The sequence below is a fragment of the Colossoma macropomum genome, unplaced genomic scaffold (assembly GCF_904425465.1).
Source record: "Colossoma macropomum unplaced genomic scaffold, Colossoma_macropomum, whole genome shotgun sequence".
Lineage (NCBI taxonomy): Eukaryota > Metazoa > Chordata > Actinopteri > Characiformes > Serrasalmidae > Colossoma > Colossoma macropomum.
In genome coordinates, this window is record NW_023496050.1 from 935,278 (window position 1) to 1,058,490 (window position 123,213).

The 123,213-nt window shown below is 35.7% G+C and overlaps 1 protein-coding gene across 1 annotated transcript; it reads right to left on the reverse strand.

The window, feature by feature from the left end:
* Positions 1–22,553: 22,553 nt before the first annotated feature.
* Positions 22,554–86,192, reverse strand: LOC118804491. The gene is made up of 15 exons (XM_036564978.1): positions 86,078–86,192; positions 59,409–59,471; positions 56,110–56,169; positions 54,391–54,753; positions 53,843–54,199; positions 52,577–52,666; positions 49,498–49,663; positions 41,457–41,630; positions 41,138–41,311; positions 38,319–38,492; positions 35,378–35,551; positions 31,311–31,472; positions 23,800–23,846; positions 23,406–23,714; positions 22,554–22,582 (listed from the first exon to the last, which is right to left on the reverse strand). Exons 3-15 carry the CDS (start codon positions 56,165–56,167, stop codon positions 22,554–22,556), a joined length of 2,277 nt encoding a protein of 758 aa, XP_036420871.1. The 5' UTR covers positions 56,168–56,169; positions 59,409–59,471; positions 86,078–86,192.
* Positions 86,193–123,213: the final 37,021 nt, after the last annotated feature.

The following is a 123,213-nucleotide window of genomic DNA, read 5'->3' on the forward strand; positions in this document are numbered from 1 at the left end:
CTATTGACACAATTTTAAATGTGTACAGGTGTTATGAAGAAAGTTAGAGGAAAGTTGCCGACCCTCTTTCAAGGAAAGCCAACTTTAAAGAAGACTTTGAAATTAGTGCAATGGCTCCTAAAAAAAAAAAAGACTACCAAAAAAAAGTGTTAGGCTACTAAAAAATGTTCTAAGTGTCGTCATAAAATGAAACTGACACGTGCCAGCAAAGCAGATCATTTTGAATGGTTTGTTCTTCTAGTTAATAATTTAGTGGATGACAACAATACCGTTTTTACTATACACACTGTGGTAGAATTGAAGGGAGTCATGGATTACTATAATTGTGGTTTTTGTGTTTGACATCATATAGGACCTGTAGGTGGAACATGCACAGAGGAAGACCAACACAAAAGTCTGTGAGATCTGGGTCATTGTTTGAGATGTCCAAGCCAGCCTGTTTTCTTGGATGACATTTATTTATAGGTATTGAAAATCATCACCTAACCAATTGTATAATCTGGTAATCAGGTTAAAGCAATGGTTTACAGTAAAACAAATGCATTTATTTAGGATATACACACTCCTGGCAAAAGTCTTAGGCAGCTAAGAAAATTGATTTGTCTTTGCAGTAAATGTGTTGTTGTTGTAACAAGAATTTCTTGTTTTAAAAAAAAGACTTGGTCAGACAAATACAGTTAGAAGAACATAGGTTTGGTTCCTGACTTCTCGTTGCTCTCCAGCCATGGATTTGTTCAATTCCATCAGCAGCACCAGATTTAAATTAATGAAGAATTGATTAGATAAACTAGTATTGGATGGTAACTGTAAGAGGGGAGGGCAGGAAATGGTTAAGCTACTACATACAGAACAATCATAGTGGAGTGTTTATTTGTATTTATTCTAAAGTTTCTGATTTTTAACAACAAAATGCTGCTCAGGTAAATAACTTTACATATAATTTTCTTAGATTAACAAAGACGTTTTGCACAGTACTGTTTAGGAGTGTAATTAAACACTCAGCTGTGAGAATCTGTGATATTGGATTCACAATTTAGTATTCTCATACAAACTTGAACAATAAAGTAAATTAAATATAATGATGACTTTAGTCATGTTGTTGCACAACTTAGGAATGACACTACAGCTGTGAGGTAGGAGGAGTGCTGATTACAATCACTGATGTTCAAACAGTGCAGTTGCATTAGATGGTATAGAATGCCTATTCTGCACAGGGCATTCTCACAGTTTTGCACTGCGATATCATGATGTAATGATGCTTTGTTACATCATGACATCATGTATAGTTGTATACTATATAATGTGGAATTTAGAAGATAGTCCAGTATAGGTTCATGTTTTACATGAATTAATTATACATTGTAAAAGAATATTTAGTTATATATTACAAAAATACATATACTTGTCCTTTTTGGTTGTCAGTATGTCTTCAACCCATCTGTCACTGAAACAGGTTCACACAGAGCCTACAGTTACGTCAAATTGTTATGACGGAGGATGGAATTGCTGGATGCACACAGACTTTCTCCAAGATGGCCAGGAAAATAAGGAACATATGCATCAGCTGAATCACATGATACAGTAGATGAAAGGGACAGATTGTTGGAAGTCACAGGGAGTTTGTGATGCTGGATAAGATCAACTTTTGTCATAAGCGAAAGGTAAGGAAGGTCACATTCTGCCATTCCTGTGATCTAATTCAGTATCAAATAAATACTGTTTGCCTTAGCTGGAAATCACTGCATAAATTAAATTTGTGATGTTATGAAGTGACAGTTTTAAAGAATTTGCCTCTGACCCTTCTTCTTGAGTTACTTAAAATGAGCTTTATTTAAAATGTACTAAAGAATATCTCCATATTCCACTGAAATCATTTTAGGTACTGTTATTGTGTCATATTATTTGCTTAATTATTTGCTATCTAAAGTGCAGCAGCAAATTTGTTTCCTAATGACATAAGTGCAGTTCTGTAAATCTGGGTTTGTGTATTTATACATACTTCATATGTATAAATATCATAGTCAAAATATTAGAGTGAAATGACATTCAGTCTAACTTTCTGAAATAAAGAGAGAGTTAGGGAAGGATCTATATAAGGAAGTGGGTGGCAGCAAAAGTCCATGGTGCCTACTAAATTTACTTACTTTTTTTTTTGCTTAAACCTAATCTGAAATGCAAAATGTTTATGTTTTTCAGTATGGACAAGGACGGTTTGCAAACACATGGCAGAGAAGAAAGTGGGTCTTTGGGATTCTGACAGTATAATAGACCAATTTTAAAATTGGTTCAGCATAGGTCCAGACATGCCCTTCTCCCACTTATTGTGCAGCATTTGTGTCCTGGAACGACTATCCTGAGCGATCAGTGGTGAACCTACAGAGGTGTGCCCACCAATTACGGCTACACCCACATCCCTGTCAACCACAGTCGGTGGTTTGTTGACCCTGTAACAGGCAGCCATACACAGAACTTGGAGGGAAAAGGACAGAGGCCCTACTGAAAGAGCATCTCTCTGTAATCGAGTGGACCTATTGGCTAGCAAGCCACCACAAAGATGAGCCTTTTGGGAGACTCATGAAGGACATTCAGTAAATGTACCTACTGTAAAAAGCGATACCCTATACCCATTGTTAATTTCTCTGAAATTGTCTTCACTTGTATAATTTCAGTAAAAGGACTCAGTTTTGTTTGCTATTTATTACTATCAAATAGCTGAAAATGTTAAAATATTCGGAACTAATTATTATCGTCAATGATGATGGTCCCACTTTATATTACGTGTCTCTAATAACTGTGTAGTTACATATGAACAACATATGCAACAACAATGTAACTATAGATGATTTAGTCATTGTTACAGATTGATTACAGAAGTACACCTTATGTAATTACACATGTGTATCAACTTCAGTTTTGCCCCATGTAATTACATGTGTGTATCTTGATAGTTGTAAATGCCTATTCTCTGTGTAATGTAATTATACATGTAATTACACATGGGTAATAACAAAAGTGTAATTACATTTGTAATTAGACTGGAACAGCAGTTTTGTTCTGGTCTTTTCCAGTAGTAAAAAAAAGTATGTAATAACTTACATTAATACATTACTTACACTGGATCAGCCAGCTTTCCAAATATCTAACTAATATTTATGTGGCTAATGCTGTGACATTGTAACCAGTTTCAACTTGAAACCATTCTGTAATGTGACAGTGCAGCAGATGACCCCTTATCTCAATGTATCTTTTATGACATTAATTAAATGTGTTGTATTACCCCAAAGCAATGTCTATATTACCACTCCATTATTACACAGTACCTATATAACAACTACACAGGAACTGTCCACATTTTAAAATGTAACTTTTATGCAAGTATTGTGGATTAACTGTGTTGTAACATGGTAACCTGATCACATCACATGGTTTAATACCATTCTGTCATTTATTACAGTCTATCACATGAATTTACTGATACAGAACACAACAACAGCTCAACCCCTGAATCAACTTATGTTTTAGCTAAAAAAATTTAGAACATATTCGGCTTGTGCAAAGGGTGACCAGCTCCTGATAGATATCAGTTGATAGATATCAGACTGTTTCATTTGCTTGGCATCCATAACATCCATAACTTTTAACATAGTTAATTCTGATATAGAGTAAAACTAGGACTAATACATGGAGTAAACAGCCTGTCATTCATTGTAAGTGTGCATATAGTTCAAAACAATACAGACACACTAAATTTTCAACAATCTTTAAAAACAACCCCTTATTGGCCTGCCTATGTTTGCATGTAAAGACAACTTAAATAAAAATAGTGAACATAATACATTTAAATAAAGTAACCTTAGGTCAAAATATGTTGCTATCTCAACAATCCATTTTTGAGTTAGTATTTTTTTTTCCAAATTAAGTTACTCCAACTTCCTGTAGTATTTGAATTAACTTAATTCTTTCTTTAAGATGTGCAGGTTTCACAGTACAGGATATAACAGAATATCACATATTTTGGTGCTTTGTAATTCTGAACCTAAATCAGGTAACTCAATACATGCAATACAGTCTTAACTGTGGTATGTACTTCACATGAATCTAGTTTTGCTTTTATATTTTGATATATCAACATATACATAACTTTCTTTTGTGGGCAAATTTTGACTCATCTATGACTACAAACTTCCGTATTGACTTTCCACCAAGTCTTTGACCACATTATCTCTTCATCCTCCTCAGTGCTTTGATGCATACCTGTAAATTATTAAAATAGGTGGGGTGTAAGTTTGTTTTGTCATTTATATAGAAACAAAACATCCTAATCATAATAATTGTTTTACACTGTAATGACTCTTGTTTTAGCACCACATGGATAGGCTCTACTTAACTTTTAGACTAATGTAATTGTAACTTAATCTGACCGTTTGGTATGGTACAGACATAATGACCACACAAAGACATTGCAGTACGTTACAGTTCATCTTTAACATCTTCATCCACATATTCATAAATGTTTCAATCAACATTTAGTAAGTATTCATATTTTGTGTTACATTAATATTGATCACTATGTCATTTTCTGCAGAGAGATTTTTAAAAAGACTGCATATACTGTATTATTTACAATGAAACCAAAAATGACCTGGCTTTGCACCTTTACCTCCAAGGAGTAAGTGATAAAAAGCAGATTTGCCATTCATATACTGTAAAAAAAACAAGCAACTGCAAAAGTAAGCAACTTGGCTGTGTTAAATGTTGAGTTAATTGTTAATTAATGGTATAATTTATTTAATTACAACCTTGTAACTATACAGTGTGTAGTATTTCAGTATCTACAACGACTGCATGAGTATTACTGCTTTATAAAATGCCTTTATAAAAGTCCACCATACTTGTTCAAGGTTGTCTTTAATAAAGCCAAATGATTGTCCACAGAATATGGACATGAGTTTTACATTTTGCAAGTGCCTCCTCAGAAAATGTTCAAAACTGCAGACATGACACCAATACACATTTTCCACAGTATGTGTTCTGCTCATATCAGATTTCCTTTGAAAGAACAAGTTGCTTTTTTTTTCTTTTGAGAGCGAGTTGATATGCCTAGGCCACCAGTGCAGTGCCGCCTCCTCTAACTTAGCCTGTTAAATTCTGAGACAATGTATTAAATTTAAACATTTACTCACTGTAAGATGGGGTGGGCAATAGGGCAATATTTTATTAATATCGTGAAATGATTTCTGAGCATATTGTGGCCATCATCAGTACATAAAGAACACTGAACAAATACATGTGTCATTACAAAGACAGTGTAATTAGACCTGTTGAACTGTACATAGTGCAGTGCAAAAAGTGTGTAAAAAGTTTGATAGAAATATTTGTATAATCATAGTTATTTATTTATTTGTTTATCTTTGGCACTGCTGGGGCTTTTTGGTCTGTTTCAACTTATCAAACTTTTCTGGTCCGATTATCAAAAGCATAATATCATGATATGTAACTGTGTATCAGGAAAACATTTTCAAATATCATGATTGTATTTTTGCCATATTGACCACCCCTACTGTAAGACTGCAAAAAAATTTGTAATCTTTTTAACCACATATGACATTACATAGCAATGTTTAGCTCTCACTGTTCAGTTTGGTAGGTGCATGAATTAGCATTATGCTATTGGTGGAAATCTACTAATGCAATAAATAAAATATTTTCTGCATGGTGGTAAATTAATCTGACCATAATAGTTAGCTCATGATTTAGTATAGACCTCATTACCAAACATAAAGACATACATGGTTGGCACAAGTTCATATTTTTCATTACTGTCTGGCTCTCACTGTACATAAATTAAAAAGTCAGCCAATAGTAAACTATGTTCTGATCACTTTTAGTACTTTGTTGCTAATGTGCGAACTGCTGTTCGGTGTTGTCTCAAATAACAAACAGCTAACTGTTTTTTAATGAAAACAATGTTTGTTTGTTTTTTTATCTGACCTTGTTTATTGACCCCTTTCTGTTATGATAGGGTTAGGAAATAATAGTAACGTGAGAGTTGCTATATAGTATTGTAACATCTATAAATACAGTATGAATTTGGCTTTAATGAAGAATACCTTGCAGAAGTATGGTAAGTGAACTGTTTGCATTTTAATTTTATGTTATTACGTGTTTATTAGATATTATGGATATGCTATGCAGAAAGCTTTTATGTAAAGTGTTGCCCACTTCAATATAAGTACATCATCATACACAATGGTTTAAAAACACATTTACTGGTACTTAGTGCATAATCAATTACATGTTCATAAATAAATGAAATGTTATACAGGACATAAACAGAATATGATATTAAACACGCAGTAAATCTACCAAAGAGTCATCCAAACTACATTCCTTGTTGTTCAAAGTGTTTGTAAATGTGGTCATAAGAGCTCTTTTGTTTATTGCACTTCTGTGGTGTTTTACTGAAGGCTTAATGAAGGCTGAAGGTGGTTCAGTGAAATGAAGTGTTAATTAAAGTATTCTATGTCTATAACTTTACATTAACTGCATCAGAATTGCTTCATTATAATTTAATGTCCATTCAATAAATTAACCTTTTTTTTAATTTCGTGTCTAAGTGATAAATAAATTGTACATTTAATCAGTTTAAAACATAGAAGGGTATAGATTGTATGATTGTGCAAAGTTTGGTGGTTCTAGCTCAGAAACTGTGGATGGAGAAATATTACAATTTTTGACCTTAGAATAATAAGAAGAATGTGAAGAACAGTAAGTGAACTTTATTAGTAAGTTAACCAAAAGTTTTGATATGTTACTCTACTGTTCATGAAAATGTCACGAATGCGTCATGTAGTAGCATGTACTGTAAATCATTATTGACATTTCATACCTTTCTGAGCAGTGCACTCATTTTGGATAATGTTGTTGAGCTCTGGGCAACTCCATCTTCTATGAAATCTATCTGTCTCAGCTGAAGACCTTGAGAAAACCTTATCAAAATTCAGCAAAATTAGCAGAAGTCTAAGCAAATAACATATGCAATAATTAACATCTTTCCATGTTTAACATGGGGTAAACCCTTTAAAAGGCCAGGGTCCAGCAGTGGGCCCAAAGTTTTATTACACATTTCTATAATCTTAGAATAGCTCAGCCAGTTTGCACTGTAGTCTGTGTGGATATTCAATAATAAGCCTTAGTGTGTACTAAGACTGGGATTTTACGGGGTCAAACACATCAATAGTAATCTTTTTCCACATTTTATTTTAATGACACTACTATTTATTTATGGTGTTTATATACAAGTTTAGCTTATTGGTAGACAACTTTAGATACCTGTAAATGTACTCCATCCACTTACACAAAAGGACCCTGGATTTACTGAACAGATGTCCAGTACGAATGGACAGTGTAACTTTGTGGTGGGGTTTCCTTTGACACATCCTTATAAGAAATCCTATCTAAGAAATAGATTCATTTACATACTTTATGCATTACTTTAATGTGTATGTAAATAATACATATACAGCTGTATTTGTACATCATTTGCACTTTTTATCTACATTTTATCATAGACTATCCACTTCTACATTAAATTACTGTTACTATTTTCTCTTTTAGTATTATTGCCTGAGACATCTGATGAGGAGAAAAATACAGGTTAGCAATTGAAATATTTTTTTTCCTATTTATGTATTAAACACTAAATTGTTGGACATGCATTAAAATAATAATAAAAGTCAACATAACTTAAAATCACAGGCCAGCTTGCTGCATAGCTTTTCACCTAACTCTTAGTTTAATCAAAAGCTCCGCTAACTCACATTTTTAGTACATTTGCATTTATGTATTTGGTAGACACTTTTATCCAGAGCGACTTACTATTTAATCATATTACAGAGGTAGACAAATGTAGCATCAGGAGTCGTGTGTAAAGTTCAAGCTTTTTTCAGGTTCTTTTTAACTTCACTTAAGGAGTGTTCAGTCTTGGCAGGTTTGGCTGGATAAAACAAACCCTGGTGCGATAGCTCTGTTACTGTGGTTCCTTAGAGCAAGTGAGAATGCTGCCATCTGAACTCTATAAACACACCAAAGTATAAACTCACCCTTAAAAAGAACAGTGAGGTGTGGTTGCCTCTTTATTCACCAAAATTACTTAATTGGCTTTTACCATTTCCCATGGACTGACTCTATGACAAGATGCCACCAGGCTTGGAGGATGAGGGCTGATGCACCTTTTCCCTTTGGACTGTTAGCAGCAGAAGGATTTACGATCCCCAAGATCCCAAAGCCTTCTCCTGATGTTGGACTGGTTAGATAGCTGCACTACTCATGAGCCCCTGAAAGTGCTTACTTCTGTATGTCCATCAAAGAATAAAATAATTTTAAAATGTTTAATAACAATTTTGAAAAATATTTTTTGCTCACTGTGTATATTTATTTAGGCACAGCTAACTTTTTCATCTAAGCATGCTCATGTTTCAGGTGAATTTATAGTAAATGTATCTATTCATTATTTCTTGGACACAGAAATGTAAATAATTGCTTACATAATTCTGTAAAGTTGCACCTACTTTAATTACTGTTGCTATAAGGGGTGCGGGAAAAAATCGATTCTTAGATGCATCGCGATGCGGATGTGAACGATTCTGAATCGATTCACAAATGTCAAAAATCGATTTTCTAAATATTTAATTTATAACGTAATGTTGACGGAATGCAAAAGGCGGAACTTGGAAGTGCGAAAGTGCAGCGCCCGGACTGTCTGTGACGGCGCATAACAAAAACACAGCTGGATAAGCGAGAAATCCGACCGGCTCCCTCTGCATTAAAAGCCAGGTTAGATCAGGATTCACAACCCAAATGATAAGAAGAGCCATTTTGTCCTTTCAACAAAAATCAAACCACCTTGGGAGCCGCAACATTTAATGTCCAGTATGTGTCAGTATGTGATAATGTCTTAGTATAGGCTAAACAATATAAACGAAAACGCAGAATTACTTTGCTGTGCTTTAAGCTTTAGCTATAGCCGCTTTCCTCCCATCTCCACCAGAAAACTCTTCCTCAGAAGTAGATCAGTTAAATGTCTCTCAACGTTCGACTGTTTTAAGAGGCTGAAGTCCTTTCTTACTCTCCAGCTTCTTGTTCGCATTTACCCGTTCCACCTTAAATTCTGCCTGAGGCGCTGAATGTAAATGCGGCACCATTTAAGGTGGAACGGGAGAATTCGAAAGAGAAGCTGACTTCAGCTTCGCCACTTTTTAGTGTTTGACAGTCTCTCGTTGCAGATTTAACGTACCAGGAAAACAACTGCGGTGATTATAAATGTGAATAACGCATCGCTGCTAGGTGACCTGCAGTCGGCACGCCGGTTCTTAGGCGTTGTGAAACAGGGCTTTCGCGCTATGTTGCACACGACCCGTCTCAAACATACTTTACTGATACAGCAACCCCGACCCCCCCCCTCTATAGAGTCACTGCGAGCGACAGAGAGCACGTCACTGCGAGCGACAGAGAGCAGCACACCTTAGAACTTCAGATCGAGCAGCGTCCAAACTTTACTTGGAAATTAGTTAAAAAATCTGCAGTTAGCAAGCCGCTAACCCCCTCATGCCTGTCCCTCTTATTTTGTTTTCTCCCCCTCTTTTTCTCTGTCTCTCTCACAGTTATTCCCTCAGCCCATCCACCATGGCGTCCACCCAGAAACGCGCCCTCCAGACCCTGAGCGCAGAGTTGGCCCGGCTGGACCGGCAGATCACCGCCCTCCTGCCCGGGAAGTTTCCCCCTCGGTGGTTGCGCCAGCCTCATCTTTCCGCACGCCGGGAGACACCGTTCTCATGCCAGCCCCGGATGGTCCCTGGGAACGCCAGCGCCGCAGAGGGCCCTGCAGACCCTCACCGCCGCCCCAGCGCCCCGGACCTCGTCACCCACCCCCGTGCCCCGGCGCTCTGCACAGGACTCCGTTTACGTTATCTGTAGTTCCATTGTCCGCCACGTTAAAGTAAAGGTTAGAAACAGCCGTGCCACTGTTTCGTGTTTTCCAGGTGCTCGTGTCTTAGACATAGCCAGGCGCCTCCCCTCGGCTCTCAGCAGACGAAACGCCTTTGGGACCGTGGTGATCCATGTCGGGACGAACGACATCCTCGACCGGCGTAGTGAGGTCCTGAAGGAGCACTACCAGACGCTGCTGGACACCACCAGGAAGAAGACGGACGCCAGGATCGTCATCTCCGGACCACTTCCCACCTACAGGAGGGGATCCGAGCGGTTCAGCAGGCTCTTCGCGCTGCAGTCCTGGCTCCGCGGCTGGTGCGCCTTCAACGGCTTGGGATACGTTGACAACTGGGCCTCGTTTTGGGAACAGCCAGTGCTCTACCGGAGGGACGGCCTCCACCCCAGTCACGTAGGATCTGTTGTCCTCTCTAGGAACATCGAGAGGGCCATCCACTGACTACACAGTGAAGGCCACGCAAGTAGTGCCAAAAATAGAAACGCTACAGCTTATAATGCTAGTGTTAGTATTGAAAATAAGACGACTACTAGCACTTATACTGTAAATAAGGCAAGTGCTGATAAAAAAGCTTATTCTATAAATACAAATACTTATAGGTTTCTCCCAGTAGAGACTGTGTCTGTCCCCCGAATAAAACAAAGCATCAAAAAGCCTCGAAGTGTTTGCTCTAGTAACTTGATTAATATCAGACCAGTTGTACCACTCTGCAATGACCGTACCTTTGGTCTAAAACTAGGACTGCTTGACATAAGATCTCTCACACCTAAAGCCATCATTGTTAATGAAATTATTACTGATCACGACTTTGATGCTCTGTGTCTAACAGAGACATGGATTAGACCTGAAGAGTACTTGGCTTTAAACGAAGCCACGCCAACAGGCTGTAGCTATGTACATAGTCCTCGCTTAAATGGTCGGGGTGGAGGCATAGCAACCATTTACACCAATACTTTAGGACTAAACCGGAAAGCAGACCGTAGTTTCTCTTCCTTTGAAATTCAGTTTCTCAATGTTAGCAGTCGAGGAACAAATGAGAGCTCATTTTCGCTTATCATAATCTACAGGCCACCGGGGCCTTACTCTGAGTTTTTACAGGAATTTACTGACCTGTTATCTATTTTAATAACAATCTCGAATAAAGTTGTTGGAGATTTTAATATCCACATAGACAAACCACACAATCCGCTAGGTAAGGCATTCATATCTATTTTAGACTGTTTTGGCTTCACTCAAAATATTATGGGGCCTACTCATTACTGTAACCACACTCTAGACTTAATATTGACCTTAGGTATAGACATTAAGTATTTGGCCATCCTTCCTCAGACAACAGCAGTGTCAGATCACTACTTAATCTCATATGAAGTCAGATTTAGTCGTAATATATGTCCATCCACACGCTATAGTGTTAAACGTACTATAACATCGTCTACACCCAATAGCTTTATTGAAAACCTTCCAGATCTTTCGTGCTTAATTAGTTGTCCGTCTGAGCCCAATGAATTAGATATGCTGACTAAATGTTTGGAAGACACTTTTCGCTCTACTTTAGATAACTTTAGATACTCGAGCTATGAAACAGACTGTTAGGCGATTAGAGCGTAAATGGCATCAGACTAAACTTGAGGTTTTCCATTCTGCCTGGAAGGAGAGTCTTATAGACTATAGATAAGCACTAAAGTCAGCACGTTCAGCCTATCTCTCGTCATTGATTGGAAATAACAAGAATAATCCTAGGCTACTATTCAGTACTATCTCTAAATTAACTAATAATCAAGCAGCTACTGAAGCCCAGATACAATCAGCATATAGCAGCACTGACTTCATGAACTTCTTCAATAATAAAATTGAATTGATTAGGCACAAAATTCAAAATGCGCAGCATTGCAGTGCAGTGTCCTACAAACCTAATCTAGATCTAGAGTGCAGTATAACCACTACAGAGACGCTGGAGTGTTTTACTTTACTCCAGATCCTATTCCTACAGGTTTATTTAAAGATGTTTTGCCAGAAATAACTAAGCCCTTTCTAATTATAATAAACTCTTCTCTAAGCCTCGGGTATGTTCCAAAATCTCTTAAATTAGGTGTAATTAAACCCCTAATAAAGAAACCTAGTCTTGACCCCTCTGAGCTATCAAACTATAGACCTATTTCAAATCTTCCCTTTTTATCAAAAATTTAGAGAAAGCCATGGCAAAACAATTATGTTCCCATCTGCATAGGAGTAATATATATGAAACATTTCAGTCTGGCTTCAGGCCTCACCATAATACCGAAACAGCGTTAGTGAAAATTGTAAATGATCTTTTATTATCCGCTGACAAAGGAAACATATCCTTACTGGTTTTACTCGATCTTAGTGCAGCTTTTGACACAATAGACCATTCCATTCTATTAGACAGAAACTAGTAGGAGTGACAGGTAAAGCTCTTTCGTGGTTCAAATCTTACCTTAGTGATCGCTTTGAGTTTGTTAATGTAAATGGTGAACCATCAGCTCTCACAAGAGTAAAGTATGGTGTTCCACAGGGCTCTGTCTTAGTACCCATGTTATTTACCTTATATATGCTACCACTAGGTACCATCATTACAAAACATGGCATCAGTTTCCACTGCTATGCCGATGATACACAATTATATATTTCAGCTAAACCAGAGAACAAAATTGAACTTAATCTTCTTGGTCCAAAAGCTGCTAGGGAAAATCTGCCTACGTTTACTCTTAATCTCGATAGTTTCTCAATTGCGCCAGGCACATCTGTAAAAAGTCTTGGTGTCACGATTGATCCCAGTCTGGCCTTCGATGAGCATATTACCAATATTACCAGAATAGCTTTCCTCCATCTGCGTAACATCGCTAAATTAAGAAATGCACTGTCGCTACAGGATGCAGAAACGTTAGTTCACGCCTTTATCATGTCCAGGTTAGATTACTGTAATGCTCTGCTTTCTGGTTGTTCCAGCCAAAACCTTAACAAGCAGTTAGTCCAGAATGCTGCAGCCAGAGTTCTCACCAAAACCAGGAAATTTGACCACATTAGCCTATTTTTGTGTACCTTACATTGGTTGCCAGTTAAATTCCGCATTGAGTACAAAATTCTTCTACTGACATATAAAGCTTTGAATGGTCTTGCTCCTCAGTACCTCAGTGACCTTATTTCCTATTATCAACCGACACGCCCACTTAGATCACAAGGTGCGGGCTCATTATTAGTACCCAGAATAAATAAAGTTACGTCAGGGGGAAGAGCCTTTTCATACAGCGCCCCCCAGCTTTGGAATAGCCTACCAGTCTGTGTTCGGGACTCAGACACAGCCTCCATCTTTAAGTCTAGGCTAAAAACTTACCTTTTTAGTCGAGCTTTTGGTTAATTTGTTTTCCTAACTATGTCCCTCTCATCAAATCGAATCGTGAGGTGCCTAGAGATTCCCACCCCCAGTTGCTATGTTTGTCAAACTTTAAGCTCAGGTCATCTGGTAGCATCTGTGGGACTTGTGCTAACAGAATAAAAAGATCAGTAACTGAAAAGGAAATCATAGTGGAAATCATGGTTATTATTCTTCTGTTTAACGCGTTATTTACAGGATTACCCACCTCATTCAATCGAATAGGAAATGTATTCTGAATGGCCTCAATCATGCTAGTCTATTCTGATTGAAGTGTATACATGGACGTATTCTATTCTGAATGAAATATTAGTCAGATTATTAACGAATTATTAGGCTGCATGTAAACATGGCTATTGATTCCATAGCTAAGAGGAGGAAGCACTCAGCTCTAACCCTGAGTCTGGTGTGATAATGTGATGTGGGAGTCTGTGGGTGTGGTTTGGCAATCACCAAATATTACTTAAGAACTTACAACTGCATATAATTTTAATTTAATATGACTTTTAATCTTTACAATGCACATGAGATATTTGTCATTTAGAACAGAACTGGTGCTCAACTCAGGACTAAAAATAACAATGGTAACAATGGTATGTGTGCAAAATTGGCCACGATCAGAATCTAATTATTTTTACTCATAACAATGTACAGTGTAAATAATTCGTCAGCATTATTAGGCCTACCTTCTAGCCTATGTGTTTCATGCATTAATTTAGCCCACAGAATAACTCTGGATACAACACAGTTATTCCACAGTCCTTACATAAAAGTTACACTTTAAAATAAGTGGGCAGTTCCTGTGTAGTTGTTATATAGGTACTGTGAAATAATGGAGTGGTAATATAGACATTGCTTTGGGGATAATACAAAACAATTAATGTCATAAAAGATACTTTGAGATAAGGCGACATCTCCTGCATTGTCACATTACAGAATGGTTTAAAGTTTACACTGGTTACAATGTCACAGCATTAGCAACATAAATATTAGCTAAATGTTTGGAAAGCTGGCTGATCCAGTGTAAGTAATGTATTAATGTAAGTTATTACATACTTTCTTTTACTGCTGGAAAAGTCCAGAACAAAACTGCTGTTCCAGTCTGATTACAAATGTAATTACACTTATGTTATTACCCTTACCCTTAGTTACAACTATCAAGATACACTTGTGTAATTACATGGGGCAAAACTGAAGTTGATACACATAAGGTGTACTTCTGTAATCAATCTGTAACAATGACTAAATCATCTGTAGTTACATTGTTGTTGCATATGTTGTTCATATGTAACTACACAGTTCTTAGAGACACTTAATATAAAGTGGGACCATGATATCTAACCCAAGGTGCTTACATATTTAATTCAAAAATAATTACAATGATAACAGCTAGTTCACTGTGATGCATTGCTTCAACATGCACCATGCACAGTATTTCAAAAATGCTCAACAGCTTTGATGTTGTTTTAGCTTAATAACAGTTAAGCAATACTCATTCAATGTTTTTAAGCATGTTTGAAGTCTTTCTTAAGAAATAGATAATATATAAACAAAAATAAGTAATGCTTACTCTGTGATCTTATGCCTTTGTTGAGTGTTAATAAGGTGGATATGTTGTCAACTTTACAGTAAGGGTAACAGAAATAATTAAGGGCTATATGTGTTTAAGTAATGCTTATTAAACATTATTATCAGGTTTCTAAATGTTGTTTAAGGGATATGTGTTTTAAACTTTGTGAAATGGGCCACTATGAGAATTAAGCAAAGCTAACTAATTATTACTAACTAAGTAATATTTATTAAGCACTCTTAGGCATTTATGAAGTGTTATTTCAAGACTCTTTTTTTTAGTTTTCAGTGGGGATTGTGTAGCACATTAACTAATGGTTAACTATCTATTGCGTAAAGCTTACTCTGTGCTTTTATGCATTTATTAAGTGTTAGTAAAGGTAGATATGTTTTCAACTTTACAAAGGGTCACAAAGAGCATAAAATAATTATTAACAATGCTTAATTAATGTATTTAAAGATAATTAATTCAGAGTTTGTTCTGTACAAAATTGAAAACTAATATATTAAAAGTAATGTGGTAACATTACATCAACATTACATGGTGAGAACAGAAAAAGCAAGCCTCTACATGAAGACCATGGATTCATTCCACAGATCTCAGCCTTTACCAAGAAGTCTTCATTTGGAGGATGGTCAAGTAAGTGGACAGTTTTTGTCTTATGCCAGTAGTTCCCAGCCTTGGTCCTGGAGTATCCCCTGTCCTGCACCTTGTGGACTTACACCTCAGGATGGGCTTATTAATGAGCAGAGTTTTGTTTCCTGAAAGCATGTTAGCACATGAATTACTGTTAAATTGTAGAGCGAGCATCACACGGCACACTCCTTCTACCAGTTATGATGATCTTAACACTAAGATTCTTTTGGGGAAAAACAGGGCAAGAATACTTCAGGAGCAGTTTTGGCAACTGAAGAATTCTACATCTGATAGTCAGACTTCCTTATCAAGTATTTTAGTTCTTACCCTAATTAACATTTAAATAATTACTGAATGTTAACATAAGGCTTTGCTGAATGGCCATGTGATGTTTTCATGCTAATGTTTGTCCTAGTATTTTTTTGATGAAAGATCAAGTAATATTACATAAATTGTTCATTAATGAAACGATATTGATAAAGAATTTATTTGTACATAAAATGATTAAATAGTGATTAGTTCTCACTGGCCAATTTCTTCACATTAATTAACACATTAATAAACTAATTAATAATATCTGAATTAATGTGTTAGCTATCATTAGTATCATTAGTAAATGGTTAATTGAGACAGTATTTAAGCATTTTTGTAATGATTAGAAAACCACTTAATAATATCTAAAATAATGTTCATTCTCATTTCTGTCATTGGTTAATGATTAATTAAGACATTACTTAATCATTTAGTAATGATTATAAAACAGGTAAGTGTATGATATTTATCATTAATAACATTAGTTAATGTTTAATTATGACATTTTTAATCATTTAGTAATGATTATAAAATATTTAAAATCTAAAATAGTATGCAATTTTTCATTAATAACATGAATTAATGTTTAATTAGGACATTACTTAACCTTTTAGCAATGATTATAAACTACTTAATAAAATCTAAGAGTATGCTATTTATCATCAATAACATTAGTTAATGATTAATTAAGATATATCTTAACCATTTGGGCAGTTCTGGAGCCTATCCCAGCGCTCATACTTCACAGAACAAGAGATTTAATTCATATATTTAACCAGAGTTGGAAAGGTTAATTTAAAAATGTATTACTGATTACTGTTCACTTCATAGAAAATGTAACTGTAACCTAATCTAAAGATTTCTATTTAGAAGTAAAAATCTGATTGTGTTACTTTTGGATTATTTGTCCTTTCATATAATTAAATAAAGAAAAAAAAATCAACAAGTCTTTTTCCATCAAGAAATGGTTATTTTTCCATTTTGTTTCATGAAACAAAATGATACTTTTGATGATATATTGTCCACTGGTTATGTTTGACATTTGTACTTCCATTTGAAAATTGGTTATTCTAGAGCTGCAGAGAAGGTGGAATATAAGAAGCTGATAAAAAGCTGAGGAAATGAAAATAATTGGTACACTGAGACTAAAACCTTAGGAGTATCCAGTTCATTGAGTTCAACAATTATGCAAATGCAATTTAATTAAAACTACACTGCTCTGCTGGCACTTATTTGTTAAAAATCTGTTGCTTACTAAACCAAAAGATCAATCTGGTAGACATCTTCATTTAAGATTCCTCCTCATCAATACTTATTAAATGGAAACCACTCTAAAAACCTTTAGCTGATGTGCTTGGAGTTTTGCTTCTGATGTAAATCGTAGAGGCTTCCAAAACTCTTAAGCAATTTCAGCATCCACACAAATCAGCATGTCCTACATGTTGAAAAGGCAGTTTACATGAACTCTGAGTCAGGACTGGCTGACTAAGGTACAAATAATGATAATTTACACATTAACTTTAAGCACCTATCATTCGAAATCTGCTGAAGAAAGAAATCACACATATGAAAGTGAAGCTTTGCTGCTCGTGCTCGGTTCTCTTTACCCTTTACGTTTCTGAACTGTTAATGTTAGCTCACTACAAATCTGACAAGTTCACGTTAGTAAAAATTTTTAAACCTAAACCTAGACAGTCTGTAAAAAATGAGAAAAGAGTTTACTTCCAGTTTGCTGCTGTACACTGATGTGTTATATAAATCCAGATAAAGTGTCTGATTCAGATATCTTTGCGAAAACATTGCAGATCTTAGTTCTGCCAATAAAGACAAAATACTTACTAAAATTTCTATAGAAACAGGCTGAATAAAAGACCACAAACTGCTGCTGAGGAGGGGGATTCTTTAAAAATCTCTGCTGGCAGCAGGACCCGCTCCCTGCTTCCCAAAATGAAAAACTCTTCAAATCTACATATTTATCACTTAAAATGGTGAATTCAGACAAAAGGTGACAAGGTTGCATGAATGTGTTTTATTGTAATCCTGAAGTTAATCACTCTGTTGTATAAAGTACCTGTTTTTACTGTAACTGTAACCGATGACCGTTACCTTTTTATCCTGATTGCTTAACATGTATTCTGTTACTACCAAACCCTGTATTTAGCATTACTAAAGCATTACTTCTTCATCGGTTCAGGATGTTTGTGAACCCCGAATTAAAGTGATGATATATTTAGCATTACTAAATTATTACTGGGGTGACATGGTGGTGCATTGGGTAGCGCTGTCACCTCACAGCAAGAAAAGGTCTGGATTTGGCTCCCTGGCTGTGTGACCAGGGTCCTTTCTGTGTGGAGTCTGCATGTTCTCTCTGTGTTTGTGTGGGTTTCCTCCAGGTGCTCTGGTTTCCTCCCACAGTCCAAAGACATGCAGTCAGGCTAATTGGACATGCTAAATTGCCCCTAAGTGTGAGTGTGTGAGTGATATATTAATATTGTACTTAAGTAAAAAATACATGTTCATGTTCTAGTTGTAAAAAAATAATAAGTTAATAATTCTAGCAGTAACTATTTGGTAATAAAATAATAATGGTAACAAGCTGTAAAAACCTAAATTATATGTGTTTTTTTGGTTTATATATAATAATTAATTAGTAACTATTACAATAAAGTGAAAAGTGAGTAGTTCTATACCATTAGTCAGACATTGTATTTATTTATTTATTTATTTATTTTTTTACTATTATAGTAATAAGCTGTCCAGCTCTAACAGCATAAGATTTGCTGAATCAACACATCAGTTACACTGTAAAAAATTTAACTAATGGTTACTTTAAAAAATTATGGCAACAAGTGACACATAATATAATTTAATAGATTTTACTTACCTAAACTTTGATTAAAATGCATTAAATAAGTGAACTAAATTTAAGCAAAAAAAAATAAAAAATAGCAAATGTTAACAAATTAATTTAACAAGGAAAATTTAGTAATATCTACCAAGTGTCTGAGCAAAATTACTTCATATTTACTCAATATCTGGGGAAAATGTATTTATATTTACTAAATATCTGGCAAAAACTGGTTTACATTTACTACACTTTACTAGAGCTGTGGTTGCAAAACTTTACTGTAAACATATATAGTGGAAAAGTATAAGACATTACTGTATGCTTTTTTGCCAACCGTAAATTTCTCTGTTGAGAACTGTTGTTTGTCTCATGCAAAATGTCTGATCAATAAACCAACACCCACATGTGTAATCAGTCCCCCATCCAAACCAAAGAAAGGAAACTGTGGTGGTCTTTAGAAAATGAACTGGGAATGAAAACAGCCTGATGTTCTTCAAAGTTGTTAGCTAACAAATATTGCAATCTGAGGCTGCAGCTACTGAAGCAGCATCAAAACAAACACTGTTCATGATCAAGTCAGAGGTTACTGATACTTAGTATAAAATAATTACACAAGTAAAAGTATCTTCCCCAAAACAACGTAAGTAGAAATGTGAAATGAGCAGGCTGAATATATCTTAAGTACTCAGTACTGCAATGGAATTGTTTAGTCTAAGATACAAAGCTCCACAGTCAGAGATGTAATCAATCACAAAGCAGTACAAATATTGCCACCATCAAAACATTTTGAAATTAAACACAAAAAATGGAATTTATAACTAAATACCTATCATTTACTTTCTAGTCATGTTGAATATAATTACACTAATATAATAACACTGTAAGGTTAGCAGACAGTGATGTTACTGCTCATGATGCACAGTAAAGCTTTAGTTAACCTAATAAAAATATAATTAGTCATTAGTTACTTATAAATAATGTGTTATTTAAGAATGTTATTACATAATAACTGATTACGTACTTAATTAATAATTGAGTACAGTGTTACTGATATTTATAGTGTTTCTAATATTTTAGTTTGTTATTAGTTCACAGCTTATTTACTCATTAACTATATTATAACTGCTGCTTATTATGCTGCTACTGAACAGATGAGTGTTTACTCATTATAAATAAGTAACATTAGAACCACCTATGAATTGCTTAATTATCTGTTAATTCTTTTACTGATTTATTGTTGCATTTTTCATCCATTTGTACTGTCTTGTATAGATCACAGTACTTGTGTGTGGGAGATATACAGCAGTCAAATATGAGATGTCAGGTGTGATACTGACAATATCTGTTATAGTATTATCTTATTTTAAATTTTAAGGTGCCCAAAGGGTTCTTTTGGACCCTTAAATAACCTGTCATTGAATGTGATGTGCAAGTGTGAAGGACTCATGTTAGCTTAACAAAAAAAAAAAGTGTTCATGATTGCTTTTTGGTTTATTGCATAGAATAATTTAGAATAAACATTAATTGTTAACATGTGTATACTTTTAAAGAGAAATTACACTGTGAAAAAAGGTTTATCCATTCAACCTAAAATAAGATGTGGTAACAGCCAATTGAATTAGTTTTATTCAACTGAAAAAAATTACTTTGATTGAAAAAATTGTTCATTCAAAGTGTTTATTTAATTAAATAAATATTTATTTAAAAAATATATTAAATGAAGTTAAAACTAGTTAATTTACTTTTTACCACATGAAGATTTTTTTAGATTGAACTAATGAGGCATTTTTACAAGTCAAGTCTTAGTCATGAGTTTGTAACATAATTAGTAGTAAAAATGGCCTCTTTACTGAGAGGGACACTGAGCAGTAATTAATTAATAACAATAAATCAGTAGGTGACTCATCAGATCAACCTAAAAAAAAATGACTTCATGTGGTAACAAGCAATTTACCTAGTTTTATTCAACTAAAAAAAAAATAATTATTATGATTATTACTGTTGCATGAAATGATGTATGAATTAATGTTATTTCATGCACATTTATTGTTTTATCATTTGCATGCATGTATTAAATATGTATGCGTATTGTTGAAAGCATTATTTATTTATTTTTGTTTTTACCAAGGAACATTTTCAGTATCAAGGTAACTTTTTCAAAACTCTACACACATCTCTCTGCAGAAATATGCAGCTCAGCACAACAGTTCAATTTATACTGAAAATGCTACAAACACAGCTATAAACACTGCAGGAACATTTCAAAATAAACCCATTCCATCAAAACATAAACATTAGTGACTTTATAACAGGAATACTTCATCAGCTGTAGTCATAGTTTTTTTATTAGTTGGTTTATTATTCTTCGGCTGATTATGAAAACAACACTGTAAAAAAGTGGAATAGAACAGAGGTTGATTCTAAGTTTTATGGAGGTTTGATTTTATGTAAAATATTGATTTTTTAAACTAAAGATTACTTTGCATTGTTTCACTGAATTAATTTATTTGAGTTGAATTAAAGCAGTTAATCTGTTTGTTACACTGTTAAAAGTGGCTGGTCATGTCTACTTAAAAAAATTATTCCATGTGGTTGCAAGCAATTGAACTAGCTTTATTCAACTTAAATAAATACTTTGAATAAACGATTCTTTTTAAGTTGAATAAAACATTCAATTGCTTGTTACCACATGAAGTAATTTTTAGGTAGATCTGAAAAGCCACTTTTTAAGCCACTTTTTACAGTGTACCACATTAAATTAAATTAGGTTAAATTGACAAAACATTTTTAACAGTGAATGAAAAACTCATTGCATGAGAAAAACTACAGAACTGAATGGTGTATCTTTTGCATAGAAACAAATTATGTAATCGAGACTAAAAAATCCAGCACTTGACATTATCTAGCAAGAAAATAGTCACAGATACTGTAAATGTAAATCTACCTGATTTGTATTATGATGCCCTCTCTACTTATACATGTATGAATGTGCAGTTGCTCATTATGTGCTGGGTCCATAATGGACCATCCATTGTGAACAATCCAAGTGACCCCTTATTATAGATGATCAACAACTGAGTATGACTTCAGCTCAGATAAGACTCAGTTGTGATTAACCTGAGAAAAATAATTTCAATCAGCAGTCTGTCTCTATAACTGTTATTATTTTTGTGCTTTAAATATTGTCTAATATATATTATTTGTGATTTTGCAAATTAATATGCAGTTTATTTTAACATTATGTGTTCAGTGTAACAGTTTTGTAACAGCGTATGTAAGCATTTGTAAATTGGGACACAGAAATACCCAGTTGTGTTAAAGGCTGAGACTGAGTGAAAAGAGAATTAAAGAATTTTGGAAATTGTGGTGACTAATGGAATTCTGTGTTCAAGCATGAAAAAAACTCTTCACTGTTTGGTCCAATTAAAGTGTTGTTGTTCTGACTGTGTGAAGAGTTTTGAAAAAGAGAAATCAGTACTGATCATGCTCATTAGCAATTGTAAAAATGTAATATGAAACTGCTATAATTAATGCAAGTTATTTTTAATACAAATGCAGAACAAATATAAGTTTAATGACAGAGTGCACTATAAGTGTCCTGTAGAAAACGTCAGGACCAGCCAACCAGATTTCTTTATTTTAATAAATTGATTCGCTTAAACATGAAGTGCAAACAATTATTATAAAGAACTCACAGTACACTCTGCATTCAGTCTGCACTGGTGCACTGATGTTAAAGACAAAGTTTAGTTTGTGCTGCAGTGCAAACACAATAGTGTTACTCACGTCATCAAACCACATCACCACACAGACACATCTCTACAGAAACATCACACAAACATAAATGTCAATCACTTCATTCTCCCTGTTATAAAATCCTGTTTAACCTCCTTAGTGCAATGAAAAGTGATCAGCTTTGAAAAGTTTCATTTTGGGCAGCTCTCTCTCTCTCTCTCTCTCTCTCTCAATTCAATATCAATTTTAATTGCTTTGTTCATGACAAATAGTGCTACATTTGTATTGCCAAAGTAACATCTTACAGCGTTTGAGATTTTAAAATGGAAAAGCAGCTATTTGAAAGGTGAACATGCTTAAGAAAACCAAATAATTGTTCATCTAAAACGTTAAACATTGCAAAATTACAGCATTGTAATGGTAATCCTCTGTCTTCCAGTAATGTGTTCAATGCATTAATTTATGAAGGTTATCATTTTGATTAAATTCTAAGATTCTGCCTCCTAGCTGAGTGTTTACAGGAGTGTTTTTTAGAGAGTTAATTCTCTCTCTCTCTCTCTCTCTCTCTCTCTCTCTCTCTCTCTCTCTCTCTCAGACCGACAGACAGACAGACAGACAGACAGACACACACACACACACACACACACACACACACACTTAAGAGGAGTGTTCTATTCTCTCTCACACACACACACTGAGGAGTTGTCATTAAGCCCAAATCCAGCGTAGAGGGGTTCAGTAAATGTGGAGTGGAATGTGTGTAAGTGTGTGAGTGTGTGTGGATCAGAAGAGACGCTGTAGAAGGACAGAGTGCCGGCCCCCCAGTCCACATACACTCCTATTCTCTTAGATCTGATGAGCTGATGGGGGATCACAGTTTTTTTATTATTGTGCCAGACAGAGTGACCTTTATCATCAGAGCAGAGCAGTCTCCATGACTGATTATTGCGTCCAAACTCAGACTCATTACTTCCTCCTTTTCTCTTGATTCCTCTGTAGGTCACTGCTATAACAGCTAACTCTCCGCTCCACTCAGCCTCCCAGTAACAGCGTCCATTTAAACTCTCCACACACAGAACCTGAGGCCACCAATCAAATCTGTCTGGATGATCCGGATACGGCTGATGTTCTCCCACATTATCCACCTTCCTGTTCTCCTCAGACAGAGAGAGGACTCTGTTTGCTGTGTTTGAGTCCAGAGTGAGTTCACACACATCTAAACACACAATAAACACAGATTAGAACAGAACACCAACACAGACAGTGTGTGTGTGTGTGTGTGTGTGTGTGTGTGATCTTACATTTCCTCAGACTCGGTTTGATCCACATTTTCCCGTCATTTTCCACCCTGAAGAAGACACACACACACACACACACACACACACACAGAAAAATGCTCTTATATGTTTAACACATTTTTAAAAAATCTTATTTTTACCACACACACATTCTCTCTCTCTCTCTCTCTCTCTCTCTCTCTCTCTCTGACACATTCTCTCTCTCTCTCTCTCTCTCTCTCTCTCTCTCTCTCTCTCTCACACACACACACACACACACACACACACACTGAGTAATTTTAAATTTTAAATGTACATTCACTGAAAAGTAAAATGTTCACATCCCCTGTCTTTCTTACTTCTAACTAACTGGCTGCTCATGAGCTGCAGGGTTTAATATACACAGTGAAGTAGTGGAGCTGTGAACAAACATGAGACTAAACAGGAAGTGAAAGTTCAGTGATGAAGACAGTGATGTTAATATGGTGCTGTTTCACTGCAGACAAGAAAACAGAGAGAAGCACATTTTGCGTTTTGTTGTCCCAAAAAACACTTAGACAGAATGTGTCTGATCTCTTTTTGGCTCTCTCTCTGACTCTCTGCCTGTCTCCCTCTGTCTACCTCTCTCGGATTATCTCTTTCTGATCCCACCCCCCCCTCAGTTCAGTTTAGTTCAACAGTGTTTTATTGGCAAGAATGTAATAAAAGAAACTTGTCAAAACGAACAAGAAACACAAACATAAATAAGAGAAAGGTATCATTATAGATACAGTAGAACGCTAAAAGTTATTTACAGGGTTATTAGTAGTTAATAAAAAAAAGGAAAATAAATAATAAATACCATAATAAAGAGTAATAATCTGAAACAGTAATAATGATTGTTATGCCCGAATAAGTGTATGTTTTAGCTTGTTCGATGTTATTGTTGTTAACTGTAAAAATATAGCTCCCTTGACTTTTAGACCTCTTTTAAAATGTTACTATTTTGATTTTTGGGTGCTTTATTTTCAAAGCCCAATTTTCACAAAAGTTTTCCAAGATTTCTAAACTTTGTTGTAGCACCTCTCAGGAAGGTGATGGGAGGATGAGGTCATCTGCATAGGCACCTAATTGTGGTTATCACCCACAGACAGGCCAGGTATTTCATCACACTGATCCAATATTCAGCCAGTTCATTAATATATATGTGTATATATTAAACAGAGTGGGGTTTAGGCTGCAGCCTTGTCTCACTCCTCAGGAGTGTGGAAAGAACTCAGTTCTGATCAATTTTCACTGCACTTTACTGTGAGAATACATTGATTTAATGACATCATACATCCCCCCCACACCACTTTCAATTAGTTTATAAAATAGTCCATTGTTCCAAATTGAGTCAATAGCTTTTTGAAAGTCTACAAAACATGCAAAAATGTTGCCATTATTTTGGTTTATATATTTATCAGTTGGTGTGTGAAGAGTGTAAATGTGGTCAGATGTTTGATAATGTGGTAAGAAGCCAATCTGATTTCTGTTTAGAACATTATGTTCTGTTAGGCAGTTTGTTGTCTGAGTGTTGAGGATGCTGCAGAAGACCTTTCTCAGATTACTGTTCACACAAATTCCTCTGTAACTGTTTGGGTCAGATTTATCTCCAGATTTAAATATGGGGGTAATGAGTCCCTCATTCCAGACTGTCAGGAAATGGCCTACATTTAAAATGATATTGAACAGTTTTAGAATAGCCAGTTTGAAATTATGCTCTATGTTTTATAGCATTTTGTTTAAGATGCCATCTGTACCACAGGCCTTTCTGTGTTGGAGGCCTCTGAGTTTTTTCTCTAATTCTTCCTTTGTGATTGGGAAGTTTAGAGGATTTAGATCATACTTAATTGTTTTATTTTAGGTTTGTCATTTGTAACTGTTCTTTTCAGGTATATTGTAATTTGGCTGTGGTCAGATAGGGGTGTTTACGGCTTGACTGTGAAGTCTCTCAGGAAAGTCAGGCCCAAATCTGTTATGGTGTAGTCTACCATACTGCTGCCAAGAGCTGAGCTGTAGGTGAGCTGACCGAAGGAGTCCCCTCACAGCTGTTCATTTACTATGTACAGACGCAGGCTTCGACAGAGCTGCAGCTTCCTGTTATAAAGCGATCGCCTTGAGTGCGATTGCCTCTCTATCTGACTCTCACACTCTTTCTCTCTCTGTCTCTGTCTCTCTCTCTGACTCTAACTCTTTGTGTCTCTAACTCTCTCTGTTGCTCTCTGACTCTCTTTCTGTCTCTCTTAGTCTTTCTCTCTCTCTCTAGTCTGTTTTTCTCTCTGACCCTAACTCTCTCTGTCGCTCTCTTTCTCTGTCTCTCTCTCTCTCTCTCTCTCTCTCTCTCTCTCTCTCTCTCTCTCTCTCTCTGTGTCTCCACCTCTAAAGTCATGTGTAACTTTGGCTGGTAGACAGTCTTAAGTGTCTTTTCCAGAGTTCTATGTTAACATGATTGTTTCTGAGACTGAGGCTAATGAGGGTCAGCTTCTCTCCTTTGGAGCACAGCAGAAACTAGTATCAGCTGGTAAGAGTGTGTTATAGCTGTGTTAAATCTCTTCATTTCCATGAGCTAAAAGGAAGCAAGATGTGACTCCAGATGGAGAGCCCACCTCTCTGTCCCTGAGGGTCTGTGGCCTTCATGGAGGTTCTTGTACAAAAGCCCTCTTGGCAAAAGTAGACAACCACCTCGGACCCCCATGAGCCAAGACCCCCTTGAAAATATAACATAGATTAACTGAAAGTGTTAATGTTAAATAACCTATTCTGAAATAAATATACATTTTAAATATAGCAGCCTCGCCCTCTGGTCATACTTATAATGAATTATAAGAACTATATGGTAACACTTTCTATGAATGTCACCTTTGTAAGCATCTATAAACACATTCATAACATGTTATAATGCATTCATAAGACATTATAAACATAGCCATAAATATTTATAAAAATGCATTATATTTTATAGCCATGTTTAGTATGCATTATGAATTTGTAACATAATACATTATAAGTACTGATCATAAATTATAAGAGCTCATAAGTCATATTTGTCCGCTCTAATTAAAGTGAAGCACACTGTACTAAAGCCTCCTCCAGTGTTACGAGTGAGGCTTCAAGTTGAAGTATTTACTAAAGAATTTACTGAAACACTAAAATATACACAATAAAGCACATTACAGGCTTCAAATGTCAGAGTTTAAACTAGTGCTGCCATCAGTGTTTTACCCAATGTGGGAAAGTTAATGTACACCACCATTAGCTTGGTATTTGTTTTTACTTTACGCTCTCCAAGCTGGGACTGACTTCTTTGGCACTGAAATTATAACATGTTATTAACACTATTTATAATGCATTATATTAACAATTATAATGTACAATAAACATGGCTATAAAGTGTAATTCAGTGTCATTCTTTTTTATAAATGTTTATAATCATGTTTATAATGCCTTATGAATACATTATAACATGTTATAAATGTGTTTATAGATGCTTACAAATGCGACATTCATAGAAAGTGTTACCAACTATATTATTAGGTGATGACACAACTGCACAAAAACAGAAAAAATGACAGACATAATCAAGGCAAAAATTATGATCTATGTTTTAGAGAGGAGTGTAGAACCCAATGTTTTAATAATTAATAATGACCAGATATGCAATAAAAGTTTGCACTTGCTTTATTTAAAACTGTTTAACTTTAAAAAAATAATAAAGCAATAATATTTTACTAATGAAATACTTTATTACATTCTTGGGAATTGATAGCTATACTGACCATAATTTGACACAAATCCATATTGTAGTTGGGTATCTTCACTCTTTCAGTAATTAATGTTTCACTCTCTATATTATAGATTTTGAATAAGGTGTAATGTTTATTTTAATGAGCTTTTAGCCAAAATCTTTTCTTCATAGACTCTCCTCCAGGTCTGATATGATTGGCTTGCAACTTACAAGGTCTAATATAATTGACAGAGCTGGAGGTTCCACTTTTCACATTAGAAATTCTCACATCACATACATCACATAAGAAATGCTATGTAATCATATCTATTGTAATAAATAAATAGTAAATAGATATATAAATGTGTCCAAATGAACACATCATTTGTGAAATACACTAGTATCATGAAATCTCAAATCATTATTAAAATAAGCCTGTCATTATTGTCAGTTTCAAAATGTGTTCAGCCATTCAGTTTAAAATTTCATTCCAAAAATTCAGTTCTCATTTGTGTTATTATCAAAGGAATGAAATGCTCATGAGTCTCTACAAATAGGTAATATATTTAGCTTTAAGTTTCAACCTGATAAAAAGTTACAAAATATAATTTCCAACATGTCTGTTTTGTAATGAAACAACAAATTTCTTTAGGAACTTAAGATGCGCTTCATACCAGCTTCTTCAGCCTATAATCATTTCACACTTTACAGTTTTATCTGTTTTAAGTTTTTCTCCATCAGAAATGTTTCTTCCATCTGCTTTCTTTATGACTTGGTCCAGACCAGCATCTGAACACATAAGATAAGTGCTAAATAGTCTCACTAATGAGTAACTAGATCCATTAGTGTTTTATTCAATTCTGAAACTTTTTAGCATTTCTGGTCAGATAAGAGGCAGAATTCAACATTCAGACAACCAAATACTCTCTTACACACACTTACAGTTACAGCTGAAATTCCGTCACATATTATCATCTGTTTTGTAGTATGAACAGAAACCAGTATCAGTCCTACATGAAGTCTTAAAAGTGGAGGCTTTTCACAAAAGAAGGGTTCATTCTTGTAAGATTTCATCTCATTGATGCTCTCCTTGTTCCATGCTGGTATGATTTCTATGTGCACTAAGAAGTGTCATAGGAGCCATTAGGTAACTGCATTTTGCTGGATGTCCCAGAAACATCTTAGCAAAAAGCTGATTCTTAAATGGTGCAGTGAGCATCACACTGAACTCTCTTTCTACCAGTTAAGATAAGCTTAATGCTGAGATGCTTTTGGGAAGTTTAATAGAAAACAGAGATGTTTCCCTAATAATGCTGTTTTTAAAGTCCTCTTCATATTTCCTCTCTCCACATCAACCAGCTTTTCTACACATCTCCTCTCAAACATCTCTGCTAACAGAGAGACCATTTATCTATAGTTTTCTTCATTGATCCTTTAAAATCTAAATAATATTTCAGTTAAACTGCTGTTAAAACCAAAGTAAAAACTAGACAGAATATTTTACATATAAAAGATCATATTCAGGTAGATAAAACACTGGTTTAAACACATTATATTACATTATTGGACAAATTATTACATTATTGGGTTATTACAGTTTTGGCAAGTAAAGTGCAAAGATTTATTACATTTATAAGGTTATTACAATATTTGGTTTTACAAAGATTTTTTTGGTGTTATGAGAATTTTTTTATTAATGATTTTTTATTTTTTTATTTTAACAATTATTTAAAATTTTAAAAATTGAATAACTAAATGTAAGTAATCCAAGCACAGCATTGAAATTCAAAAAGAAGGGAGGAAAGCAAAAACATTTGTCACAATTCTTCACATGATGAGAAAACCAGTGTTTTATCTACCTGAACATGGTCTTTTATATGTAAAATATTCTGTCTAGTTTTTACTTTGGTTTTAAGAGCAGTTTTACTGAAATATTATTTAGCTTTTTAAAGTATCAGTAAAAAAACTATAGATAAATGGTCTCTCTGTTAGCAGAGATGTTTGAGAGGAGATGTCTAGAAGAGCTGGTTGATGTGGAGAGAAGAAATGTAGAGAGATGAAATGTGGAGAGTACTTTCAGAACAGCATTATTAGCGAAACATCTCTGTTTTCTGTTTTAAGCAGTGTGTTCACTCTTGGTTTCTCTTGTTTTTATGATATTGTTTACAGGATGTGTATGATCAGTGCAGAAGTCCTGCTAATTTAAGGGGAGATACCCCAAAACATTCCTACAGCGAGATGAGCTGAGCCCTGGATCTTTACATGCCCAGCCAACATCCCTGGAAGACCATTCATAATATTAGCATTAATGTTAGTACAGAGAGCTCCAGTGTTGGGATGATTACTCAGAAACATAAAAATAAATACAGTAAGGTTCCTTCCAATAATCCTTTCAAGTAACTATTACTTCTTTCAAAATGTATTGATATTATGTTATTTTTACTTTCCTGGAAAATAAAATAATAATAAAGTAAGAAATAAAGTCATCTCTCTACTCGTTACTTCAACATTACTCTGTACCAAATTACTCTCTTAAGCATATTTCTTAGAATAAGCAAAATTATCTGCCAATATAGTGAGAGTTAATTAAATACATACATAAAAGTTAAATAATCATCTTATATCTGCACTAATTACATTACAGTTATATTTTTACATCTCATATATATATATATATATATATATGATGAATTCACCTACCAAAATATCAATTTAGGTGGTTACACCACTGAGGATCCCAGAGCCTCAAATAATTAAAAAATAGAATGTGCAGTTTTGGAGATTCTACGCTGCACTGTACCCACCAGACCCACCAGAGAATTAGTTCTTCTGTGATGATCTTGATACTAACTTTCATGCTTCTGTCTAAAGCTGGTTCCCCTCTTTGAGCCTGTGGGTAAAGTTCTCACAGGATTTACTAACATTCAGTTTATTTGTAGTTGTAGGTCACTGAGGCCCAACATTCTAAATGTACTTTGTCTAATTTAATAATGAGACAAGCAAAGCTGGCAGTTTGGAAGTCCTTCAGCTTGATGTGTGAAGGGCAGGAATCATCATCATTCTTATGTGAACTCTTTACCTAATACAGCTTTCTTTCTTTCTCTCTCTGTCTCTTTCTTTCTCTCTCACTCTCAAGTTCCAAATAGCTTTATTGGAGTGACTGTATTAAGTACAGTATTGTCAAGTCATTATAACAATAATGACAGTAACAGCAACTACAGCAAATAATAATACATGTTTTAATAACTATAATTATAATAATCATAACAGAGTACACAAAATACAAATACTTTTTTATAATTTTTATACTTACTTTTCTATGGCCAGACTCTGGTTACTGAGCATTATTTGGTCAGGATCTTTTAATTCATATTCTGTTTTTAGCTCCAGATAACATTCAAGTCTACTTTCAGTTTAATTTTCATTTTCATAATCACTGTGTTTGATGAGCTGATTAATATTTAGTTGAGGCTAAAGAGTAAAGCAGTGCTGGAGTGAGGCTGCTGTGTGTTACTGTTACAGGGTTAATAATCCTCAGAACCAGTGAACTGAACAAACTCTTTTCAGGGTTCAGGTTTTGGCTCTGAAGTAGTGTTTCTCTGGGACTCGTCTTCAAGTGCACTCAAAAATATAGGAAACGTTTTGAGAAAATAAAAGAAAATTTGTTTTGTTAGTTTGAGAAAAAAAGATAAAAAATAAATAACTGTTAAGCTTAAAACATTGAAAAATTCTATCTATCTATCTATCTATCTATCTATCTATCTATCTATCTATCTATCTCTCTCCATACCTGAGTGTGTGTAGTGTACAGAGTGGATCAGAGAGCAGCTTCACGCCGGATTCTCCTGGGTGATTGTAGGTAAGATCCAGTTCTTTTCGTTTGGCGGGGTTTGATTTCAGAGCTGAAGCCAGAAAAGAACAGCCTTCATCTGTTACTAAACAACCAGACAATCTGCAGAAAAGAGGGAAAACAAGAAAATTATTTTAGAATTTGCTTTGTCATACTGATAAATATAATTACTAGCACTGTGAAATGATTAAAATAATTCACCAGGATTAATCACATTCTTTTGTGTAGTTAATTGTGATTTGTCTTATTTCTTCACATTTGAACCTAAAATAAGATTTATTCAATTTAACAGCAGGTCATCTTGTTATAGTTATATGATAAATTATCAGGAATAATGTATTAATTTTAACAATTCAATAATATTATATGTATTTATATATATTCTTCGTTTCTAATTTTCGTCACTGATGTGCATTGAGAACAAAACTTAGTGCACATTCCAACTCCTCTATGAATGTTGCATCATGTTTTGTCTTGTTTTCAAGGGTATATGTAGCATTGCACTTTGCAAGGGAGTTATGCAAGCTAAAATTCTGAGGGGAATGATGAAATTTTTGCAACTTGACATAATAGATATTTAAAGACTATTTTAAAACTCCAGTTTTTGTGCTTCAGTAATCTCCCACTTAACACTAAGGTAAATATTGTATATTTATTTGGAGATTTTCATGTCATACTACATTCTACACTAGATTACACTGCTGCCAACAGCTAAATATTCTCTGCTTCACCCAAAAAGGGGCTTAAACTAAGGCACATAAATTCACATAAAAAATACTTTATCTACAGTCAAAATTAATTTAGAGAAAACAGATAATAAAGTTACAGATAAAAGGAAACTGCCAACATGGTAACAGCTGTATTTTCAAATACAACACGTAGGAAGCAGCATAAGGACTGATGTGGCTGCTCACTGCCATAAAATTCACACAGCTCTCCTTAACCAATATTAACTAGGATGCTATTGTACTATATTGTGCTATTGTCACAATTCATGACTAGCTAGTGAGGCAGAAAACTAAGCAACAAGATTCAGGGAGGCTACTCATTTAGCTGGTACTAAACACAGCCAATATTTACCAAATTCACTTAAGTGTGTATAACTAATTGCATTTCATTTTCACATGTTTGAAAAAGAGATTAATGCTCCACTAACCACTTGAGCAACACACCATTCATCAAATATTCAGCATTAATGTGCACAGATTGCTGTGTGCACCTGTACTTGCTGCTGTGAACTGATTTCATCACAAAACTTTTGGATGAAACCAATACAATATGGAAAGGTGGTGTGTGCCTTGAGGTATGATCTATGATATAATAAGAAGAATAGGTTTGACTTATAAAATTATCTACACATTCTAAAAATATTAGTGTTAAAATAAAATAGAAAGATAAAACTACAAAACATATTATTTGAGGTATTAAGCACTAAGTACCAATAAAAAAAATTATCAGAGTCTATAATGATGTCAAATAAAGTCTTAATCAATACCTTATATTTTAATTATTGTTACAAAATAATCCAACAAAAATATATATTTATATGTTTTATATATAAGGACAAATATTAAAATTAAATCATTTTGTAACCATTAACAAAAATCTCATGTTAACATTTAGTAATAGTTTAAATATTAATTAATATGATGACTGAAATACTTGATAAACATGGCAGACTGTCAGATGATTATTGTCAACACTTCATTTAATATTTTGTGTAGCCTCCAAAGATCAGCTCTGAGCCTGCTCCTGTATTGCTTAATGTGACTGGAGAACACATGGCAATGGATCTGAGACCACTCTTCCATACAGAATCTCTTCAGATCCTTCATATTCCCAGGTCAACGCTTGTGGACTCTCCTCTTCAGCTCATCCCACAGGATTTTTATGGAGTTTAGCTCAGAAACAGTAGCCTTTCTGTGTCCATAAATCTCATATAAAAAACAAGAAAGTAATATTTACTTCAGTGATTCTTCAACTTATGTTTATAAGTCTGTGTGTGTTTGTTTTATTACTAACTATTATTATGTATATTTACTATAACAATTACTAACTACCTGTTCTAAACTATGTCTTAGTGCTGGGCCACAACATGATGTGGCATGTGTATAAGTGCATTTACAGGAGTGTGAAATGTGTGGTGAGTTTAACCCTTAGAACCTGAAGCTGAGAAAGCAAAGATGTAGTTACCTTCTAGCCTTCATAACTTTTGAATGGTATAAGCTACAGGCATGACACACATATCAGACCATTCAGCAAACTTGGCCCAAACTAACTAGCATGTCACTGAGCTGTGATGTCAGCATCAGTGAGTAATTCAGCTTGCAAAATCACCCAAAATCCTGATATTATTGCTCTGGTTTTCAGCCTTCATATTCCAAACAAAGGGTTAAAACATTTACATTATTCATACACCAGATCACTCATCAGACTCTGCCTTCACAACATAGAGTGACTTCTTCCACCTGTGACCATCCATCAGCCAGCAATCCAGCTCCAAATCACCCACAACCCACTCGCTACTGTTATATCTCTGCTTTTAGCTTTCATATTATAAAAAAGGGTTAAAAATAGTGATATGATTCACACATCAGATGACTCAGCACAACCTGTCATCACTTGCCAGAGGGAGAGAAACCTATGCTATGCAAACCTATGCTATGAAAACCTATGCAAACCTATGCATCTCACAAATCAGAAATACAACACAAAAACACAGCCAGATCTCTGTAAAACCTGCTATTAGCTCTCTGCTTTAGAATTTATTTGGCAACAAAAGGGTTAAAACAGTGATGCAATCCATACATTACAGCTCAGTAGGACTCACCCTGTGTGTCCAGGGTGACTTTGTGGAGATTTCAGTGATGATTGTCAATAATCCAGTTCAGAAAACCACCATTCAGATCTTGTATGTGCGTCCATTCAAATGCCCCATTTAAATGGCTGACTGCACATGTATGACCTAGAACTTTCCCTAATGCTTCAAGCAGTCCTCTGACTGACTCAGACTCTGATTTTAGTGCTGGTAATCAGAGATTTACAGCTAAATACACGTTAAAAAGTACTCAAAATTTAGTCACTCTTAAAATTGAGGCTAAATGCTAGCCATGCAGCGTGTGTATGCTGCGGAGCTCAGAGAGTTGGGGGAGGAGGGGAAAGGTGAAAACTGGCCTTGTCCTAATCCAGTGAGGGCACTTTCCCTCTTTCCCTCAAAATCGCACAAACAGGCCTTAAAACACATTTTAACAGATAACTAACAATAAATATGCCAAATATTATTATAAAATAAATAATATTTGGCTCTGTCTTTCAGTTTACATTGACTTTGTGTATTAAAAATATCTGGTATTAAATACGCAACCCAATTTGTAATTAAAAATAAAGCCTGTCTTGCTGTGTATCAGAGTTTTACCAAGCACTCAGCACGAATTCGAGATGACAGAAAATCAATAAAAAACATGTCTGCCTTAGGGTAATTGTTTATTTTTACTCATAATAACCAATAGAATGTATCACCATCAAAATTATTGCACTTTATACGATATTGCTATCTGTTTAGCCCAGGGTCTCCAGAAAATAACAACATATGGCATGTGTGACTGTCTCATGTAAATACTTTTAAATGCCATTGTAATTGTAATAGATTTAATATATATATATATATATATATATATATATATATATATATATATATATATATATATATGTAAAACAATAAATATATAAAAATAAATATATTTTTAAAAAATCAAAAAAATTATAGGATTCTAAATGAATGAATAAAATAAATAGCAAGAACTACATTAGAGTTGCATTTAGTCTTCAGTTTGAGTTCAGAATTCTCACAGGTCTCTACTTCTATTTTTCTGTTCTTTTTTCTTTATTTTAGTTGTTATTCATTGTTAAGCTGTATTTATGATGAATAGTCACTACAATGCTCATCTTGTGTTTTGATATATGTAGGAATATCAGAGAAGCACTGAATTTAACATGTGAACATTTACCTGAGTATCTCCAGTTTACAATGTGAACTCTTCAGTCCATCACAGAGCTTCTCCACGCCTGAGTCCTGTAGGTCATTCATACTAAGGTCCAGTTCTCTCAGAGAGGAGTTTTCTAATTTTAAAGCTGATGCCAGATTTTCACAAGATGTTTCCCCCAAATTACAAAGAACTAGTCTGGAAAGGGAGAGGAAATACAATGCATTGTGTCAGGTACTCAGTATTTTACCAGTATTGAATTATGTTGAGAATTGAGTTCAGACATCATAAATGTCTTCAAATTTATCTTTACATTGCAGAGGGTTTTTTTTTCTTTTTCTTTTTTATTTTTTTAAGGACATTTAATACTGATTATCCTAAAATTCCTAAGAAGAAATAACAGACAAAAAGGAGACATGAGATACTTCTGACTGAGATAAAATTATAATAATTACTCACAACTTTCAAACTGAGAAGACTTGGATACGGAATGGTTGAGTTAAGTTGCAGATAAACATGAGTATTATTGTTTTGGCAACTTTGAGCACAACATTAAACTTTACTGAAATTTCTATTAACACTCATTAGGAGATGACACTATTGGGCTTTTTTGCTCAGGAGAAAATTCTGTACAGCAAGGCATTCAATTTTGTCTTTCTTTGTAATCTCATTGTTGTCTAGGAGAAACTACAGAGATATTAATAGACCTCTTTTTAAATTTTACCTGTGGGATGTTTCCTTTTGACATAATGACAATTTATTCAGCTCCAGCTCCAGACATAATGTTTCCATTTTACATATGTGATGAATCAGTTTCAATGGAAAAACATCATGATAAGATGATAATGATGCATAACCATGAATAGTAATGTCCCTTCATTCTGTATCTATGAAGCTAATGTAACTAAGGAGTGGAAGCTTATACTTATACTCTGATTGACTGAATGTTTCCCACATCATTAAACAGTTATTTTAGTGATGTGGTAAAACATTTTAGTTTTAATGGCTCTGTCTCTCTAATTACTACTAATTAACTACTAATATTATTTTTTTTTTCATTTGCTTCAAGCGCTGGCATCTCTGCATCATCTTAGATAAGGCTATGCTTGTTATTCCTCATTATATTCTCATCATTTCTTTGCTGATGTTCAAATATTTTTGGCCACCTCCAGTCTCAGTTATATGTTTGTCATCACAGTGACTGCATTTTTCTGTAATGGATGCGATTTTCTGTACTATCACATTAAAGATGAGCATTATAGAGGATCAGCATTTTGTGAGGCTGATAATTTGCTAATTGTCAATTGTTTTTTTGCACAATCAGCCAATGCTAATTGAGATCATGGTGAGGACGAGACGCTGTGACACTTAACTACCCAGGAAAAACATCACGTGTAGTGAAAATTTCCATGCACTGAAGAAAACTTTACTATGACCTGCTAGGTATGCCTCAAAACCAGTGGAAGTATTCATGTTGTGCAGCTAAAATGTATTGTTATGGGATAATAGGCATTATTGTTCTGTATTAAAGCCATTGCTTTTGTTCCACTACGAGTGCCTGTTATCTGGCTAATTTAGTGAATTGACAGAAAAACTTTTCATCTTAGAGAGCAAACAAGAAAATGTGTAATTAATGTACACTAGCAGAACATGTTGTGATCAGTCTCAGGTCTCAGATTTTTCTCCTATAGTAATTAAAGAAAAATCAGACTGATCTTTGTTTAGCTATTTTATTGATATATGATATGATAAATTTGATATGATACAGCCAACTCATATTTTCAAATGGTGATATTATTTTCAAAAAAATGGTTTAACTATGAAGAGTAACACTTCATTGATTAGTAATTTGTTATGTTAGCATGATTTTACTTTATAATACTTCTTACAATCTTTATGCATGTTTTTCAGTGCTTCTTGTAAAGAACTCCAACAAGGCTGGTTGCATTTTCTGCTTCTCATGAACATTAAAATACACAAACATTCAATGATGTTGAGGTTTGAGTTCAGGGGTGGCCAGTCTATTATTCTGAGTATATCAACAGATTCTTTATCTAATAAGTATGTCTTGATCTCAACATTCTGTGTAGGCTAATGATCTTTCTGTGGAATATTTTTTCAAACATTGCCATGGGGGTATTGCATGATGTATTAAAATTTGTTTGTATTTGACAGCATTAAATGTGGCTTCAGATAAATACCAATGATAAATACACCATGCTTGACTGATGGTTGTACACATGGATCAAAAAGTCTGTGATTGCTTTAAAACTACAAACTCAGAGAGCTGTCTTCCCTCAGTGGAAGGACAGCAATGTGATTCTTTGGAGATCTGTAGCAAGAGTGAAGCTTGTTATCGCTAAAGAATCTTTACATACTGCTTATATGATGACAGTTTTGGTGGTCAACCAAGTCTTGCACGGTTGTTAGGAGTCCTATTTTCTCTGTAGAGTTTAATAATTCTCCTTTGAATGTTCTCTTTCTTATAGAAGTGGATTTTATCATTTTTGATTTCTTCAAAAATATGTCCTTTAGTAATTTTAGATGCATATGAAAAAGTAGTATACAAAGCAGTTAAGGTATGTTTGGGTAGTTGCTTGTATAATTGTTTGTGTCTCTTTGAAGAACGGAAGAGTAAAAGTAGCAATAGAATGCACAAAAGCAAAGACTGGACAAACTGAATACTGATATTGATATTATACTTTGTATTCAAGGCTTCTGTGTAATTTTCTGTTAAATATATGCTTCATTATTCTGATAATGAAAACAAATAACTTGTACTTAGCTGATGTTTTGAATGTAAATTAAATAAACAAAATGTGGCTCTCTGAGAATCCTATACATAAATAAAATGCATTTCACTCCATAGTAAATCAGACTCTCCCCCATTTAGTAAAGCAGTAATATGATTCATTTGTTATTGTACTGTTTTAGATAAAAAAAAAATATTGTGCAAAACGTTTACCTGAGTATCTCCAGTTTACAGTGTGAACTCTTGAGTCCGTCAGAAAGCACCTTCACACCTGAATTCGTCAGGTCATTGTGTGTGAGGTCCAGCTCTTTAAGGTGAGTGTTTTGTGTTTGTAAAGCTGGTGTGAGAAATTCACAGGACTTTTCAGTGAGATTACAGGCAGCTAATCTGCAAAAGAGGCAAAAAATACAGACAGATTTTAATTTTATCACGTCATACAGAGATTGTAATATTGTTAAAATCAAACTTGTCTTGTCAGTTTTTACTTTAGTCTGTATGGTTCAACTTTTTCATTTAATGATGAGATTTAAAAGTGGAAGCTTCACGGTTCATCTTTAGGGAAGTGCTTCACTTTGTTAGAGCTGAGTTTCTCTGGAACTTTGCAGTAAAGACAGACAGTTCATGGACTGATGAAAATGTAGTTTTCAGTTCTGAGGCTTACAGTACAGAATGTTCTCTGGTGATTACAGAAGCATAAGTTTTATACAGTTCTAGCAAAAGCACTGTGATTAGATATGAAGTGAAGCACCAGACCATTCAACAGTGAATGTGAATTGGCTGTAGACAAGAAGCTGTGCTGTGAGGATAGAGACTTCCAAATGGTTAATGAGGCTATTAGAATTACAATAAAGCACAATTCCTGATGTCCTGTATAAATATCATATATCTAAATGAAATAGAGCAAAAAGTCTGATTAAGCCGAAAAATATAAAATCTAACAACTTCAGCAGAACTTTTTTGTCCCACTCCCTCTCTGAATACAAATCTACAGAGTGTTTGTGTGTATCTGAATTATAAATGAAATGCTCAGGTAATGCTATGCTTCAAAGGTCCTGCTGAAGAGTATTATTATAAATTTTGGACACGTTTTATTGATTTTCTAATTGAGAAGAAGTAAAAACAGCTTATGTTGTTGTACGCCTTCTGGTGTTGCAGCAATAGAATCTGCCTAGAATCTGTAACTGTAATTATACAGAATATTAGATGGTAGATACATCTGACAAATTTGAGTATGTACAATGTATACTGGCAATTCAATATAAAGTTCTTACACAATGTTGTGTCATGACTTTGGTAGAAGTCATGTTTAGGGTTTCACTGTTATTGAAACATTTCACAATATTTCAGTTTTTTCTATAGCTTTATTTATCTGTTTAGACAAATGATTGCATTAATTTACATGACTATTTATATGAAGAGTTGCCTCACAGCCTTTTTTTAAAAGGCATGAATTTCCTTGTGAAATATTGTGGTTACAACAACTGGTCAGACAGTGGCACTGGACTTAATACAGGGAGTGGACATTGCACAAGAAAAAAACAGTCAAGTTCAGGCTCTGAATAGCAGATAACTGAGATATGGCTCTTTTTTGCAAAATACACCACATGCACTGTGGATCAGAGCACAGTGCAAATCCACAGATATGTTCTCCTCTGAAAGTATTGGAACTGCAAGGCCAGTTCTTTTGCTTATGCTGTACACTGAAGACATTTGAGTTTGAGAACAATATGAGACGATAGATCAGACTTTCGGATCTTATTTCCTTACATTTATATCTAGATGTGTTAAACAACTTAAAACATGGCACCTTTGATGTAAATTAAATAACACAGTTATAATGACTTTCAGTCATTGTTTCTTGTGAAAACTGGGTTAAGGTCTGGTGATTAACTTGGTCAGTCTAAAACCTTCCCCTCTTTCCCCTGATGAAGGCCTTTGTTGTTTTGGCTGTCTGCTGTGGGTCGTTTTCTTACTGCATGATGAAGTCCCTCTCAATTGGATGCATTTCTCTGAAAACTGGCAGACCGAATGTTTCTGTAGATTTCGGAATTCATTCAGCTGCTACCAGCATGAGTTACATCACTAATAAAGATAAATGTGCCCATTCCAGAAGCAGGCATGCTTGACCAATGAACTTATACATTTTAGATCATGAGCAGATTCTTTCTTTCTCCATACTTTGGCCTTTCCATCCCTTTGGCAGAGGTTAATCTTGGCCTTATCAGTCCATAAAACTGTTACAGAACTTTCGTGGCATATCTCTGTATTATTCCAACTCTGCTTATTCTAATCTGGCCTTCTGATTCTAACTGCTGACCAATGTTCTGTATCCAGTGGTATGACCTGCATATTTCTGCTCTCGAAGGCATCTTCTAATGGTGGATTGTGAAATGCCATGTGGAGGTTGTTGATGATGCAAACTATTGTTGTTGGGATTTTCTTCACAGCTCTCACAATGTTTCTGTCATCAACTGCTGTTATTTTCCTTGGCCAGCCTGTTCGATACCTGGCTGTTAGTACATCTATTTCTTTTTCAGGACATTTCTAATTGTTGTATGGGCTATGACCAATGCTTATGTAACAGCTCTGATAAATTTTCCCTCTTTTCTCAGCTTCAAATTGGCCGGTTGCTGCAGACAGCTCGCTGGTCTTCAAGTTTATGGTTTCTAACAACAAAAGCAGTCTCCACAGGTGAAACATGGGGCTCAAACCAAGATTACACATTCAGAGCTATTAATTCTATTAATTAAATCAATCTAACAAAGCACACCTGCAACAAGAAAAACACAGATTTGTTTTGTTGCAGGTGTGCTTTGTTAGATTGATTTGTTTGTAATTTAGTCCATGGGTGTAAGTTTTCTCAGAGAGACATATTTACTCTTCAGAGACAGAAAGAGAGCAGAGTTATGGTTCCAATTCATACAACTTGATGTATCCTTGATTATAGCAAAGGGGCTGAGGTCAGCTTAAGACAGCTTAGTTAGCATAAATTTCATCTCTGTAACTCAGGAATAAATTCACAGAACACTTACCTGAGTACCTCCAGTTTACAGTGTGAACTCTTCAGTCCAGTAGAGAGCTGATTCATGCCTGGATCCCCCAAGTCATTTTTACTGAGGTCTAGTTCTTTCAGAGAGGACTTCTCTGATTCTAAAACTGACCTCAGTGTATAACAGGATTGATTGCAAAGTTTACATAAAGCAAGTCTGCAAAAGGAGAGTAATTGCAATAAATATTACTAAACACCCAAAAAAGATGTATTACGTAAATTTAATGTATGTTTTTTTTTACATGTTTCTATAGTGTAAGTATAATATTCAAAAATTAGGTCAAATAAACATTAATACTAGCCTGAGTATGTCCAGTTTACAGTGTGAACTCTTCAGTCCATCTGAGAGCTTCTCCAGTCCTGAGTCCTGCAGGTCATTATAACTGAGGTCTAGTTCTCTCAGGGAGGAGTTTTCTGATTGCAGAGCAGCACTAAGAGTTACGATGGACAGTTCAGAGAGATTACAGCTGGCAAATCTACAAAAAGGGAAGAAAGAAGACAATCAAAACTACCTTTCAGTTATGCACTCCACTGGCTTATTTTCAAAGGATTAGTTTTGCTCCTGAAAAATGAAAATATGTATTTTTTCCAACTCCATGTGCAGCTAATTCACAGTGATTAACTGATAATGTCTGAGGATTTCAAAGGATTTGTAAAACAACTTCAACATTTCTTGTAATTCACTAGTTCGATTTGGCTTTTATATCAGCACATATTTTATTCCTTGGAAATCTTGGGTATTTGAGTCTGTTGGTATTTTAGAATTTTGAGGAAAAACACATTTTGAATATAATGAATTTTTTTGGCATTTTACATTCAATTCTTAAAATACCTCACAAACTCATATTGGGCATTTTATTGTTGGTTGTTGGATTGCCCTCCAGAGTTACCAGATCCTGGCAAAATTTCTCACCCAGAATTTCTAAGCCAAAATGATGTAATGATATTTAATTATTGTTAATATTTATTTTTAATTAGATTTTATTTAATTATGTATTTTTGCAGAATTATACCTAATTTATTGAAAATGGAGAATATCTGCAACAACAATTTCAGACAGAATTATGTTCATCATGACCTGAATTTGTGAAGTGATAGTTTAGCATAACTTAACTATGAAATAGAGCTTTAGACTAGCGATGGGTCGGTCGCGAACGATCCAGCTCTAAGAACCGGTTCTTTGAAGTGAACGACAGGAGCCGGCTGCTGATTGTGAGCCGAATTTTTTTTTCTGTTAAAGTGTGATTGGTCAACATGTGTGGTGGCATCTGAGAGTCTTCACTGAGCAGGAGGGGGGAGGGGAGGGGTTACAAGCACACACAGAGTACAGTGAGCACACGAACAGGAGGGAGAGTCTCCCACAAAGTTCTCTCGGGAGACAAGAGAGAATGAGAGAACTTCGCGTTTTACATAGTCAGACAGACTACATGCTGGAAAGGTGAGGAAAATGACTGACAGGAAACGTAGTAAAGTTTGGACACATTTTAATGTGATAGACAGTTCAAAGGCAGAGTGTAGAAGAGAAAAGACAAGCAAGGGAACCTGCTATTAATGAAGGTGCCAGTGTGTCTGCTGCAACTGTTGCTGCTCCTACAACATCTGCAGCGTCATCCAGTACACCACCACAACTGCCTAGACCTACAACCCAGAGCTCTATGACCCATTTTTTGCAAAAGGCTATGACCCCAGCAAAACAAAACACAATTGATGAGCAACTGGAAGACAAAGGATTCAGAAGCTATACTTATGCTTATTGTATAGTTATGCTCATACTTATGCTTATACTTATACTTATGCTCTCAAACCAATGTATGCACTTCCAAGCAGGAAAACACTTTCCCAAAAAATCATCCCAGGCCTATATGACAAAGAACGTGCTTCACACCTAGAAAGGGTCAAAAAAGCCACAGCTGTTTGTCTAACAACTGACTGCAGGACATCCCGAACCACCACATCCTATATGTCAGTTAAATGCCACTTTGTTGAAAATTACAAAATGGTGTCCTGTTTACTGGATTGTTTTGAGTTCAGTGACAGACACACTTCTGAGAACTTAGCAAAGGAGCTGGTCAAAGTGGCAAAAGAGTGGGACGTGGAAAACAAAGTTGTTTGCTGGGTTAGTGACAATGCAGCTAACATAACAAAAGCATTTAAAACCCTGAAATGGACCCACCACCCATGTCTTGCACACACAATTAACTTGTTTGTAAGAGATGCTCTGAAGGTGATGAAGCCTACTGTGGACAAAGTAAAGGCGATAGTGGAATTCTTCCACAGGATCACAACAGCCACAGAGAAGCTCAAATCTACCCAACGACAGATGGGCATGCCTGAGCTAAAGCTAAAACAAGAGTGTGTTACTAGGTGGAACTCCACCATCCATATGCTAAAACAGATTCTGGACTCCAAGGATGCAGTCATCTCCACCCTGGCTGTTATCAATGCACTTGTTGATCCTCTGTGCCAAGAGGAATGGGAGGTACTGCAGGAGGCTTGCACTGTTCTGGAGCCATTTGAGCAGGTCACTGTGGAGATCAGTGCAGACAGGTACAGTTTACAAATGTTATCATGTTATTATTCTTCCTATTATTATTTTTCAGTTATCATGTTTATTAGTTGTTGTTGTTGTTGTTGTTGTTGTTGTTGCATTATTAGTATGAAAAGCAGATTGGACATGACTGGATATATAATAATATATACTGCTAATTAAAACAAAGCATAATTTTAACACTTATTGTTTACTCTTTTTTCAGCTATGTTACAGACTCTAAAATGTTAATCCTGTGCAAGGGTCTGCGGAGAGTGACAGCTGAGCACCAGACCAGACCCAGACAGCAAGCATGTTCGGGCCAGATTACCTTGGCCGTCACAAAGTCCTCCTAGCAGTCGCATCTGCATTGCTGACTTGTGCCACATTTGGGCCAAGTAACTGTTAACAGCACTGGACACACTGCCGGTAAGCGGACTCAGAGCGCATTGGGGCCGGATCTTTAAAACAGACGCGCCTCATTTAAAAATTGCCCCTCCCTTTTTCCCCCCGCTCAGTTCTCTGCAGTTGTCAGTTGACTTTGACTGTAAAACTCGCTGCTGCATTTGAGGTAAGGTGTATTTTGTATTTTAAATAATTGCACATTTATTTAATATTACGATCAGGTATCTTGGATTTTATGTTTTACCTTTTAATATGTTATTCAGTTTGACAAGCAAATAAGCTGAGTGGTGGAGTTCCTAGAGGGGAGGACGTCAGTGCTAGCTAACCTAGTTATGTTAGCTGAGGTAGTGAGTCAAAATGTCTGATTCCAACCTAAATTAACATTCGAGATTTCTCTTTAATTATGTTTAATAAGCAGCTTTAATATCTATTAGCTAGAATCTAAAGTTACCCTATATTGTGGTGTGTGGAGTTAGCCAGCTAACGTTAGCTAACTAGCTAAGCTGTATTAGCCAGTGCAAGCAGTAACGTTAGTTTAACCTTCTTATTTTTATCTGCTTTTTTGTAGTGTCGGATTTTACTATTTTTTACTTAAAGAAATGGTAGGTTAACGTTACTTTTAATTATTTTATCTTGAAACTGCTGAAATAACATAAACCAGTAACAGAATCCTCTTATTTGGTTAAAAGTGTGTAAAATAACCCTCAGAAAGAGAACGGGTTTCCCTTTGCTTAATCTTTTATTAGACGAAGCTTCAACTCTCACACTGCTGCTCCCGCGGCCGCTTCGGACTCAGGGTCAGTCTCAAAATTACGAAAAGAAAGTGTTTCTGCTATCATTACTAGCATTATTATTATTGTCTTTGTATATACATCTGCTGATATGTTCAGAAGCCTCAGCAGAGCTATTTACGGAGATACTAAAGCTACTACTACTAGTAATAATAATAATAATAATAGCTTCACTTGTTTCATCTTGTAATTTTGAGACGATCTCTGACTCTGAAGCAGACACGGACAAGCACAGCGATAGCGTGAGTTGAACCTTTTGGCAAAAATAAAAGAATAGAAAAAAGAACAAGAAAAGAACAGCGCAGTTAAGTACAACAGGTTTGTTGTGTTTGTTATCTTTAAAATGGCCATGAAAGTGTAATTAATCTAATAACACAGAACGTAATTACGAATGCCACACAAACTTTACCGTCCGGTGTGGTGTGTGTAGCCTGATTGTGTGAAAGCTGAGACATGGCCATGGTGGTCTGAGGCGGTCCTAAAACGGTCACAGTAACGCAGCCGTTTTTAAACATACATGCAGCTGCCTGCAGCACCGAGCGCGTTTAACTATCGCAGCTCAGTCATGTTGACGTGTCGGAATACTGTTTCACGCTATGGTTTGCATTAAATAAACCAATAAAAGAACGTGTTTTACCGTCATTATGGTAAAGTCTCCTACACCTCCCCACCAGGGCCAGCCTCCTACACCTCTCCCCGCCAGAGCCAGCCTCCTACACCTCTCCCCGCCAGGGCCAGCCCCCTACACCTCTCTGCCAGGGCCAGCCTCCAACACCTCTCTGCCAGGGCCAGCCCCCGACACCTCTCCGCCAGGACCAGCTTCCGACACCCCTCCGCCAGGGCCAGCCTCCGACACCCCTCTGCCAGGGCCAGCCTCCGACACCTCTCCGCCAGGACCAGCTTCCGACACCTCTCCGCCAGGGCCAGCCCCCGACACCTCTCCGCCAGGACCAGCTTCCGACACCCCTCCGCCAGGGCCAGCCTCCGACACCTCTCCGCCAGGACCAGCCTCCGACACCTCTCCACCAGGGCCAGTCTCTAACACCTCTCCGCCAGGGCCAGTCTCCTACACCTCTCCGCCAGGGCCAGTCTCCTACACCTCTCCGCCAGGGCCAGCCTCCTACACCTCTCCCCGCCAGAGCCAGCCTCCTACACCTCTCCCCGCCAGGGCCAGCCCCCTACACCTCTCTGCCAGGGCCAGCCTCCAACACCTCTCTGCCAGGGCCAGCCCCCGACACCTCTCCGCCAGGACCAGCTTCCGACACCCCTCCGCCAGGGCCAGCCTCCGACACCCCTCCGCCAGGGCCAGCCTCCGACACCTCTCCGCCAGGACCAGCTTCCGACACCCCTCCGCCAGGGCCAGCCCCCGACACCTCTCCGCCAGGACCAGCTTCCGACACCCCTCCGCCAGGACCAGCCTCCGACACCTCTCCGCCAGGACCAGCCTCCGACACCTCTCCACCAGGGCCAGTCTCTAACACCTCTCCGCCAGGGCCAGTCTCCTACACCTCTCCGCCAGGGCCAGTCTCCTACACCTCTCCGCCAGGGCCAGCCTCCTACACCTCTCAGCCAGGGCCAGCTTCCTACACCTGTCCACAAGGGTCAGCCTCCTACACCTCTCTGCCAGGGCAAGCCTCCTACACCTGTCTGCAAGGGTCAGCCTTCTACATCTCTCTGCCAGGGCCAACCTCTTTTACGCCCTTTTTTTAGCCACTTTATCTAGACTGGCCTCTGTTGTTTTCCTCTGTAACCAACCTCTTTCACCACTTCTTTATATCCAACTTCCTCCATATCTGCTATAGGAAGAAGAAGGTTCTTCTTCTAAGGTTTCACCCACCCTTTGAAAGTTCATGACCCCAATAAAACTGTGGGCGGCCAACCAATGACTTGGTCAGACTCTTAATTGGACAGTAGTGCCAGTACTCCTCTGGCAGCGGACTCATTCTTATCATGTATTTTCAGTGTTGTAATTGTAATGGCTATTACAATTTCAGTGTACATCAAAAAATCTAGATTTAATCTAGGAGAAATCGCTAGATTATTCAATTACTAAAATAATCAAGAGTGACAGCCCTGTTTTAAATAAAGTTATTAATATGTTGGATAGACGAAAACAGTTAAGAACATTGTGTTCCTGCTTTCTTGCTGCAGCACCAGTTATTGCATGGATTTGTTCAATTTCATCAGCAGCACACTTGGTTCAGTTTAATGTAGGGTTGGCTGAAGCAGGTACTGGATGGTAACTGTAAATAATGGGCTTCCCCAATGAGAGCTTGAAAAAAAGGTTGTAAAGATCGTTACCATTCAGTTCACCTTTCAGCTGTTGACCACAGCTGTGATGAACTGTAAGAATTTTAAGTGATTTGAATTCCAGAACATGGATTAGAGCCCAACCAATATGAAAACTGTGACTGATACCAGTAATCATTGTTAACAGGCTGGAAATTATGTTAACACTTAACAATATTGGCTGGTATTACTTTATATTGTAGTATTTTATATTGTATTGTTTTATACTCCATTTTAGTTGAACTGTGCTTCACTGATACAATTGTCACTTCTCAATGGTCACACTTCTTAATTTGACATTGTAAAACTCAGCATGGTAGTATTTTGTGTTTAAATTGCCAGTTAACCTGTATTATTGTGATGACATGAGCAGAGTTTAGCAATCTCTATCAGTGTTAAAGTCTGTTTTTTATGTCAGTTTATTACAATTGAAAACAAAGCAGCTAATTATCGCTTCTTTAATGGCAGGACTTTTTGCTGATAAGTCTACACCTCAGTACTGGCATTGTATTTCTTCTTGTTTGAATTCATTTTTCAAAAAAATGCTGTGTTGAAAACATAATGACATTCAATAAACCTTTTTTGAGGTATTTGGTTTTATGTTTCCCTTTTTGAATTTACCATTTTTTGAAAACATTCATTATTAATGATTTGTGAATAATTATGTGGGATATGTAGCAGTTGCTGACTCTGGAACGGATCTGGTGCAGATGCAACAAGTCAGGGCCGGATCCGTTCCAGAGACAGCTGCTTATATCAACTTGAGCTTGGACCTCTTCTGAACTGGGTCTGTGCCACATTTGGGCCAGATATGAAGATAATATTCAGACCTGCACCAATTCAGGGCCAGATGTAACGCTGTTCTTTGCTCATCTGGGCCGGTTTTTAATCTGTTTTGGCGCAGATCCGTAAAACAGATCAGTTCCGGTATTGGGCCGTTGTGCAAAAAGACACCGGGCCAGCTCTGCTTTGCGGATCCGGACCGGATGCAGCGCTACATTTGGCCCTAATCAGGCGCAGTGTTCATTTGTTGTCTGGGGAGTAACCAAAGGGAAAGTGAAGGAGTTAGTGGATGCTCTGTGTGCATCCATGGAAAGAAAATTCCACAGAATGGAATATAACACTGTTCTCTCAGAAACCACCATTCTTGACCCAAGATCTAAAAAGCTGGCTTTCAATGAAAACAGAGCAGTTGATGAAGCTCTTCAGAGAATAACTGCAGCAGCAGCAAGATCCAGCCCGTCAAGTCCGCTGCCAGGGGCCAAGAGGGAGAAGAGGCAGCAGAGCACGAGCAAGAGGAACCACAAGCATGTGCTGTTTGGAGGTTCTTTGGAGAACGAGCAACTGGTGAAACTACAAGGAATCCATCAGCAGATGCAATGGTGGAACTGAGATCATATCTCGAGGAGCACCTTTTACAGAGAAGTGCAGACCCACTGAGCTGGTGGGACACTAAGTGTTCAGTCTACCCACGTCTTACACATGTGATGGCATATAGACTGTGTATTGTAGCAACATCTGTCCCCTCAGAGAGAATCTTCTCCAAAACAGGGCAGATCATAACAGAAAGGATTAACAGGATCAACCCCTCAAAGATGAGGTCCTTGGTTTTTCTGAATCTTTGCTAAAGGATGCTGCCTTTTCTTATTGTTTTGTGCATTTTAATTCATATTTTGTTAAATGATGTTTTGTTGATGTTGTGTTGTTTCACTGTACAAATTTACAAATAATACACACAATCAGAGATTGGACCTTTTTGTCTAATTTAGATGGGTCTTTGATTTTTGTATTTTATAATTTATTTTTGTAGCACTCTGTTCCATGTTGAGTATATAAATAAAGCCATATAAATAATAAACATTTGGTAATAAATTAAAGCAATTTAAGCAACAAAAAATCTGAGGAGCCACTTGGGAGCCAAAAGAGGTGGCTCTTTTTAGTGAGCCGAGCCAAAAGAACCAGCTCTCTAAAAAGAGCTGGAATTCCCATCACTACTTTAGACTACTGGTTGATTGTTTTGTTCAGTGTACTGATCATTAAATCTCCATGTACATAATCCAGGTAGAATATGCTTTCTGAGACAGATGATCTGTTTAGACAGGACTCTGAACAAAGCCATACTGACAGTTTAGCCTACTAAGGATTTCATGCATTAAAATAAAAACAATGAGAAGTTCAATATCATGAGTTTCTGTTTTTTCTTTTCTTTTAATGTCCAAAGTCAGAGGTAAAGTAAAAGATATTTACTTGTCTTGCAAGTTTTAATGATATAATATGCTCATGGTTATTCTTCCATCCATCTGTTTAATAATCTTCAGATGAAATACTCACTGAGCCTTTCTGCAGTTTGTGATGGCTGGGATTAGTCTCTTGTAACCCTCTTCTGATGTGTTGTATTTCTTCAGGTTTAGTTCTTTCCTCACCTTCTCTGAATGGAGACGCATGTAGGCTATGGCCGAGCACTGTGCAGGAGTGAGATCCTTTTTAGAGAATTTATCTGGAATTAGAGAGAAACAGTGAAAGTTGAAGGTCCTTTACTGAAAGTGCTGTTACAGCTTATTTCACTAAAATTCAGATGTGTCTAACAGTGATTAACAGAGAGTGTAGAATGTGACCTGCACTTACAATTGTATTTTACCTGTCAGAACATTGTTCACAGCTCTGGATTGTGCTGAGTGCACACTTGTGGAACAATCAACCTGAACAATGTTTAATGTCATAAAAACCTAAATGCTTTTGAAAATTAAAGCTTGCAAAAAAAAAAAAACTTAATTAGCTAGGTATGCTATTTAGAAATAGTCTATATTCCATGTACAGACTGCAGGGATCACTGTTGTTCTCAGTAAACCATTGTATAGACTGTGCTTTAAAAGGTAAAGTCTTGACAAATTTCATACACAAGCTATTCTGAATTTGAAATTGTGCTGTAAAGGTTGCAGAGGATCCAGGTACTTATTAAAGTAGTCTTAAAGGGGAACTCCACCAATTTGTGAAAAATTATGCATCCAGTTTGTGGTGTATGAAATTCTCAATACTAGATTTAAATTCTAAATTTAAAATGATACATTTCCTGACTCAGATAAATTCATTTTATTTACTGTCCAGAACCAGCAATGAACCTACACATCTTCTGAGTGTTTATAAGTACTGTTGGTAATGGTATAATAGTAGTAAATCTTAAGTAGTTTTTTTGGGGGGGTACTAATTTTGCCTTACAATGCCCTGCATGTAGCTCTCCATGGGGGTGCTTTACCTGCTCGTGGGCCCTGAAGCTACAGGTAGGGTAATAGGTATAGCTTGATTTCACGAATACAAGAAAATCACCAGCAATTTCCTTTTTCTAGAATTGATAATCTGACATTAATGCAGTGAATGTATTCCTCCTGTGTGTGTTAACTCCTACACCTCCAGAGCTGAAAAAACTGACATTTTACTGTAGTTGTTTTCACAAAAACACAACACCAAAAACACATATACAGCTTGACTTGATGGAGTGAAGCCACAGGTAAACATGGCTGTAGGTCAGTCATCTAAATTAATGGAAACACCTGCAGTTCCCACAAATTCACAGATTTTTAAATGGGTTCACAGAAAAAAATCCTAAGAAATTACAATCATACGTTTTTGGAAAATGAAAGGAGGAGCTTGCTTTTAAAAACAAATGTGTTTATTCCCTGAGTAATTCTCTAAAGCGGTATTCTCTGTGTTTATTCTCTGAGTAATTCTCTAAAGCAGTATTCTCTGTGTTTATTCTCTGAGTAATTCTCTAAAGCAGTATTCTCTGTGTTTATTCTCTGAATAATTCTCTAAAGTAGTGTTCTCTGTGTTTATTCTCTGAGTAATTCTCTAAACCAGTATTCTCTGTGTTTTTTGTGTTCCTACATGCATTCAGTGCAGCAGCCATTTTCAAAGTAATTGCCTTTTTTTCTTTGGTCTTAAAAACACACAGTCTTTTCATAAATTCACATTAGTAAACTGCATAATGATCACATAATCACAATAATCACATGCCTTGGAACCTACAACTCATTTTTGATCTGTGTGAATGGATCAGCTATGAATTGTGGATTGAGCTGTGAGTGCATCTGCATGTGCAAACTGCATTAGTGCCACTGCACACTTTTGGTAAATCTGGCTCGAAATTTGTCTCACAGAAAGCTGGAAAGCATCATCACAGAAAACACAGAGCTCAGCTCCTTACTGCACCACCAGCTCTACTGGCCAGCACAGACCCTCAGATTAAAGCCCACTGACATACAGTTTAATCAATCTAATAAATAATAGTGTTGTAGTACTTGAGACCATAAACTTGAGACCATAAACTAGCAGTTTCGGTGTCTTCTTCATCTCAACTTCATTTGGACTCAGTCTTGTCTCAGTCTTAGTGTAAGGTGGACTCTGAGGATGATGCTTCCATCTGAGTTAACTGGAAGCTGAATTATTATTTAATATCAACAAAACTAGAATAAACAGAATAAAATAGTCCTCTCTCTGCATCAGGGGTTCCCGTTTGCAACTCATGGCGCAAATAAATGTTTTCTTCTGACTCAAAAAGGCTGATTTGTCAGCTACAGTGCTGGATGTCAGGATAAACAGATTACTTGGTAATTTATGACATAATTTCCATTATGACTTAACTGAGTATTATTTGTTTGTTGATGTTTATTGGTTCCAAAATTAAGGCCTCCCCTGAGAACAGAAAGGAATGGTAATATTACTATATATATATTAAATGGATGCAATTTATGTGTATTTGAGTTTAGGTGGTGATGCCGTACGTTTTATAGATGAAGGGAACAAAAAAATTACCTCACCACTACTTTCAGTTACAGTGCAAAGTTTTAGTAGTCCTGTTCTTGACTCGGACTTGATGTATCTTGGTCTCTGTCTTCAGTCTGACTCAGCTCTAGCTGTCTTGACTACAACGCTACTAAATAAGCAAGTGCAACTGGCAGCTCAACATCCCACAGAGACACATTTTCTCTGTAATGGAGAGCTAATTCAGTCTCATTGCACTTAATCAAAACTACGGTGATGCAGTGTGTAAAGTGTTTAGCATCAGGGGTTTGTGATATCTTGGCTAAAAGCTGGTTTCTGATCATTTTACATGATTATTTAGACTATTATTTGATGCTTCAATGTTTATCAAAAGCTGTTAGCCCCATTTTCTGACAACAATGACAGTAGTAAAAAAGAAAACTCAGCATCACAAGAAAGCTGAATAAATAAATTATGTGAATCCACTGACTTGTTTCAGAGGAACTAAGGTGCAAAATTAACTGTAGTCTCACAAAAGTCATGAATTTATCTCACATAATTTATTTAGGAAAGTACAATACAGTATATGCAATGTTTTTTTTGTTTTTTTATATTTAAAGGTGATTCCTGACAATTAGTAATTAAAATGTACCTTTTAAGATCCAAGCTGTAAATGCTATTATTACAATAGCAAACACTGAAATGCAGATGACGGCAATCTTCCAGGCATGGAAACCTTTTCCTGAAATACAATCCAGACAAACTTTTATAGCAGGTGAAACACTGATTTACTTTAAGCTTAACTCAATAATTATGAAATTAGTCCCTTATGCATCATCCTTTATTTATAGTATTTATAATAATATATTTGCCTGTTATATTTAAAGGAATTTAGCACAGTATATATAAGACTGTTACTGTAAGCTAATGCTGGTTTTGTAAATGAGCAGGTTTCAAAGCTATGCCCAGTCCACGTGTTTTAATGCCTAAAAAACACAAGGTATTTTTCATCTTTACAGCAGAGGCTCTCTGGAATTCATCTACAATTATATGCAAAAGTTTGGGCACCCTGGTCAAATTGCAAATGTTGTAGACTTTCTAAGTGAAAATATGTACACATACACATGTAAACAAACTTAAATCTTCTGTACATGTTAGTGTACAATCTATTTATTTACTGAATGTGTAACTGTGTATTACAAAGTGCAGAAGTGTGTTCTCTGGAGAGGATGTGAACTTATTTTCACTCAGAAAATCAACAAAACACAATTTGACCAGGGTGCCCAAACATATGCATACAACTGTATCGATGCCTGTGGGAAAACATGAAGTATTACATTTTCATCAGGTCACTTAAGCTGTATGGAAAATGCTGAGAATTTCTCCAGCATATTTCTACTTTGTGTACCATAGTATTCACAGTTATTCCTTCAGTAAATATTTAAAGTGTGATTCTGAATATTACTGGATTAGCCTGTTAGCCAGTTAACATCTCCTCAGCTGGTTGTTAAATAAGCTGTGCTCCTGGAGTATCTTACTTACAGTGGCAGCAGCTCTTTATTGAGTGTCAACTTTTATGACCCAAACTGAAGGCCTAGGCTTAATCAGTAGTGTTGGGGGGGCCTCTGTGGTTGGTGTTAAAGGTTAGTATTTTTGGGATTTTTACTTCATAAACTCAAAACTTGTGACTAATTTCTGACTGCAAACATGTGCATCAACTTCCTCCAAGCCATGCTGTGCTGGAGTATCTTACTTTATTATGTCTCTGGGTGTTTATTTTACAGAGAACATGCAGAGCTTATATAAAACCTTGATCATGATGTTTTGTGAATTTTAATTTTCTAGACAGAACAGTGATGCATCTAAGAATCAATGATTTGATAAATTATAATAAATATGTTATTACGATAGTGCTTACCTTTGACTTCTACATAAATAATTACATCATCATTCCAAGGATATGACTGAATGAAACATTTGTAAACTCCCTCATCGGAAGGTTGAACTGCTGAGAGTTTCAGTGAGGCGTTTCCTTTCTGCAGCTCTTCTTTAAACAGACGTGTTCTGCCTCTGTAAGACTCTATCTGCTGCTCATTGCTGTCTTCATTATATTCATACAGATGCACTAGTGTGTTAAATTGGTCCAGTTCCACTCTAATCCACTCTACTCTCATTCCCTCAGCACTGACTTTGGGTTGGACAGAACAGGGAAGAACCAGATCTTTACCAGCTTCAGCAACAAGAGGAGCTTCTGGACCAACTACTTTTAAACGCACTGGAATAAGAAAGAATGGCCAGTAAGTGTATATATCAGTGCATAATATATATCAATTAATAACAACAACAACAAAACAACAGCAACAACAACAACAACAACAATAATAATAATAATAATAATAATAATAAGTTATTATTCTTATTATTATTATTATTAACAATAATTAGAAAAAGACTGATGGCTCTCACCATTGACTTCTACATAAAGAGTGACATCATCGTACCAGGATGTCGATTTGTCCTGAACAAAACACTTATAATCTCCCTGATCAGAAGGTTGGACTGCTGAGAGTTTCAGTGAGGTGTTTCCTTTCTGCAGCTCCTCTTTAAACAGTCGTGTTCTTCCTCTGTAAGATTTTACCTGCTCCTCATTTTTGTCCTCATGATCTTCATAAAGATGCACTAGTCTGTCAGTTTCACTCAGATCTGGTCTGAGCCATTCCACTGTCATATCCACAGCACTGATGTTGGGCTGGACAGAACAGGGCAGAATCAGGTCTTCACCAGCTTCAACAATAAGAGGAGCATCTGGACCAACTACCTTCAAGCTTTCTGCAACGAAAAAGAAAACACAATATAATGACATGATAATTCATTTAAAATTATCATGTCAAATGTGTTTCAGTAAATACAATTCTTCAAATATGTTTCAGTAAATACAATTCTTAATATTACACACTGATTTTCAGACTTTGCAAAATTTACTGCTCACCAATAGAATCTAACTGCTCACCATGTGGCCATGAGGAACAAGCATGCAATCGCACTTCCTGCTCTAAAATGCAGGGGTGTGGCTAAAATGATGCTCTGACTATGAACTAAAACTCTTTGTGTTTTGGAAGAAAAACACAAAATAGGACAGTATTTTTAATAAAGTTTTTATTTAAAAAATAAAGCTCATCTAAATCTTTCAACTTTACTTTTAAAAATATATTTAAAAACAAAATTGGAAAAAAATGCTTTTTTTGTATCATTTTCACACACTGAAATTTTGTGGTTAGGTTTTGGGATCGCCACCTCCCAGGAGAGAGTACCCTATAACTGATAATTATATGTATATTTAGCTTGTTAAATATTGTTAGGTTTAATTAGGTTTAATTAGGGGGCAGATTTAGTGATTCTGGGACTCTAGACAATAGACAAGAATGGAGCCCCCTGAATACACATCTTTAAGATAGTGACACAACCATCTACACTGGAAAAAATATATTTTTGCGAAATCATCTTAAATCTGGTTATTATGTCTAATATTTCTCATTTTCAGATTGTTGAAAAAACAACAGATTACAAGATCATTATTAGATTATTATATTGATATTATATTGACATTATATTATTTTTTACTTATTTATTTTTTGTGAAATTAACATTTATTGACAGATAAATTTGTTTGTTTCAAGAAATAATGTTTGAAGCAAGCAAAAGTATCTATCAGTATAGTGATATAATTGGTGTGCAGTAAGGTAAAAGTAAAGAGTAGAAATTACTTTGTCCAAGAAGTAATTAGTAATGTAATTCCATAGTAGTGTGAGAGAAGTAATTAGTAACTTGTAATGAATAATTACCCCAAAGCTGGAGCTAACTATATTAACATTAATGCTATCATTATGTACTGTCAGCAGAGTCGGTGCTGCGCTCTGTTCTGACTGGAAAAACAAAGTTAGCTTTGGGAGTGCAGCGACAAACCTTTTGCTTTCCTCCCTAGTTTTGCATTTCTCTGCTGCACTTGGATAACTTTGATTTGACTTTGATCAACTACCAGAAAATCACACCAAAGAACCTTCTCTCCATAATGTAGATTATTGCTTATTTAATGTTTCTATTGCTTATTTTACTTTTCTATTCTCTTTTTCACTCTCTCTCTCTCTCTCACACACACACACACACACATGGACTGCGGACACGTACCTGCTGTAGTCTTCAGAAAAGCAGAGAAAATAAGGAGTGTCACACTGAGAACCTCCATCTCTGTAAGAAAATAGAACCATGTCTGATCAGCTGAGCCTCAGATAAGCTGAACACACCCTAAACTCCAGTCCTGGACATCTAGCATCCTGCAGGGTTTAGTTTCAGTACTCCTGACTGTAATATTCTGAGGTTTCTGAAAGCTTTTATTAACTAGATCCAGTGTGTTAGATCAGGCTTGGAGGTAAACTCTGCAGAGCAGATCTCCAGCACTTCTGTCTTACTGAAAGTGTAGGAACTACAATCATATTATTCATAACTCTGTTATATTAAACTCACATTGTTAAAACCTCTAAATTAAAAGTAGTAATTCTGTTCTTTAGTCTTAACTGTTTAAGTGCACTCTTGCAGTAATTGTGGAAGCCACTGTGTGTTGAGTGATTGATTTACTCTAAATTGAAATGAATATAAAATAGATTAGACCTGATGTGGACTGTGTCAGTAAAGGGCTGTGAGCAGTAAATGCATTATTTATGAATATCTCCATAAGAGGAGGTGAACTAGATGAAGAACCATAGACCAAATATACAAATCACATGCAAAAGTTTTTCTTAGTTAAAAATATTTAGCACATCCTCTACATGTAACAAACTTAAATATTATTTGTTTCCCTGTAGATTTGTGTACAGTTTTTTATTTATTTGCTGAGTTTAACACATTGGAAAAAGTGTGAAATATGAAATATCATTTGACCCTAAACTTTTGCATACAACTGTATTAAAGGATGGCAAATTAGTACAATTTCACAAACTTATTAATACTTATTAATACTTATTGATACTACTAATAATAAAAAGATAGAAACCAAAACAAAGACAAAGCAATTCACTTTACAAGTTAGAGGTCCTTCTGTGGCTGGCTAAGAATCTGCCTCTGATATCAGATTTAATATGGTGAGAAAGAGGAAAAGCGAGCTAAACGAAGTATATTAGTATATATAAGTACAGATTTTAAAACTAACATTATTTAATAAGCTACTAGTATTTTTTTATAGTACCCAGGGCTGCCGGAACCAGGGTGGCAAGCAAGCATTCGCCCCACCACTTTTCATAGTACTGTGGCGATGCCCCTCTACTGTCTGAGTTCAGGACGCGACATAAAACCTCTGCTTTCCCTAAACTGCATGAATTGCTGACCAGCATGAACAGACAGAGTAAAACTCAGCCTAACCAATCAGAATCTCCATTTCAGCTAGGAGCTGCTTTCAGACCTGCCTTAGATGGTGTGAACAGGTTGAACTTTTTCTTTAGTTGGGGTTTGACATGCGACTCCACCTGCATTCAGGCACCACCAGACAACTGAACCGCACTAATTCATGAGGGAATCAACACCAGAGCACGATTTTTTCCACTGCACATTTTCTCTGTAATGTCTGCACACACAAGCAATAAAATAATGGTATGTGTTTGATTATGGATTGTGGAGTAAATTTTGGGCAAAGCATCAGCAACGTGATCGGTTAAACTTAATTTGGTATTCATACAGATGATAAGCATCCCTATTTTTTGTTTTTCTGCTTTCATGGTGGTGAATGTGAGAGTAACTGAGCACTTGCATCCCTGCAAAACCACTTATCAATAAATACACACCCACGTGTGTAATTGAGTCCACTTTAGCCCTTGCAGTCCACCATCAGAACCAAAGAAAAAAGATAAAACATCACAAAATCAAACTGTGCTGAGGTCTTTAAAAAATGAATTGGGAATGAAAACAGCCTGATGTTCTTCAGAGATGTTAGCTAACAAATACTGCTATCTGAGGCTGCAGTTACTGAAGCAGCATCAAAACAAACACTGACACTGTTCATGATCAGGTTTAGAGGAGGATAGAGGACCCTAAATCAATAAATAAAAGTATATTCCTGAAAAAAACTTGAGCAGAAATACAAAAGATGCAGGTTAAAAATCTACTCAAGTACTGAGCACTGTGGTGGAACTTCTTATTACATCCAGCATTTATCAACATAGGAACTGGAGACTGTGCAGCTCTGTTTTTTATTTAAACTACAAAGCTCCAAAATCAGAGATGTAACCAATAACACAGCAGCACACATATTACCACCATCAAAACATTTTGAAATTAAACACAAAAAAGGAATTAGTAACTAAATATGAATGGCTAAAATGTAACAGTAAAAAGATTCCTTTACTCACCTTAGCAGAAGTAATATGATTTGAAAATACTCAGGAGAGTAAAAATCAATCAATATGGGGGGGTGAATAAAAATGAAGCAGTAACTGTGACATGTATTTTTGATATACTCGGTCAATCAAAAATTAACTGTTTGTGGTGTGAGCTTCTTTACGATTGATTGGTCCAGTTCTTTACTAATTAAAGAAGGAATCATTGACTCTTCTGAGTCTGGACAGCCATTGACCCTTCTGAGCCTGAGGAGCATTTGGCCTAACTGAATCTGAGGAGCCACTGAACATACAAAGCCTGAGGAGCCAGTGACTTTACTGAGTCGAAGAAGCCACTAAGCCAGTTAAATTTAAAGAGCACTTGATCCTACTGAGTCTGAGGACCCACTGAATCTACTACATCTGGGAAACCATTGATTAGTCTTAGAATGAACAACTGACCCTACTGACTCTGACAAGCCGGTGGCTCTTCTGAGTTGGAGGAACTACTGACTCATGAATCTACAGATTAATTTACAATACTGAATCTAAAGAGCAGAGTTTGGTAGAATACTTTGAAATAATAGTGATTATTATTATTATTAGTAGTAGTAGTGGTAGTAATGTTTTTAATGAAACAATATGCTACAAGGTAATGAAAAAACATCACAAATAAATAATTATTGTGATAGCACAGGTTGCCAGATTGTGGAACACACTTATATTTTAAATGTGGTTTTTACTGCATAACATGAACTAACGTGTGTGTGTGTGTGTGTCGGTCGGTGTTAGTTCATGTTTTGCAGTAAAAAACATGTGCTGCCACCTCTGCTAACATCTCTCATCAGATGTAGCAAATTTAGGTCCAGAAAGTAAAACTCCTCTCCAGAATGTTGTTCCAACTGTCTGGACATTTCTGCTGCTGGTTTTTGAGCTGTAGAAGCCGGTCAGTTTGAGCCCTTATACATAGATATACATTGTATACATTGTACATAGACAGCTAGATGGACAAATGATCACATGATTCACTGAGCTGAAAACTCCCCTCTTTCAGTCTGAGAGTGTGTTGAATATTCAGAAGCAGTAAAGCAATAAGAATGTAAGAGCTGAGAGCAGCGTTACCTGTTTCTGCAGTCAGTCTTCAGTTAGAAAAGTTCAGATTCAGTTTAATCAGGAGATCCAGAGCTGCAGCACAGAACACACACATCAGCTCATACACACTCACATCATCTCTATTTCAGCACTGCAGCTTCTCACAGTCCACCACTTTACTGTGTTACACACCTGTACACACACTCTGCTTCTCCACTGCAGTCGAGACTGAATGATCATCTGCTGCACTTTCCTTTTCTTTACAAACACAAAACCAGCCTAAACTAGTTTACCTCACTTTATATCACAAGTGTATCTGAAGCCATATCAGATTACCTTTGTGTGTGTGTGTGTGTGTGTGGGAGTGAGAGAGCGAGAGAGAGAGAGAAAGAGAGAGAGAGAGTTCAAGTCTAAACCTGTTTGTGTGTCTGAAGCTGAACTACGTTTCATCAGAAAAACATCAGATTCCACAGAACAGCAAACCACATTCCACACACAGGAGTGTCTGAGCTCATTATTACTGAGAGTGTATTATACACAGATCAGAGTATAAACACAGTGGAGTCTGAAAGAATGAATGAATGTTGTTTATACATAAAATGTATTAGCTGAATCTCACACTGAAAAAACAGGAAAATTAATGAATTAAACTGTTTTTTAAGATTTTTTTTTTACAAAACCACATGTGCCAGAATTATTGGCGCAACTGCCAATTCAGTACTTTGGTTGACCTCCTTTAGCCAGTAAAACAGCACTTAGTCTTCTTATATCTTGCACGACTGAAGAACACAGAGCAGGGAATTTGAGACCATTCCGCTTCACAGATCCTCAAACAAATAATACTTAGCTAAGCCATCCTTGAAAGGGTCAATCAGATACTCAACCAACAGATTTTATTTAAACATATACAACAGTGTTCTTCAGCCTGTGAGCTGTGGCCCTTTTTAGTGCAAAAAATTGGCATAATACAAATGTAACTAAATGGAATTTTAAATATGACAAATATTGTTAATTATTTGCAAGAAATGAGGCTATGAAACCGAATAATTTACACCATCACTCAGAGACTGAACACAGTGAATATCTCAGAGATTATCCCTCGTGAAAAAGCTGTATACTTATACTTATACTGTATACGTATACTAATATGATATTAAGTCTACTAAAACTATAGAAAGAATGCTCCAATTTATACTTTCACATTTTACGTATTGCATCTATATTGTAGTATACTTTGAAAAAGTATACTTTATTTGGGTGTGCTAATCTGACACTGATTATATACTTCATAATAATATATACAGTTGCTTATTTTATGATAAAACTACACTTTTGCTAAGTGTGTCCTAGGTGTATGTGTTACTGCTGTGTTAAAACTTCAATGAAGTATGCTTAAAAACACATTGTAATTTTGGAAACACTTTATTTCGAGTGGTCCTTTGTAGATGATTAATAAACTCTTAACAGATTATCAGTAACACATCAACAACATACCAGTGAAGTAGCAGTAGTGCAGCATCTGAACACATATAAGCAAATAACTTGAAGTTGTACTGTTGATACAGATGTGCTGTTGATAGGTTACATAAAATAGACTTAATATGTTACCTCCATTACGCAAAACCTAACCTTACCCAGTCTTACCCAAAACCTAACCCTGTCCCTAATCCTAACCCTCACCTTCACCTCAGTCCAAAATCTAATCCTAACCATCACCCTGGCCTTAATTCTAACCTTAACATCAACCTAAAACCTAATTCTAACCCTCACCCTGACCCTATTCCTAACCCTAACCTTAGCCAAAACCTAATCCAGTTAAGATCCAGTTACAGAATGGTGTCAGCAGCATCTCTATAACAGCTTGTTCGGGATCAATGAAGTTCTATCTATCCATCTATCCATCCATCCATCTATCTGTCCACAGATATGAACTCAGAAACTCTAAATGAAGTGAAAAACAACTGAAACAATTTTTGTTTGCACAGTTAATCTAAGGTATCCTGATAATCTACTGAATGTTTTCACTGCTGCTAAATCATTTATAACGTTGTTGATGTTACTGAGAGTCTGTTGAGTGTTTATTTCATCTTAAAAAGAACGACTCAAAATGAAGTGTCACAGTTAATTTTGTGTTAAAATAGCGCTTCATCAAATTATGTTTACAATGAACTATGCTTTTATGCTTAAACTACACTTCCACAAAAAGAACATTTATTTTTGATGTAAATATGTGCTTCAATAAAATATATTTAAAAAAGATAAATTTAGTGTTGTAAAAAATGATCCATCAAATTACACTTACAATGAACTGCTTATTTTGTGCTGAAACTGTAACAAAAACAGTATTTATTTCTGTGTTAAAATTGTATTTTATTGAAGTCTACTTCAAAAAGATTCATTTTATGTTGAGAATGTGCTTAAAGTGAACTGTACTTTTTTATGTTAAAACTACTTTAATAAAGCATTTCTAAACTATGTGTTATTTGTGTGTTAAAGCTATACTTCAATGAAGTGTGCTAGAAACAATGCTCATGATAAAATATTCTGTCTTATGTTGTTATGAGCAGTATTATATTATTAATGATATATGTGTGGCCATATTGAATGTGTAAATATAAAGTACAAGTACATTTCAAAACAGCTTAAAATTGTCTTTGGAAAAGAAATTTGATAAAGGATTTTTTACTGGAAATGTTTTAGTGTTCCATAAAATTTGGTAAAAAAAAAATACATGGGACTCAGAAAAATGCATAAAATGAAAGAATAATGGTGAGTGATCCCAAAAACCAGCTATATTTAAGTAAACGTCACACAGTGTTTTAGGTGAACTGTATCTGGTGCAGTGTGCAGTGATATAGTGAGATAACGCTGCTGTGAGAGAGTTTAGTGTAACTCTGTACTGACTGTCTATCCAGCTGTTTTTCATGTCTTTTATTCTATAATCTGTTTTACCATTTTCTGATGCAACTGTGGTTGATGCCAATGCTTCTGGAGCTGGGGCTGTACTCCTGCAAGAAGACTCTGGAGGGGTGGAGCATCCTGTTTGTTATTTTTCCAAGAAGTTCAACAAACATCAGATTGCATACAGTACCATAGAGAAAAAAGCATTAGCTCTCCTGTTGGCCTTGCAGCATTTTGAAGTGTATTTGGGATCTAGCAATTTGCCTGTGGTGGTCTATACTGACCATAACCCTTTGTTTTTTTTATATTGAATGCATAATGCCAACAAGAGGTTAATGAGATGGTTTTTAATGATTCAAGATTTCAATCTTGAGATCCAGCATAAGAAAGGCAGTGAAAATGCTGTAGCAGATGCTCTATCAAGACTGTAGAACAATGTTGTCTCTTTTTTTTTAGGTGTGGAGGTGTTATGACCCTATGGGTCATTGTGTATGTAGCGTGTCTTCTGTATTTATTACACAGCCGAGGGAAGATACACTGAGCCACCACCAGGGGGAGCCGCCTATAAAAGAGAGATGCCCGGGAGGAAGTGCGGTGCTTTGCTTCTGGTATGGCTTCTGTTGTGTTTCCGGTTCCCTGCAGTCACTTGAGAGACACTACTGTTACAGAGCTGTGTTGGTGTGAGAGCTTGGCTAGTGGTGTATGGTTTATTGGTGCTTTGTTGTTTGTCACTGAGGTTTCTGTAAAGCTAGCTCATATTGTTACACTTTCATTGAAGTAATCTGTAAACACTCAGCTAACGTGGCTGCCCAGACATAGCTCTTGTATATAATCTCTCATTGGGGAAAAGGGAGTTATTTTTTGTTATCTTTTTCTCCTGGTTTGCTTTAGTTAGGAAGTTAGGTTAGAAATCGTATTTGGTTTTCCTTTTGTTTGTTAAGTAAGTTATATTTTTCTAAACCTAAGTTAGCTTTGTTTTGTCTGTTATTTTACCCTTCCCTCCCCTAATGTTTCATAAATGTCTAAAGCCTTGAACTCTTGAAAATAAAGCCAATTTGTTATTATCGTAAAACTGATTGTATGTGTGACTTGGGGAACCGGGAGGGCACGGAGGTCTCTTTATTTTTATGTTGCGGCCCGACCTAGACCGGGTCGTAACAATACAGAAATACAGTTCAGAGGACAGTATTTATAGACTTGAACCATTTGAATATCATGATCATCTTGTATTACAAATTACAAAGTATAAAATAAATGGTCATTTAATAGCAGTGGTTGTACACTTGAAATATATGTGCCAGTAAACTTAAGTAGTGTTGGAAGGTTACATATACAGTGCTGTGAAAAAGTGTTTGCCCCTTTCCCAATTTAATCAATCTTTGCATATTTGTCACACATGGATGTTTTAGATTATCAAACTACTTTTACTATAAGCATTAATGCAAGATAATACAAGTAAAAACAAAATGCTGTTTTTCAATGATGATTTCATTTACTGAAGGAAGAATGCTGTTCAACCTCGCCCTATGTGAAAAAGTTATTATCCCTTAGCTACTAAGTTAACCAGTTAACCAAATTCAATTGACTACTGGGTTTTACTAGCCACATCCAGGCATGATTACTGCCAGACCTGTTGAATCTAAACATCACTAAAACGAACCTGTCTGGCAATGTGAAACAGGCTATAAGGTCTCAAAAAGCAGCACATGACACCACGTTCTAAAGAGATTCAAATACAGCAAAATAAAGTCATTATAGTCTACCAGCCTGGAAAGGATTACAAAGCCCTTGCTAAGGCTCTGGGACTCCAGCAAACCACAGTGAATTCCATTATCTACAAATGGAGAAAACTTGGAACAATGGTGAACCTTCCCAGGAGTGGCCGGCCTACCAAAATTTCACCAAGAGCGCATGACTCATTCAGGAGGTCACAAAAGAACTGACAAATGATGCGATACTCAGAGTACTGGACCCATGAATCGTCTGCAAGCTGTCTTTCCAACTCTATCACACAAGGGAAGACTGAACCAGTAGCGAAATTTGTGGAATGTTTTCGTGTCGCTATGAGCAATTACAGTGACATGCAGCCTGGTGCAGTTTGGGACAATATGCTCAGTTGCTACATTTGCCAATGGTTTGGACAAGCACACTGGTCAAATGGCAACTACATCATGTATTTACTGGGAGAACAGAATGTACACTGAATTGGTCACTCATGCCAAACACACTGAGTGAATCTTAAAGCTTCTGTACTTCAATGCACTCAGATTGCATATTATTAGGGGAATCCTCAGTGAAGGGGACCTGGTTTCAGGAGTGGCTTGAATGCTAGTGGAAAATTTGCTTGTTACAACTGTAATGAAGTCATTAATTTTGCAAGAGAATGTCTGCATTAACCTTCAGAAGGGATGGGACCTCAGTCACCACATCAATTCATAGTCTAAAACCCTAGAGAACAGCAGCTGCAGGGCCAATTCTCAACATGAAACACAGCAGGAGAGGTAGGATGTAGTTGAGGAGAAAAAAAAAAGAGCCACACATTCAGTAATTATCACTCAGTCTGGTTTGAATTTGAAATCAACCACAGACTCTACAGTGGGTTCATCAGGCCTCCCTTTTTTATAGTCAGTACCAGTTAAATTAGCACTAAAACTATCATGCATCATTTTTTGCTTTCTCAAGCATGTGCAGTCAATCTACTTGGTAGAGACCTGTTAAGACATCTGAATCTATCAACTGACATCTCTGAAACTGAATTTGACATTACCCCAAGTTTGTATCCTTTGACAGGAAGTGATTATTTTTATTCAAGGGATGTCACAGATGAGAAAGTGTATGAAGAAGCCAATTTCGTTAATCAGTTTGTAAATTGAAATAAGCCTCATTTTTTCCAAAGGACATTAAGACCTAGCACAACCTATACAGCCTTCAAAATTATTTAAATTTTTTATTAATATTATCCTGTTTCACAATGCACTATAATCCCCAGCATGCACTGCAACGAACGTAATGTGTCTCCCCCAGCAACAATTTATGGGACATTGGTTACACCACAATTCTACCACATCAGTCATATAACCAAACACAATAGCTGCGTTTCAGCAGCAGTCCAATCAATATAAACAGCTAGCTAGCTAAAAAAGGCCAAAAGAAAAGTCAACAGACAGGCAGGAGCTTGAACATCTTTGTACTTCCAATAAGGGAAAACCTGTCTCATTTGTGGAGATACTGTAGCTGAAATGAAAGAACACAACATTAGGCACCGTTATTAGCCAAAACACCATGACAAACATGGAGAGATGGATAAACAGCAGAGGCAACAGACAGTGGTAGAGATGATGAAGGGCCTTGAAACACAGCAGGCTATGTTCACAAAGGCAAAAATATCAGAGCAATAATGGAGTAAAAGCCAATTTTATAGTGACAGAAGAAATAGCTGAATCAGGCCGATCTTTTACTGATGGTGCCCAGAAAAAAGGTGAGTTAGCCACCAATTTTGAACATTTCTAGCATTCATGTAACATTTCAAGGTCTACACTATGGCCAGTTCTGGTTATAGCAATATGTTATTTTAAAATGAAATAAAACCACAGATGTTCTCTGACTCATGGATTTGATGAGATTATTTTGAGGCTACTGAAAGTAACAAACTTCTCTTTTTTTTCTAATGTAAGCCTGTATTTTTTGCTGTCCGTAAATGCAAGGCTCACACGACTAATTCTGACCCTATTTCACTAAGGAATGCACGTGCTGCCTCTGTGGCCAAGCACACTACACTGCTCTTTGTCTCCGCCACTCCAGTTTTTGTCATCCAGTGATGCTGAACAGACTGACTGCTCTGATTTCTCTCCCTCTCTCTCTCTCTCTCTCTATTGAGCTTAAGTTCATTGGAGCAGGACTGCAGACTACAAAGATCTTCTTGTACTAAGGACCCGTCTACATGACTGCAGTGTGATTCTGATGGGCGCACAGCTTTTCTGGCTGTGTTCTTTCCCTTTTTGGCAAAACTGACACATAGTTCTGACCATGTCTCAAAGGGGGGTGTGTTAACAGCAGTAAACAAACATTGCGTTACTTTTATGCAACACAACATTGGCAAAAATTCACAGACCTGAATTTCAGCTGATCCAACTCCAAGTTTCCCATTAAAGCATATTATGATTGATTTTACTGAATTGACATTGTGCCAAAACTACTGGTACTAACTGTGATTGACATGTTCAGTAAATATCCAGAATGTTTTGCATGCAGATAACAGGATGCTCAGGCAGGGGCAAAATGTTTACTCAGGGAACGAATTCCTAGGTTTGGAGTACCGGTGAAAATTTCATCAGATAATGCCGCACATTTTGTAAACGAACTGATTCAGCATCTTTCTCATACCTTGAATCCATACTTTGAAGTCTGCAGGGGCTGTGGAACATCAATAGGACCATTAAGGAAAACATGTTGAAGGTAATGGCTGACAAAGGTCTAAATTGGGTGCAAGCTTTACCAATTGTTCTGGTGTATATTAGGGCACGACAGAGCACTAACCTCACTGGACTTGGCCATGGCAGATGATGCTGACCACTACTTCTGGAGTTGCTGAGAGAGACATTTGGATTCACTGCTCACATTGCAGGAAAGTTTCAGACAACTTTGTGTCAACGATGGAATCAACTGTACCTGACATGCGCGCACACTGACAATCTCGCGAGACTACGGGTGTGATCCAACATGGCGGCCCACTGCTGCTAGAACTAACAGCAACAGCAACAGCAACAAAAACAGCAAACAAGCGCTGTCCTGCAGCATATCTATTTCAGAGGAACACGGTAAAACATTTCAAGAGAAAACTGGAGGAACTGGAATTATTCATCGACGATTGCTTTTACAATTTGACAAGGATAGCGGAAAAACCGGAAAAGAAGCGACTTCGCACTCACGATTCCTCCACAGACACAGAGGACCTGGACACAGATAGTAAAGTTGAGGTTGGTGTATTAAGTCAATCAATACCAAACTACTGCGTCTGGAAACCCAACTGTCTGTGATTGACGTCCTTCGTAAAGACGTACGAGACTTAAAAACAAGTTTAGAATTCAGCTTTGAACAGATTAAGGACCTTCAACATGACACAAACAATATGAAGTTTACTGTTAACTCACTAACGATGGAGCTGGACAAAATAAATAAAGAAAACAAAACACTGAGAGAACCACTACTCGACATTCAGTGCCGTAGTATGCGCAATAACTTAATATTCACAGGAATACCCGAAAAAACAGAAGAAGATCCAGAAAAAACTGTTAAAAACTTCATGTGTGAGCACTTAAAGATACCAGAGAATACAGTCAACGAGATCTCCTTTCACCGCATTCACCGCATTGGTCATAACTTAACGCATATCCACGGCCTATCGTCGCCAAATTCGAACGATATAAACAAAAAGAGCTTGTTCGAAGCAGAGGAAGAGAGCTTAAAGACACTAAATTTGGCCTTAGTGACCAGTTTCCAAAGAAGATTCAAGAAAGAAGAAAAGTCCTGTTCCAGATTAAAAAAGAATACAGAAAAAAAGGAATATGTGCGATAGTCTCAGTAGACAGACTATATCTCGATGGGAAACTATATAGAGAAGTTACACCATGGCTGTTCTAAAAGAAAAAATTGGTGCTCAGAAACCACAAACTGAATCACTAATCACCCAGTAGTCAATCCTTTCTTCTCTTTCCTACAGTATACATATCACTGATGCTTTTCTGTTTGTTTCTGTGTGCTTGTGTATATGTGTTTGTCTTTATAACTGTTCTACCTGTAATTATTTGTTATCTCACCTTTACAAAGTTGCTATATTTGAAATTAACATACTACTCATCTGGCAATTTTGATAAATATGAGGGCCTCTTAGAATTATGTCTATGGCCTAATATAATGCTAATTGGGATCTGCTGGTGCTTTATTTTAAGTCAATATAATACATTAATATCCAGTCAACCATTATTCACTTTACATGTATATATTAGAACTGGTTATCAGGATCACCCTTTTCATCAGCACATTAATAATCATATATACAAAAAAGATATTTGGTAATGTTCATTGATTATAAAAATTACATTGTGCATCTCTCATTACAATGTCTACCGCAAACATTAAGTTTCTGAGCTGGAACGTACGAGGCATTCATGCACCAATAAAAAGAACTAAAATCATCAACCACCTTCACAAGTTACAAGCAGACATTTGTCTCCTACAAGAAACTTATCTTTTAGAAACTGAACGTAAGAAACTATTAGGGAAATATTTTAACCATATATATTAATCCTCATTCAATTCTAAAAAAAAAGAGGAGTTGCTATCTTGGTACACAAAAATGTTCAGTTGATCCACAAAAAAACAATATCTGACATATAAGGACGCTATATCATAATACAAATCACAATTAATAACAAGGAGATCACTATTGCAAATATATATGGACCAAACACAGATGATCCAGCATTTTATCATGACTTATTTACAATATTATCAGACTTTTCAAATTCATCTTTGGTAATAGGAGGAGACTTTAACACAGTGTTAAATTTAGAGCAGGACAGATCAAACTCCAATGCAAAGATTTGGCACACTACTAAAATACTACAACAATACATGGAGGACTTTGGACTAGGAGACATTTGGAGACTGCAACACCCATCAGTTAAAGAATATACTTATTTTTCCCAGGTTCATCATTCATTCTCTCGCATTGATTTATTTCTTGCCAGTAACTCTATCATACCACATATATCACAATCAACAATCCATCCAATAGTAATCTCTGATCATGCCCCTATTACTTTTAATTTTAAGGACATAGGAAAAAAAAACTGCAACAAGGCCAAGATGGCGATTTAATACATCGCTCATCACAGACAAAGAATTTGATACCTACTTTAAAAGAGAGTGGACATCTTTTATGGAAACCAATGATCTACAGGAAACTTCTCCCATACTATTATGGGAAACATCAAAAGCAGTGATGAGAGGGAAAATCGTATCATATTCAGTACACAAGAAAAAGAAGGATCAGGAAAAGCAAAGCAGCCTAGAACAACATTTAAAGCAACTCCAGAGCTCATATGCAGAAAATCCCCCAGAAAAAAATTCTTAAAAACATTAACAAAATTAAAGCCCAGCTAGATACTCTTATAGATCAAAAAACACAATTTTTACTCTCACGACTTGACAAATCAGGAAAATTCTTAGCAAGCCAACTAAAACAAAACAAAGAAAAACACACAATAACCACTATACAAGCCTCATCAGGGAACAGTACTCAAAACCTGAAAGTAATAAATTAAACTTTTAAAAATTACTACAAAACCTTATACTCAAAAAATACAGTTATAAAACAATCTGATATTGACGCCTTTCTTGATGATATCACCCTTCCTAGGTTGAATAATGACCAAAGACACTCCTTAGAAGCACCATTAACCGAAGAAGAATTTAGGAAAGCAGTTCTATCAATGCCGAACAATAAATCACCAGGTATGGATGGATTCCCTGCTGAATTCTATAAACATTTCTGGCCAACCGTCTCCCTCCTGTTTATAAAGATGGTCAATGAAATAAAAAGAACTTTGTCTATTCCATCCCAAATGAATACGGCACTAATTTCAGTATTACTCAAACCAAATAAAGATTCAACATTATTCTCAAGCTACTGTCCAATATTACTAATTAACACAGACTTAAAAATTATAAGTAAGGCACTTTCAACAAGACTGGAAAAAGTTATTTCCAATCTCATCCATCCAGATCAAACAGGCTTTATAAAAGGGAGACAATCATCACATAACACACATCGTCTTATCAACCTTATTAACTTTACAAAGAAAAGTAATAGGAAAACAATTATCTTTAGATGCGGAAAAAGCTTTTGATAAAGTAAACTGGGATTTTCTTTTTAGTACATTACATAAATTTGGCTTTGGTACATCATTTATACATTGGATCCAAATATTATATTCATCACCAGCCTCTGTTATAACTAATGACATCACCTCATCAAGCTTTACACTTTCTCGTGGTACTCAACAAGGATGTCCACTCTCACCACTGTTATTCACAATATTCATTGAACCACTAGCCGCAGCAATACGTCAGAATGATAAAATCACAGGCATTTCAACTCATAGTATTGCTCATAAAATAAGCCTCTATGCAGATGATGTGCTACTATTTCTCCAAGATCCCACTTCATCAATAAAGGAAACCATTAAACTGATTAATAGTTTCTCACTTATATCATATTACTCTGTTAACTGGAACAAATCAACAACGCTATCAATAGGTGACTGGAACTGGAATGCTGCACTCCAAAATTACCCTTTACAAATTACCACAGGAACTATTACATATCTAGGTATAAAAGTAACCACCAAGCTTTCAGAGTTATTCAACCTTAATTTTACACCACTATTAAAAACAATAGAAGATGATCTAAATCGCTGGATGAATTTACCAATTTCTCTTATAGGCTGTATTGCAACAATCAAAATGACAGTCTTACCAAAAGTCAATTACCTGTTTGCAATGTTGCCAACTGAACCAACTAAAAAATCGTTCCACAATTTAGACCTGTTAACATCAAAATTCTATTGGAGAAATAAGAAACCTAGGATAAAACTCACAATTTTACAAAAACACAAAAATAAGGGGGGACTAGGTGCACCGAATTTTCAGTTTTATTACTTAGCAAATCAGCTTCATTATTTAGTAAAATGGAGACATACAGATGATTACTGTAACCCCTGGCTTGATGTTGAACGGTCATACTGCAACGAAATATCCATTGCAGATTTACCTTTTCTTAGCAAATCCATAAAATATCATGAATGTTTTAAAAGCATGACAATCTCAACAACATTAAAAGCATGGTGGAAAATTTAATAAACTAACAAATTTTGAAATGACACCTAACATATACACACCCACATGGCACAATCCAGATTTTACAATTAACAGACAACCCCTTATATACAAGAAGTGGAAAGACAAAGGCATAACACATTTAAAACACCTCTTTACGAATAACACATTTAAAAGCTTTCACGAACTAACAAACATTTGACTTAGAGGAAAATCAATATTTAAAATATTATCAGTTAAAAAGTATACTAAAAACCAAAATTACTATTTTTCACAACAGTCTCAGTCCACCCCCCATTACTGAAAATTTAAACCAAATCATCAGCCCGAAGAAAGTTTTATCAAAGTTATATGCTCTCATAGGTACTTTAAATTCAACTTTATCAATACCAACTAATAAATGGGAAAAGGATTTAGATATTAGCACTGATACACAATTCTGGACACAAATCTGTAAAAATATCTTCATTATGAGTAAAAACACAAACATACAATTAATTCAATGTAAAACTATTCATAGGACACACATTACGCAATACAAATTGTTTAAAATGGGATTCACCAATTCAAGCATATGTACACAATGTATAACTAACAAAACAGATGACTATTTTCATGCATTCTGGATTTGCACACCAATTCACCGTTTTTGGGAAAATATAACCTCAAAATTATCTTTATATTTGGGGAGCAGCATTCCAATGTCACCCTCCCTATGCCTCCTAGGAGACCTCTCAGAAGTAGAATCATCAGTCAAAGATACAGTCCCATTACTTATAGCATTAACTATAGCAAAAAAAAACAATACTGCTAAATTGGAAAGATAAAAAAAAATATTTCTGTAACACAGTGGACTAATCTATTAACAAAACACCTATCTTGTGAACAAGCATCAGCTGCAAGCCACAACAAAATAGATGCATTTAATCTAAACTTTTCAAACTTACTAAAACTATGTAACATGACATAAGTAGTAGTACCCCGATATCGAAAGACTTTTTTTTTCCCCTTTACATATTTGAGAGTGTGTGAATGTATGCATATATGTATATGTATGTACATACATATATACACATATTTTATAAGGACATCTTGTATAATGCAACACACCATGAGTGAGTGGTGCTGTGCAGGGGCATGGGATGCTGTGGGGTCCTTAGGGGGCTTCCCCTCCAGCTTTTAAATAAGACCCAGAAAGTGGCTCTGAAGCGATGTTCAGCCTGCGCTGGGAAGCAGGTTGGGGCTAGAGGGGTGGGGGAGAGAGACGAAGAGTACGGAGGGGACAGAAAACGGTTGGTGGGGGGTCCTCAGGGGCACCCTGGCTCTCCCTTTCTTCTGCACAGCAAAGCAATATTGCCTGCTTATTATTGCTGTAATAGACTATTGTATATTATGTACAAAGATGTTGAATGGGTGTGTGTGTATATGTGTATACATATATCTTACTACTTTATTTACTTCGTATACTGCCTGTCATTATTACTATTATTATTATTATTATTATTATTATTATTATTACTACACCTCCTTTTTTTTTTATTTTTTTTTTGGTTTGTCCCATCTCACTTTGTTAGTTTGCCTTATGTACTGTCTGTCTGGTATGGGAATAATTTATTTTTTTCTTTCCTTTTGACTGTGTTTTTTTTTTTTGTGGCTTGTCTTGTCTTAACGTACTTGTCTGTTTCTTGTACAATATATTTGTTGCTAATAAGGAATCAACTGTACCTACATATCTGTAGCAGTGGAATAGTTCCCCATTGTAACTAACTACAGCAAGCAGAATTTGAACTAAATGCTGTGTTGAATTATAATTTATATTTTATTAACAAAAAATTCAATAGCTTCTTTATTGAAGGGCCCACCTTTGTCGAACCACATGCATTGAATAGCATTACTGCATGGTGAAAATTCATCAAATTAAGTGCATTAAAGTCCATCCTATCATTGCTTTGTAGTACTACAAGCAAACTGTGGATAAATCTCTTTTTTTATTTTTATTCATTTTCATAACACAAATAATTCAATAGCTGCTGTTCTAGAGGGCCTAAAATTATGAAAATAAAGGCATTAAATCTTTTATATTCTTGAAACACACTACAGCAATAATTTCAGTAAATCCTTTTGGTTAATACTAATTAATTGTCTAACCATAATTCCAAACATTTCTGTATTTTAAAGTTTGACATTATGATGCCAAGTGCATGAAAGTTTATAGTATTTTTGCAACATACACACACACACACACACACACACACACACACACACACACACACACATACATCCTCTAAGCCGCTTATCCTTCTGGGTCGCGGGGGAGCTGGAGCCTATCCCAGCCATCATTTGGCGGAAGGCAGGAAACACCCTGGACAGGTTGCCTGTCCATTGCAGGGCAGACAGACAGATATATACATTCACACCCACATTCACACCTAGGGGCAATTTAGCGTGTCCAACTGGCCTGACTGCAGGTCTTTGGACTGTGGGAGGAAACCCATGCAGACACAGGGAGAACATGTAAACTACACACAGAAAGGACCCAGGTCGCCCAGCCGGGAATCAAACCCAGGACCTTCTTGCTGTGAGGTGACAGAAATAATCCAATTGCTTCTGTACTGAAGGGGCAAAAAATTATTTTTAAAAACGCATTAAAGACTATCCTGTTATCGGATTTGAATAATGTGTTATGTCTAACTTTAATTAATTTTCCCATCCACAAACAATTCAGTACCTTTTTTGTTATATAGCCTGTAATTTTAAAACTATTTTGAATACAGATTGTTTCATTTTTTTAAACTTACTGCAGCCTGTATCATATGAAATCTTGTGCTGAATTTCAATTCATTTTTCATCCTCAGAAAAATTAAATAGCTTGATTGTTTTATATACAAATTTAAAACCAAATCCTTTATAGAATTTCTTTCTGATACATCTTACTACAGCAATACTTGTTTGAAATCGTTTTGCCCATATTTAATTAATTGTTACCATCAAATATTCCTTAGCTATTTCATACAAACCAATACAAACCACAGAGCTGTATAGACTCTTCTAGTATTATAACATGTTATATTATATTATAACCACAATCAGTGAAATATGAAAAATGTTTTAATTACATTGTTATTGACCAAAAGTCAATATCTTGTAAACTATAGCAATTTGAAAACTAATTGTTTTGCAGACTGTATTTATATTACAGCCTACTATAACAAGCAGAATTTCCAAAAAGATTGTTGTTTGGATTTTCGAAAAAAAAAAAATAAAAATCAGACTAAGCTATGTTGAATTAATTTTTATTTCAATTAATTATCTTCACACCTGCACCACCTCTCCAAACAAAGAAGAAAATTTTAAATCCAAATTCATTACGGAGTCCCTTTTATTCCAAAATAAGACAAAACAAGTCTTATGCAAAAGTTTGGGCACCCCTGGTCAAATTCCATGTTTTATTGATTTTTTATAAGTGAAAAGAAGTTAACACATTCTCTACAAGGAACAAACTTCTGCACATTTCAATGAACAGTTACTGTTGATTTACTGAATTTAACATATTTGAAAAATAAACCATAAAATCATGGCCTCTACATAAGTTGTGTTTCTTACACACACATGTATAATATATTTATATTTATTTTCTGGTACGATCAGCCTGTTATGTTTGTACCTGTGCAATGAACAAATTCTGATTCAGAACTACCCTTATCTTTCTTATTTATTGTATTACATATTTTAATGTTTAGATTCTTTGCTGAGAAATATAATTTTTGTAAGAGGTATTTATGTATGTATTTGTCACTTGATTGCATTAAATTTGGAAAATGAAAGTGTAATGGGGTAATGGTCAACACACTACTGTTACTATACTGACCTTTTGTGTCTTTCTTTTAAATACATTATAAAAAGGTTTCATATACTTAATTGAAGTTTTTGCCTTGAAACTTTTCCTCTTTTCATGCTTTCTACATATGCTTTAAGACTATTATTAATTTATGAAATCAAAAAAGGGGTTCTTTTTGGCAGTTGCAGTTAAATAATGCAGACTATAGGGGGTGCTATAGCAGAAGCCTAAATTACCACCTCTCTGTTTGTGCTTTTACCTTCATACTTAACGGTTCAGTGAAAATGGCTTCAGCTGTCTTTTCTATTTGTCACCAGACTGCTATGGCTCAATGGAGGCATTCTGGTGGGAAACAGCATTAAGTCATCTACTTTACCATCTGTACAAGCATTAAAATATCGTAAAGGTAGGTTTATGTTAACTAGAATGTAGCATATTTATTAGCATGTTAACATGTTCCGTTTGTGGTAGGCTTGACTACAGCATGGCTGTCTGTCAGCTCACATATGTTATATACAGCAATCTCCGTGACTACAATGCCTGGGCTGCCATTCAGCTAGTAAGTAACACTGAAAAATAAGCACCTGAGATAAAATGTCATAATTCATCTAGTTGTCTATTTACTCAGTTCTGAAGCAACTTCTTACAGTGTGATGTGTGAGGGGTAATATATTCTTATAACATTCATCTACACATGGTTGCTTATTTTCTGACAGAACTGAGACAATGGGAAGGTTTAGGAAAGTAGGACAATAGGTGGAGGTGAAGCAGTAATGATTAGAGACTATCTGAAAGAGTATAAATCTTTAATTACGAAAAAAACGGGGATCGAACATTTGGTCATTACTTTCCACTGCAATCTTTGGAGAGAATTCAGAGAGGAACAGGCATTGGTTGTGGGTCGTGTGGAATGAAAATCGGAGAAGAGTAAGAGGAAGAGTAGTTCAAGCACAAGCCCTGTCTAAATAGAATGAGGCAGCCAAGACCAGGACGGAGAGTCATTGCTCTAAAAAAAAGGACAAAGCATCAGTTAACAGCTTCAGCTATTGCAGCAGAATCTTTGATTGCTGACCCGAGTGGTACTAGACAGTCTAAATTTTCTATCACAGTTCAGCAGGGTACAGAGAGAGAGACCACTGAACACCCAAGAACAAGCCTTTATGATCTAGTTAGTGATAACCTAGATACTGATAAACTAGAGTTACATATGACAGATCATCAGTGCTTAGATGCTGAGACAGAGGAGAACCCATTTTTAAAATACCAGTGCCATGTGACAGACAAGTCTAACATGACAGAGTGTCAGCGCTTTGATGATGTCATAGAAATGTTACCCTTGACAGATAGGTATTTGGAGGTTGATCACTCACAAGAAGCAGAAGCAGGAGATTCTACAGTTTTACAGTGCCAATCTATTAAGTGAAGCAAGTGGAGACAGACTTTAGTTGGGCCTTAATACACAGTGTGATTTTGGCCTTCAACAAAGAAAGCATCCATGCTTATCTTGAAAGAACACACAAAATCTGCACAAAGCAAGCAGACTTGACTCAGACGTCTAATTTCACCGTGTTGCACCTTTGTGCAGCACTTGTAATCAAATCTGTCTCGCAAGACTTTCAAAAACAAACAAGTGACAAAGGTCTGAAAGAGTTTGCAACATTTGCATTTGCCAGACTTCTATATAGCACATCACTGGATTCTGCACTGAACATATTCAGACATTTCTGTGATGTTTTGACTGCAGAATTCTGCTCCCAAACAGTCAAAACCAGCATTACTTTGCTTGATAACATCATAGGCAAAATGACACTGCCTGCAGTCCCTGAAGAGGAGTCAGTTTCAAGAAGGACAACCATGATGACGAGGATCCCCAGTGTCAAGCGAAGACCATTGTGGGAAAGTCTCCATTTTTAAAAGACTTTAAGAAAGTTTATGATGACACAGTCAGCATTACATGTGCAGAGGCTGGTCAAACTGTTGAAAAGAATCCTTACCACTGTCCTGGGATTGTAAAGGCTCCATTAGCTACATACATGGGCATCTCCCCCTTATGGAGTGGAACACTTCTTGGTGATTTGAGTAGATATGCTCCAGAAAGTGAGGAACATAACCAAAACAAAGCTAATGACCAAACACGTAGCACAAATTGCTATGTAGAAACCTGGTTTGGGATAGTAAAATCATCCATTCTTCAAAAAAAAAAAAAGAATCTAAGACCAGGAGATTCCAGGAGCATTTATCATTGGCTGGAAGTTACAGAGAACATATACTTCATAACCAGCTCCCTTCAAAACTACTTCTGAGGCCATTACAACACAAAAGGAAGGACGATGTTGAGCTAGCTGAGGAAACATGGGCAAAGAGAGAAGAGAAAAGAAATGAACCCTCAAAATCAAAGTATTTCACAACTCCTCTTAATGTCCCTGTACCAAAAAAGAGAAAGAGGGAGACACAAAAAAAGTATAACAACAGTTGCAGAGACTGAAAGTCAAGCACACATACAGAGAGATGTTTCTGTGGCAAAAAAGAAAAGAAAGGGGTTGGAGAAAAACTCAGCAACCGCAATGGAGACTGATAGCGAAGAACACAAATCCATAGGTAACACTAACTTGGATTTAGCTGGTCAAGCAGTCAGCACAGATAAAAAGGTAATAAATTAAGCTCTGGCAAATGTATCTGTAACAAAGAAGGAAAGAAAGTGGACCAAAAAGGACTGAACAATGGCAACAGGGAGTGAAAGTGAAGAACATAAATCCATAGATAGTAGTGACTTGGATTCAGCTGGTCAAAAACTCAGCACTGAAGAAAAGGTAATACATGAAGTAAAGCTTTGTGCAGTACAGTATTTTGTAAGGCTATCCCACCCTTATTAAAAATACAACATTTTTTATTTTAATGTTTACTTTGATGTTAATTATGCTAATGATCTCATGATTTTTTTTAATCAGGTTCAAGATTTGTGGAAGAGGAGAAGTAGTGAGCTTGTTGTTGCAGTTGTGAAGTCTTTAGACAATAAAATGACTTTTCAGTTGCGTCAGTCTGAATTTGTAACTCTGAAGCTAAACAACTGGCTTGTTGGCGAGGTATGTGATAAACTCCCACTCAGTCACATACAAACATCACTCCCACCCTTATAAAAATAATACTTCTTTTATTTTAATGTTTACTTCGTTGCAGGTTATGGAGATTTACATACAAGCAGTTCTGAACCAGAAAGATAAGGCCAACAGACTGCTACATATAAGCCATTACACCACTGGTGTCAGTTTATATGGTTCAAGTGATTAGGTTGCAAGACAAGGACTGATAAAAGTGAGTAGCAGTGGAATGTAAATTTGCATACAGGCCATAGTACCCAGTGGATAAACCTAATATCACTCACTTATCAAAAATTATTTATACTACATATATATTTGTCCTGTGACAGGTTAACTTTGAGGATTATGATGTTGCCATAAGCTTTGTAAATCCAGGGAAACACTGGAAGCTTTTGGTGAGTTCTACATAATGTTAATATATATAAAATTTTAAGCGTTTATTTTGTTTATTTTTCCTTTCTCATGTGACATTTTGATATTTACATTACCCTGTTCAAAAGTTCGGAAGTACTTGCCAAGACATTTCACACTGTATACAATAACAGTAATATATATATATATATATATATATATTTTTTTTTTTCCTTATATATTGCAAACATATACAATAGAGATTTAAACATTAAAAACAAGACCTAAATGTATGTTTCGAAATGTTTAATATTTCTATTGTTTTCGAGAAAGACAAGAAATAAGTAGATGTTAAATAATATAAATAATGCCATTTGCAACTTGCTATGTCAAATACTTTTGATCAGCACTTTTGAAATACAAGGCATTCTAGAAAATAATTGTATCTGAAATTTATTCTTGATGTATGCAGCTTTGTCCAAATTTATGGGAATAATCTACAACTCTATTAATCCTTCAAAAGAAATGCAAATCATTCCTTTTTATACAGCTTCCTGTTAATTATCTTAAATCTGTAAGGTTGCATCAGTTTGCACAAACCATATTACATTCATTTTTTATAGATTTATCTACATCAAAATTGCCTTTAATGTATTAAAAGATTGATTTGAGCTTTTTGTTTTCATTGTTTCTGCAAGTATACATGGGATTTAAATTGTATAAATAGAATGTCGTAACCTTTTTACTCCTTGTTTGTAGCCTTTGCCTTCTATAACTATCTTGTTTATTTCATTGCAGTACCTGAATGTCGAGATTGAGCCAATATTTGTTTTGGATCCAGCTGTACAGCACAGAGATGCAGATTCTGCTACAGCAATATGCCAATTCCGGTACAATTCATGTGTTCTTTGCGTATAAATAAAATAAATAGTTTAATTGTGTGCATAATGGAGTGAGAGAGCAGTGCACCCTGTAATAATCTATTTTAGCAAAAATATTATTATACTTTGAATTTGTTTATTAAACAAATTAAATATGTGCAACATAACTGGTTTTCCCATTTTCTTAATAATAAATGGGTTTGTCCACTACCAGATGGCTTCAGCTGTCATTTCATGCTTTCCAAGAATCCCTGAAAAAATAACAATCAACACTAAATTGCAAGGAGTGTCAAGATTAAGGAAAAACATGGCTGCAATATATACTGGATTCATCAGGTAAGATTCAACTTATGAAGAGCATACCCGAGTGAACGAATTTGGAAGTGATTTGGTTTAAACAAAGTGCTCTAGAGAACTGTCCAAAAGGTAGTTTGAAGACTGACTGTGTGAGTATTTATGTCAAATTTGGAAAATTATGTTATGTGCACAGGTAGAGCTCTTAAATGGTTTTGACCTCCAAAGAGGAAATAAAACTTCTATGATTCCCATGAAGAACACCCAAATGGCCTGTAGCTGTAATGGTCAAATTTATCTGGAAAAAAGCATGAACTAAGCAAAGCAGTTTTGTCCATAAAAGGAAAAAATAACATGTTGTTTGGTTTTACATGACCATCACCAAGAAGAGTAATCAATCCAATTAAAGAAAATTCTAAATACATTTGCTTTTATTTGTAATATTAATTATATTGTACAGGGTGATTCAAAAATATTCATCCAATTTCAAATTGCTTTATTTCACTTGTAAATCATTACAGAACAATGCAGCAAATTGCAAATGGTTTTAAGTGAGCATAAGGTTTATTATGTAATTTTACAAGTGCTCAATATGAACCTCCTCCAGCTGTACAGAGATTATCCAGTGTTGTTGGAAGTGGTGGCACATAAACAGAATCCTTAATGTACCCCCACAAAAAAAATCACACAGCGTGAGATCTGGTAATGCTGGTGACCTTTTTCTTGGAACTGTTGTTACCAAAGATGAATGCTCTGAGCGGTTCACTGCCAGACTGACAGTCAGTAACTCTATGACCCCCTCTTGCAGTCGGTATGTGATTGGTTTCTAGGCCTCTCACAGTTGTAAAAATATGGTGCTTTGAAATCAGATTAATCTTTTTGAATCACCCTGTATTATAATATGTTTTTCATTGTGCAGTAAGCTTAGAAAAATCTTACCTGTAAACCTTTTTCACTATAAAAAATGTACTTCTGAGTTAATAATAATAGTAATGACAAAATGTGCTCTATGTTAAATCTACAAGCATAATTATAATAACTTCATGCCTATGCATTTATTTTAGATTTTAGATGCTACAGATGGTATCATGTCAAATGTCTTGGCATGACAAACCAGCTCTTTCAGAAGATGAAACATGATGACCAATAGAATTGCACTTTCTGTGATTAATATTTGAAAGCAGTTTTTTTTACAAAACCAAGTTATAAATAGTGTGAAAATAATGTTTGTTTGAAAAATGTATGTTATGTGGAAAGGAGATTTGATTTTTTGACCTGATAAATGTCATATTTGAAATATCATAAACGGTTAGAAAGAGGGAGACAGCAAATGGCTTTATATCAATAATGGCTCCTTATAAGAAGACTTCATGAACAGCTACGCTAACTTAATTGAAGATAAATAGACACTTTATATAAAATTATAATTAGCAACAGGGAAAACTATTATTGTTGTGTAATGTTGTCATTTTTTTATTCAGGAAAATGTAGTAAGTTGTTCAAATAGATTTGCTGTATTGTGGTAAAATATTGTACTAATGAGGTGTGTAATGTATTTTGGTTTACTTTTCTAGTTACTATGGTGCATAATATGTTGAATTTATGTAGGTGAAATTAAAAAATGTTCAATTCTTAATTACTGTAGTAAGTTGTAATTATTGCAATGATGAAAATATAAATTGTAATGCATTTATATTTTCATTGTTGAAATTCCTATTGAGTGTAGTAAGATGAAAAAAAAATATCCAAAAGTAAAGAATGTACTGAATGTTTGCGTGTGAGAAATTCAAGACTCACAGGACCTCAAAAATTGTACTTGTTCCTTTGTAATAATAACAAAGACTGACATGCATTAACTTCGAGGAGTAAGATGTGTCCAGTGACCTATATTTGGGGCAAACCCATGATCATAATCAAATCAATCTGTGGAAGTAGTTGTAACTTTGAAAAAAGAAAACCATTATGACATCTGACATGTAATAAGTTGTAATAACAGCTGAGAGGCTGAAGGCTAGCACATACTTCCTCCAACACACATAAAGCCAGCCACCACGAATGGCTGCTGATGTAAAGTCATTGGAAAGTTGGACATGCTCGGAGGAGAACACCACCCAATTCTATTACATCAGGTAGCGCACACCTGCATAGGCAAGTATCATGTTGACGTGATGGGAAAAGGGAGAGCCATCCAACACAACCCAAGCAGCAAGGCCAATTTTGCTGTCATGGGATTGCTCTCAGGGGGTTGATTTGTGATCTCTTGACAATAGGGCCAGTGCTTAGCACACCAGCTGAACTTACAATTATTTTAAAATCACAAAGTTAAAAAAAAATCCAGAAAAAACATATAGCACTTTCTGCTTTTTGTAAATGTCTTTTTGTAAATGTCTTAAATAATAGGGAAAAATTGATAAAATATTTAAGTTAAATTTTTTTAATAGTTTCAAACAGTAAGAAACTCAAATGCACAGGATGTTAAATTGTATGCACTGAAATTGTAGCGAATAAATTTTATTTATTGAAATTCAACACAGGACATTTTTGATATTGTACTGGAGGTAACATGTTGTGATTAGAGAAACAATGTCTAAGCATTTAGTTTTGCATCCGTAGAATGTAAATTAAACAATACATTTATTTTTTTGTGGTGAAATAATATTTAAAGATTTAAAAGTTAAAAAATGTCTTACTGCTGTATTATTTGGCAATAATATAACTGTGTTTAATGCATGCGGTTTCATAATTACAGGCCCTACAGTAAAGATTCTATTAATTGCTTTGTGATTGGAAAATTAAACACAATATTTATTAAATTTTTGCTTGCTGTAGTATGTTGTAATAATAGGATTGGCTTGCTGTGGTTAGCTTAAATAACAAGATACTCTTCAACTTATTTGATTTTACAAACATGGGGCCTACAGTAAGGAAGTGATTGAATTTTTGGTATATAAAATATTAATTATAAATCAACCTAACAATTCATTTAAATTATGCTTGCTGTGGTAAGCAGTGCAACAGGGCACTCTTAAATGCAATTGGTTTTACAGTCGTGGGCAATACAGTAAAAAAGCTATTGAATAATTTATATACAAAACATTGCTTATATTCGATCCACAATGTAATTAAAATTTTGCATTCTGTAGTAAGCTGCTAAAACAGGGCAGTTTTAAATTTTTTGGACATACAGATTTTGATTCAACAATAAAAAAGCCATTGAATTATTTGTATCTAAAATATTATGTATAATTCAACCCAACACATAATTTGAAATCTACTAGCCATATTTAGTAATAAAAATGAGGAACACTTCAATAAACTTGGATTGACAAATGATTGCCCTACAGCAATGAAGTTTACAAATTTTTGATATTTTAAATGTTAACTAAAGTGAAATTTGACCTTTATTCCAATGTGGCTCACTGTAGTTAGTTGCAAAAATAGGACAATCTTATGTCTATTTTGTTATACAATTCCAGGCAATTCTGCTTGCAGTAGTTAGTTACAATAATGGGGAATGATTCAATGCATGTGGTTTGACAAACGTGGCCCCTTCGGTAAAGAAGCTATTGAATTTGTCAATAAAATATTAATTATAATTCAACCCAACACTTAATTCAAATTCTGCTTGTTGTACTTAGTTACAATAATGGAGAACTATTCAATGCATGTGGTTTGAAAAATGTGGGACCTTTGGTAAAGAAGCTATTACATTTTTTCTTAATAAAATATTAATTATAATTCAACACAGCACTTACTTCACAATCAGCTTGCTGTAGTAAGTTATAATAACGGGGACCTATTCAATGCATGTGGTTTGACAAATGTGGCCCCTTCAGTAAAGAAGCTATTGAATTTTTTGTTAATAAAATATTAATTATAATTCAACCCAACACAATTCAAATTCTGCTTGTTGTAGTTAGTTACAATAACAGGGAACTATTCAATGCATGTGGTTTGACAAATGTATGCCCTTCGGGAAAGAAGCTATTGAATCTTTTGTTAATAAAATATTAATTATAATTCAACCCAACACTTGATTCAAATTCTGCTCGCTGTGGTTATTTACAATCATGGGAAGCTATTCAATGCATGTGGTTTCACAATTGTGGCCCCTTTGGTAAAGAACCTATTGAATTTTTTGTTAATAAAATATTAATTATAATTCAACCCAACACTTAATTAAAATTTTGCTTGTTGTAGTTACTTACCATAATGGGGAACTATTGAAGGCATTTGGTCTGACAAATTTGGGCCCTTCAGTAAAGAAGCTTTTGAATTTTTTGTTAATAAAATATAAATTATAATTCAACCCAACATTTAATTCAAATTATGCTTTCTCTGTTTAGTTACAATCATGGGGAGCTATTCAGTGCATGTGGTTTGACAAATATAGGCCCTTTCATAAATAAGCTATTCAATTTTTTGTTAATAAAATATTAATTATAATTCAATGCAGTACTTACTTCACATTCAGCTTGCTGTAATAAGTTACAATAAAGGGGACCTATTCAATGCATGTGGTTTCACAAATGTAGGCCCTTCGGTAAAGAAGCTATTGAATTTGTTGTTAATAAAATATTAATTCTAATTCAATGCAGCACTTTCTTCAAATTCAGCTTGCTGTAGTTAGTTACAATAATGCGGAGCTATTCAATGTATGTGGTTTGACAAATGTGGACCCTTTGGTAAAGAAGCTGTATAATTTTTCGTTAATAAAATATTAATTATAATTCAACCCAGCACTTACTTCACATTCAGCTTGTTGTGATTAGTTAGAATAATGGGGACGTATTCAATGCATTTGGTTTGAGAAATGTGGGCCCTTTGTTAAAGAAACTATTGAATTTTTTGTTAAAAAATAATAATTATAATTCAACTCAACACTTAATTCAAATTTTGCTTGCTGTGGTTAGTTACAATAATAGGGAACTCTTCAGTACATTTGATTTGACAAATTTAGGTCTTTCAAAAAGGGGCCTGTTGATTTTTTTGTAAATAAAATATTAATCATAATTCAACCTAACACAACTAAATTTTTGCTTGCTGTCATTAATTGCTATTATAGGGACCTCTTCAGTGCATTTGATTTGAGAAATGTATGCCCTTTAATGAAGAAGCCATTGAATTTTTGTGTATAAAATATTTATTACAATTCAAACCAACAGTTAATTTAAACCCTGCTTGCTGTAGTAAACTTCAAAAACAGGGCACTCTAATTCATTTGGATACATTTATGACAAGCTCTTTAATGCATTTTGTTCACCATTTTGGTCCCAACAGGAATCCACAAACAAAAATCTACCGATTTCTTAATTTTCTTTGTGTAAAATATTAATTTTAAAGCATGGGCCCCAGAGTAAAGGAACCAATGATAACTGCGTGATAAATGTTTTAAACTTTAATACAATTCAAATTCTACTTGTAGTAAGTTGCAATAATAGGGCACATATTAATGCATTTCTTCGTAAAATTTTAAGCCTTACAGTAAAGAGGCTATTGATTTTTTAGTTTTAAACATTAATTAAAATTGGAGTTTATTGACTTGCTGTATAAAACTGGAGTTAATTGACTTGCTGTTGGAATGATAGAACAGTCTTTAATGTCTTTTATTCTACACGTTTGGACCCTAAAATAAAAAAGCTGTTGTATTTTTTTTATTATATTATTTTGTGAATTTAGAATATTAATCATAAATCAACAGAACAATGAATTTAAATTCTGGTGCTGTAGTAAGTTACAATTACAGGAAGGTCCTAGTTGCTTGGGTTTCAGCTGGCCCTACAGTATAGACGCTATTGAGATTTTGACATTCAAAACAAGACTTGTATATAAGGACGCACTTTGTCGAGGGTCCCTTACTTTGGTACGTGAAGATCCGCTTAATGGCCTGTTCAGTCGGGGGTAATGTGTCCACAATTTCTTTTAAAAAGCAATTACAGTAAAACGAAATAACATAGACATGAGCTTGAGTTCTGTGGAGAAAAAAAACGTAAGAAAACGTTTCGTCATATGCTCTCTTAACGCTGCTGACATCGGAAGTGCGAATGTGCGTCGAATCTCGAATATAAAACCAACTTTACCGCGGTCTGTCATGGGCCCCAGTGTGACTGCCGCGTATAACGTGATCTAATATTTATCTTACTCGCTCATTTTCACTCTTTCGCTGCATTTGGAGTCTGAAAATGAAACACATAGGCTCGTTCTAACTGCATGAACATCTTTTCATGTCATGAAATAAAGCATCAAACAAAACTAACTTATTTACTTCCGCAGCAGAAATGAGCCAGACTTCTTTCGATTTTGTCCACAGTCTGCAGTAATATATATCTGCAACGCGTTGAAGTCAGTTTTCGTAACCTGTTTCAACAAGTGCTCGATAAAAGTGAACATCTCAGTGATTTAGGGGTTAAATAATTTTCTCCTGAAGGAATCTCTTACCTCTTTATAAACGGTGACTCTGCAGCTGTCTTGTTCCAGCGCTTCACCGCACTCACTGCTTTAAAGCCATTTCATGCAGCTGAAGTTTGATGTGTGCAGCTCATAAACAATAAAATGTCGGACTGCTCACTCTTTTACTTTCGTTTTGTAGCTCACAGCTCTATGTTACATAAAAGCCACTGGACACGCCTCTGTAGCCTCGACTAAATCTTGTTTATATTATCAGTGTGTACAGATTCTGTGTCATGTGTGGTGAGTAATGAGGATGTAAGCGCGAGCAAACTTTAATAAACCAAACAAAATACTAGAAACACAGATGATATAAAATAAACTACAAGGCTTTAAATCAAGAAACACATTGAGTAAACCAAACACAGGGCAGGCACATAACCACTACATGTAACAAAGTAATGAAAAGTAACATAAAACAGACTAGAAAACTAAGATAAGATAAAATAATCCTTTATTAGTCCCACAACAGGGAAATTCACAGTGCTACAGCAGCAAAGGAATAGCAAGGCACTTAAGAAAAGAAGTATCAAGAAGAGAATTAACAAGCAAGTAATTAACTTTATTAATTACTTAACAAGGAACAAACTATAAATCTTGTTATTATATAGACAATATATACAATACTAAGAGTAAAAAATAGATAAAAATATAAACTATCCTTCACAAAAATTAACAATATAAACAATTATAAATAAAAAAGCAAAACATATTTACACTGTGAGGACATTTTACCTGAATTTCACATGGAGTACTGCACATGAGGTACTGATTTATATTACACATGGGAATGATGAGGAATTAACAAACATAAACAGAAAAGCAAAAAAGTCTTTACACTATAGAAATATTTTACAAGCATTCCACATGAGTATTGATTATATTACACACATGGTGATGAATTCACAGATAATATGCTCTATATATGCGAGGTCTAATGGGGGGTGGAGGAGGCTTCTGCTGTGAGCAGTGCTGGTTGTACAGTCTAACAGTAGCAGAAATGAAGGACCTGCGATAGCGCATCTTCACACACTTGGGGTGAAGCAGCCTGTCACTGATGGAGCTGCCAAGTGCTGCCAGAGTCTCATCCATGGGGTGAGAGCTGATCTTCAACATGGATGCTAGTTTGGCTAACATCCTCCTGTCTCCCTCCACCTGTACTGGGTCTAGGGGGCTTCCCAAGACAGAGCTGGCCCTCTTAATGAGTATGACAAGTCTCTTCCTGTCCACAGTTGAGATGCTGTTACCCCAACAGACCACTCCATAAAAGATGGCTGATGCCACCACGGTGTCAAAAAACGACCTCAGTCTCCTAAGCAGGTAGAGTCTGCTCTGGCCTTTCCTACAAAGTGCACAAGTGTTTTCTGACCAGTCCAGTCTATTGTTATAGTGAAAACCCAGGTACTTATAAGAGTCCACTCTCTGAATGTCCCTTCCCTGGATGTTCACTGGTGGAGGGAGGTGACTGTGTCTGCAAAAATCCATCACCATCTCTTTGGTCTTCCCCACACTGATCAGGAGGTGGTTCCTCAGACACCAGTGGGTTAGTTCTCTGTACTCTCTGTCGTCCTCATGTAATGAGTCTGATGATTGCTGAGTCATCAGAGAACTTCTGTAGATGGCAGTTTGGTGAGCTGCACATGAAGTCTACAGTGTGCAGGGTGAAGAGGAACGGTGCCAGGACTGTTCCCTGCAGGGCCCCTATGCTGCTGACCACCATATTAGACACACAGTCCCGTGCCCTCACATACTGTGGTTGGTGGGTGAGGTAGTCCAGAACCCAGTTTGATAGGTGGTCATCCACCCCTGTGTTCTCCAGCTTGTTGCTCGTGAGCCCAGGCTGTATGGTGTTAAAAGCACTGGAGAAATCAAAGAACATGATTCTCACAGTGCTCCCAGGCTTCTACAGGTGAGAAAGAGATCTGTGTAGGAGATCAATGACTGCGTCATTCACTCCAATGCCAAGTTGATAGGCAAACTGAAGTGGGTCCATAGATGAGCTCACCAGAGGGTGGAGATGGGCAAGGACCAGCCTCTCTAGCATCTACAGTGCCACCGGCCTGTAGCTGCTGAGGTCCTTTGGTTGCTGTGTCTTTGGCACTGGTGCCACACAAGATGTTTTCCACAGTTGTGGTACCCTCCTGAGCGTCAGGCTCATGCTGAACATGTGTTCAACTATTCCACACAGCTGATCTGCGCAGGACTTAAAGAGTCTGGCACTGATGCCATCTGAACCCGCAGCTTTCCTCCTTTTGATCTTTCTCTGAAACAAAGGGCTTGATATAGGCTAGAAAGAACAGGAAGAAACAGGAACCACAAACAGGTGGGAATCCTAATAGGGAAGGAGGGAAAAGGGCCGAGCAAAGGAAACAAATCAAAAACAAAAGCACATGGCAAAAAGCACATGGCTACAACACAGGGGAAGAAACAGGCACACTCAGAAGGACAGTGGGGAATCTATGACATTCTGCTTCAGTCTCACACTATGTGTTCACATAATCTGCTGCATGGAAACTGTAACACTTTACATTTTATCAATATTATTTTTTATCAGAATTAAAGTGAATTTTCAGGGTTGCTGGTGCCTAAATGTAAGAGTTGTGAATTCAGTGTACCAAACTACACCTTTGTTAGCAGAAGTAAAAAGCTTGTTAAAGTGCTTTTTAGGATGGCGGTTCAAACTTTTAATCTTTTCCAAATCTCTCTTCCTGGCAGCTCAGTATTACTTGTAGTCATCATTCAGTATCTGCTCTGACTAATCAGCTTTAAGACAAGACAAGACAAGATAATCCTTTATTAGTCCCAAAACAGGAATATTCTCAGTGTTGCAGCAATAAAGGAGTAGCAAGGGACTCAAGAAAATAAAAGAAATAACAAGAAGAGAATTAACAAGCAAGTAATTAACTTTGTTAATTACTTAACAAGGTTTTTACAGTTTGTTATTTGTTGTTATTTTATAGGCAATATATATATATATATATATATATATATATATATATATATATATATATATATATATATATATATATATATATATATATAATACTAAAAGTAAAAAATAAAATAAAAAATATAAACTCTGTCCTTCACAAAAATGAATATAATAGGATTATAAATAAATAAAAGCTAAAATATTTACACTGTAAGGATATTTTACCCGAATTTCACATAAAGTATTGCACATGAGGTACTGATTTATGTTACACATGGGGATGTGCAAATCATTCAAACCCTATATTTAAATGAAAAAAGTACAAAGACAACATATCAAATGTTTATTGTTTTATGGAAAATATATGCCCATTTTGAATTTGATGGGACAGGGAGTTGGGATGGGGGCAACAAAAGGCTGGTAAAGTTGTATAATACTAAAAAAACACCTGGTGGTTAATTGGCAACAGGTCAGTAACGTAATTGGGTGTAAAAAAGCATCCCAGAGAGGCTGAGTATTTCAGAAAAAAGAAAAGACGGAAATATGGAGAGGGGTTCACCACTCGGTGAAAGACTGCACGATCAAATAGTGCAACAATTCAAGAATAATGTTTCTCAATGTAAAATAGCAAAGAACTTTTGCTTTTCATCATATATGGTACATAATAACATTAAAAGATTCAGAGAATCTGAAGAAATCTCTGTATGCAAGGGACAAAGCCAAAAAAACAGTATTTGCTGGCCATGATCTTTGGACCCTCAGGCAGCACTGCATTAAAAACAGATATGATTCTGTAGTAGAAATCACTGCATGGGCTCAGGAACACTTCTGATAAACACTGTCTATAAAAACAGTTCATTGCTGCATCCACAAATGCAAGTTAAAACTCTAAAATGCAAAGAAGAAACCATATATAAGCAGGATCCAGAAATGCTCCCACCTTCTCTGGGCCCGGGCTCATTTAAAATGGACTAAAATACTTTTTGGAAATCATGGACACTGTGTCCTCTGTGCTAAAGACCACCCAGCTTGTTATCAGTGCACAGTTCAACAGCCAGTATTCATGATGGTATAGGGGTGCATTAGTGCACATGGCATGGGTGACATGGACATCTGTGAAGGAACCATTTATTCTGAACAATATATACAAGTTTTGGCAACATATGCTGCCATCCAGATGACATCATTTTCAGGAAAGGTCTTGCTTATTTCAGTAAGACAATGTCAAACCACATTCTGCATGTATTACAACAGCATTGCTCCATATTATTTCACTTTCAAAACTACAGCAGTCGGTCTCCTCAGTTCCCAAACGCTTACAGAGTTTGTTAAAAGAAAAGGTGATGCAGCACAGTGGTAAACATGCCCCCGTCCCAACTTTTTGAAATGTGTTGTTGGCATCAAATTCAAAATGGGCATATATTTTTCAAAAATCAATAAAATGTATCACTTTCAACATTGGATATGTTGTGTTTGTACTACTCTCCTGGTTTACAAGGTTTGCAAATCATTGCATTCTATTTTTATTTACATTCTGCACAGCATATATATATATATATATATATATATACATATATATATACACACACACACACACACACACACACACTGTATATATCGTTAAGCATTAATGGTGCCTTCACATATGTGTAATAGAGGATGTGTATGATTACTTGTGTACCTATTTTCACTTATAAAATGGGTATAAAAGGTGGTAGCTGGCGGCTCCCCAGGCTTAGCATCTGGGTTGTCCATTGCCTCCCTTGGGGCTATGTGGTCCTCCTGGGTCACCGAGGGACACTGAGTCAATTCCAAAACACCAATAATGCTAATTCCCACTAACACCCCTGTTAGCAACTAGCTAATAGCAGTTTACAGTAACATATCCACACAAGGCTAACTGCTACTTATGACAATTCTAGCTTTAATATAGGCATTTAAAGCTTATAAAACACATTCAAGTAACATACAAGCTGGCAGTAACAATAAAGCAACATTGTGCTGGAGGCTTATTAAAATTTAGAAAAATAATGTTAAATACTGCTGCCTAATATTAACAGTTTTGATTTTTTGACAAAATATTGTTTTGTCCATACATCAGAACACCGAAGTGGTCATTGATTAAAAAAATTAAACTACATAAATGTTAAAAAATAAGTGTTAAATATCATGGATGTGCATTGATGTTTCATCAGTTGAAACATCAGTGCATTGATGTTTCATCAGTTAATTTCTTTTTCAAAATAAGTTTTTACATCATTAAGCAGCTCAGCCTCCTGTCTAGCTGCCCCCTCATATTTGGTCTTCAATTTATTCGCTCTTTTTTCACACTCTTTCTTCATTTCCTCACGCTCTTTCTCTCTTCTCGCTCTGTCCTCTGCTTCTCTCTTGCCATTCACTCTTGAACTCTTAGTTCTCCAGCATTTTTCTCTCCTCTTCACTTCCCTCATCGTCCTCACAGATGTTTCTCTCTTTTCCTAGTTCCTCATACTCCTGTGTCATTTGTAATTTACTCTCCCTGTGCTCTCTTTCTCTCTCTCTCTGTTCTCTCTCTCTCCTTTTTACCATTTTCCACTGTTTACTCTCTGGCTGTATTTGAATTCTGTCTTGCTCAATATTCCTTTCAATCTTTGATACAGGTTTTCTTCTGGTTCTCTCTGTAATGTGCCAACCAAAATCAGACGCTTGCGGAAGGAAAACACAAATGAGGCCTTACTATGAGATTCAGAATCCAGAGTTGTGGTCACAAAACAGACAGGGGTCAAATCCAACAGGCATAGCAAGTACAAACAGATGAACATACCACAAGGTGAACAGTCCAAAAGGGAGAGACAAAAAGGCGTTGTGGGAAAACAGGCAAAAAGTTCAAAAACAGGAATCAGTCGATATGTGCAAACAATCCAAGGGGCAGAGCAAAAGGCAGAGTCAAGAGAACAAAAGGCAATGGTCATAATGGTCATAACGGTCACAAGTCACAAACGGATACAATACCTCAAAAGTATCTAATGCTAAAGCCCAGGCTTATATACTAAACTAAGTAAGTCATATGACTAATGACACAGGTGACAAACATTAGTACTCCGGAGATTCAGAGCGCAGACTGGAGGGCAAGGACCTGTCATGAGTCAGGTGATCTCCGAGAGAGTTCTGGGAGATGGAGTCCGTATGAGTATCTGAGTGTGAGGGAAGTTCGGGAGTCATGTGATCTCCCAGAGGAGTCTGGGAGATTGAGTCCAGATCTGTCCTAGGACTCAGCAGATTCGTGACACTCTCATGTTTTTCAGCAGGTCTCATGTAACACGTATGACCCTTGTTACTATTATTTGTCTACTGAACCAGATCTATATTTAGTGTAGAGGTGGCAATATTTAATAAGGTGTTCGACTGAGACCAAGGCTTAAAGGGGAAAGGAAATAAACATATTTAATTAAGATAGAACTTGAAATGTAATTCAAATGAAAATAAATAAATAAATAAATAAACAATATAGAGTTATAGAATGCTTTAATGTGTGTGAATGAGTCCAATTTGCGTTTCAGTTCCAGTGTATATTCTTTCATTTTCAGTCCTACCAGTGAAGTTCTAGGTAATATTACTTGTTAAGTCCTGATGTAGCTTTGATCTTCTGCCTGCATTTATCTTTTCCTTTTTTTATAGGTTGGATTGCCACTCCTTACTGGAGCAATCAAGATCATCCAAGTTCACAGATGTTTGAATGTCAAGTCAAAGTTTATTTATATAGCACTTATTATAACAAGCGTTGTTCCACAGTCTGATGTCTTTAGATGACTTCATGATCCAATAAAATCAAAGCTCTGCTGTGGGAAAGTACAGAGAGGAAATGGGAAGGTAGAATAGCGATTTAAGATTTGATTTATCTGTGTTATTTATACATTTACGACTTAAGTCTTGCTTCGACTCCAGTGCACCTTAACGCTGAGCGACCGCAACAGGAAAGAGGAAGTGGAACCTTGTAGTGTAGCTTATATAGTATGTTCACTAAGAGGGATTTGAACATGATTGGCTCTCCTTCTTTAAAATAAGGGATGATGTGTTCTATGATGAAATATGATAAATATATCATTTCCCAGATCATCTCCTCTGGTGAAAAGAACTGTGCTGAACTTGGCAGCCTCAGAGCCAAAAATGTCCTTGATTAAATCCAGAGTGTCCATCTCCTCCTTTGTAATCCTTCCAACACTCAACACAATGATAAAAGCATGAGGTCCAGGGGTCGACAGCTTGATGCACTCCACAATTTCTTGTGTTACTTCTTCACTTGAGAGTGTGGTGTCAAAGAGACCTGGAGTATCAACAACAGCAACAGATTTTCCCAGAACTTTACCAAAACTCTTCTGACACTTTGTGGTCACAGAGGTCATGCTAACACTGGACTTGAATTCATTTCTTCCTAAAACTGTGTTCCCTGTTGAGCTTTTCCCATTCCCGGTTTTCCCAATTAGAACTATCCTCAGACACTCAGAGCCAGAAGCTTCATCATCTACAAAAGATATCAATGTGGTTACATATTGCTGAAGATACATGCCTGAAAAAAATCACTCTTAAAAATGGTTATTCAGGGCTTCCGGTTAAGATGGCGGCGTGATAATGTGGGCCACTGCTCCGCGGAAATTGTTGCTCAATTTACAGCTTTTTCCTCGCTTTTTTTTGGTGCACTTGTCCCACGTGGTAAATAGTAACAGAATCTAGTAAAGCTGACCATGAAGTGGGAGATTAAACATGCCAAGAGTGAACACAAAGAGCAGGATGGCGGAAAGTGGCGAGGACCTCGATGGGGCTGCGCCAGCATCAGCCAACAGTGCTCCAGACCAACATCATTCATGGAATCTCTCCTACTGGACGTTTTTGGTCTGACTCCTTCCCCAAGCTGCTGGTCATAGATTGTGCACATTGCTCCTTAGCTCCCATGCCGAAGCAGCATCAGCCGCCGAGGCCGATGATTGTGCAGCTTCATCATTTTCAAACCAGGGAGCAGATATTCCAGCTGGCACAAAAGAAGGGGCAACTGCAGTTTCAGGGTAATCAGATCCATAGCTACCTGGACTTCAGCGCAGATGTGGCCAGACGGAGAGCTGCGTTTGCAGCAATCAAACCCCAACTCTGCGAGGCCGGCATTGAGTACGGGCTGCTTTTTCCGGCATGTTTGAGAATCAACCATAAAGGAGTCAAGCACATCTTTGAATCGCCTGAACACGTCACGGAGTTTCTACAAGTTTGGTTGTACTGGCTTGTTTTGTCTATCAGAGATCACTTGCATTTCTAACATTTTATTTGAATAATATTAGTAATATCTCATTAATATTTATCCATTATTGCTATGTCTCACTCCCTTTCAGATTACTATTGGGCACATATTCTCACTGTATATATATGCTCAGAGGGAATGGCAAAGGTTAATCAAACAAGTGTTAATTTCATTACTTGGAATGTAAAGGGTATGAACTCCACTATTAAAAGAAATAGGATATTTACTCACCTCTGTCAACTTAACTCTAATATAGTGTTTTTACAAGAAACTCATATCCTCAGTTCTGAAGTAATCAAGATTAGACGGAGCTGGGGAGGACAGGTATTCCATTCCAGTCTCAATGTGAAAGGTAGAGGTGCTGCCATTTTGATAAATAGCAATGTATCCTTTACTAGTGACCAAGTGATATCTGATCCTAACGGACGCTATGTGATAGTAGTGGGCCATCTTTTTGGGAAACCGATTGTCCTTGTAAATATTTATGCCCCAAATTTTGATGACGTTAATTTTTTAACAAAGTTATTGTCAGGATTCCGGTAATGGATAAATATTCAGTAATTATAGATGGAGATTTTAATTGTGTGCTGGATCCGATGTTAGACTGGTCATCCACAAAAAACACTCAGCTCTCAAACTCAGCCTTAGTGATTCAGAACTTCTGTGAGCAGTGCGGACTGTTAGACCCCTGGAGATTCTTTTCTCCAACTTCAAAAGCCTTTTCCTTTTTTTTCTCTGGTACACCATTCATATAGTCACGTTGATTTTTTTTTGGTTGATAAAAACTTGTTGCCCTTTATCTTATCAAGCACGTACCATAGCATTGTCATCTCTGACCATGCTCCATGTTCCTTTGAACTCAGCTTCCCTGATGAACTGCCGGCCTGTTAATCCATGGCGATTGAACCCTCTTTTGCTTTCTGATAATAATTCGTTGCATTTGTAACCAGTAAAATAAAGTTTTTCCTGGACACCAATGACACCCCAGAAATATCAAGATCTGTTCTGGAGACCCTTAAGGCATATATATGAGGTCAAATAATTTCTTTTGCATTTCAAATTAAAAAGCAAGAGACAGCCAAATTAAAGGAGCTATCAGACTCTATACTTAAATTGGATGAGCAATGTGCCATGTCCTCTAGCCCTACCCTGTTTAAAGAAAGGGTCCGTCTTCAAACTGAATATAATTTAATTTCTACTTCTCAGGAGGAACAGAGACTATTGAGAATGCGACATAAATTTTATGAATTTGGAGATAAAACGAGTAAGCTTTTAGCCTTACAAGCTCGCCAGTCCACTGCTTCTAGAATGATAACACAGGTACAGTCCACAGCTGGTGGCATGTTACATAACCATAAAGATATCAATGATAGATTCTGTAGTTTCTTCACATCTTTGCATGCTCACAGTATCCCATTGATCCAAGTCAAATGCATTCTTTTTTCTCTAACTTGGACCTACCGTTAATTAGCGACCAACTTAATCCTAATCTGGGAGACCTGCTTGACTTGCCTGAAATCACCACTGCAATCCCTCTTCCCTCTGGAGTTCTATAAGATGTTCTCAACTCTGTTGGCTCTGCTACTTCTCTCTGTATTTAACAAATCCTTTTCCAACAGCTGTCTACCACCTACTCTAACACAAGCATCAATATCTCTTTTGGCCAAAGAAAACAAGGACCCTACTCTCTGTGATTCATACAGACCTATCTCACTTTTAAATGTAGATTTTAAAATATTGGCTAAAGCTCTTGCATTGCGACTTGAAATAGTTTTACCCTCAATCATCTCGATAGATCAAACGGGCTTTATACAGGGACGCAACTCTTTCTGTAATTTGAGGCGCTTATTTAATGATTTAGTGATTTATACTGAATCTCCTTTGGATGCACAAGAAATAATAGTCTCTTTGGATGCGGAAAAGGCTTTTGATAGAGTAGAATGACCTTTTCTCTTCCTTACTCTTGAAAAGTTTGGTTTCCCTCCTAAGTTTATTTCTTGGATCAAATTGTTATATGCGTCCCCGGTAGCATCTGTATGTACTAACAACTTCCATTCGCAGTATATCCACTTAGAACGAGGCGTGAGGCAAGGGTGCCCCCTATCTGCTTTATTGTTCACTGTGGCTATAGAGGGGTGGCACGGTGGCGCTGTGGGTAGCGCTGTCGCCTCACAGCAAGAATGGCCTGGGTTTGATTCCCGGCCGGGTGACCAGGGTCGTTTCTGTGTGGAGTTTGCCTGTTCTCCCCGTGTCTGCGTGGGTTTCCTCCGGGTACTCCGGTTTCCTCCCACAGTCCAAAAACATGCAGTCAGGCTGATTGGACACGCTGAATTGCCCCTAGGTGTGTGTGACTGTGTATGTCTGTCTGTCTGCCCTGCGATGGACTGGCGACCTGTCCAGGATGTGTCCTGCCTTCCGCCCAACGACAGCTGGGATAGGCTCCAGCACCCCACTGCGACCCAGAAGGATAAGCGGTTTAGATGATGTATGTATGTATGTATGTGGCTATAGAACCTTTGGCTGTGGCTCTGCGACAATGTCCTGACTTCAAAGGTATTCGCCATAAGGATGTTGAGCACAAGGTCTCGCTATACGCAGACGACCTCCTTCTTTATGTCTCAAACCCCCTATCATCAATCTCCCACATTCTCTCCATCCTAGAGAACTTTGGGAAATTCTCTGGCTATAAACTCAACTTACAGAAAAGCGAGTATTTCCCTATCAACTCACTAACCAATATATTACGCCCTTCCATCATTCCTTTTAAGCTAAAGCACACAGGATTTAAATATCTGGACATAACAGTCGCACGCTCTCTCGATGCTTTCTTTGTCTCTAACTTTGTCCCCCTCTATAATCGTACCAGGAAAGATTTAATTAGATGGTCCACACTGCCACTCTCTTTAGTAGGACGAGTTAATTTAGTTAAAATGACAATTCTACCCCGTTTTCTACTTATTTTCTAATATTTCTGTTTTTATCAGAAAAAGTTTCTTTAACAATGTAGATAAATTGGTTACTGCATTTCTGTGGGGGAATAATGGTTGCCGCATTAAGAAAACCTTTTTACAGAGACCAAGGCAGCACGGTGGGATGGCCCTGCCAAATTTCTTATTTTACTACTGGGCGCGCAATATTCAAAAGATAGTTCTTTGAATGTCTTCAGAAGACTCCACCTTCTATTCCAATATGGGTGCAAACAGAGAGGTCTTGCAGCCAATTTTCCTTAAGCTCTCTGGTATGCTCTTCTTTCCCCACAACTGGAGGTACCTCTCTTGGTTTTCTTAATCCTGTAGTCACCCATACCTTAAAAATTTGGTCCCAATTCCGGAAACACTTTGGGTTACAATCGGTTTCAGTTTTGAGTCCTGTTGTGTCAAACTGCTTGTTCCTACCTTCCTATATATCTCTCCCATATATATTTTACTATTAGCTCTATAAATTCTCAGATATTAGAGCATCTTAGGGCTGCATGGCAGCAGGACTTAGCTATAGGTTTTTCAGATGTTGAATGGGAGGGCATTCTTCACCAGGTGCACTCATCGTCCCCTTGTGCAAGACACGGATTGATACAATTTAAAATACTCCACAGTCTCCATGTCACTAATTCCAAATTGGCTACAATTTTCCCTAATACCAGCTCGGCATGCAATAGATGTAAGCAAACGCCAGCCACCTTAGCCCATATGTTTTGGTCCTGCCCTAGACTGGAGGAGTTCTGGAGGAGTATATTTAAGTCTTTTAATGACATCTACGATGTCGTAATTAAACCACATCCCCTACTGGCTTTATTTGGCACACGACCTGAAGGATCATCTCTAACTAAAGATAAGTGTCATGTTATTGCCTTCTCCGCCCTGCTAGCAAGACGCCTAATTCTTTTGAACTGGAAGGGGTCTACCCCCACTACACATAACAGATTGATTAATGAAGTTATGGCCCACATTCAAATGGAAAAGATTAAGTTCACTATAAGAGGCTCAAAAGATAAGTTCATTGATACTTAGTTACCTTTTATAACATACTTTGAGGGTTTACAAACATCTGATTGAAGAGATGCCTGACCTATTTCTTTATAATACATCATATGATTTCTATGCGATGCTTAACACTAGCTACTGCCCTGGTATCAGGTCTATAATTTGAGGGTTGAGGCTGGACTGGCTCAGGCCCCTTTGGGGTGACTATTTATAAATAATAATAATAAAAATAAGGTGACTGATCTAGAAATGGTGTATTAATGATACTATAATGGAGTTAATTACTAGCATTATTATTAATATGGTTTGGTACTATGTGTGTATGTATGCAGGTGTATGTATGTATATGTATGTGTGTATATGTGTATATATATATGTATATGTATATCTATGTGAAGGTATGTATTTTATTTTAATTTTTTTATTTTATTTATTTATTCATTTTAGTATTTTATTTTTTAGTTAGTTTGCATGTTCTGTCAATTTTATTTTCTATTCATTGAGGTATTTTGTCTATTTCCTATTTGTATTTGTACGTATGTTTATTATCACTGTTTTATTATAATGGTTTGAGTGGAGTAGAGAGAAAAGGGTCTTTAGGGAAAAGGGTGTAGGAAACCAAACAAGGAGTTGTCCTCTATTAGTTTATACTATACTGCGTTGTCATTGTTGAATATTCCAAAATAAAAATCAGAATGTTAAAAAAAAATATTTTAAGCTATACATTTTTTAAACTTATATTTTACTAAAAAATAATATAAAACATAATATGACATAATAAGATATATAATGTATAATTAATGATAATGAATGTACAATTAACTACAAACCACTTTCAAGGTTTATAGATTCTGATCTTTATCTGGTCTTGGTCTTGTCTCCGTCTTGTCCACCATATCTGGTCTTGGTCTTGACTCAGACTTGACCACTGAAAGTCTTGGTCTTCACTGGGGCTCGATGTGTCCTGATCTCAGTCTTGACTCTGTCCCAGCTCTAGCTGTCTTGACTACAACACTACTAAATAAGCAAGAGCAACCGGGCAGCTGAACAGCCCACAGAGACAAATTTTCTCTGTAATGGAGAGCTAATTCAGTCTGAATGCACTTGACCAAAACTCTGGTGATATTATAGCTGATTAAGAGCTGATTTCTGATAGTTTTAGATGATTATTTAGACTATTGTTTGATGCTTCAGTGTTAATCAAAACTGCTAGCCCTTTTTTCTGACAAATATTACAGTAATAAAAAGAAAAATAAGAACACTCCATTAGCTTCCATGAGAGGTCAAATTAATTATGTGATTAGCTCTAGAAAATGATTGTTATTTTGGGAAAAATGCATTGAATAAAATGTGTGAATCCAAGGCCTTCTAGGGCTTCCTTAGAGGAACTGAGGAGCAGAATCTACTGTAATCTTCCAAAAGTCATGAATTTACACAAAATAAGTCATGAATTTACACAACATAATCCTATACATTAACGCAGATATGGAAAGTGCAATACAGTACATGGCATGTTCCTTTAAATATTTGAAAGTGTTTTCTGAAAAGTATTCAATAAAAATGAAGGCATGAAAACCCTTTCCTGAAATACAAACCAGATAAAGTTTTACAGCAGGTACTTCACTTTAAGCTTCAATCATCCTTTATTAAGAATAATAGATTTATATTTTATATTTAAATGAATTTATTACAGTATACATAGGACTGTTCCTGTAAGCTAATGCTCTTGTAAATGAGTAAGTTTCTAATTCATGTCCACATGTCTTATGCCTAAAAAAACAATGCATTTGAGCAGGGTCAAACCTGTGCATGTGACTGTATAGATGAGTGTGGGAAACCAATCAAAGTATTATATTCCCTTAAGTTAACAACTTATCTGAACTATCAGGATATTTACACCATACAGAAAATGAAAATTTTCCCAAAATATTTTTACTTTGTGTATATTTAAATTTAAAGTCTAATTCTGAATATTAGTGGATTAGTTAACATCTCCTGGATTGGTTGTTAAATAAAGTCGTGTTCCTACGTAGTTTTTTGTGACAAATTTGTGCAAACGTGTGCATAAATGAGATCAGCATTTTCTTTCTTCCTCCAAGTCATGCTGTGCTGGAGTATCTTACTTTACAATGTCTCTGGGTATGTGTTGGTTCATATTTTACAGAGGAAATGCAGAGTCTATACAAAACTTTTATTATGATGTTTGGTAAATTTAATTTTTTCCAGACAGAAGAGTGACACATCTAAGAATCAATTATTTTATAAAAATTATAATAATATATATGTTATTACAATAGTGCTTACCTTTGACTTCAACATAAATAGTTATTAAATTGTTAGAAATTAAAAACAGTGATGACAGTTCAGTGGCAGCAGCTCTGTATTGAGTGTCAACTTTTATGACCCCAACTGAAGGTCTAGGCCTAATCAGTACTGTTGGTACTGATTTATTGGTAATATAGCAAATATGGATCATTCTACTGAATTGGTTTAAAGTCAGAGCTGAAAACACTTTTAGACTTTTACCTGACTTGGCCCTTAGACTAAAATAGCTACATATATATAATTACAGCTATATATATATATATATATATATATATATATATATATATATATATATATATATTGCAACAGGTTATTTATTAACACATACAGTATATCTAATTTATAATTTTTGTCTGGACCTTGGATCATGGGGGCCCTGGGTGGCTGCCTACCTATATGAAGCAATTTGAAATATAACTCAATTTCCAAAAAAGTTGGGAGAATATACAAAATGTAAATAAAAACAAAATGCAATGATGTGCAAATAATTTAAACACTATATGTAATTGAAAATAGAACAAAGACAACATATCAAATGTTGAAACTGAGACATTTTATTGAAACAACAGAAATGAAGAAGAAATTAAACAAAAAGACAGGTGCTCCTCAGGCATGGGTTCAGAAAACTCAAAAAAGAAATGGTTTCATGCTGGGAGAGGCAAAAAACCCCAAAAATATCCATTCATTGTTCTGTGTCCTGATGATGGCCTGAAAAGGCCGTAACGCGTCAGCATATTTTTATAATTATTGCCATGTTTCAGTAAAGGCTTTTTATATTTTTTCTAAGGAAACAACACATTCCAAAAAAGTTGGGACAGGGACAACGAAAGGCTGGTAAAGTTGTGTAATGCATTAAAAAAACACCTGGTGGTTAATTGGTAACAGGTCAGTAACATGATTGGTTATAAAAAGAGCATCCCGGAGAGGTAAAGTCTTTCAGAGGTAAAGATGAGGAAGGGTTCACCACTCTGTGAAAGACTGCACAATCAAATAGTGCAGCAATTCAAGAATAACGTTTCTCAATGTAAAATAGCAAAGACAAGGCCAAAAAATCTATATTGGCTGTCCATGATCTTTGGGCCCTCAGGCAGCACTGCATTAAAAACAGACATGATTCTGTAGTGGAAATCGGCATGGGCTCAGAAACACTTCTGAAAACCACTGTCTGTGAAAACAGTTCATTGCTGCATCCACAAATGCAAGTTAAAACTCTAGAACGCAAAGAAGAAACCATATATAAACAGGATCCAGAAATTCTGCCACTTGAGCTCATTTAAAATGGACTGAGGAGAAGTGGAAAAGTGTCCTGTGGTCCGTCAAATCAAAATTTGAAATGTTTTTTGGAAATCATGGACACTGTGTCCTCCGGGCTAAAGACCACTCAGCTTGTTATCAGTGCACAGTTCAAAAGCAAGTATACATGATGATATGGGGTGCATTAGTGCACATGGCATGGGTGACATGCACATCTGTGAAGGCACCATTAATGCTGAATGATACATACATGTTTTGGCAACATATGTTGCCATTCAGACGATGTCTTTTTCAGGGAAGGCCTTGATTATTTCAGCAAGACAATGATAAACCACATTCTGCATGTATTACAACAGCATTGCTCTGTATTAAAAGAGTCTAGGTGCTAAACTGGCCTGCCTGCAGTCCAGACCTGTGACTCACTAAAAATATTTGGCACACTATGAAATGAAAAATACAACAAAGGAGACCCCGAACTGTAGAGCAGCTGAAATGCTATGTTAAGCAAGAATAGGAAAACATATAACTTTCAAAACTACATTAATTGTTCCCAAACGCTTACAGAGTGTTGTTAAAAGAAAAAGTGATGAAACACAGTGGTAAACATGCCCCCGTCCCAACTTTTTTGGAACATGTTGTTGGCATGAAATTCAAAATGGATGTATATTTTTCAAAAAACAATACAATTTCTCAGTTTCAACATTTGAAATGTTGTCTTTGTAGTACTTTCATTTAAATATAGGGTTTATGTGATTTGCATAACATTGCATTCTGTTTTTATTTACATTCTGCACAGCATCCCAACTTTTTTGGAATTGGGGTTGTAAATTAAAATAATAATCAAATAAAAATTAATAAAATATTAACACACACACACACACAGCATTGTATGGGACTGTGAACACGTACCTGCTGTAGTCTACATAAAAGCAGAGAAAATCAGTAGCATTACACTGAGAAACTTCATACCTGAAAGAAAATGGAACCATGTCTGATCAACTGAACCTCAGATAAGCTGAACACACCCTAAACTCCAGCCCTGGAGATCAACCACCCTGCAGGGTTTAGTTTCAGTACTCCTGGCTTTAATGTTCAGAGGTTTCTGAAAGCTTTTATTAACTATATCCAGCATGGTAGATCAGGGTTGGAGGTAAATTCAGCAGAGCAGCAGATCTCCAGCACTTCTGTCCTACAGAGGGTGTTGGAGCTACAATCATATTATTCATAACTCTGTTATATTAAACTCACATTGTTAGAACTCCTAAATTAAAAGTACCCATTCTGTACTTTTGCTTTAAATTCATTTTAGTCTTAACTGTTTGAGTGTGTTCTTACAGTAACTGTGGAAGTTAAATGAATATAAAATAGACCTGATGTGGACTGTGTCAGTAAAGGGCTCTGTGAGCAGAAAATGCACTATATATAAATATCTCCATAAGAGGAGGTGAACTAGATGAAGAACCATCTACCTAATTTACAATCACATACAAAAGTTTGTTTTTCTTAGTTAACACATCCTCTGTGATGTTTGTTACATCCTCACATGTAACAAACGTAAATGTGATTTTTTTTTTCCTGCAGATTTTTGTGCAAAATTTCAATTTATTTGTTGAGTTTAACTTACAGGAAAAACCATGAAGTATGAAATGTTATTTGACCAAGGGCCCCTAAACTTTTGCATACAACTGTATTACAGGATGGAAAATTAGTCAAATGATTTCTAGTTGGAATATTACACAAACTTCTCAAATAATAATAATAATATTATTATTAATAATAATAATAATAGTAATAATAATAATAATAATAATAATAAAAGAAACAAAGACAAAGCAATTCATGTTACAAGACATTAGAGGTCTTTCTGTGGCTGCTAAGAATCTGCCTCTGATATCAGATTTAACATGGTGAGAAAGAGGAAAAGTGAGCTAAACTAAATATATTAGTATATATAACTATGAGTACAGATTTTAAAACATTTTTTAAAAAAGCTACTAGTAGTTTGTAGTACATTGTAAAAAGTGGCTCATCAGGTCTACCTAAAAAAATTACTTCATGTGGTAATAAGAAATTAAACTAGTTTCATTCAACTTAAATCATGATTGAAAGAATCATTCATTCAAATTATTTAGGTTGAATAAAACTAGTTAATTTACTTGTTACCACATGAAGTAATTTTTAGGTAGATCTGACTAGACTTTTTTTTCACAGTGTAGTACCTTGTTTTTGCTATAGTAAACCATTCACTAACTGGGGAGAGATTTCTTTTTACCCTGATCATCTGATTAATTGTTTGATGCCCTTTGCAATTTATTGTGTATACTGATGTGACATAAGCCAAACGTTGAAATGTAAAACATATCAATGTGTCTGTCATTATAATGTTATTAAACCCTTAAATGGCAGGTTTATTACACACTTAAATGGCAGTTTTTATTACATATTTCCATAACCTAAGAACCAGTTTGCACTAAAGTTCCTGTAAGTACTGAATAATAAGCCTTAGTATGCAACAAGCCTGGGATTTTAAGCGGTTAAATTGTCATAAATAAGCATTGTGGTGGTGGGGGTGGGGGGCTGAAAAAAATAATGAAGCAGTAACTATGAAATGTATTTTTGATATACTGGGTTGATCTGCATCACAATCAACGCAATAAAAATTAACTGTTTGTGGTGTGAGCTTCTTTGTGATCGATTGGTCCAGTTCTTTACTAATTAACGGAGGAATCATTGACTCTGAGTCTGGACAGCCATTGACCCTTCTGAGCCAGAGGAACCTTTGGCCTTACTGAATCTGAGGAGCCACTGAACATACAAAGCCTGAGGAGCCAGTGACTCTACAGAGTCTAAAAGGCAACTAAAAAAACTAAATGTAAAGAGGCCTTGATGCTACTGAGTCTGAGGACCCACTGAATCTACTACATCTGACAAACCATTGATGAGTCTTAGAATGATCCACTGACCCTACTGACTCTGAGAAGCCTGTGGCTCTTCTGAGTTAGAAGAACTGACTGACTCATGAATCTACAGAATAATTGACAATACTGACTCTAAAGAGCAGAGTTGGACAGAATATTTTGAAATAGTAGTGATGACTGACTACTGAATACAATGTCTAAAATATATATTCAGTAACGTATTCTGTCATAATACATAAAAAAAAAACAAAAAATAATTAGAACACAGAGACTGAGGATCAATTGATGCTTCTGAATTTGAGGAGCCATTTAAACTATTAAGTCTGAGCAACGCCTGGCCCGACAAAGTTAAAAAACCACTGACTCTACTGAATCGTTATTATTATTATTATTATTATTATTATTACTATTATTATTATTAGTAGTAGTAGTATCAGTAGTAGTAGTAACATTTTTTAATGAAACTTGATATGCTACAAGGTAATGAAAAAGACAAATAAATAATTATTGTCATAACATAGGTTGCCAGATTGTGGAACACCCTTATATTCTAAATGTGGTTTTTACTGCAAAACATCAACTAACATTTGTGTGTCTGTGTTTTTACTTTCTGGACCTGAATTTATCACCTCTGCAAATCACAGACAGCATGTTCAGTGTACATAGTGTATGCATAAGCTTTCTCTCAGCTCTACTAAAACCAATCTGCTGCTACAGGGATCTATGATTGGTGTGTGAAGCACTGTAAAAAATGAGAGGTCAGCTGAACTTACAATGATGTAGTAATTGATTACATGGCTTTTCTTGAGCTGACTCAACTTGAGGACACCAGAGTTCACACAACTCAAACTTCTTAGTTGAGTCAAAAATTCTCTTTTTTTACTCAAATTTCCCACTAGCTGGCACTCCTTCTATCACACAGGCCCACCTGGCATATTTTCTTCTTGGGCTTCCAGATATGGAGAGCTATGGTATTGCTGGGATTCAAACTCACAATATCCTGATGTTGGAAAGAATTTTTAGACAGTTGCACCACATGAGATGATGCCATGCTTTAAAGTTAAAACAACAAAGTATGTTTTAACTTTAAAGCATGGCAGTATTTTCTCCAGGACTGTGTGATGGAAAAAGTCATGGCTAATGGGCAATTTGAGTATAAAAAACAAATTCATTTTATTTGCCTAACTGAGATGCAGAATTAAAAAAAAATTAGAAGAACTTTTGACTCAACTAAGAAGTTTGAGTTGTGTGAACTCTGGTGTCCTCAAGTTGGGTCAACTCAAGAAAAGCCATGAAATCAGTTACTATATCATTTTGAGTTGACTTGACCTCTCTTTTTTAACAGTGAGGAGCTCTTTAAAAAACAGGCTTCACACACTGAAATGATGAACAAATGCCAATATTGAACCAGCTCCACTTGTATTAGTCAACATAAGCCTTCGCAGTGTTATTTTTATACATATAAAATTTCAGACAACATCCCAAATATTGTGTTCAGAATCTCTTATTAATGATTTACATGAACACAAATTACTAAGAATTTACAGATCATAGCACAGTCCAGGTTAGCTCAGCATCAAAACAAGCATCAAGCACATTGTACATAGATAGCTAGATGGACGAACGATCATATGATGTACTAAACTGAAAACTCCCCTCTTTCAGTCTGAGAGTGTGTTGAATGTACAGAAGCAGTAAAGCAGTGCGAATGTAAGAGCTGAGAGCAGCGCTACCTGTTTCTGCAGTCAGTCTTGAGAGTCTTCAGTTATAAAAGTTCAGATTCAGTTTAATCAGGAGATCCAGAGCTGCAGCACAGAACACACACATCAGCTCATACACACACACACACTCACATCATCTCTATTTCAGCACTGCAGCTTCTCACTGTACACCACTTTACTGTGTTACTTAACTGTACACACACTCTGCTTCTCCACTGCAGTTGAGACTGAATGATCATCTGCTGCACTTTCCTTTTCCTTACAAACATGGGATGGAGAGAGAGAGATTGTAGTTGTGTTTATAACTTGTTTCACTCAAGTTCAAGTCTAAACCTGTTTGTGTGTCTGAAGCTGAACTACATTTCATCAGAAAAAACATCAGATTCCACAGAACAACAAACCACATTTCACACACAGGAGTGTCTGAGCTCATTATTACTGAGAGTGTTTTATACACAGATCAGAGTATAAACACAGTGGAGTCTGAATGAATTAATATTGTTTATAAGTGTATTAACTTAATCTCACACTGAAAAAATGAGAAAAATTCACCCTTTAATGGAAATATTTTTTTTTAACAAAACCACATGTGCCAGAATTATTGGCACCCCTGCCAATTGAGTATTCTGATTGACCTCCTTTTGCCAATAAAACAGCACTTAGTCTTCTCATATCTTATATGACTGAAGAACACAGAGCAGGGAATTTGAGATCATTCGTCTTTACAGATCCTCAAACACATAATACTTAGTTAAGCAATCCTGGAAAAGGTCAATCAGATCCTCAACGAACAGATTTTATTTAAACAAATGCAACAGTGGTTTTCACCCTGGGAGCTGTGGCCCTCTTTAATGCAAAAACTGGTATAATACAAATTTAACAAAATGGAATTTTAAATATGACAAATATTGTTACTTATTTACAAAATATGAGGCTTTGAAACCCAAGAATTTATGCCATCACTCAGAGACTGAACACAGTGAATATCTCAGTGATTATCCCTTGTGAAAAAGCTGTATATTTAAAATGATATCAGTCTACTAAAACTATAGAAAAGATGTTCCAAGTATATTTTCTTACTTTATACTTTAACATTTTACCCACTGCATCTATATTTTAATATAATTTGAAAAAGTATACTTCATTTGGGTGTGCTAATTTGACACTGATTACATACTTTATAAAAATATATATTATTTTATGATAAAACTACACTTTTGCAAAATATGTCCTAGGTGCATATGTTACTGCTGTGTTGAAACCCTGGCCCTAATCCTAACTTTTACCAAAACCTAATCCAGTTAAGCTCCAGTTACTGAATGGTGCCAGCAGTGTGTCTATAACAGCTTGGTGAGGATGTTGAGATGGTCTGTATTAAACCTGTTACATGTTCAGTGACCTCTCAGGTAACATCTCCAGATATTAACTTGGACAGTCCAAATAAAGTGAAAAACAACTGAAACAGTTTTTATTTGCACAGCTACCTTAAAGTATTTCTAAACAATGTGATATTTATGTATTAAAGCTACTATACTTCAATGAAGTGTGCTAGAAACAATGTTCACAATTAATTATTCTGTATTATCATGTTGTTATTAGCAGTATTATATTATTAATGATAAATGTGATGTCTGGACATATTGAATGTGTAAAGTACAAGTACACTTCAAAACAACTTAAAATGTCTGTGCTAATTTGAAGTTAATTGTATGATAGAATGTTTATATCAAATGTAGATCTAACAGTGTAAAAAACATCATGTCATGTTAATAGGTTGTCAGGGTTACATCAAAGAAAATTCATCTGTAATACGGTGTCATTCAGGTAATAGATTTTAAATTACCTGATCAATTACAACATCACTTTCCCTTGTGAAAAAGTAACTTAAGTAGTGCTCAAATAGTTATATACTGATGTTATTTTATTATGAAACCCTTAATTTGTACTAAATGACTACTAATATGTATTGATATATATTTCAGTCAGGCTTTATCTATACTTTGTATAATTGTAATGTGTTATTTTCACCACTCGTATGGTATAATTTGAGTATACTAGTCTGTGCTGCCAAACTGAACTTTAGAAATACATCAAAAGTGTTTTAAAATTATTGTTGTACTATTACCCAGGTGCTCTTTAAGCACATAATTAGCATGTCAATTTATCTTTTATTAATTTAATCTTAGTATAATTAGAATATTTACAAATATTATGCAATCTTTTTTTTTTTACAGTATACTCAAATACATGCTTAGTATACACTGTAATACACTCTGCCTTTTAGCACGATGCACTTTATTGTCTGTGTTAATTGGATTAACTCAGTGGTTCCAACACTGGTCCTGGAGAACCACCTGCCCTGTCTATCCTGTTCCCAGCACACCTAATCCAACTTATCACAGTTATAATCTTCTGTAAGGAATTTAAGTGCATTTGTGTTGACTCAACATGTGTCAAAACTCTAAACTTGCTGTACTGCAATTTGTTTTACTAGCGCTGCTTCCAAGTCTCCCAGTGCAGAGTAAGCTAAGTTTGCTAGCTAGCACAAATTCAGACTCGGCTTCCTTAAACTTTGTATTAAGGTTAAAAGAATTAACAAATCTTGTTTGTTAATGCTGAAAAATCTCTCTTTAAGAGGTTTGTGTTGCTAGGCTAGGCTAAGCTTCCGGTTAAGTCATTATTTCATTGGAGTAATTATGTATGTTAGAATAATACTTTTACCTGAGTATGAGTTCAGGTCGCACTACACATTTGACAAATTATTATTTCTAGTTGCTTATAAAATGTGAAAATATACACTTACAATTTGTACAATAAACGTACAATTTGTTAAGAATGTTTGTTTTCCCCTTTAAGAAATGTATCATCACGATTTGAACACCTGTCTATCCATGCATCACTCTGGGTTAAATAGCTGATACTTCGTGTCTTTTATCATGTTTTGGAGCGTCTGTCTACAAAAATTGAAATGTGATTAGTCACATGACTTTACTCTGTTCTTATTGGCTGAATAAATGATGTTTGTGTTTTCATTGTAATTTATAGCATTTCTTTTTTACCAGCAAAAAATTATTTACCTCTAGAAAGCATACAAACTTTTATGCTTTTTTGGCAACTCTGTTCAACAATCTACTGTTTCCATGAAGACTTTTTTATTTAATATATGTGGACGGAAACCCATTGCTCAGTAATGAGATACAGCATGTTTCAAATAGATAAATTTTATGTACATTTCCCGATAGTAAGAATAATATTTGTACTTTTTTGTTTTTCTTTTCATTTTTTTTCACCAGTTAACTTTACAGAGTAAAATCTTAAACACCGTTGTGCTACTCAAAGACGTGAAATGGCAGAAGTTAACATAGCTATGTAATGTGGTTAGACAATTAAGCATTCTTTAACATTCAGAACTATTGACCTAATGTTTCTGCATGGAGTGAGTAGAACTATTTTATTCAGGAGAATTTGGTTTGGCAGCCATGGTGACCAGTTATATATCATGTGTGGTCAGAGCCACTCTGTCCACCCCTCTAACTCTCTTAACCAAGCTATCTGTTTGCTGTTTTTACATTCATTAATTCTACAGAACACTAACATCAAAATGATCAGAAACCCTTCCTTCACTACAGTATGTTTTGCAGCCTTTTTCACTTTTAAAATATATGGATCAGCTTAATACACAGTTTAAGTATTTAGCATTTTGATATAACTCCTTGAACCTTTGACTCCTGTGTGCAATTTTGGAGATGACCACCCTGTAGTGTGAACATTTTTGTAGTATACTTACTTTTTTACTGTGTAGGTGTTTTCCACCTTGAATACAGATGATAGTTTTATTTATTTCTTTTTCTCTAATTTTAGTGGCCTAGCAGTCACACAGATTTTGCAGCACTGTCCTTTGTAGAAAAACAGACTGTTTGAAACATAGACTACAACATGACTGTCCAGCACAGCACCAGGACCAACCATGCCAAAGACGTTTAGAGACACTGCGCACACTTTAACATTTGTCAAGGCGTCACATCCTGATGATGTTCCGACCCCAGACAAACTTTCCTAGTCAAGAAACTTTTTACTGGTTTTTAACCAGTGTGATTTTATGTTTGTTTGAAAATTGGGGGTAAAATTTAACTTTGGGGAAAATGTAGAGGCAATCTTAAAAAAAACCCTTTGAAATACTTAAAATGTTGGAGTATTACATAAAAAACGTTAGGTGTGTTACTTAGAGGTTTTAAGAAATATTGTATATAGAAATACAGTTCAGAAGTACAGTATTTACAGACTTGAACAATTTGACCATCACGATCATCTTGTATTACAAATTACAAAGTATAAAATAAATGGTCATTTAAGAACAGTGGTTGTGCACTTGAACTGTATGTTCCAGTAAACTTAAGCAGTGTTGGAAGGTTACATATACAGTTCTGTGAAAAAAGTATTTGCCCCTTTCCCAATTTCTTTAATCTTTGCATATTTGTCACACCCACATTTTCAGATCATCAACCTATTTTAATATTAGACAAAGATAATCCAAGTAAACACAAAATGCTGTTTTTTAAATGATGATTTCATTTACTGAAGGAAAAATGCTGTTCAAAAATGATGTTCTACCTGGCCCTATGTGAAAAAGTTATTATCCCCTTAGCTACTAAATTAACCAATTAACCAAATTCAATTGACTGTTGGGTTAAATTTTATTAGCCACATTCAGACATGATTACTGACAGACCTGTTGAATCTAAACATCACTTTAACAGAACCTGTGTGGCAATCAGAGGTGTAAGTAATGAATTACATTTACTCTCGTTACTATACTTGAGTACAGTTTTTCCTGTAATGGCACTTTATGGAGTAGAATTAAATCAAAGTACTTTTACTCTTACTTGAGTTAATTTTTGATGAAATACTTTTACTTCGCTACTTTATTTTTTAATAACGTTACAGAGTAAAAATAAGTGTATCAGCTCATAAACCAATAAGAACAAAGAGCGGTTAAATTTAAAAGCTTCACCAATCAAAAAACAGCAGCTCTGGCAGGAAAAACACTACAGAGATGTTCAGTTTAGTAGAGAAGGACAGAGGAGGACTTAACCAGCACATATGAGGAACAGACTGCATCCAAACGGTCTTCTGTATTTATTTAAGCAATAGAAAACGAGAGAGAGTGTGTTATTTGCGATAACACACGACCTTGAGAGTTCTATTGCTTTTATACAACAGTTAAATAAAAAAAGTAATAAATAAAATAAATAAAGTAATAAATAAAATTGAGCTATGAACGTGACATTTAATATGTTTTAATGTTAGCAATTCCTTCTGCCAAATTATTGTTCCTTAACAAGCAGCTTGTTTCTACATCAGAGTAATGAACTCCACTCACTCGCTGCACAGTCTGCTGTAAGCTTCGCCTTTTGAAGAATTAATGTATGAAGTATATTAATGACTGAACAGCTTGCTCAGTGGTAATGACAGTTTGGGAATTTAGTGTAGTCTCATCTTCACCGTCTGGTGAAATCGACTGTGGGTCAAATTTGATCTTAAAAGTATCCATTTTCTGTTTGTGAGCAAAGTAAGAAGTAAAAACGTTCAAATGGCTTAAGCGTCTCCTACAGCTGTCAAAGTCGTTGCTTAGCAACAGGGTCTCAGCGGAGTGGTATAGCGTTTGTAAAAAAAATATGTTATGGCGAAATAAAAGCACGGTTAGAACGCTTCTCAACCAATCAGCTTGTGTGGACAGAGCTAACTGTTGTATAATTTTACAAGAACTAAAGAAAATGGCATTATTATCAGCAGCCAAACATGAAACCTGCTGAGATCTCTGAGATGATTAAAGGTGAACGGAATCTGATCTCGTAAATGTAATTCATTACTTACACCTCAGATTCACCAGAACTGACAAATGATGTGATACTCAGAGTACTGGACCCATGAATCATCTGTGAGCTGTTTTCTAACTCTACCACGCAAGGGAAGACATGCACTCTCAGCCCCAGTGATGTCACGTGCACATGCACTTTCTGCCACAATGGCAGAAGCGGCTCAAAGGCTCGGTAACTTTTGCTGCTGCTGCTTAGCAATTTCATCACCTCATCCATTTTTTGTCCATTGTGGCCAATTAAATTAATATGTATATTAAAGCATGTCAGTGGATTATCCCAGACTAAATTAGTAGATTTAAGGAACATTAACAGATAACAGATTAGGCTATGATACTGAGTAAAGTTAGCAACCCATAATGTTAACCATAAACAGCCTAGTAATTGTAAAATCCCTGCTTTTAATGTTATTTCATCCACCGTTGTTGAATCTTAGAAAAAGGCTTCTAAACGCAATTTTTCACGGGGTGGGTGGGAGTTAAATATTAGTTAAATATAACATTGGGGCAGAGCTTGTAGAGTGGAGGTGAAGGAGATAAAATGAGAATATCGTTATCCATTTTGGAGTACGAGCTTATGTAAGTTACACAATAAAAAGAAAGCTTTTTTCGTGATACGTCACTATTGATATGGATTTAGAGCGCATATTGGAGACTTAAGAGTAAACAAATATAAGACTTATGGATTGAGTGTTTGCAAGCTTTGTGGTTCTGTTGACTATTTTCTGTCCATTATATTGCAGTTTAGTTGATTTTGGATTAATGGCAAGAACCACGGGGGGATTCAACTCAGCCTAAAGACTCCCTACAATAAGACAGCACCCCCACCCTGCACCCTGAGTCTCAACTCCCTGGATTTTGCAATTCTTTACCTGTTCCTTATTTTTAATAAACAAAACACTTCCCAGCTTCCCAGTGGTGTGGCTTTTGTTTGTGAAACGTATGCAATGTCACATCATTGTTGTTGTTGTAATCTTTAGTGATGGTAAGTAATTTAGTAATTGCTCCTGCTGACTTGAGCCAGCAGTTTTTTCTTCTCTCTGTGTCAGTGGAGAAACCAAACATTTTTACTCCTTTCTCCTAACGATTGAAGCATCTCCATGCAGCAGGGCAAACCATGCTGGGGACTATATGCAAGGACAACATGGAGAAAAGGGCACAGACAAACTGCCTGCCAGGCTATTCATGTTTGAGTTCGTTATAGCTTTATTTAATGAATCCATTGCAGTAAATATGTGCATAGTAAAAAGACAAGATATATAAAATATGTTTATATGTGTACAAACAAATATAAATAGATGTGTTTATTATGTCCTGTTCTGTCTGGATGTGATGTGTTTTAATGTACACTTTTTAATAGCAGATTTTTGTATATGCAAGTCAAACAAATTTCTTTGGCTCCTTCTCCTTCTGTCCTTTCTGAGAGTCATAAAGTTTACATTGGTCATCAAGTCATTAAAATTATCTAGGCCTTGGAAAACTGAAACAACCATTAATTAAAGATGTGTTAATGTTAAAACATTAATCTGATCTCAATTTTGAAACATTCCTTCCCTTCCCCTCCCTCTAAGTATATCAGTAAATGGGATATGACTGATCTTAACTACCATACAAGTTTAAGAACATAATATCTATAATACTAAAAAATCAAAGCAATAAACAACAACAACACACTTTGAAACCACGTTGACATTAACCCAACATGTCAATAAGGCAAGTAATGATAGCTGTTTAATTCTCAAATAGTAGTGAATTTGACTTTAAAATATAGCGTATTGTTGTAACTACACACACACGTTGGTTTTCTATATAAATATTGCAAATCAATGCATTTATTGACTGCTAAGTACCAAAAGACGCAGTTCTGCCTCTCTGTGTTTAGGGGTTTAAATTGCCTGCAAAGAACTTCCTGGAACTATCTGAAGTCTACGTGAATCACATGATCATCAAGCATTTTAAACTTCTGTTGACGCGACTCTCTCTACATGGCTCTGGTTGCCTGTACGTTGTCAGAACCTTCTAGAATCCTTAATGAGTTCTATTTTAATCACTATTACAGTTTTTGATAACTGATTCTAACTGATTCATGGCTTTCATGAGTTTCAGTAGCCTTTTGGTTTTTTCTGCGGATAAAACCAACATTCATGTCTTATTGTCCCGGTTTTACTGTGAAAGTTTCCATATTTAATTACCTTATTATTAGTATGCCAACGTTAATATACATTCAGTGTCATTCTTTTTGCCCAGCAGTATGTGGTTTGCTGTTTTTCCTCATAAAACCGACAGAAACACTGTCGTGGCAGAGCAGCACTGACGTCATCAATAGGCTGGCGGTGCATGTCAGGCTGAGAGTGCGTGGCTGCAGCCAGACCCTTCTCAGTAGGTGTTTTGAGTATGTCTAATACACGTTTTAAACTTTTTAATGTCATTAGATTTAATAGCACTACACATCCTCAGTCAATCTGCCACAATAAAGGGATGAATATTTCCTCACGTATTACATGGCGCTAATAAAAATAAGTGTCTAGCATAAACTGTGTAATCTGATTAGCCATATGTTTTGTCAAAAACAGTTGTGGTTTAATATGTTGATGTTCAGAATAATGCCACGTGTAAAACATTGCCTGGGAAAAGAAGTACCAACAAACAAACAACCCGCGGACAAGTGGAAATCAAGGACAGAGGTAAGTTATATTTAGCAAGCTAACAATAAAGTAAGGTACTGACTTGAGCTGCGTTCTTATCTACTAGGAACTGGGATGTTTTCAACTTCCTAGTTCCCACCTCTAATCGTTCACACCACCTTAACTGCAGTCAGAAAAATGGAAGCCTTTAGTGCTTTTACTGCTTTATTTAAAAAGTGGATATAAGTTATGACAATTCACCAGTTACGTTGGGCCCAAATTGACATGATAGCACACAGTTCCCTGGTGAAAAAACAGGACAGACCAGCATAAATCTTCCACAGAATGATTTTACATTTAGATTGTACAAGTGTCCCCTTGTGTTTAGTACAGAGCCCTGCCAGTGACATTCCTTTATAATGAAAATAATGCATGGCTACAACTTAGGAAAGTGTGGGAACAAGACTGTTGAGTCTAGCTGTAACTAGCAATGTGTATGAAAGATGTAAGTGTATGATGGCCACTACTTAACCATTAGCTCATGCTCCTTTGTATGGAAACTTAGAGCCTGTTTACACCTTACTTTAACATGTTCCATGTCTACATCATTTCTGAATAAACTGGCTGGTTTATGTTTGTACATTCACAGTGTTTTAAGGCAAAATAGTACCCAAAGACTGCCTCATTTTTTTTTTCAGTCATATCAACAGCAGGGCTAATATACATTTTGTATACTTCCAAAAAATACCTACATCATGTTTCTTAGAGTGAACTCTAAAGTAGGGGATGCACTAATCATGAATTTTGATGGCGATTCCAATTTCTTTACAGCAAAATCTGCAGTTATTAGTCTTTTTATCTGAATCTCACACTGTTTGGGGAAAAATGAGCACATTAAACACACTAGCACATTTCCAGCACTTTTTATTAGTCAAAGTCGCATTTGCTGTTTAATGGGCCAAACTGGCATTTTAAATTCAAATCAGTTGCCTATTGAAGTGACATGATTCCAATAAAATGTTCCATTGAAAGTAAATGGTAACTGGCTATTTAGCTTAAATAGTCATGTATTATTATGCTACAACATTGTAGTGCAGATGTAGCAGCAGCTTTGAAGTACAGTGTGAGTGCACTTACTTGGCTTAGATTATTTACCTCATAAAATTGCCACACACATCTGCCACAATGGAAATAAGTAACTACCCAATTGTTGTTTTAGTATTTTGAGCAAATCTGACTGTGCAATTCTATTTTGAAGCCATGTTCTCGTATAAAGCCTAACATACAATGTAAAAATGCTTTCCAATAGAAATGTCTTATGAAGAGCCAGAAAGAATGTGGATGTGGATCCTGGTAAGGTTAACAGTTCCTACTTGTAAAAGATCTCACGCACACTTTTTCCTCATAATTAGAAATGAATTCTACTGGAGTGTGGTGTTTTGCTTGCACAGACCTATCTAAGACATAGATTCATTTACATACTTTATACATTACTTTAATGTGTATGTAATTAATACATATACATCAGTATTTGTTGATCATTTGCACTTTTTATCTAAATTTTATCATAGACTATCCACTTCTGCATTAAATTACTGTTACTATTTTCTCTTTTAGTATTATTGCCTGAGACATCTGATGAGGAAAGAAATACAGGTGAGCAAATGAAATTAATTTTTCCTTTTTATGTATTAAACACTGAATTGTTGGATATAGGTATTAAAACATAATAAAGTCAAGATAACTTAAAATCACAGGCCAGCTTGCATAGCTTTTCACCTAATGCTTAGTTTAATCAAAAGCTCCCCTAACTCACAGTTTTAGTACATTTGCATTTATGTATTTGGCAGACACTTTTATCCAGAGCGAGTTACTATTTAATCATATTACATAGGGGTAGACAAATGTAGAATTAGGAGTTGTGTGTAAAGTTCACGTTTTTTGTCAGGTTCTTTTTAACTTCACCTAGTGTGTGTTCAGATTTGGCAGGTTTGGCTGGATAAAACAAACCCTGGTGTGATAGCTCTGTTACCATGGTTCCTTAGAGCAAGTGAGAATTCTGCCATCTGAACTCTATAAACGCACCAAAGTATAAACTCACCCTTAAAAAGAACAGTGAGGTGTGGTTGCCTCTTTATTCACTAAAATTACTTAATTGGTTGTTACCATTTCCCATGGACTGACTCTATGACAAGATGGCACCAGGCTTGGAGGATGAGGGCTGATGCACCTTTTCCCTTTGGACTGTTAGCAGCAGAAGGATTTGTGATCACCAAGATCCCAAAGCTTTCTCCTGATGTTGGACTGGTTAGATAGTTGCACTACTGACAAGCCCCTGAAACTGCTTACATCTCTATGTCCATCAAAGAATTAACTAATTTTAAAATGTTTAATAACAATTTTGAAAAATATTTTTTGCTCACTGTGTATATTTATTTAAGCACAGCTAACTTTTTCATCTAAGCATGCTCATGTCTCAGGTGAATGTATAATACATGTATCTATTAATTTTTTTCTTGGACACAGAAATGTAAATAATTGCTTACATAATTCTGGAAAGTGGCACCTACTTTAATTACTGTTGCTATGTTGGTCAGGTCATCTGTTAGCATCTGTGGGATGCTTTTAGTCTGTTAAGAGACTATAAAGATCAGTATCTGAAAAGGAAATCATAGACAAATATGGTTATTATTCTTCTGTTTAACTAATTATTTACAGGATTACCCACTTCTTTCAATCCGATAGAAATTGTATTCTGAATGGTCTCAATCATACTAGTCTATTCTGACTGAAGTGTATACATGGATGTATTTGATTCTGATTGAGCTATTAGTCAGATTATTACCGAATTATAAACTGCATGTAAACGTGGCTAATGATTCCATAGCTAAGAGGAGGAAGCACTCAGCTCTGACCCTGAGTCTGGTGCGATAATGTGATGTGGGAGTCCTAGTCTGTGGGTGTGATTTGGCAATCACCAAATAATACTTAAGAACTCATAAGAAGGCAACTGCATATAATTTTAATTTAATATGACTTTTAATCTTTACAATGCACATGAGATATTTGTCATTTAAAACAGAACTGGTGCTCAACTCAGGACTACAAATAACAACAGTAACAATGGTATGTGTGCAAAATTGGCCACAATCAGAATCTAATTATTTTTGCTGCTAACAATGTACAGTGTAAATAATGCAAGTCAGCATTCAATGCAAATGCATGCTGCATTTAAATGCTATTGCCCAAAACATCCGGCGGTTTAGAAATATTTCAAAAGTGTGTGATGAGGATGTTGCTCCTCTGAATGCTTTATCTGTAAGTGTGCATGTCTGTTCATCTATTAGGCCTACCTTCCAATGTTTCATGCATTAATTTAGCCCACAAAATAACTCTGGATGCCAGCTTTGGGTAAAAAAGCAAATAAACAAGGTTAATGTTTTTGTTGCCTGTTGATTTAAAAAATTACTAATTAAAAAATCATTGGCTTATACAAATCAGCCAGTGTTTCTATGTTTGTCTATTGTTTTATTCATGTACAGCAAATAGAAGATGTAATGTCAAAGGACCAGCCATCCTCAAGCTGAGATGCTGAGCTTTTGTCCATGGCTCAGAATATAAAGGCCTCTTGAAGAGGAAAGAGATTTTCTGAGGCAAACTGTCAAAACACTTCCTGGTAAGACTTAATTGCATTGTTCTCTTTTACATGCACTGTAAACTCACATAAGTTACCCGAGTTCAAAATAATTAAGGTAACTGGTTTATAAAATCAAAATCAAAAAGTGTGTGTGGGTTTCACTGTCAACCAGGCCCTCCTATCAATCAAGTGCAGTGAGCAGGACATGGGGAGGGACTTTATAATGCTGGTGGAAGAGAAGGTGGTGAAGAAGTATAAACTTTTCTAGTACCTGCGCATTAGCGATCGCTGCTAGTGATGACATTTTAACACAAATATGGAAATTATTTTTGACCGACTGTGTGTTGCTGTCACTAGCATCAGTGTTAGTGACACAGTAACCAGCTTTGAGCAGAGGCTCACAGGACTGTAAGAGGGCCTGCATGGCCAGAGTTGGATATTCATGTTAAGGAAATGCTGGGTTAGCGCAGTGTTTCCCAGCCCTGGTCCTGGAACACTGCCCTGCTCATGTTAAAGTTTTCACTGCCTCCAACACACCTTTCAGGAAATCGAGGTTTCCTGAATACATCTTTAAGCAAACTTTGCTCTTAAATAGTAGCGCAGGCATCACAGTGAACACCAGTTAAAATGATGTTAACAATAAGATGATTTTGGAAAAGGTAGGCAGCCCAGCTCTTTAACAACTGCTGACTATTTGTATTGGTGAGAAAAAGCAGTGAGAGTGTGCATGGCAGTGTTTCTCTGATAGTCCTGTGATTGTCTCTAACATTTTTGAGGTTTGGTGACTTTGCTGTGGAGGCACATTACATTCACTTTAAATTATATTGTTGAACCATTATAACCTTTATTTTTTAAATTATAGATAAAAGGGTCTCCAGAGAAGAGGTATGTCTGGAAGACACAGGGTCAGAATCTACTGATAGTGATGACTCACCATCTTCTTCCTCTACCTCGTCTTCCACGAAATAAGAAGCATGGCAAAAACAAGAAAGAAAAGCCAGTTTCTAGAGAAAAGCGACTCTGGGTCCAGTCAGGAACATGTGGTAATGGCTCCTATTTGCAAAATTGTCAGCAGGTCCTGGCTTCTGACTATTGAAAGATTCCAGTATGTTAGCTGTAGGCTATCCTATAATTTACTGTTCTGAGAAAGTCCCGCCTCCTTTAGTTATTGTTGAGCACATTAAAAAATGTTATTCAATTAAAAATATGCTTGAAAGTAATAATGCTAAATAATAAATATAATAGGCCAGTAGGAGATTTTAGTGACAGAAGCTGCCCCTTCAGATGAGCTAATGATGAAGCCAACATTGTAGCAGTAAAAGATCAGATACTAAGAAAGACCTATCATCCTGTACACAAAAGCAAATTTATTTATTGAAATAATACAAAGAATGGCATGTGTACAAGTGCATTGATATATAGCTTTAAACACAATGTTGTAATTACTAATATGAGTGTTGTACAGTCCTGTTTCACCTGATTTACTTATCAAGCAGTCAGCAGTTGGGTTAAGAAACTAGCTAGCTAATTAACCTTAACATTTTTCTGTAACGTTATGTTTAGCAAGTACAGTAACTCAGATGAAGTTTATTTGACCAATTTAATTTGTGTCAGTAAAATTCTGTCTGTTAATAGTTTTGACTCTGAGCTTTGAATTTGGTCTTCCACACAGTTATTTTCCTAATAATATTATATTTCTTTCGGTTTAGCAAGAACTCCCGAGGATGTCCTGAAATGGTACAAGATGACTCTTAAAGCCTTCAAGAAGGAGGAGAGTTTGAATAGGGCCTTCAAGAAAGCTGGTGTCGACAGAAACACTTTAGCATTAACTGCTGTTGTAGCAGAACTACAGTTGGTGGATCCAGATTTTTTCAAATCTATCCCTAAATTTTAGAAGGTGTCAGGAAGCACTTGTCCGGTCTGCCATAAATGCACAAAAGAGTGCAGGTTTGTTGAGAAGTTTGATTTAAATGGACTTGCAGTAAAGATTTCAAATCTAATTTTGTGTATTGTCTGTGATAATGTGTACATTCATGAAAACATTTAAAATTCTGTGTTTTTTAGATACCACAAAGTTACATTCTGGAATTACTTGGAGAAATATAATGAAACACAGTTATTCCACAGTACTTACATAAAAGTTACACTTTAAAATAAGTGGACAGTTCCTGTGTAGTTGTTATACAGGTACAGTGTAATTACAGAATGGTATTAATCCATGTGATGTGATCAGGTTACCATGTTACAACACAGTTATTCCACAGTACTTACATAAAAGTTACACTTAAAATAAGTGGACAGTTCCTGTGTAGTTGTTATGTAGGTACTGTGTAATGGAGTGGTAATATAGACATTGCTTTGGGGATAATACAACACATTTAATTAATGTCATAAAAGATACACTGAGATAAGGTGAAATCTCCTGCACTGTAACATTACAAAATGCTTTAAAGTTGAAACTGGTTACAATGTCACAGCATTAGCAACATGAATATTAGCTAAATGTTTGGAAAACTGGCTGATCCAGTGTAAGTAATGAATTAATGTAAGTTATTACATACTTTCTTTTAGTGCTGGAAAAGGCCAGAACAAAACTGCTGTTCCAGTCTGATTACAAATGTAATTACAGTTATTATTACCCTTACCCTTAGTTACAACTATCAAGATACACTTGTGTAATTACATGGGGCAAAACTGATGTTGATACTCATAAGGTGTACTTCTGTAATCAACCTTTAACAATGACTAAATCATCTGTAGTTACATTGTTGTTGCATATGTTGTTCATATGTAACTACACAGTTATTAGAGACACTTAATATAAAGTGGGACCATGATATCTAACCCAATGTGCTTACATATTTAATTCAAAATTAATTACAATAATAACAGCTAGTTTACTGTGATGAATTGCTTCAACATGCACCATGCACAGTATTTCAAAAATACTCAACAGCTTTGATGTTGTTTCAGCTTAATAATAGTTAAGTAATATTTATTTAACATTTTTTAAGCATGGTTGAAGTCTTTCTTAAGAAATATATAATATATAAATAAAAATAAGTAATGCTTGCTCTGTGCTCTTATGCCTTTATTGAGTGTTAATAAGGTGGATATGTTAACTTTACAATAAGGGTAACAATAATTAAAGGCTATATGTGTTTAAGTAATGCTTATTAAACATTATTATCAGGTTTCTAAATGTTATTTAAGGCATATGTGTTTTAAACTTTGTGAAATGGGCCACTATGAGAATTAAGCAAAGCTAACTAATCTTAAGTAATATTTATTAAGCACTCTTAGGCTTAAGTGTTATTTCAAGACTTTTTTTTTAGTTTTCAGTGGGGATTGTGTAGCACATTAACTAATGGTTAGCTGTCCATTGTGTAATGCTTACTCTGTGCTTTTATGCATTTATTAAGTGTTAGTAAAGGTAGATATGTTTTCAACTTTACAATAAGGATCACAAAGAGCATTAAATAAGTATTAACAATGCTTAATTAATGTATTTAAAGATAATTAATTCAGGGTTTCTTATGTACAAAATTGAAAACTAATACATTAAAAGTAATGTGGTAACATTACATCAACATTACATGGTGAGAACAGAAAAAGCAAGCCTCTACACGAAGACCATGGAGTCAGTCCACAGATCTCAGCCTTTACCAAGAAGTCTTCATTTGGAGGATGGACAAGCAAGTGGATGGTCTTTGTCTTATGTCAGTAGGTCCCAGTCCTGGTCCTGGAGTATCCCCTGTCCTACACCTTGTGGACTTACACCTCAGGATGGGCTTATTAATGAGCAGAGTTTTGTTTCCTGAAAGCATCTTAGCACATGAATTATTGTTAAATGGTAGCGCGAACATCACACGGCACACTCCTTCTACCAGTTATGATGATCTTAACCTTAAGAGTCTTTTGGGAAACTGGGCACTGATTAGTTAGAGCAGGGCAAGAATACTTCAGAAGGAGTTTTGGCAACTGAAGAATTCTACATCTGACAGTCAGCCTTACTTATCAAGTATTTTAGTTCTTACCTTAATTAATATTTAAATGATTACTTATTGTTAACATGAGACTTTAGTGAATGGCTATGTAATGTTTTAATGCTAATGTTTGTCCTAATATTTTTTGATGAAAGATCGAGTAACATTACTTAAAATGTTCATCAATGAAAAGATGTTGATAAAGAATTTATTTGTACATAAAAATGATTAAATAGTGTTTAGTTCTTACTGTCCCAATTCTTGAGTCATATTATCACATTAATAAACTAATTAATAATATCTGAATTAATATGTTAGCTATCATTAGTATCATTAGTAAATGGTTAATTAAAACATTATTTAAGCATTTTTGTAATGATTAGAAAACCACTTAATAATATCTAAAATAATGTTCATTCTCATTTCTGTCATTGGTTAATGATTAATTAAGACATTACTTAATCATTTAGTAATGATTATAAAACACATTATAAGTGTATGATATTTATCATTAATAACACTAATTAATGTTTAATTAGGACATTTTTAATCATTTAGTAATAATTATAAAATACTTAAAATCTAAGAGTATGCAATTTTTCATTAATA

Bases quoted from the DNA above. Each gene is read 5' to 3' on its own strand.
- LOC118804491 (XM_036564978.1), bottom strand. From the start codon at position 56,167: ATGGAGGTTCTCAGTGTGACACTCCTTATTTTCTCTGCTTTTCTGAAG. The intron at 52,667-53,842 runs GTAAGCACTATC...ATTGTATTTCAG, and splicing joins TATTTATGTAGAAGTCAAAG to GAAAAGGTTTCCATGCCTGG. The intron at 31,473-35,377 runs GTAAATGTTCAC...TCTTTTCTGCAG, and splicing joins TGTAAACTGGAGATACTCAG to ATTGTCTGGTTGTTTAGTAA.